Here is a 109554-nt window from a genome sequence, read left to right as displayed (position 1 = left end):
GTGTGTGTGTGTGCATTTGCACATACATGCACATGCGTGACTTTGTCCTTCCTTTGGTTGATTTGTTGGAGTTTGTCTTTTAGATTTATTCTTATGTTATGTATTGGAGAGTTTTGTTTGCATGAATGTATGTACGAAGCGTTTGACTTGCCCTCCTGGTACTGGAGTTACAAGTGGCTGGGAGCTGCCCTGTGGGTGCTGGGAATTGAACCATTAAACCCCGAGCCATCTCTCCATACCTCCCTTGCTGAGATAGTCTCACTGTGAAACACTGGCTATTCTGGAAGGCAGTGAATACACCAGGTCCTCCAACCATGAAGATCCACCCGTTTCTGCCTCTTGACTGCTGGGATTAAAGGCGTGCACCAGAACACTCTTATTTATCTCTTATTTTACATGGATGTGTGTTCCTGAGCATTAACCTGTAGGGCCCATCTGTGCAGTGTCCCAGTGCTCTCGGTGCTGAGCCCTCTCTCCAGCCCCATGACACTGATTTGCTGAGGGACACTTTCTTCATCCTTCACGGGTCTAAATTTTTTTTTTTGGTTCTTTTTTTTTTGGAGCTGGGGACCGAACCCCGGGCCTTGCGCTTGCTAGGCAAGCGCTCTACCACTGAGCTAAATCCCCAACCCCTACGGGTCTAAATTTGTATATGTATAGAAACATACACATGATAAATGTACTGTCTTAATGAATAGTGAGAGTTTAGTGCGGTGAAAGGCTCAGCCCTTGTGATAGCATTTTGCCCTAGGTATACGTTAATACATATGGCAGAGGACATTAATAAGTCAATGAAGCAATAAAAACATGTTCGCTAACAACTCCACCTTGGGCTAAAACAAGTCAGGCTGACCGTCGGTCATGAACGGTGCTTGCAAGAACTCTGACTAACTTGAATTGTTCTCCTGCAGCTGCAAGACTTTCTCTTCCCCAATCCAACAGAAATACTATAGAAAGACAACTGTGCCTTACTCTAAAAACACAATTCTTTCATGCTTCCGACAGCTATACCAATGGGAAGTACTTAAAGATTTTTGCCTTTATAAACTCCCTTCTCACACAGGTCAGGGTTGTCTCTTCAGACTTGTAGTCACAACAGGGTATGCCCATCTGGGTCTGTGTGGCTCAATAAAAACGTCAGATTCATGAAGAATTGGTCCATGTCTTCTCATGGGTGAGAGCAGGCCAACTACAACCTGTGAGGGCTCACACGGAATCTATCCTGTCCATGAGAAAGAGGCTCTAACTCAACCCTGCAAGCCTTCTGTGGTGTTTTCAATAGGTTTTGGCCCCCATAGACTCATGTGTTTGATTGCTTGACCCACAGGGAGTGACACTATTAGGAGGTGAGTCCTTGTTAGAATGGGTGTGGCCTTGTGTGTGTCACCGTGCAGGTGGGCTTTGAGGGCTCCCAGTGCTCAAGGTCTTCCCAGTGCACAAGAGACAGTCTCCTCCTGGCTGCCTTCAGAATAAGATATAGAACTCTCACCTTCTTCTCCCACACCATTTCTGCCTGGATGCTGCCATGCCTCCCGCCATGATGACAATGGACTGAAGCCCTGAAACTGTAAGCCAGCCCCAATGAAATGTCATGGTATCTCTTCACAGCAATGAAAACCCTAACTAAGACACCTTCTATACTGTCTGGTCTTCTGACTGCACTCTTTTGAGTAACTACTGAGTAACTGAACACAGTCCCAAGCCCAGGGTATCAGGGGATGCCCTGTTGACATTTGGGTAAGGTGACTCCTGACCCCAGAATACCCTTGGTTGTCAGTCTGTTGTGTGGGGTGAGTGAGAGTCTGGTGGCTGGCCATTGCTTGTCTGTCTCCCAGCTACTTCCTCATTAACTAGTCCTATATCTCCCGGCTACCTTCTAACTAACTAGTCCTGTCTCCCATCTATCTTCTAACTAACTAGTCCTATCTCCCAATTACCTCCTAACTAGTTCTGTCTCTCAGTTACCTCCTCACTAACTAGTCCGAAGTGGAAACTTAAGGGTTCTCTGAAAAGTCGGTTGGATGATGTTTTGCTAGGGCAAACACGTGAAGGAACATTTAGCTGATGTGGACACAGGTTAAAGACTAAGGCAGACTTGTGAAGGAACGTTTAGCTGAAGCAGACATAGGAGAGAGGATGTTCTGCTCAAGAAAGCATGTGAAAGGACACATGATGAAGGATTCTTTGCTAACAACACACATGTATTGGTCCACCTTGCTTTGCATAGTTGAGCAGAATTTGTCAGGATTCCATAGAGAGAAACACACCAAAAGGCTCCTGGTGGTGTGCTGTAGTTTCTGGTCACTTCTTCTGACTGGTCTGATTAACAGAGTGATGTCAGCTGAGACAGATGCACTGCTGAGGTAAGACCCGTGGAGGACACGTGATGTGTGGAGAGAGTATAGAAAGGAATCTGTGGACACTGACAGAGGCTGAGCTGGGCTCGGTTAGAGAGCTAGCTGTTCGAAGCTTGTGGGTCTCAAGTCTTTGCTGAGCCTTGCTTCCCTGAGAGAGGCACAGCTGAGAACTTCTCCTGGTGTCCCTCCTGGTCCCTCCTGCTAACTCCAATCAAGGCTGAGGTCTGGTTGTCTCTATTAGGTCATGGCACCAATGCTGACTCCTGTTTGCTATCCAGACTCTACCGAAATGGACTGCTGGTATATCCGTGAAGTGTTTGTGGATCAATCTGCGTGCTAACCTGTGAACTGAACTGCTGATTCTAGGCTACACAGATGGGAATGGCTCCAAAGAATCTTTCCAAACAGGTCCACTTCCCCCATATCCTTTCTTTTCCACTACCTCTCAAGGGTGGTGGGCTACAAGAGAGGTTAAAGTGTTTAGTAAAACATCAAAAATCGGGGTTGGGGATTTAGACCAGTGGTAGAGCGCTTGTTTAGCGAGAGCAAGGCCCTGGGTTCGGTCCCCAGCTCTGAAAAAAAGAAAAAAGAAAAAGAAAACAAAAAAAAAAACATCAAAAATCGGTTTTGAAAAAATTAAACTAGCCTTGTCCCCCAGCTACCTCCTAACTAGTCCTATCTCATGCTACCTCCCCACTAACTAGTTCTGTCTCTCAGCTACCTCTCACTATTCCTGACTCCCAGCTACCTCCCCACTAATTTTCTCTCCCAACTAGTCCCACCTGCTAACTAACTAGTCCTTCTCCCAGCTACCTACTGACTAGTTTTTGCTCCCAGCTACCTCCTCATAACTAGTCCTGTCTCCCAGCTAACTAGTCCCACCTCCTTGCTAACTGGTCCTATCTCCCAGCTTACTTGGGGCTTTGCTCAGTCTCTGTCCCTCTCATTGGTTCCACATAACCTGATGTTTAAATCTCCTCTCTTTGAGTTTCCTTTGTTCTCTGTTTGCTCTGGTCACTCCCTGCAATCCCTTAATTCCATTTTGCAGGGACTCAGATGTGATATTATCTGGGTATGAATAATTTTGAAGCCTCATTTTATGCTGTTCAACATTATTATGAAATGGCTCTGGGGCTGGGTTATAGCCCTCCTCTCCCATACCTGTTTAGTTTCCTCAAATCTCTGTCCTAGGTCAAATGGCCATCTGACTCTAGGCCAGAAAGAGAGAGCAAAACAGAACAGCCCAGGAAAAGACACTATATGCTTTAAGATGGCCCAAAAGAGGACTATTCCCAGTACTAGAAAGTGCTGTTGCTTGGGAACACTGAAGGAACTAAGAATCCCTGCCTCAGGTTTATAAGTAAGAAGAGACCTGGAAGGATCCCGAGCTCCCTGGCATCAAAAGCTCTGTCAGTTTGGTTCTGTTCTGTCCACTACTGAGGACTTGGTACCTGAATCTACATGGAGAATATAGTAAGTGCAGCTCTTTGACCATGAACACACACACACACACACACGTATATATACAGATGCACACACATGCACCCTCATACACACACATGCACAGACAGAGACACACACACATACATATTTAGACACACAGAAAGATCCTCATATACACATATGCACATACAGAGAGATACACATGTGCACACACACACACACACACACATCCTCATACACAGAAATGCAGACACAGAGAGATAACACACCTGTACTTGAATGGCCCTGTCCCTCAGAATTCACACACACACACACACACACACACACACACACACACACACACACAAACACAGAGAGAGACAGAGACAGAGAGACAGAGACACACACATAAATATATAGACACACACAGATCTACATATACACATATGCACATACAAAGAGATGCACAGAAATGGAGACACATAGAGATACACGTGCACATACCTGTACTTGAATGACCCCGCAACTCAGAGTTCACATACACATACACACACACACACACACACACACACACACACACACACACACGGCTTGCTATGGTTTATTGTCGTTGGTCACACATTGGACAGAACTCCCAACAGGTGGACAGGTGGAAGTCAAGCTCGAGTTCCTGCCTCCCCTTCTGAATCTCTTGTCTCCCAAGAGAGCACTGTTGGAGGACAAGGCAGATGAACCAGGCTGTGAGGAGGGCTGTCTGTGATGGGACAGGATGCAGGAGTAGGAAGGCAGGGGTCAGAAGACCGGAGTCTGATCACAGGTTGGATCCTCCCTCACTGGGATTTTGGGGAGATTCCTGCCCTGTCTGGGTCAAGGGCCTGCAGCACAGAAAGCCATGACTGACTCTGGAGCCTCCTGGGCAGGTCCTGCTGGGCTCACAGGACGACAGATGCACAGTTCTTGTCCACTTGAGGATGGAGGGAATCCAGGGCACACCAGGCCGACTCTGCAGTCATGCCAGCACCGAGGCAGGAGGATGACGATATACACGAGAGCCTGCACTATACACAAGAAACCCTCCAAAATATGAAAAGGAACAAAAACAAAAAAAATAGACAAAAATTACGAAAAAAGTGATCCTCCTGGTACGGCACGTCAACCTCCGTCTGTAAGAGACAACACAAACATGTTAGGAGCCTACGTTCTCACTGGGAAGGGGACACAAATGGGGCCTGAAGGTGAGTGCTCTGGAAAGCCCCCCGGGCCCCTTGGTCAGGCTGCTGAGAAGGTGCACAGTAGGCCGCAGGCCCTTGAGGATACACAGAGCTCTTCCCTGGAAGCCTCTCAGTCAGTGACAGATCCATCCAATAAGAGAGTGGGCATAGCCAGAGGGACAGTCCTAAAGGCCACTGCAGCCTGACCTGCCTCTCTCCTCCTCAATCACCACCCCCCTATCCCATCAGACTTCCTTCCTGACCCGAGTTATGGTGCCAACATCCTGGCAGCCATGTAAACTCCATCTGGAGGGCACACAGGCATCACTGGTTCCCTAGTGTCAAGCAGACCCTGCCCCAGGAGGGGACAGGTCCAAATGCAGGTCCTGTTGTGCCTCTGTGGCTGTGACACAGCCCCACTGAGTCCCATTGGCCATGAGACAATGACACCGGGAAGACAGGCTACTATATAGACACGACAGTGGCTTCAGAATCCACAGGATCCCCAGCCCCACTACAGTCTATCTGAGTGTCCCTGAACCAGTGGCTCCAAGTCTATGTACGTGTGCATGTGTATGTGTGGGTGATTGTGTGTGTATGTGTCTGTGTGTATGTATGTCTGTGTGTGTGTCTCTGTGTTGGCAACCTGTGTGTGTGTGTGTGTGTGTGTGTGTATGTCTGTGTGTGTGTCTCTGTGTTGGCAACCTGTGTGTGTGTGTGTGTGTGTGTGTGTGTGTGTTACTGTGTTTCTGTGTGTCTGTGTCTGGGGGGTAGCAACTTGTGTGTGGGGGGAGGGTGACCTGTGTGTCTCTGTGTGTGTGTATGGGGATGACCTGTTTGTGTCTGTCTGTCTGTGTGTGTGAGTGTGTGTGTGTGTGAGTGTGTGTGTGTGTGTGTCTGTGTCTGTGTCTGTGTAGGCAACCTATGTGTAGGGGTGGTTGGGTGATGAGAGAGAGAGAGAGAGCAAGTGAGAGAGAGAGAGAGAGAGAGAGAGAGAGAGAGAGAGAGAGAGAGAGAACACCCATGTACATGTGCCTAACAGCAGAGACGAAGGTCATAGGATAACTTTGGGGATTTGGTTCTCTTCTTCTCCCACAGGTGTTCCTGGGATCAAACCCAGGTCATCTGTGTTGGCAGCAAGTGCCTTTACCCACTGAGCCATCTTGTGAGCCCATGGAATCTATGAATGGCGCTAAAATGGCTGTAAAATGAGGAGAGCCGCTGGCCTCCATAAGAGTGTGGAGACCGCGTCTTTGTGAGAATATTCTCCACGTAGATGAAGAGAACGAGGGTGTGTGGAAAGGATATGATGGCGACATGATCTCACCGGCACATCCCAGGGACACACTGGGGAACCGTCCTTGTACTTAAAGCATGGGTACCGCAGCCAGGCAGCAGCCTCTCCTGCTAGTCGCCTCCAGCCCTCTGGGTTCGAACCAGCAATGTTTCCTGTTGGGTCAGCCGGGTCCATGATCACAGGCCTGCAGAGTGACATTAAGGGAAGGAACTGAGCAGCTCTCCAGTGACCCAGGTACCACTGCACAGGGGCAGGGGAGGACCCAGCAGAGAACTCCTATTTAAAGGTTGTCCTTTGTCCCTGCTCCATAGCATGCAGCAAACCTGGATGGCCTGGGTTCAAATCCTCTAACTTTAGTAGCTGTGTGTCCTGGGGCAGGACCTTCAAACTCTCTGATCTGTGAGCTGGGAAGTGTTGGACCAGCCAGTTTCATGGGAAAAATGAACACGACATAACATATGTCACTCCCTAAGGTGACATAGTACTCTATTATTTACAGATAATTGGTCCACTGCTGGTCATTAGTGCCTCATGGCCCTTATGATGCTGTTACTTTTGGAAAATCTCAGTTCCTATTCAATGTTCTCCCCTTCTTTTGCTGTTTGGACTGGACAATGTCAGAGCCTTGTTCTCATTTGCAGAGAGCAGAACTCTCCCCACCCCACAGGTCCCAAGGCATTAGGGTCCCATGTCAATCCGGTGACAGCAGGACAGTATATTACAGAGGATCCTTCATTGACACAGAGCTCCCACCTCCCCCTTTCCACACAAGTGCAGCCTGACAGTCCGTGAGGAGCGGATCCACATAGGGACAGACTACCTGATTCTTGTGAGCTGTGTGTGCAGGTAGTTGGAGACCTCTTGGTGCTGAAAGTTATAATAGGTTGTCCAGTAGATTCTAAGCTCCTGGTACTTTATGATCAGTTCCAAGACCGTCCGGAAGCCCTGGGCTGTCTCAAAATCAACAAATCCATTTCCACACTCCCAGGCATAGACTGTGAGCGGCTCCAGGGCGTACTGTGGGGGCAGCGGCTTCCCCAGCTTCTCCTTACACTGAGAAGAGAAAAGCAATGAGAAAAACGGGGCTCTCAGCTGTTGTGTGGGAGCCACTTCTCAGGCTCAATTCAGCTGCCACCTGATGGTGTCCTTACAGGTTTATTGTCACACACCATGCCCAGTCATTTACATTCAGTCTATGGCCTCTCCTGTGCTATACCCAAGAGCTGAGTAGTGAAGGTGGACACCTTGTGCCCAACAGACTGAGCACTTACTAACAGGCACAGGTGGAATCATGACATCATGACAGGAGTGAGGGTGGGGGCGGGACATAATGAGTCCTCACTATGGAAGTTTTCCTCATGGTCTCTGAAGTAATTGGGATGGGGCTAGGGAGATGGCTCAGGGGTCAAGTGCCTCCCTCCCCGTGCAGGGGTGAGAAGTAGAGGTCAGATCCCCAGCATCTACATGAATGTGAGGCTCTTGAGGAAGCCGACTCCTAATCCCAGTTCCATGAGGTAGAGATGGGGCTCCCCCGGGCTGTGTGACTGACTGTCCAGAACTGCTGATCCAGCACATTGAGTGTCATGTGTGAGAGCCTGACTGATTATATAAGGTGAGGAGGCATGACTGAGGACCTGCCCTCAAACACTCATGGTCACACATGCACACACAAACACAACATGTGCTCCCATGAATAGGTATAAACACACACACACACACACACACACACACACACACACACGCAGGAAAACACTCAGACTATAACTAGAAATCACACATTTAAAGACACAGTATGACAAGTCAGGAAAATTAAAGTATAAAAAGTGACATGAAGGGTTTGCCAGGGTTGGAAGGACAATCCAAAGACACAAATAAAGCAGCAGCCATGGAAGAGTGAATTAGATGCAGCTGAAGAGAGAGTTAGCTGATTGGAAAGTGGACTAGAAGAAATCACCTAGAACAACCATGGAGAGTCCTCCCTCTTCTCAGATCTTCCTCCCCACTCCTTTCCCTCCTACAGCATCACCTCCCCCCATCTCCACTCTCCCCTGCTTCCCTCTCATCCCCTCTACTCTGATTCCCTTCCTCCAACCTTTTCATTAACATTGTTTTTTTTCCCCTCACCTCTTTTGCCAATTTTTATTCTCTTTGTCAACCTGAGACAATCGAATCATCTGGAGACGATAGACCCACAAATGAGGAAATGCCTCCATCAGACTGGCCTGGAGTCAAGCCTGTGGAACATTTTCTTGATCAGTGATCGATGTGGGAGGGCCTGGCCCCTTGTGGGCACTGTCTGTCCTGGGCAGGTGGCCCTGAGGTGTTTTTAAAGCACAGACTGATCTCCCAAGGGCATCAGGCAGCTAGCAGTGCTCCTCCATGGCCTGTGCTTCAGTTCCTGCCTCTGCTTCCCTCAGTGATGGGGTGTGGTGCAGGAATGTGAGGCAGACAATCCCTTTCCTCCCCAGTTTACCTTCCAGCACCACCTTTACCACAGCAGTGAGCACAGACTATTACAGAAACTGGTGACTGACCCACCATGTTGTTCTTTGGGAGGATTGAGAAAGGACCTTGGAACTATGGGTAGAAAAGCTGTGGAGAGCTGAGAGCCTAAGGGGTCGTTTGTGGGAACATGGAAGACAGGAGGGCTGAGAGGCAGGCAGGGGGCAGAGGCTGGAGTGTGAAGTCTCAGAGAAAAGCAAAGGCTCATCTGGGCTGTCTGTGTGCTATGTTTGGATTAAGAATCAGTGATTTCTCATCAGCTGGGGCTGAGATTTAACTCTGATTAAGGAAAGACATGCATCATGGGGGCCAAGTCTTTAGGAAAGAGTTTCCTCTTGGTCGGCAAACAGTAGCCATGATCCAGGGGTCCCCAAACCGCTTCTCCAGCTTGCAGGTAACACCTGAAACTATAGAGAGGTCTCCCAGGTGGTAAGGCTTTGGTCTCATGAAACCTGCAGGTCTGGAGCCGTCATGGGGAGCAGCTGAGGCCTGGCACTGAGAGAGGCCAGGAGGAGCCATTGGTGAAAGTGCAGCCTCAATGGCAGTGGAGACCCAGAGACACTGGACTTGCCCTGAGCGGGAGACGACTGTCAGGAACAATGCAATGTGACAGCAAATCTGGCCTGAGTCTGAGACCCACTGTGGGAGTTGTGGATGGCAGAGTCCGAGAAGCTCAGGGAACTGTGAGTCCCAGATATCAGACACGGAGCTTTTCGCTCTGTTGGGGCTTGGTTGTGTTTTAATCTGACTGTGACAGTGACTGGTTTTTCCCTCTTCCAGTGAGAAAATATTTGTGTTTTGAATATCATATGAAGCCACCATTGAGAGACTAGTCTTTTGTGTTGGAGTTTCTTTAGGTTTGGTTTTTAATTTGGGGACTTTAAAGCTGTGTTGTTGTTGTTGTTGTTTTTTATGATGTCATACTGACATGGGATCTTAGGGATAAGCAAGAAAGGAAAGGTTATGGTTCAATCGTGGTTTGTTCGTTGAAAAGGGGTCAATTGTGCTGGTTAGTTTTTCTCAACTAAGCACCAGCTAGCCTCATCTGGTAGAAGTCGATTTTAATCAAGAAAGTGCCTCCACTGACTAGCTTTGGGTAGTTTGTGGGGGCATGTTACTGTTTACTGATCGATGTGGGTGGGACCAGACCACTGTGGTGAGTCCATGAATGGAATGTGGCCTTGGGCTGTATGCACTGAGAGAGCCACGGGCAGCCAAGAGTGAACAGATTCTTCCAAGATTCAGTTACTCCTCTGACTTCCCTCAGTGATTCAGTGTGGCTGGGATGTGTAACCAAGTCAGACCTTTCCTTCCTAAGTAACTTGGGAAAGAACTTAGTCATGTGATGAAGCTACTCACCTCAATGGATAGAGAACTAGAATATATATTTTTCCCTGGCCTGTGTCTACACTCTGTTCAGATGAAGCCCAGAGTGGCCGGGCCAGATGCCTTACCAGATGGTACCAGTACTTGACCAGGCGGATGAGACTCTTCAGCTTGGTTGGGCGCCGCTTCAGGAAGTTCCTCTGGAGCTCCGTGAAGCAGGTAGAGAACTCGCCCTCCTTCCCCAGGTACATGCACTTCCTGATGAGACTGGCATAGATTTGGGGGTCAGGCATGCTGTAGATGCTTACATGACCTGTTAAGAAGATTTCATTCAGATGAACACCTCAGCCCCTTTCTGAGGTCCTTCAGTCTCTGAAGTGACAAGGACAGTTGCTAAGGGGTTCAGCTAACAGGGCAGAGTATTTCTGTAGCAGGCATCTGTCCACATATACCCATCTGTCCCACCACTCCTCAGGACCATGGTGTGCACTACAAAGTCTGTGCCACCAACAGGTCCTAGTGCAGGCCTTAGAGGCCTGCAGACAGTGCTGGCAGAACCCACTATGATGGTCACTCACAAGGGAGCTACACGGTCATCGGATAATGGCCAACCACGCCTGGTTCCAGCATCTTCTGCATGGTGTTTACTGTGGAGCAGTCTGGTGCATTTGTATATCATGTTTCAAGCTTACAGAGTCTCAGCCTGATTTTGTGTATGGATTTGGAGTGTTCCTGAGGAAGCATTTGCATATATTCGGAGACAGGAGAGGATCTAGGGTGTCTTTTATAATTTGTCAGCTTGTTTCTTGGTGGCAGGGTCTATCTGTAAACATGGAGCTTGGTTGAAGTCCAGCGGGTCTTACAGATTCTCCTCTCTCCCATCATAGTGCCAGGGACACAGGCCCATGTGTGGCACTTCCTAAGCTTGGGTGAGTGTTGGGGATTTGAACTCGTGTCCTCACACTTGTGCAGCAATCACCCTCATCCACTGAGCTGTCTCCCCAGCCACTGTGTGTTTTTGGTGGATGATTTTCTGTAGTGTGCTGTCAGGAGCCATAATAGGACAAGCTAATCATTAGCATTCCTGAGATGGCCTGCTTCAGATTATAATATAATCCGTGACATGTCTGCTCTTATTTTGCAAGGTCGTGAGAGAATTCATGTTAGGAAAGATTCGTGCTATTAATTCCTGCATTTCCTGCTATTATTAAACATGTATAACAATCACTAGGTATTAGCCTACCCCTTTTGACCAGATCTCTGCAAATCTTCGAAAAGGTACTGTCTTTGGGGTGATACTACATAGACTAATAGATGACTTCTAAAGTCTTAATGATGATCCTATAAAAATTCCTAAAACTGTATCAGTGCTTATTAAGCTCTTTTATAGTGGGGCTGCTATTAGGCCCTTTTCTGATAGTCAAAACTGCAGTGAGAACTCTGCCAGTCTCCCAAGTGTCACCAGTTAATTGCTCTTAAGACACTTTCTACTACACAGAGCCCATTCCAAGTCATTGTAAAACAATTAACCAAAAGTCATAAAAAGGGAACTCATGATTTATTATAGGTGCTAGGATAGAAGAGAAAATATTGGGTTTATCTATGCAAAACTTCACTAATAACTCAGTTATGGTTTTAAGCCTTCAATGAACCCGTGGAGCTGAGACAGGTGATTGATGTTGAGATAGATGATTACTCCTCACGGATATGGAAGCAAACATTCTCGGTTGTAAACTTCTATTTCATTTTATGATTTGTGTGTGTGTGTGTGTGTGAACTTGCGATGGACTTTTTAACATGTGATCATGTGTTCTGAAACATGTTTAAGCGCTGAAGACAAAGAGAAGAGTCAGGACTGAGCTGAGAAGAACAGAGAGGGAACTGAGCAGAGGAAAAGTTTTTAGACGGAACTGAGCTCAAGAAGAACTTAGAAGTATGGGCATAGTGTTGGGTGAAAAGGCAGTGAGTAAGAGCATTATTGGGACATCCTAGCAGGAAGAGAGGGCAGGATTAGAAGGAGAATGCAGAGTGGAATAACCTAGAGACCATAGGTAGCATAAAATACTAAGAGAGCAATGTGCAGAATGCAGAGAGCAGAAGGAGCAGGCAGACTTCTCCTTACCACGGGACAGAACTGGTTCTTTCTTAATAAAAAGGCAGACTTAGTCTTATTAAAAGGGAGAAAGCTTTCTTCTTACAAATCTGGGTTTAATTCATTTAGCATTAAAAGGGGAGAAGCTTTTCCTTTCTCTGTGCAATAAAGATCAGAGCTCATTTTTTCCATCCAGAATGAGTGAGTTCTTCCTGCACTGGTGCTTGGTCTTTTGCTCCATATGCATATGTAAGTATGGGTGTGTGTGTGTGTGTGTGTGTGTGTGTGTGTGTGTGTGTGTGTAAGAATGTAATTGTGAGAATGCATGTCCAACTGGTTTAGTGGAATTGCATAAATATGCATGCGTGAATCTATACCTGCACTTATGGGAGTTTATGCATATTTGCCCATGTAAAAAACAGTCCTTCAGCAAGCATCATTCTTGTCTTGGTTCAATAGAGGTTTACTGCTCCAAAATTCCCCCAGCCGGACAAGCAAGGGGCATCTGGACAAAAGAGAAAAGGCTCTAGCAATTAATCCTGCTGTTTTAGGATGAGGTGCTGAGTGCCAGGGACTGCAGTTTCTGGCTTCAGAGGAACACAGAAGGCAGGTCTGCTACAGTAGCATAGTAACTTAGACTTAGATAAGTAAACTTTTTATTATGCAGCAACCCTAAATATCTCGTAAGGAAAAGCCTTATTCTCCACTGTCAAAGTCTTAATGCTCCACTGTTGCTCTTCCCACGCCGCTGTCCCAAGAAGAACCTACAGGAGAGAACACGCCCACTGGGCCTGCACCACCCTCCACCCCCGGGAGTGTGTAACTTAATATCATGTGGCTTTGTTTGTCCAGGTTCTGACAGGAACAAGATGTGGCTGTGTTCGTGAGTGTGTGTGTGTGTGTGTGTGTGTGTGTGTGTGTGTGTGTGTGTGTGTGTAGGTGTGTGTGCACATTTGAGTAGGCAGACTGTGCCTTAAGTGTGTGCAGGTGGGTGCCATGCAGCAGGCTACACCATCAGGCTTTGATGCTGGCACAGGGCAAAGTCACTCACCGATGAAGCTTGAGACAGACCCAGTCATTCAGTGACCATGGAGGTCTCTCCCCCATGGGCTCATTTTAGTTTCAGGGTCTACAGTACAATACAGCTCATCGGCTATGTCATCTTGTGTAGGGTTGTGGCTATGGCGTCTACACTACCATTCCCAAGGCAGTCGTTCTGGGGTGGAGCCCCTCCCCACTGGAAAGCTGCTGAGGTTGGGGAAGTCCATGACCCAGATAGGCTTCTGTGGGACCCCCTGTCACAGGTCATTTCTGAGTCACTCCCTCTGAGCCCCCTCCACTGAGCAGGGTTCTAAGCCTCCTGCAGCTTCGCACAACATGCTGCCCTGGTCCTATTCAGGCTGGCCCTCTCAGTCCCTGCTGCCCCAGACTCTGGACAGTTTCCATAGCTCTCCTAAGCCAAGGGCTGGTGGTCTGCCTTGTCTCTACGTTAATAGCAGCAGTTTATACAGTGGCCAAGAGGGGGTGCTGTGTCCCCCAAATGTAAAACCTCAAGTATTCTCCAAACCTTCCTAAGCCCACACTGGGCTTTCAGGGTGTTGGTGGTTGTCTTGGGTAGAGCTGGGCAATTTGTAATTTTGGAGAGAAACTGTGTGTCAGGCCTGGTATAAGATTTGTGGTAGGATATTGGATCAAACTGTGAAACTCAGAGGTTGAGTTTTTTACTGGAAAAACCTGGTTTTAGTTGTGTGGTTCAGCCTTAGCACACACCTTTAATCCAGGAAGTTTCTGTTTGAATATTGTAATCAAGATTAAATAAAGTCAACCGTATGTCAAAAGGCAGAGCAAGCAACCAGTTGACCGGAAGTGAACATGGGATTTAAAAAAAAAAAACAACAACAACAAAAAAAAAAAAAACAAACACCACAGAGAGGAAGAGGAGAGATAGGCAAACCCATAGGAAGTAAAAGGGAGGGACATTCAGTTTGAAAGAGGTTTTTTGAGATGGCATGAGAGAGGGGATACAGTCAGGCTCACCTGTGTATTCTGAACCAGAGAGAGACAACGTCTCAAAAAGGATGGATGACTCCTGGCTGTGTTAGCCATGGTTCAGGATCATACCCACACACATGTGAACACCTATGAAACATACATGTGCACACACACAAGTAAACACCTATTCAACATACACTTAATTACACACACACACACACACACACACACACACACACACGGAACTAGAAGTGAGGAAGGAGGCATGCACAAGGCTGAGCTGAGGCTCTCTGGCAGGCTGGCTTACCTAGGACATCATAGGCTGGAAGCACATCAAACTCCACCTCCTGTTGGAGGTGTGGTGCACTCAGCTTGAAGCTCAGAGCCCGGGGGTTGGGCCACCATGAACTCTGGACCTCAAACTTCACTCCAAAATGTCTTTCACGTTGAACCTCATACAGCTGTTTCTTAATTTCCTTGATGAACTCTCCCCGTCTGTTTAACTGATCCTCAAAGCTGGTGAGATTGTTAAGGAACACCACCAGGTCAGCGTCTGACTTGCCCTTGAGTGTGGTGCCTTTGCCTGAGGAGCCACCCTGAAAGACAAGGACGAGAATGACAATGGGCAGGGAGAGCCATGCTGGGCAATCCAGATGCTGAACAGAGTAGGAGTCCAACACTGAGGGTGATGGATAGATGGATAGAGCAAGCTGGCACATGTGCAGTGGAATACTAGTCAGCCCTGAAGAGTGTCATCAGGATCGATGTAAGAAAATAGAGGGTTCTGGATCTCCTCCTGGTATAGAAGATAAACTAGAGTGTGAAGGGAAAACATCTCATGTTTATCTGTGGAATCTGTGTGTGTGTTTGTGTGTGTGTGTGTGTCTGTGAGAGAGGAGGGACTGTGTATGAGAGTGGAGAAAGGTAGGGATTCAAAGGAAACAAGCAAGGAAGAGTATTAGGGGTTACACTATAGCACATTTTCTCTGATGTGGATCTATGTTAGCTACACACATGTGACATGTGATCAGAGAGGGTCTCTCGGGGTAAGGGTCTGGTGTGAGGTAAAGGGTAGCAATGGTTGGAAGGAGACTGACTAAATTAATACAGCTATATGAAAATTTAGTCTTGGTCCCATTGTTGGCATTGTTAGTTGGGGGGAAATATGTGCAAACAACATCATTTTCTTATAAGAAAATAGCATTATGGAATAGAGAATAGCCTATAAAATCATAGAGAAACTGAAAGACTAATGAAGGTGTTCCAAAACTGTAAAATGAATATTTTAAAAAAGAGTTTGTACTGAGAAGAGCCTCCCTAAATAAAATGCTGAGAATCATCACTAACACACATGAGCACCAGCCAATGTTGAGAGAGGGCATTACAAATTGTCACATCTGAGGATGGAGAGGTGGATCGGTTTTTAAAGGTGCCTGGTGTTCTTGCAGATGACCTCAGTTTAGTTCCCAGCACCCAAGTAGGCCAGCTGATAGCCAGCTATGTAACTGCAGCTCTTGGGGATCTGACACCCCCTCTTCAGTCCTGAGGGAACCTGCAGTAACTTGTACACAGTCCCCAACCAAAATAAAAATATGAAAGTAAAATGAACTGAAAACAACTTCGTTTCAGAATCCTTCACAGGGCCTGAGAGTTAGGTACTGTTGTCATGAAATAGGATTTGACAGACCCAGAACTGAGCCCAGAGAGGGTCCATCAATCCAGTCACGCATCAGGCAGGGTCCTGTTCTGTCCTCAGTGTCACGTTTCACTTAGTCTATATGACCCTGCCATCCCGGGGTGTAGACTGAGAACTCTGGGCATAAGTTACCCTATGCCACACAGCAGTGCAAAGGTTGTATTCTCCCTGCCCCCAACCCACCAATGCTTTGCCAATCTGGGCCTCAGCTTCCCTGACTCTGAAATGGATGTGGTCTGGGAGTGGGGAACATAAACTGTAGCTGAGTCCCCTTCTCCACTACAGATGTGGGGGCTGGGGTAAGAACCCAGGGTCCCGCTGTGATCAGAGTTGAGGAGGAGGAGTCAGGGCCATAGCCTCCCTTCTGAGAGTCCTTTCCCACCCCATCTCAGTCAGCTCAGGCTGAGGAGGGCTCACCTTCACCACCTTGGAGACCCTCACTGGGTGGGCAGCACCTCGGAAGCATCTCTCCTTCAGGAAATCACACACGACATTGATCGCTAATTTGACGTCAGCACCAAAGCTGGTGTTTGGAAGGAGGTAAACCTCTATGAACTTGTCCAGCTCCGAGGCTGAGATACTGCTGAGTCCGTGTCCAATGATTGGTCCGGAGCATTTGCTTCTGCAGCCTGCCTAAAGCTGGAACCAGATTTTCAGTTTCGATTTCCCGGGAGGGGCGGGGCTATGCAAATCAGCAGGCCCGGGCAGCCAATGACATCAGAGCTTCTGACCAGGTACCACCAAGCCACAGCTTTCTTAGGATCCCATCCAAGGAAGAATGCATAAGGAAACTGATCTGGTTTTCTCAGAGATTCTCCTGGAAACAGCTGTTACAAAGCATGTTTTAAGAGCAATCTGTACACTCAGGAGAAGAGGGGAACTGAGTCAGGAAACCGCCAGAAGGTGGTTGGTGACTCCTGAGCTCGGCTTCCAGCTCCTGCAAACATTTTAGGCGGACAACATGTTTTTTGTTTTCTTTCTTTTTTTTTTTCTTTTAAGAACAGCACCTGAACAGGTTTTTGTGTTTCCTTTATCCCTGGACTTGCGGTTCTAGGATAACAGAAAATTCTAACAGACCCAGAATCCTCCTCTCCTACTCACATCCTACCCTTTCCCCTGTGGTGCTGTGAGACAGGCTGTGGAGGTGGGGGCGAGTCAAGGGTATTCCCAAGAGTTAAGTAACAGTAAAGGCTGTACTACCGGCCTGCGACAGGACAGGTCAGCATTGGATATTACAGTGAGCTATCTGTCAAGGCCACGGCAGGGTTGAGAGTCAGCATTTGGGTGGTGCATGTCCCAGATGCACACTCATGGGGCCACCACCCAAGGCCGCATCAAAACAGTTTGTCACCCTCAAACCCTTTGCCTCTGTCTCCTCATCTCTTGTTTAGAGTTTTCACTTCGTCATTGTCGTGGTCTTAGAGGCCAAGGCTGGACTTGAACTCACGATCCCTCCAGGCTGGTCCCCTCAGTGCTGGTGTTACACAGTGGCCACTGTGCCTAGCTATGCGTCCTTCTTCTAACTGGCTTAAGAGTGTATTCTACAGTATGTGTTTACTTATACCTAAGGCAAAATGTCACCACCAGGGCTCAGACAGCTGAGACAGACCGTGCTATGCTGAACTGTCATCATTCAGCAAGACTGTAGGTTTATCGTGTATGTGCTTCTGAAGTATACACATAAAAACCCTTAAGAGGGTGAAGCATTTGTTCCTTAGAAAACCAACACCGTGAGGCTGGAGAGTCGTCCCTAAGAGCACTGGAGACGCTGCATACATACGGTACACAGGTGTATGCTGAGGAACACACACATAGGTTAGCAAAACACTAAAAACAACACAAGGTTTGCTAGTGCACACCTTTAATCCCAGCACTCAAGAGGCTGGGGCTGGTGGATCTTTGTGATTGGAGGCCAGCCTGATATATACAGCAACTTTGAGGCCAGCCAGGACTGCATGGTCAGATGCTGTCTCAAGTGGAGAGGACTGCAAAGATGGCTCAGGGTTTAAGATGTCTGGCTGTGCTTCCAGAGAAACCCTGTTCAATTCCCAAACTGACATGGCAGTTCCAAACACACATGCACACGCATATGCACATACATACCACACACACACATATATGCAAACACATGTACATGCACACACATACACATGTGAGCCGGCCTATGCCCATACACACACGCACACACATGTACACACACACACCACACACATGCACACACACATGCATATACATGTACATACACACACTTACACATGAGAGCCGGCCTAAGCACATACACACACACACACACACACACACACACAAATACACAAACAGGTGTGTACTCATTCACACATGTGCAATGCACATATGTACATTAACGAGGATTTTCTGGGATGTGAAATAAGAGGCTGGCCTTTTGCAGGAGCAGAATTGTCCTTTATGCAGATCCATGAGGGAAGCGATTGCTGGTGGAGAAAATTCTCCTGAAATAAGGAGCTGCAGGTTATGTAGGGTAGGAATGGGGCCTTTGGGGTCTGCAGACCTATTTCTGCTTTCCCAGGCTGGTGAATTTTGCTGGGGTGCTCACCCCGTTGGTCTCCCTGATTCTAAGTGCACACTGAGATCAGCACCCTGTGTCCTCCTGCAGGGAGTCACTCAGACTGCCTGGGGCTTCTCAGTCATTAACCCTTCACATACAGGAAAACAAGAAAGAACATGAGCATTGTGGGTGGCCCTGACAGTCCAGCAGGCAGAGGCTGATGCAGGAGGGGAGATAATGGAGGCTGGTCCATCCTGGGCTAGACCACAGCTGGATTCACTCCAGAACGTGAGAAAAGAAACCTACAACAGACGAGGAAATAAATGGGGAAAAAAATGACCCTGCCCAAGGCTATGGCTGAGAACACATTCTGGACAGTAAAATGGCTTTGTCCTTAAAGGAACAGGACCAGGAAGCTCTGCTGACTAAGGTGGTGTTATTCCAGGTCAGAGGTCAGCCCTCCGCACTAAGTGTCAGCTTCTTTAAATTTCTTTTGGTCAGCCAGGTGTGGCCCAGGGCTTTGATCTCAGCACTCGGGAGCCAGAGGAAGTTGCACCTCTGTGGAGTTTTTTGGGCTAGCCTGGTCTACAGAGTGAATTCCATGATAGTGAGAGCTCAGTGGTGAGACTCTGTCTTGAAAAATGAACAACCACAAATTGTTGTTGGTTTCTGTGAGCCACCAAATAGTTTCAGGGAAATGAGCCAAGATCCTCTGCCAGAGCATCCGGTGCCTTAACCTCCTCCGTGCCATCTCCCCGCCCACAGGTACAACTTTCTTCCTCACTGGGAGGCCTGGGGGATCCTGAGGGCCCTGGGATCCTGAAGGCCCCTCCCACAAGTGCAGGGGATGGGAGGACAAGAGGCCAGCTGAGGGTCCTGCGCAGATCTGGGTGAGGGCCACGCTAACTCTGCTCTAAGATATTCTAGTCCACTTATTTCATGTGCGTGAGCGTGTGAAGTCAGAGGACGAATCGTAAGACTCGGCTGTCTCTCCTGCCACCACGTGGGCACCAGAAACCAAACTCAGGCCATCAGGCTTGGGGACAAACACCTGCGCCCTCTGAGCTATTTCAATGACACTCTTTGTCGTTGGTTCGGAAGACAGGCTCAGAGTCTCATAGGCTAGGCTAGCCTTTAATTTACAGCAATCCTCCTGCCTCCGTGCCCTTAGTGCTGGGATTGTAGTGTGTCTCTATGCCACACTCATCTATACCTTTTCATGCCATCCTGCCCGTCTTAACAAATGTCACTGAGTACAGTGAAGTCAATGCCTCTGGCAAACCTGAATGTTTCCGGGAGTGCCCATATCACAAGGTTTAAGACTGAGTCACCACCCTCTTGGCCACATGGCCAGATGCTGCTGGAGATACACTGCAGCCCTCAGGAGCCCCGTGGCCCAGCCCCTTCTCGGTCAGTTCTGCCTGCCCTGATTGGGCCCAGACTCGGGGTAAAGTAAACATGGCTTGCTGGAGGTTGGCAGTTCTTGGACACTAGCTCAAGATTCTCACCCCTTCCTCCTGGCTTGTGCCTGCCTCTCCTGCTTTCTCCCAGCCTTCTGTGGGGGAGGTACCCCCCCAGCTCTGGAACTCCATCTTCCATGGGCGCTGTACACCAGGGCCCAAGTATAGGGCAGGCATGTGGGACGACGTTTCTGAAGTCCATGCCATGTGTTGGGCGTCTTCGAAAAGCCCCGGTGTGTTCCAAAATGTTAATGTCAGAGGAGGAGCACCTGGCCAAAGTGAGGGAAAGACACAAGTCTGTGTGCGTTGGGGGCAGGGGGGAGACAGCGTTTCCTACCCCATCTCCCCATGCCGTCTCTGTCATAACCAAGAGAGAACAGGTAGCCTGTTCAGGAGTTCCAGTGTTCTTGAAAATGCTCAACCTGGTAGGCATGTCCTATGCCGGGATCAGGGGTCAGCCTTTTTCAGGATGGGCCTCCCTTGGCTGTGTGGCAGTAGAGCAGTGTACACAGAAGGGTTCTGAAGCCTTTGACAGACTTCTCGGTGGCTGCTGTATTGATTAGTGATGTCTGCTGCAAGTACTGGGAAGGGGGTGCCTCAGAGGGCTTGCTTTGCCTCACATTTACCCCGTAGTCACCTGATGGCAAGTGGCTTACTTCAGGCAGTAAATGGGTTGACCTGAAGGCAGCTGACCTCTGTCACTGTGGAGGTGGGCCTTGGCAGGCACAGGGGAAATAGTTTCAACTCCCCACAGGCGGGTAGCAAGTCTTTAGGAAGGTGAGTTTGAAAGAAACTCTCGGGGTTCCCAGGTGATCCCAGGAACCAGAGACATTATCCTGGATAACTTGGCCTTGAGAGGAACTGACCAGCTCAGCAGGAAGGGGCTCGCCTTCCCAACAAATTGCTCATGTCTTCCAGGGACTCGGTTCCGTGGGGTTAGAGATCCTGTAGTGGAGCCAAGCAGGGTCGTGCACACCTGCAACCAATCCCAGCCTCCTAGGGGTGGAGGTGGGGGAGTCTGGGGGATCAGGAGTTCAAAGTTAGCCTAGGCTACAGATGCAGTTCAAGGCAATCCTGGGCTATATGGGACCTGTGGAGAGGAGCTGGGTGGGGGGAGTGCTTTCTAGATGTATTTATCTGGCTTTCAGGTTGTTGAGAATGTGGGATATGGATCTGTCAGTGAAGGCTCCTTCTGAGCTGGGAGGTTCTGAAACCCAGGTGTGGTGTCGGATGCTCCGTGCGATTCCTTGTTGCCATGACTGTGGTAAGCACTGGGCTGGAAGTCTAGACCCAGCTCCCCCCATTTCTAGACTCCTTGGGTCTTTATTCCCTCATCTGTTTGATAAATGATCAACTGGACAGGTCCCCACTCAAGTCTTCTGGGTTCTTTTGTGTGTGTGTGTGTGTGTGTGTGTGTGTGTGTGTGTGTGTGTGTATGTGTGTGTGTGTGTACATGCTCATAAGTGTGTACATGTGTGTAAGTTGTGGTCAAAGGTCAACAATGATGTCTCTATTGCACTCTGCTTATTTTTTGAGGCAGGGTCTTTCAGTGAACCTATAGCCCACGGCTGGGGTACAACCCTCTGGTCAGTGAGCACCAGGCCACCTCCTCCTCCTCTTCTTCCTCCTCTTCTTCCTCCTCTTCCTCCTCCTCCTCCTCCTCCTCCTCCTCCTCCTCCTGCCTCTGCCTCCTGGTACTAGGATTATAGTCCCACACCTCCACACACAGCTTTATTGTGTGTGTTCATGATATAGGTGGAGCATTGTGTTGTGACTTGCATGTGGAGGTCATGGAACTCTATGCATATTTATGTGTGTGCCAAGGACTGAAATCTTGTCTCTGAGCTTGTGTGACAAGAGCAGTTACTCACAGCCATCTTGCTGACCTACAGCTGGGTCTTCAATAGGTTCTGGGGAACTCAGGTCCTCATGTTACCAGGCTCTCTACTGACTGAGATGCCTCCTCAGGTCCCAGGATCTCACATCCCTTGGTCCCACAGTTGTTGTCATGTCTCCAAAGATGGGGAGGAGGAGGAGATAAACACATGCCTCCTGTTTGTGGGCTCCCATAACATGGCTTCTCAGAAGATGAGGGGTTTACTGGGTTTCTTTAGCACATCTGTCTCTGCTCAGGATGAAATCAGCCAGACAGCGCCTCTGTTCAGTTACTACACTGCTTCCCAATAAATTTCTTGTGTGGTCCCCAAGCCTCTACAAGTCCTGTTTGGAAGGCAAAAGAAACTTCTAGAAACCAGCAAGGAAGAGAAACAGGCCAGCAGCATTCTTGGATATTCCTACTTTATTTCTGGCTACATCAGTGCAAAGAAAGGCAGTGGGCATCGTGCATGCACCCGGGACTTGTGTTCTATGTAGAAGGGTGGGTGCGTGTGTGAGGGAGGGCATCCGGGCACTGCGAGCAGGCTGCATTCCGAGTCCAGAGCCAAAACCAGCATCAGGCTTGGGTGACTCAGTCAGCATGCTTTCTCCTAAAGGTGACCATGACAGGGAAGTGGGCAGAGCATTGGATCTATGGGGACTAAACAGGGAGCCATGGGCAAGGGGGAAGACGGAAGTGGGAAGGCCAGCCACCTTGGGGCAGGCAGAACCTGATTCTAGAAGAGAGTCATTTCAGGGAAACACAAGAGTCCCTCAGGAACAGCATGAGTTACTGAGAGTGTGTGGTGGGGAATCCCAACTGACATTGGAAGGAACAAGCAAGACTATGCGACTTGGGAATGGAGGTTATATAGTCTGGGTCTTTCTGACTCTATAGGGAATGGTGGGGCTTGGGTTGCTGATGGGGAAAGACTATCAAGATGGGAAAAGCCAGACTTGCCTCTCATGCGAGGAAGATGGCCTGACTCCAGGCTCAGCGGTACAGTCCTCTTGATTTGTGGTGGATCAAGAGAGTTCTGACCCGATTAAAGCTCTAAATATTGTTATTTGATCACCATCAGGAACCAGAGGGAAGAGAGTGGGGAGAGAGAAAGAACAGAGGTGGCTCTGAGTAAGAGTTCGCAGGGGTGTGGGGTAGGGGGGAAGGTCCTTTGTTCTTTGCAAAGAGTAGAGGAAGGATAGAAGATGGGGTCCGGGAGCTAGCCCTGTGCCACCTGTGCCCATGTGGGGACCATGGATGAGAAAGAGAGATCCTGGACCGCAGGATGTCTATAGTGCTGCCATGCACCCAGGCTGTGCCGGCTGCGGGCCCCAGGCTCAGAGATAGCCAGCCATGCCAACGGGAGATGTGGCGATGTCAGAGGTGTGGGGCCCAGCTTCATCCAGCTTGTGAGGTTGCTGGCCAGGCTGGCAAGGGGCACAGGGGTGAGGCTCTGCCTTGCATTCCTAATGTGGAGGTGGGAGTAGAAGAGAGGCCAGAGGGGAGGGGAAAGGTGGTGGGGGAGGGGTGGGGTGGGAGGGTGGCTGAGGAGGTATTGACAGAAGGTGAGCAAGGAGAAGGGAAGTGCAGAGAGAGAGAGGTTACTAGGAAACAGATGGGCAGCTTCCTGGAAAGGGAGGTGCAGGCCCTTAGTGTATTCTGTGTCTAGTTCCTGGTGTGTCTAAAGTGTGTGTCTGGTTTGCTTTGATTTGCTTTTTCTCGAGTGATTTGGAGGGACAGAGGCAGCCTCAATATATAACTTCTGCCCCCTGCTGGTCCTCACAGCCTGAGGGTCCACCAATGCCCAAGGAGACACAAATATGTTTAAGGTCAGAGTAAATCTTCGTAAATGTCTCCCCACACCCACCACCCAATCTCTGAGGACCAGAAAGGGCTCTCATCTGGACCCTGAAGCTCATAGAGTTCGTTTGTTGCAGAACCTGAAGTGGGGGGGACATCGAAGGTTCGTGGTTGGCAAGGGAGACTTTAGAGGGGAGAGCAGCTGGGGCAGAGACGATGACAGCAGGGCGCCAGGTCCTAGTCGCTCGACACGTGGTTCTCGTTCTGCAGTTGGTGCCAACGTTCAATCTTCTTGTCTTTGTTCTTCAGACACTCATACCAATGTTTCAAGCGCTCGCCCTTGGCCGAGATCCCCAGCTGGCAGCCTCCTGGGGACGAGCAGAGAAGAGAGGGAGGGGCAGGTCAGTGGAGAGGGACACCGTGGCCAGTCATGTCTCTAGACCCAAGAGTAGAACTGAGAGAAAGACTGCCACCAAGCAGTGACACCCACAGCCATGCCCATTCTCTGAGAGGCCTAATGCTGTGTGACCATCAATATTATTGTCCCTCTCTGAGCCTGTAGAACAGGCCATGGCTCCCACCTGCAGCACCAAGCCAGGACTTCATGATTTCAAATCTTCACCCGGCTTAAACTCTTCTGTGTTTGTCTCCACATCCTGGGCATTCACTGTCCCTTCCCAAAGGATCCGTTTCTTCCTCACCCCTGCCTGGAGTCTCTCTCCCCAGGTTAGACCTGAACCTGAAGAGCTTCTGGAAGAATGTGGCCTTCCCCGGGGGCCCTACAAGGTATCCCCTCTTCTGGAGAGGCCAGATGAGGAGGTTGTCCCAGGAGCTGGTACTCACCGATGTAATCATTCGATTTGCCAATGTCGTAGTCCCACACTGAGATATCCAGGGACTTTTTGGCCAGGTCGCTGTGTTTGATATCATAAAAGAACTCCTGTGAACAGCAGAAGGAGAGGTGAGCCATAGCCTCCTCAGCTTCCAGTTCTAGGGCCTAGGGATGCAACCCAAGGAGTCCCTGGAACAGGGCATTCTGGGAGCAAAGACCTTGCCTATGCCAGGCCTGTCTTCCCTTCTCAACAGAGCTCCTTAGGACACAGAACCCTGATGAACCCTGATGGCAGTGGGCTCTGTTTGATACTGGGGCGGTCGCTGGGTCAGAGACAGTAAACTTAGCTTTCCTGGGAGTTTCCTGAGAGGGTGTCTCTTGGGGTTAGGGTTAGGGATTTACTGTGACCCAGACAAGAGAGTTTTTGTCTGGTTGTGCTTTTGACACAGGGTATCACTTAGCCCTGGCTGGCCTGGAGCTCAACTGTGTAGCCCAGGCTAGGTTCAAACTCTGGGATGAGCCTCCTGTTTCCGCCTCAGCCGCCACTGGGCTTAATCTGATTTTTTAAAATAGTTTTCCAGAGTGCTTGTCAACCTAGGTCATGCTCACTATTCAGAAAAACAAGGGGATGCCATGACACATTATCTATAGCCAGACTCGAGGATGGTATGGTCAGAATTTGCCCATGTGCAATTTATACTAATGTGTGATTTAAAAAAAAAACTAAATTAATCCTAAATTTATATCTTTGAAGTGTCTCCTTTACACTCTGTAACTTATGGTTTTTTTTTTTTTAATCAACTCAGCTCATTTTCCAAAACTATTTCTTGTCGATGCAATAGTTCACATCTCTAGTCCCAGTACTTGGGAAGCTGAGGCAGGAGGACCACCACAAGTTCAAGGCTGCCTTCGGTTACAGAGTGAGTTCCAGGCCAACCAGGGCTACAGATGGACAGAAGTATTTTAATGTCACCATCTTAAAAGGCACACTATTTCTGTGCACTTGCATGCCATGGCTCATATATAGGGGTCAGAGGACAACTGGTGGTGAAACCAAGTAGGTCTCAGAGAGCAAACTCAGGCCATCACACTTGGCCACAAGCACCAGGGCTCACTGAGCCCTCTCGCCTCGCCTACAGCATCATCGTCATGGTGATGTTTAACAGTTATTGGGCTCACAGTGAGGTTTGTAGGCTGCCTCTAACTTTCAGTCTTTGACTGATCCAGCGACGTCTAAAGGGCAAGATCACTCTGTCCACCCTTGATCATTATTAGGACAATTTCCAAGACACGCGTTTCTGACTGTGGTATACACGATGATGTCGGGGGGACTGAGAGCAAGCTGTCCGCAGGTTTCTAAAACTCAGAAGTGCATACTATTGTTGATTCAGAAAAAAATCACTTCTGAGACTGGGGGAGGAGGGGATTTGATTAGATGCTTCTGGATGTGATTCTTTGGTCTGTCTTAGGGTGTCCCTAGGTAGCCCAGCATGGCCTTGAACTTCTGAACCTCCTGCCTCTGTCTCCCTGGTCTGCTCTACCACGTCATTTGGATTTCTTATTTGCAATTTGTCTGAATTCTGAGAGAAGGCAGGGCAGTCTACAGTGTGGGTCTCCTGGGTGAGTGCTTGGATGCTGCTGGCTCTCAAAAGCCCTCATAAATGGACCACATCACGCATCCCTCCTCACTTACAAAGTATATTAGAATCCAGGAGTTACCAGCTCTGACCGACTCAGCACTCAGAGGCAAGGCCAGAGGGCAAGCCCAGGGATGGGACTCCAGGCTGTGGGTCCAGCTCAGCCCTGGTGTGTTTGTTTTGGGTTTGAGACGGAGGCTGTCCTGATGGCTTAGCCCAGAACTCAGCTCCTTCAGACCTTAGGTCCTTAGTCCCTTGCAGATAGGGCGCCTGTACCCCTCCTGCCTGGCTGGCTTATTAACAGTTAATGGAGAAGCAGGCCTTTAGCATGGGATGGGGGGGAGGGGGGACACAAAAGATTCTGGAAGCATAGGACAACCTTGCCCGTTGGAAGTCCAAGTCCATGCGTTTGGAGGCACGAATAGGAGTTTGTCAGGGAGAATGAGAGGCACAGGTGGGCAAGGCCTCTTAGACAAGGACACATTCAGATTTGAGGTTTCTGCACTTATATGGAGGGAGCAGAAAGTCTACTGCAGTGGTCCACCTGTGATGTCCCAGGGTCTGAGCCACAGTGGGGGGCCTTGAGAGCACAGGGGAGGGAGTATATGTGAGGCCCCACTGCTCAGTGGGACTTGATGGGAGGGTGTGGAGGCAGCTGAGGGTTGAGCCCACAACTCAGCATCAGTGTGCCAGGAAAGATACTGGGGGTGACTTAGCTCAGCCTCTGAAAACAGCTTCCTGCAGCCTCCTGCAACCGAGGGCTTTGTCTGTGACAGGGAGCCCGTCCCCTATCCCTCTGATATAACTCAAGCCCACCGGTAACGGAAACGCTCTTTTGAGGCGATTAGGAATATTCCGGAAGGAATTCGACCCCTCCCTCTCACACACAGTCAGTCTCCACAGGTATGGCGGAGAACAGGCTAGCCTTACCTCATTAAACTCGGGATTCAGGGTCTTCTTTTTAATCTGAGTCTTGTGCTTGGCTTTCTTCCCCATGTCCGGTTTCAGCCAGCTGGGAGGAGACACCCGTAAATCAGAAAATGACCCAACACTGGTGCTGCTTTTGAATGGTGGGGGCCCTGCTCTGAGCGTCTTGTGTCTTTCTGATGCTCAAAGCTATCCGTCGGCTTCCTGTGACCTCAGGGGACAGTTTAGAATGCTCACATGGCCCCAGTGTCCATGCGGTTGGGTCCCGGCTCCAACCTAGCTCTCCCATCATGCTCTTCTCCACCTTCCTCTCCACCCCAGGGCCTTTGCACACACCACAGTTTCCCCTAAACACCAAGCTCTTTCTTAGAGTGCCTGGCACATAGTGGGTGCTCAATCAGTATCTTCTGTGTGGAACAGGTTTTGGCGCATACATAATAATGATCAGAATGGCTGAGGAACATTCCGCTTATGTTCTTATTATATTTTCTAGACAAGTGGGCAAAGAGTTAAACCCTCTCGGGGCAGGCACACGTGACTCCAGTTGTCACCAGCAGAGCAGCTTTGGTGAGATTGCTGGAATCACCCCGAGTTTGGGGTCTTTTGAGCGTTTCTATAATGATTTTGGATGAAGCCCAATTGCTTCTTGGACAGTGGAGATCTGAGCTACTGGGGACGTGTGTGGCTGACACCTGGGCTGTAAGTGGGGTCACCGTGCCAACCACTCTAGGAGTGGCTCCCGAGGAGCAGGGATTGGTGGCTTTCTGACACTCCAGCCTCACCTTTACTCTGTTCTGGGCATAGTTGAGCTGTGTGACCTTGGCCGGATCCCTTCCCTCTCTAGGTCTCAATGGGTAATGATTGGGGGGGGGGGGCGGTGTCTGGTCCTCATTGCCCCTCCCCACCTCCCAGGACTCCAACTCACAGCTTGACGAAGGGGTCTGAGTAGCCGTTGGCGTCCATGGCAGCCAGGTGCACACAGCGGATAATTCCCACGATGAGGCCGCCCTGCTGCGTGCTGTACATGAGGGACACCAGGATCTTGCCCCGTTCCTCTATGTCTCCGATCCGCTCCACCTGCTGCATGTGGCAAAGGGGAGTGTGGGGCTCAGAGAGGCGGGGGATGTGGGTGGTTACTATGGGAGATGGCTGTGAAGGGCAGGAGAGTTAGTTGGGGTCAGCAAGGTGGGGGGCTGCACCATGGATGGCAGGTGCCTCTGCTTAGCTGGCAAGGTAGAACCTCCTGGGATAGGCTCAGACATGTTGGGCCCAAACTCAGCTTGAGTCAAGCAGGAGGACCCCATCCTGGTCCCTGACCTGACTGTCCTCAGATCCCCATAAAGAGATGCACATGCCATTACTCTCTTCTGTATAGCCAGCAACAGAAGCCATGTGTAGAGGGTCCAGGAGCATGGGTGTGTAACAGTAGGACGGGCTCCTCATCCTATGGTCTAATCCTGGGGATAAAGGATACCCTTCCTCCATGAACCAGCAGGTCACTAACTGGGATAATGAGGAGGACTCGGGAGGAAGAGAAAAGTGGCCTCTGGTAGTCTCAGCAGGCTTCCCACCCACAGCCAGCTCACCTCCTCCTCATAGAGAGCCATGCCACGTGCTGACCCAGTGGTTCCTGCGCGCTTCATCTGTGGGAGGAGACAGGATGGGAAGGTAACCTTGGGTACTCATCCCCCTGCCCATGGAGGGCCAGGAGCCTAGAAGGCAGGCTCTCAGAGCCAGGTACCTCCACATTTCCCTCTCACTAAATACAGCATTAACTGTCAAGACAGGGGTAGCAGCCACTGGTGTGAGCTCTCCTGCCTTTCCCAATGTACAGAAGAAGCCATCAAGGGTCAGAGAGGACCAGCAGACTGTCCAAGTGTCAGAGAATCCACACATAAACCACAAGTATATCCATTTGCTCAGGATGAGTAGATCAGGGTTCTTAGGGTCTAATCTACCAGGTGTTTCTCTTGTGTGGCTCTGAGGTCCTTCTGATGAATCCCAGAGCTCCAGAAAGCATAGCTGTGAGTTGTGGGTTAAGCTCAACCCTCACCATTTACAGGTGAGGAGGGGGCGGCCTGAGCACTCCACATTGAGGTTTGAAGGAGGAGCTCCCCAGACACCTGCCTACCTGGCCTCCTCGGCATCTTGGGACAGCTATGCCCATTTTATCAAGACAGACCTACCCAGGCGATGATAGTGGTGTTGAAGACATGAACTTAGTTACTGTCCTGACCAGCTGAACTCACCGAGTGAAAAGCCAGCCACCGCCAGACAGGGACACCTTGTGCCCAGGGCAGACTTTTGTGACTTACTCTGTGTGACCCACACTCCCAGCTGCCTGCAGAAGTGTAGCCCAGTGCCTCACAATGCACCTCTTCCTGGCCGTCTGACACAAAGAGGCTGCAGTTGCACCAGGCTGGAGGCTTTCCTGTGGGGAGCTGGCTCCCTGCTTCTTGAGGGGTGACCCTGGCCATTTGCTCCCCACCCTAAGTCACCCCACGTCCACCTGGTGCTCTACACTGCCTCAGTCCCCTGGCCTGATGCCCACACAACTCGGCAGAAAGGTGGTGACCCCCTGGCTCACCGGGATCACCCGCTCCAGGCAGATGTTGAAGTTTTTCCTCTGGTTCGCCTTCAGTTTCTTGAGCGAGAACCTGGTCTCACCAATGAACTCATTGTGGCCAAACTTGTCCTCGTCACATACAGAGATCCTGCCATGGGCCAGAGAGAGAGAGAGAAAAGAGAGAGAGAGAGAAAAAGAGAGAGAGAGAGAGAGAGAGAGAGAGAGAGAGCGCAACAGACATTGAGCCCCGCTATGTGCCTGGGTGAGGGGCACTGGGTGTGGCCAGGGATGAGGCCACAGCCTCCATTTACCTCCAGTCAGGTGAGTGACTCAGTTCACAATCTGAGGGGTCTGAACCTGGAGGCCCTCAGGGTCCTTCCCTAAACCCTCTCCTTACCCTAAGAGAATCACTCTTGCCTAAGGGGCCATGTGCCTGCACTTAATCCTGTGTATACAAGATCACACAGTGCACACCACCTTTTCTTCAGACAAGACTTGCAATGTAGCCCAGGCTAGATTAAAACTCACTATGTAGTCCAGGCTGGCCCAGGATGCCTGATCCTCCTGCCTCAGCCTTCCGAGTACAGGGATGACAAACACAAACAACTGCACCAGGCGTATGAGTCTTAGCTGTGCCTCTGTTAACTATGGGTTCTATAATCCAAACACATTCAGCCAACTAGGGGCAAAAAACCCTCAGAGTCTGTGCTGAGCATGTGCAGACGTCTGTCGTGGCTGCCTGGATAACACAGACTGGCAGCCAAGTGCACCTAGATATGGAAGGCCCATGCTGTTTGTAAGGGCTGGCCCCGCCCTCCATGGCCCCGCCCTCCACGGCCCTGCCCTCCTTGGCCCCACCCTCTATGGCCGCCTGCAGTCACCTGAGTGTCTTCCTCTGCATGTCCTCCTCAGTAATGCCATGATACTGCAGCGTCTCGTTCCACACAGGGTTCCGGGTGTTGCGCAGGGTCTTTGTACGAAGCTTGTTGGACTAGAGCCCCAGGAGACAGACAGACAGACAGACAGGCACCTGTCAGCAGAGCCAACCTGGAGTCCCTCCTTTAACGCCCCCTTAAGTGAGAAAGCTTGGGTGCGTCTCTTGGAGACCGACATGACTTATAGCAGAAACGATGCTGTGCGCTGAGGCAGGGGTATGGGGATATTTCCTGACACTTCAGGCCGTGTCCTCCACGCCTGAAAGTCCTGCGGGGGTGGGGGGGCAGCCTCCCTTCCTCCCTCCCACAGCAGTGAGGATGGGACCCAGAGTCCTGCACATAGTAGGGAGGTGCTCCAGCATCCCCACACTAAACATATAACAAATCTCTGGATGGAGCTCACTAAGATGCTCGGGCAAGCCTCGAGCTTGTGATCCTCCTGCTTCACTCAGCCTGCCCAGCGCCTGGGGTTATAAGTCGGTGCCATGAAGCCTAGCCTTTTCAAAAGCAGTACAAAACTTTTCATTCCACTCCTGGAGAAAAGACTAGAAATACACCTACAACACAGGAGGAGGCTGGATGGCCCTGATTCGCGCTAATGTGTAAATGAATGATCGGAATTAAATGGATCTTGATAGGCAGCAAAAGCCACCAATAGGTTGGGGCAGGAGAAGGGACCATAGTCAGTCACAGACAAGAGTGGGCATATCCTTGACTCAAAGACAATGATGAGACAAAGTATGTATTTACCTGTGTGTGTGCATGCATGCGTGTGTGTATATGTATATGTATGCACATATACATGTATGCGTGTTTGCATGTACATGTGCATGTGTGTACACATGTGCATACATTGACGTGTGCATGCATGTGGTTAAACATGTATATGTGCATGTATGTGCCCCCTCTTACCTTATTAGATATTTGAAACTCGCAGCACTGTGTAACAGGCATTGTCTCAGGAACACAAAACCCTGTGCTTCCCCTGCCCCTGAGACACTCACTCTACCTCGGACACAGAAAATGCAAAACAGGAAGGCCTACCTCCAGCTCCCACTTCCCGAGTGGGGCCACCGAAAAGGGAAATTAATCCCAGAGCTAAGAAAGGCGAGCAGGCGAGCAGGGAAGCTCGGGGCCCACAGCCGTTTAGCAGCACGGCAGTGTCCAAGGACTTAGCTCTAAACCCTGAAAAAGCTTTTGCTGCTGCTGCTGCCTCAAGTGTGCTTGTGTGTGTGTATACACGTGTGTGCTGGATGTGACTAGCTAAGGGGCAAGCATGATTGCTCCCTCTTGGCCTTCAGCAGCTGCTGGGCTCCAGAGTTGTGTCCTGAGGGCGCTGCCACGCCCCAAACTGTAAGGGCTTTGCCCATCGTGGGATGGGGCGGGGCCTCGGGCTCTGAGCTGAGAGGCCGGTGCAGAGCCCAGGGCCTCTGAGTACCTTGCTGGCTCCAGGCAGCAGATGCAGCTTCACATAGGGATCCGCTAAGCCGTTGGAGTCCATGGGCTTCAGTCCCTGCAAGAAGAGGAAGGGACGTGAGCCCATCAGCCACAGCAGGCAATGGTATCTGACTGACCCGGGGGTGGGGGTGGGGGTGGAGATGCGACATGCCACTCCCTAGCTGTGTGGCCTTGGGCCACTCTCCATGCCTCTCTGAACCTGGTTCCATGCTGCTGTGTGGATGAATTCGAGTCCCTTAGGGAATGGAGAGGACATCGCAGCATAGCTAGCAGACAGGAGAGGCTGGGGGCGGAGCTACTCCATAAACCAGGGCCTGGTCTTTGCATTCATTTGAGGCCTCGGTTTCCCCAGTTGGACAGTGCGCCTCCCCAGTCTCTGTCTCTCCTCTGGGCCTGGAGAAGGTGTTTGTATTCTATCATCATCTGAGATGAGCTAAGCTGGCCTCATTCACCCAAGCGACCCTCGAGCTTTCACAACTCAGATGCACCGCCAGGAGTCCTGCCTGTGACCTCGACTTCCTCATCTGATTGATGGGTCTGTGGGGTTCAGGGAGTAACGAATGAGATCTTGGCCTTTGCAGATGAACCTCGTCTCTCCAGGGATGTGACCCCTGGTATTAGCTTTCTGGCCTCAGTTTCTCCACCTGACTAATGGGGCTAATAAAAACACCTCCCTTGTCTGATCACAGAAAGAGAAGGGAAGAGAAAATATACACCTGGGAACTTACCACAGAGCCCGGTACACAGTAGGGGCTCAGTAAGTGCATGCCAAAGAAATGGCTTTGATGGAAAGTAGGCTGATGTAGGACTTGCTTTAAACATGTCCTCCCAAATTGGGACATTTGAGGAGTCAAATGAAGGCCTTATCATTTCTACCACAGGCTAGTAGGTACAGAGATAGCCACAGATGGACCATCATTTTGCATTTACTTAACCAGTCAACATGGGGGTACCAGTGAGCCAGAGAGGGTTAGCCACTCCCACCTGCCCCCAGTAGTACAGTCGCAAAGTGGTTTGGGCCAGTATCTGCTCTGGGGGAGTCTGGTCCAGATCTTGCTGGTTTTTCCTGGGGTCCCAGACTTAAGTCCATCTCAGGGTCGTGGGGGCATCTCCCAGGGTCTGGAATCATTTAGCTCACATTCCCTGCAGCCTTCTTCGGTGCCTCCCCACTCCAACCCCTCATACCCCAACCCCCTTATTACCCACAGTCACCGTCTCCACCTCACTGCTGCCTCTGGTGGACAAAGACATCAGAAAAACCTAGAGTCACCAAGCCAGGCTGTCCTTATGTCTTGGTGGGACCTGCAGAGTCCCCTCTGGTATGCTGTGGGCAGCCTGGGGCACCCTCACAGCAGAGCTGCCTCCACTTTCAGGAAGCAGCCACAGGACCATCCCTAGAGGAAGTCCCATCCCCAGCCCCCAAGGAAGTCTACCATGGCTGATGACAGCCGTTCTCATCTCTGTCACTGCCACAGGACAATGATGGTGGGAGCCAGGTCTGGGATTCATTCCCACCTGAATCTCTTTGGAAAATCAGAGTCTCCCCTGGGGTTCCCCCACACCTTCAGGAAAACCAGAGCCTCCTCAGGGGTCCCCACACACCTTCGCCCTGATGATGGTGCACTGCAGGTTGCTGTTGTCTTGGTCATAGAGAAGGCTGAATTCCAGGGCACCCAGTGTGGCTGCAGGCAACAGAGACAGGAGCCAAGAAAGGCATTTGCTTAGTCAATCCACAAGCATTTCCTGAGTGCTTACCAATATGCCCAGCCTCAGCTAGGCACTGGAACCCCAGGAGAGGGGGGGGGGGCGGACAGGCCCTGGTCTCCATCCTGGCAGCCCTCTCTATTGGGGGGGTCTTCTGCAATCATTAGTAAATGTGTTTACTTAATGACTTCATCCACTGACAGATTGAGGGTGCCCTGAAGACAAGGGCTGAGATGGCTGATTGGCTACTGTGTCCCTACTGTATGCAGGGCACATAGTAGGTATTCCTGTGTGTGCTGAAGGAATGAATGAGAGTCAGCGTTCACTGTTCCCCTTCCTAGGAATGCTCTCCCACTTCGTGCTCTCATGAGAGGCTCACACCCTCTCAAGTCCTACAGCTTGGCTCAAAAGTCACTTCATAGAGAGGCCCTCCCTTAAGCAGCCACTGGAGAGATCACCCAGCCTGCTATGAGCTCATTCACTGTTTGACTCTTCCTCCCCTGTGACCTTTTGCCCTAATGTCCTGGTGCCTGGAGCGCTTTGAGGCACCTGGTGTGAGGTCAACCTTGTCAGTGACAAGGATGAGCTGTTTGGGCAACAGAGAGAAGACAAGCTTGCTGTAATCAACCCTGCAACTGAGTTTATGCCAGGGCAGCGTGGAGGCTTGGAGAGGTCACACTTGGGAGACGGATGACCGAAGGATCATGGAAGAGCGGCTGGAATGAGGACAACAGGGACAGCTGCTGTACCACACGGTGTGGTCCTCGAAGGACTGGAGCCTCTCTTCACTCACTGGTTATGCTGGTTTATGTCACCTTAACACAGGCTAGAACCATTTGGGAGAAGGGAACCTCGATTGAGAAAATGTCCTAACAGACTGGCCTGTGGAACATTTTCTTGATGGGAGAGGATTCAGATCACTGTGGGTGGTGCCACCCCCAGGCTGGTGGTCCTGGGTTCTATAAGGAAGCAGGTTGGATGAGCTAAAAGGAGCAAGTCAGTAAGCATCATCCCTCCGTGGCCTCTGCAGCAGCTCCTGCCTCCAGGTTCCTGCTGTGACTTCCATTCATGATGGATTACATCCAGATGATAAAATAAACCATTTCTTTCTCAAACTGTTTTTAGTCACAGTGTTTATCATGGCAATAGAAACCCTAACTAAGACACTGGCCACTTCTGAGTCATAGGGAGCCTTTCCCAAGACTATATGCAGAATGAGAAGAGAGAAGGTCCCATCTCCACTCTTTAGGGACAGGAAGTAGGAAATGTGGTGGCCCTGGCGGGAGAGCAGTCCCACCCAGAGTTCAGCTCCACCAGCATCCAGTCTCCCGGTATCCACCATTTGAATAACACAGCTGCCATTTCTCACGTGGGCTCGGCCCAGCGCAGTGATGTCCAGTTTACCAAGCACTTTACCGGCAGTGCCTTGGTTTACCCATCCATCAGCCTACACAGGAAGCAATACAGATTGGCAGTCCCAACCAGGTCACCCCACCTTCTAGTAGTACCCATCCTGGCTGCTCCAGGCATAGCAGAAGAAAAAGCCCTGTGTGTGTGTGTGTGTGTGTGTGTGTGTGTGTGTGTGTGTGTGTGTGTGTGTGTGTGTGTGTGTGCGTGCATGTGTGTCCCTGGCCCTCTGGGGTCTGAGTCCAAGAGGGACACAGTCCCCGTCATGAGAGGGAAGAATGATTGCAGATAAAGACACCTATTGGACACGGTGACTCGTGCTTTGTGGTGTTTGACATGGTAACTCATGCTTTGTGGGGTTCTGGTCCACCAGATAATTCTGTTTGGCAGCTGACCGCCTCGCTGAACCTCAAAAAACACCAATTATATAGGCTTTAAATGACTCAATGAGCTTCAACCCATGAAATGTGTAGTTCTGACAGTGACCACACGGTGGCGCTCATTGGCCATCTCAATGGTCGAGAGCCCTTTCCCTGTACACACTCAAGGCCCTGGCTTCGATCTCCAAAACCACAGGATTTTTAGGGTACACATGTTAGCAGTTAGGGGGCATCTACTGACCCTCGAGTCCCATTTCTGCCCCACTGGGTTCAGTTTCTGGGCGAGTTTTGCCAACATGCACCCCCAACCCCAGCCACTTACTTGCTTCATCTGAGTCATAGCTGTTGGCTTCTTCCTCCTCTTCCTCAGCAGGCGGTGGCTGGCGGGCAGGGGCCGCCTGGGAATAGGGACCCGCAGTGTGGGGCGCTGCCTGGAAGCCCCCTGTGGGTCCTGTCCTCTCCTCCCGGGCTGGGGCAACAGCCCCTGGATAGCCAGGGTCACTTGGAGGAGCCTCTGTGGAGAGAAAAGAAACAGTGTTGGGTCTGTCATAGCAATGTGGCTAGAGGAAGCTTCCAGAGGGCAAGTTCCCAGGCTGTACTCAGAATGAGGAGCAGACCCTGGAGTCGGGAAGACCAGGGCTGATTCAGGCAAGACCAGGACAAGACGAACCTTACGGCACTCAGTCGGTGGTGTGGACTCAGCCAGACAGCATAAACCTCTAGCCTCAGCTGTGTGTCCCAGGGCCAGTTACTTAACCTCTCTGAGCCTTAGTTTCCTCATTTTAGAATGAGAGTTACCAAATCCACACTTGTTTCTAGGGCAGTCAATATTAGTTGCATTAAACCAGGGACTACGAAAAACTATAGCTACCACGCGCACGTAACCATGACAACCAGGCATCTGAGGTCTGCCTATATGTGGGTCAGAGTAATTACTGTTCATTTATCCCGGGCCAAACACACTCCAGGCACCACAAAAAGTGTTTTGTTTTGTTTTGTTTTTTTAAACTAATTTTTTAAAAAGTGTTTTAGTTTGTTTAATATTCACAAGACTATGAGGGAAATCTTAGCCTGACTCCCACTTTATAGAAAAACAAAACAAAACAAAACTGAAGCTCAGAGAGGTTTTGTCACTTGCCGAGAGTCACACAGCAGGAAGGGAAGGACCAGAGATGGCACCCCAGAGATGGCACCCAGCAGTCTACGCTCTGAGCCACAGAAACTGACTTGTCAGTCTGGATGGTTCAGGGGTTCAGAAAGGAGTTGCTTAGGCCATGGTCTAGGTTACACCATGAGTAAATGTGTCCCTGCAGAGGCTGGGACAATTTACACTTGCCTGTGCTCTGCTCTGGAAAGCGTCCCGGCCCAGGAGCGGCCCTGCTGCCCCCAGGGGGCCCTGCAGGGGGAAGGGAAAGGGGGTGGTAACGAAGACACACTTCCAGGTATCTGTCCTTCCTTCTCTTCACACACAGGCTAAACAGGAAGCAGACCGTGGTGTGGAGAGGTTTCTGGGATGTTAGGAACTTGTCCCTCTGTGTGGAATGGGAGGTGCTGGCATCTGAGAAGCCCAGATTGAACCTCAGCTTGGAGACCCCCAACCCCACCCCGGAGTCCCGCTTTCACTTCCTCCTCTGAGATGTGGAGAAGTTACCACAGGGAACCCTGTCACTTCACAGTGGACAGGGTGCTCTCCCCAACCCCTCCCTCTGCCATGGTCCTGCTCTAAGCAGGGCCTCCTCCAACCTCTCCAAGGAGAGAGATCAGGGTTCAGCACTGCAGAGTGATGGGGCTGGGGTCACTGCGGAGGGACACAGGACACAATGGCTGAGTGGCTGGTACCTGGCTGCACGGGCTGAGGAGGTGCCGGGCTTGGCATGGAGGCTGGAGCTGGGCGGGAGGCCTGGACTGAGTTAGCTCGCCTCAAACCTGCAAAGACAGCATAATTCACATGCGTGCATGCACGTGTGCGTGTGCACACAAACACACACAAACACACACACCACACCACACACACACATACACCACACACACACACACATACACCACACACACATACACAACCCACATACACACATATACCCCACACACACCACACCACATACACACACATACCCCACACACACACCAAATACACACACACACACACACACACACACCACACACAAACACACTAGTGTGCACTCCCTTGAGGTTCCACTGGTGCTGTCTCCTGCTCCCAGCTCTCCTCTGGTCACTTCTGTCTACTCCTTAGTGCCCAGATCCTCTGGGCAAATCTCAGCTGAGTTCTTGAAAAGCACAGGTAAGCTGGGTTCAGGGATGCAGGCCTGTCAGTTCAGCCACTCGGGTGGCCGAGGCCAGAACCCATCTCAAAATAAAACAATAAAATGGGTGCGTGAGTTCGGACCAGTGTCGTATGCTTGCCTGGAACCGGCCCCCCTGAGTTGCCCATGGGATTAAGGGGGATACTACATGCAGAGGGTTTAACTGTATGATCAGTGCAGAGTAAGTGCTTATACCACAAGTTAGCGTCACTGATGAGTCCTGACACCATCCACAAAGAGAACTAGTGAGCCACAGTAAGGGGCGGATCTCTGTGAATTTGAGGGCAGCGTAGTCTACATAGTGAGTTCTAGGCCAGCTGGGGCTACCTGGTGAGAACCTATCTCAAAAATAAAAAGCAAGCAAAAACCAAAACCGACAGCTTGGCTTTCTGGATCATGCCTGTGACCATAGCTCAAAAGAAGGTGAAGCGGGAGAATTAGTGTACACCAGACCAGCCTGGCTACACCGGGAAGCCATTTCCAAAAATGACTAAAGAAACCAGACAGTCACAAGTGTTGACAAAAGTATATAGAAACTGGCGGTACTATTAACAAAAATGTAAAAGTAGCCCATCTGCACTGCATAGGAAACAGGATGATGGTTTCTTTAAAAAAAAAAAAAAGTTAAATATAGAACTGCCCAACTTTGGGGACGTTCTCACTTGTCTGTCTCTACTCCAAAGGCTTAAATAGGTATCTGTCTGAGATTTTTATAACAGTACAGTTCACAACAGCTAAAGGTAGAGAGGTTGTAACATCCTAAATGTCCTTTGTCTGAATGAATAAATAAAATGTGGTATAGCTATTCAGTGGAATATTACACAACCTTAAAAAAGGGAAGGACAGCCTGAGAAATGCTTGAGCATGGATGAACCTTGAAGGTGTGGGGCTCTCAGTGAAGTAAGATAGATAGTTTTGGTTTTCTTTTTAAAAAAGTAAATGCTGTGTGATTCCACTTAAGTGTGCCAAATCTACATGTAGAAAAAGAAGAGGATTGAAGGTTCTGGGGTAAGGAAGAGGGCAAAGAGAAGATAGGGTTAGATGGCTTCAAAAACCTCAGCTTGAGAGGAGGGAACATTCTGAAGGCGGATGGTGGTGAGGGTTGCATGACACTGTAGGCGTGCCTGGTGCCACCAAACCATATGTGAAGAATAGCTAGAATGGTGAATTATATACAATAAATACTGTATGTTTATTATATACAATAAATACTGCATGGTCAGTATAAGCTTCACCTCTGGAGGAAAAAAGAGATTGGGAGTTCAGGGTTGAATAGATGCAGGGTTTTTTTGTTTTGTTTTGTTTTGTTTTTTGTTTTTTGTTTTTAAGATTTATTTATATGTACAGTGTTCTGCCTGCATATATGCCTGTACGCCAGAAGAGGGCGCCAAGATCCCACTACAGATGGTTGTGAGCCACCGCGTGGTTGCTGGAAATTGAACTCAGGACCTATGAAAGCACAATCATTGCTCTTAACCCCTGAGCCATCTCTCCAGCCCTTAAAAAAAAAAGATTTATTTATTCATTATGTATAAGTACACTGTAGCTGTTTTCAGACACACCAGAAGAGGGCATCAGATCCCATTACAGATGGTCGTGAGCCACCATGTGTTTGCTGGGATTTGAACTCAGGACCTCTGGAAGAGAAGCCAGTGCTCTTAACCACTGAGCCATCTCTCCAGCCCCTAGATGCGGGTTTGATTCTGATTTTCACTCAGTATCAGCTGTGTAGCAAGAGTCAGAAGAGCCATCATCTTTCTGAGTCTAATTTTTACACCTGGAGAGTTGGGATGATGAAAGTCACTCAGACTTGCATGTCAGAGCTGTGGCAAGGAGTCATTAGGAAGTTCTGGGAGGGGGTTGGGGATTTAGCTCAGTGGTAGAGCGCTTGCCTAGGAAGCGCAAGGCCCTGGGTTCGGTCCCCAGCTCCGAAAAAAAGAACCAAGAAAAAAAAAAAAAGAAGTTCTGGGAGAAAAGCTCCAGGAAGCTCCTAGTATACAGTAGGTGCTCCATAAATGTACTCTGGTGGTCAGATTCTGTTCTCCGTCCATCTGAGCCCTGGGTTCAATAGCAGGTATGGGTGGCAGATGTTAGGAGCCCAACCCTGATGTCAGGAAGAAGGAACTGATGTGCTAGCTAAGCCATTAAGCTGAAATGTCCCCAACAGGCACGTGTGTTAAGCACCTGGCCTCTAGTTGGTGGCACTATTCTGGGAGGTGGGGGTCTTACTGACCACTTCCTGTCAGCTGCTGTGTGAGCTACTCAACTCCACCCTCTTTTCTGTGACAGGCTGAGACCTCTGATGCTGTGAGCTAAATTCATCTTCCCTCCTTTGTGGTTCTGTCGTTTATCCTATCATAGCAATGAGGGAAATAAAAACACACAATTTCAGATGTGAGTACTGAGCCAGGAGTGAGGGTGCACACTTGTAATCCCAGTGCTTGGGGACTGGGGCCGAGGCAGGAGGATCACGAGTTCAAAGCCATCTTGGACAGATAGTGAGATAAGTTCTTCTCCCTCTCTTTCTCTCTCTCTCTCTCTCTCTCTCTCTCTCTCTCTCTCTCTCTCTCTCTCTCTCTCTCTCACACACACACACACACACACACACACACACTTTCTGCACGTGTGTGTGCGTGTGTATGTGTGTACTGGTGAGTGAATATCAGATATCAATGTGGGTCCTGAACCCTCAGCCTCCCTCCACACTGAGACCCAGCTCTTTGCTAGGAAAACAGGGACACTCTCCTGAGGCCAGACACAGGCTCACAAGAAATACATGCCCAGGTTATCAGTCTTTACCTCCAAAGCCAAGCAGCCAAGATTCTCCTCATCAGACATTTCAGAGTATAATCTACTGGGTCCCAATGGTGGCACCTGTCAGCCAGTTACGTCCTGGCCACATTATCCCACCCATTGACATGGACAGCAGAGGCCACAGGGGAAGGTAATTAGATGAATACTCACTTTGCTCAAAGCCAAGTGGCCTTTCCTCTCATTTTGGGAGTCAAGCAAAGCAAAAACTCATAGGGTCTTCATATGCCATTTTGGGGCAAGAAGAGGTATGATCACAGTTATGATGTCTGCAGCTAGATTTGTGTGACTCCTTGAGTATAGACCAGAATAAATGATGCTAACATAGGGACAAAGTATGGTATTCAGTAGGTGTTCAATAAAGGCACCAATGCCCACCTTGCTCACCTCCTGGGCTCCGGCTGGTGTCTCCAGCACCCCCACCATGACCATGGTCCCAGCCCTCAGAATCACGGGTGGTTGTACTCATCCGGGCCTCAGAGGCCCTGCGTGTGGGAGGCCCATGGCTTCCTCGTCCAGGAGCAGAGGTGAGGTCAGGGCCTGCAGGGAAAAGCATGGCTTGCACAGAGAGAGGGAGGTGGTAGAATGGGGTCCCAGAGTAGGAGACAGTTGACAGAACCCACCTGGCTTCTGTCCTGGGGCCCTCCTGTCCTCCATGTCACCTGGAGAGAGAGAAAGAGGGAAGGAGGGAGGGAGGGAGGGAGAGAGAGAGAGAGAGAGAGAGAGAATGAATATGAGAATGTGGAGTACTGGTTTCCTGGAGTCCACGGAGTTCTTATTCCAGGGCTCCACAGTGAGCTTACCCTCTCTTCCCAAGAACCATTTTTGAGACATTAAGTGTGTTTCCCTCCAGCCTCTCCCTTGAGCTGGCTTGTTCTTGGTATCTCATTCCCTTATCACCATGAAGGCACAAGCACAGACTGACAAGACGAAAATGCTCTTTTCTACCTATACTGGCAGGCATGCCCAACCTTTGACCTCATAGCACAGCACTGTTCCTTGTGAATTCATGATCAGGCACCAGGCTAAAAATTCTTATGTTCTATATAAATCTACAATTTTGTTTTGGGCTGCACCCATAGCTACCCTAGGATGCATATGGCCCATGAGCTGGGGCTTACACACTCGTAGAAGAGGGAGGGAAGGTTGACTAAGAGGAAGGATGGTGGGTGGGACTAAACACTCCTCAGAGACACATTGTTGACAAGTTGGTGATTCTATAAGAAGTGGAAAGGCTTGTGTTACCCATGAAGAAAACCTTTTGGCAGCAAGGTCCATGCAAAGCACACTAAGAAGTCATCCTATGATAGGGGCTTTGATTTGAACTCTGCATCTCTAGTTCTCTTCTGAGAAATGATGGTCCAGTGATGCTGCTTCAGTTGGATCTTAGTATCCAGTGTTAATCAAGATTATTACAAGGGCTTTATCTGGCCAGTCCAAGTGGTGCTGTCCAATACAAATGTGACTTTATGGAGTCATTTTTCTTCCTGCTTGCCTCTCTCTCGCTCTTAATGATCACTTTAATTATTAATAACCATACTTGGATAACAGCCTTGATATTAATAGGGCTGATAATTAATTTCTTTTGGTAGTTTAATTCCTATTCATCTTTCATGTTTAATTAGTCCAGTTTCAGGATTGTTTATAGTCAACAGAAGAAACAGAAGTGAAAATCCAGGCATGGTGTAGCACACTTGTAACCCCGGGATATTGGGAGGCAGAGACAGGGGGTCAAGGTTCAAGGTCATCAAGTCCTCAGATATGAAGTGAGTTCCAGAGAAGCCTGAAATACATAAAACTCTACCCAAGGAGGAAAAAAGGGGAGGAGAAGGGAAAGAAAGAAGAAAGAGATGGGGAAAGGAAAGTTGGGGAGGAGAAAGAATTAAAGAAGGAAGAGAAAAAGAAGGCGGAGATAAGGGAGGAGGAAGAAAAAATACAAGAAAACCAGGAAATCTTTTTTAGTGGGCCCAAGTCCCCCAGGTTCCAGGATATATTCAGGTAAGTGGCAGTCTCTCCCAATTTCTAATTTTAATTTCTTCCTCTTTTGTACTTTAGAATTTCCCACTAAGGAAGATGGCAAAGCCACTTGGCAAGCTAGCTTTTTTCTAGAAAGCTTCCTGAACTGCCCTCCCAAATAAGGTTCATGATGAATTTTGAAGGGGCTAAGGAATCCTAGATTAGGTACCCAAAACTGGCAACTTGTACTTGGCTAGGATGCCTTCAGGTAGACCAGTAGGCGGGACCTGTCCAAGGTGCTGAAAATGGTTAGTTTTGTTCTACCTCGAGCTGGAGCTCTGGCTGGATGCCTGGACTCGGGTGTAGGCTGCTCCTGGGTGGCCGGCTCACCAGCAGGCTGCTGGGGCTTGGTCTTCTTTATAGGCATGGGCTGTGGAAGGACCTGTTTTGGGAAACCCTTGAAGAACCATGCTCCCGAGCGCTTCCAGACCTGGGAAGGAAGGGAGACACATATGGGAGATATATCAGCCAACTGACTGTTTTCATCTTTGCTCCCACAACTCATGGGCATGATTTTTTTTCTGGGCACAAGTATCTGTGCCCATATCAGCTTCACAAATCTGATGGCCATTTTATTGATGGAGAAAGTCATCCTTGACCATGTCAAGGATCAACGCAATAGGTAAACAGGCAGAGAGAGGAGGCGTGAGGACTCGATGCGGATTCTCTCGTCTTATAGCTGTGGCATCACAGTTGATGTAAAGAAGGTTGGATGCACCTACAAGCCCCAATCCTTGGAACATGGAGGCAGGAGCATCAGGAATTCAAGTTTGAGGTCAGCCTGGGCTACACAAGACCTTGCCTCAGAAAAGACAGAACAGGTGATCTGCTTCCTGACATCTTTTTCAAAGGCCTCAGGCCTCTACCATGACTTCAAGCTAGACAGGATGATGTGGGGACATCTGGAAAGACCCCCACTCCATCTTGTTATATTCCCTACGGGGTTACCCAGTATGGCACATAATAATTGAGCTTCCATGACTTTGGTCCTGTGCCTTGTATGGTCCAGAACACCAGAGGAATTTGCAGATGCAGAGATGGAAAAGTCACCATGTCTACCCCCTTGGCTGTCTCCCCACTGTCGGATGGTGATGACCCCTGTTCCCTCCACCTATCTTCCTGATGATTGTGTCTTTTCTATTCGGACCAGGGAGTGCAATCATAGCCCTAGGATTGCTTATCTTGGGGTTGCAGGAGATTCCCCTGACTCTGCTGGTGTCTCCAACTCTGCCACGAATAGTACTTTCACCAAACCATCCCCAAGTGCTCTGCTATCCTGAGGTTGAGGAAAGAGAATGTGGCCATCAAGACCATGTCTCCAAGGCAAGCATCTGCAGCAGGGGGTGAGTGGTAAAGGAACTCAGATGATTTGAGGTAAAATCAACAACACAAAGCCAGGTCTGGGCAAGAGGGGGAGGGAGAGGTAAGAGGGAGAGGGAGAGAGGGAGAAGGAGAGGGACGGAGGGAGGGAGGGAGGGAGGGAGGGAGAGAGAGAGAGAGAGAGAGAGAGAGAGAGAGAGTGCCAGAGGAGAACAGAGCAGAAAATAGGCAAATAAAGGAGTTGAAGCCTGGGGGAGGCAGAGGATGAAGTAGAAAAAAAGAGAAGGAAACAAGAGTGAAGAAATAAGATATGGGGAAAGGGAGAGGGTGAGGAGTGGAAAACGGGGAAGGCAGCGGGAAGTGGAGGATATGCAGGAAGTATATGAGTCACTCTGTAGGTGAAGTTCAAGCCTGAGGACAAAACCTCCAATCTCCAGCACCCACATCAAACCTGGGCAGTATGTGCCTGTCATTCCAGTCCTGGAGATAGGAGGAGGAGGATCCTGGAGGCTCAGTGGCCAGATAGCCTAGCTAAAAGCATGAGCTCCACACTCAATGAGAGACCCTGACTCAAAAAGCATGGCAGAGACATTGAAGACAGATGCCTGATGGTGCCTCTGATTTCCACAGGTTCACACCTGGGCAAGCATACCAGCACACACATATGTGCACACCTATGTGGGGTAGGGAGAGGGAAGGAAGGAGAGAGGGAAGGAGGAAAGGAGGGAGGGAGGGATGGAAGGAAGGAAGGAGAGAGGGAGGGAGGGAGAGAAGGAGGGAGGGACACAGAGAGAGGTTTAGAAAAGGAAGACTCATAAAGTGAGGGACAGGGGTAGGGAGAAAAGAAATTGGAAAGTCATGATAAAGAGGGCAAAGGGAAGAGAGGAGAAAGCACAGGAAAGAAGATGCAAACACAAATTCTAGCTGACCCACCAGCCAAACTCATTCCTTTTATGTTTTTAGATGGGGTCTCCTGGCCCAGGCCAGCCTCAGATCCATTATATGCTTGAGGATGACCTTGAACTCCTAGTCCTCCTGTCTCCACCACTCCAATGCTAAGATTGCAGGTGAGCACCGCCATGCCAAGTTAGAGACAGAATCCAGGGTCTTGAATGTTTTAAGCAAAGAAGCTACCCACTAAACCACATCCCAGATGTAGCTCCCAGGCTCTGAGTGCCTCCCTATCCCACTGCCTACAGGCACAGGCCTGGCCACTCACCTCTCTCTGCTCAAGGCAGATCTTACAGAGCCATACTGGATGCGGACGGTTGTTGGAGGTCTCCACCCCACACTTGGTGCAGACATTCTGTGGGTAAGACACATCCAGAAGCGAACCTAGGTGAGGTGTGCTTTGAGCTGTTGTGGGACTAGGGATGGGCAGAAGGGTTCAAGATCTTTTAGGGAAGCAGAGGACTGAATCCTTTCTCACTTCCTCAAGCAAGACTCATTAGAATAAAGTTTCGCTTTGGGTCTTGATGCCGATGGCAAGAGCTGGATTCTTTCCCAGGTGCTGGAGGAAAAGTCTCTAAAAGAATCCATCCCGTGGGGCTGGATTCTCAGCCACCACACGGAGGAAGCCATTGGCATGAGCTTTTTTTTTTTTTTTTTTTTTTTTTCGGAGCTGGGGACCGAACCCAGGGCCTTGCGCTTGCTAGGCAAGTGCTCTACCGCTGAGCTAAATCCCCAACCCCCATTGGCATGAGCTTTAAGAAGAAAATCCAGTATGTGTGTTTTTTATCGGCTTCTTTGTCTTCCCAGAAGACCTGAGACAACTTTAGCTGTGACAAGTCCACCCACTGCAGTAGGTGAGCAGTGTCTGAATGTCTGAACCTGAGAGGACGAAGGGGCGATGTACTCTGAGGTGAGCTTCCTAGCAGCTGAGGACAAATAGGAAAACCTAGGAGTGTACGAAATCGTCTCTCAAAACAGCTGTGCCAATGCAATGTCTTTCAGATTAACTTCCCCCAATACTGTACCCTGCATGGTTCACAGGGCAGGAGACGCCCAGTGGCATGATGGGTATCTCTAGCTTATTGGGTCTCCAAAGACCAAAGACAGTCGAATCTTTGTTCTGGAAGGATTGTCTGCAGGCAGTTCAAGAGAGCAGGGTAAGAGCTCAGGGAGGGTTTCCCTGCTTGAAAGAATGCTGTTGAAGTTCAAGAAGTCCAAACTGGCTGGAGAGACACTTTCTGAGTTTCTCTTTTTAAAAAGTAAACTTTATTTGTTATTATTGTGTGTTTTGGAGAGCACACACACCTGTGTGTGCATGTGTGTGCATGCATGTGTACTCTATGGAGTTTTCTTCTTCCATTTGGCCAGGGTTATGGGATTGAACTTGGGTCATTAGGCATGCACGGCAGGTGCTGTTACCTGCTGAGCCTTCTTTCCTGCCCTTGCTATCTAAGTCTCTTGTACCTTAATACATGTTAAGGGAACACACGTACATGTGTAAGCTCATGTGTTGGAGTGTATATATGTGCGCTTGTGAGCGTGCGTGTGCCCTTTAGACTACACACTTATCTTGCTAACTAACCCATAGCCAGGATCCTCATGCTGCAGACTCCTGAGTTCATCTTGTGTAGAGCTCAGCTCTATAGGAACATAAAGACCTTCCAGGGGAGGAACCAGGTCTAAGGTGACCTTGGGAAACTGAGCATCCTGCAGAATTCACATCCTGCAACTGCCCTTCAGGAGTCAGACTCCACCCTCCAGACCCCAGGCCCCCAGAGCCACAGTCTAATCTCCCCGCCCCCCAATCCCTCTTTCCTAGGGAGGTACCCAGCAGGAAAGGAAGGGAACCGGGTACCTTCTTACAGTCTTCACACACGACACACGCAGAGCCCAGCATGCCCAGCTGTTCCCCGCACAGGATGCAACGGTTCACACCATCTCCAGCTACATTCTTCCTCATGGTCTCCAGACGGTCCACCAGGCGCCTGGAGCAGAGACAAGGTGGTAAGCACCCCACCCCCAAACCCACCAGGATAAGAGAACTCCAGTGTGTCCCAGGCAGAGAGAGGCTCTCCACCTCTGAGTCTCTGTTCTTGAGAACCTGACAGCGGCCGTGGAACCTCTCGTGGAGGAGGCTCCAGGTGCCAGCAATTTCAGAATGTCTGAGCCCACTCCAAGTCCAGGCCCCTCAGCAGCCATCTGTGCTAACAGCTTCGGGTTCAGACCTTTCCTAACTCACACAACCTCTTCCACAGAACGGCTTCCTCCAGGACGCTGCCTTCAGAGCTTGGGGTCTAGCCAGCTGTGGTATGCGTGTGCTCGGCCATCACGGAGGGCATCTGGAACAAATGCTCTCAACGTAAGCTCACTACAGGCACCAGGCAAAGTGCAGGCTCCAGCATATGGATCTGAGGTGGAACTTTCTAGAAAGCTCTGGATCCGTGCTGCTTAATGCTGCTGGCCCAGGCTCCAGCCAGACAATGAAGCTGTCCTTGTAAACATCGCACATGTGGGCATTCTATATGGTCTTTGCCATTTGGGTTTTCAGACATTAACATCTCCTAATCTCAAGTTCTCTCCATGCCCTTTTCTTCAAACAAAGATCGACTGGTCCAACTAGGTGAGGTGCCTCAAATCTGCGATCCCGGCCCGTGGGAAGTGGAAACAGGGGAGTTGCTGTGAGTCCCAGGTGAGGCGGGATTTCAGGGTTATAAAGTGAGAGTCTGCCTCAAACTAAACAAACCCAAAAGGCTTATTGTCTTATTATAGACACAGATTGGGGAGTGTGGCACTGGGGCTGGGTGGCCATTCCTTTGTGGTTTGTAACTCAGTGAACAGTGGGTGACAGAGTCCTTGGGATATCCTGGGAACCACAGCATCCAGAGGGTTGCCTAGAAGCCCTGTCCACCACCATCAAATATGGACTCCTTGCAAGCTTGAGAACCTGGATTTCATTTCCCAGAATCCAGGTTTTTAAAAAAAAAAAAAAAAAAGCAGCTGGGTGTGGGGATGCCGGCTGGTAACCACAGCGCTGAAGAGGCAAAGACAGGAGACCTCTGGGGCTCTGCACTGCCTGAATGGTTGGCTATTCCTGAATCAATTTTTTTCTGGTCCTGGAAATGGAACCCAGGATCTAGGTCGTTGCTCCACTCCCGAGCCATGCCCAGATCTCGCCAGCTCCACCCCCTGCCAGATAGGAAGGGGTGAAGGGGGGAACTTCAAGTGAACCCTCGCCACCAAACACTAAGTGGGGAAAGAGCCCCAGGCTGGGGCGCAGAATCCGTCAGAGTGTGGATATGAGGCCGAGGTGTTATGTTGTTGTGCGCACCAGAGAAAAGAGAAAAATCAAAACGCTGGTGGCCACCACGGTCCCTGTCCCCTCGGGAAACATTGATTTTCCTCCCGATTTTATCTTCTCATGGGGAACCCACGTCACCTTTCATTAGATGAGAAAAGGACATTCCCCCCAAGCTGTGCCGAGGGAAAGCTAAAAGGTGTGACTGAGAAGCCTTCCTCGGCTGTGCTGGTCTTTTCTTAATTGTGGCTGGTTATTCAGCTGTAGCCGAGAGGAAATCCCAGATTCACGAAACAGCCCCATGGAGTCTTCAAGGGGCTTGCAAAGCTCCTGTGAAGCCTTCCAAGCAAGGCCCCACTGTCTTTCTCTTTCAGCCCCATTATGTCCAAGTTCCTGCAAAGGCTTGTTAAGCTCTGAGCACTGGTGACTTTGCCAAAGTCCTTCCCCAACCTTCCCCAACAACATGGTCAGGTTTGTCACGGCAGTAGCCCCTTCTCTAGTACCAATTTCTGCCTGAGCTAGCTTCCTGTTGCAGTGATAAAGACCGTGGCCAAAAGCAACTTGGGGGAGGAAAGGGTTTATTTGGTTTAAGGCTTAGGGTCCCCATCACTGAGGGAAGTCAAAGCAGGAATCTGGAGGCAGGAACTGAAGCAGAGACCACAGAACACTGCCCTCTAGGCTCACATTCAGCCACCTTTCTATGCTTCCCAGGACCACTTGCCTAGGGAATGATACCACCTAGGGTGGGCTGGGTCCTCCCACACCAATCATCCATCAGGAAAATGCATCCCCCCCCATAGACATACTTAAAAGTCAATCTGATGGAGGCATTTTCTGAGATTCCACCTTGCCAGATGACTCTAGCTTGAATTAAGCTGACAAAAACACTAACCAGTCCAGTGACCTTGAATGACCTTGCCTCCTCTGGTACCCTCTGCCTAGCTGCTGTTCTAAGGGAGGTCCCATAAGCCACCCTTCACACATCCCAATGTGGGAAGCATTATGGAGACCTTAGGTCCTAGAGACCAAATACCCAGATGTCCCTTCTGGTCATTTGTGCTAAGACGGTCCCTGGGGCAGCCTGATTTTATGGTTGTCTCCTTTCCACTCATCCTCTGCTCAAACACCCAATTAGCTGGCCACTGTCAGTAGCTGTCACTAGTTAGCTAGGGCTTTACATGCCCAATTAGCTTTACGACGCCTGACAAGCTGACTTCTGTGCTTTCTGTGCTCTCTCTCGAGTTCTCCCATGTCTCCCAGTGACCAAGGTGCTGCTCTGTGCTTGGGAAACCCATCCTTCTATTTTGGGAGAGGCTGTGGTGACTATAGGGCTCAAGGCCTGCTCTAAACAGACATTCGTAAGACAGTGGCTCTCAACCTTCCCAATGCTGCAACCCTTTAATACAGTTCCTCATGTTGGGGTAACCCCCCAACCATAAGATTAATTCATTGCTACTTCCTAACTGTAACTTTGCTACTGCTATGAATCGTAACATAAACATTTTTTGGGAGACAGAGGTTCACCAAAGGGGTTGGGACCCACAGGTCTATAGGACTACCTGTGCCCTGGCATAGGTAGTCCACACTCGGAAGAACAGAATCTACATGCAAAACCACACCTTTACACACATGACCATGGCTCTGGGCTCTAGGAAGAACCCATCCCCAACCTGCCCTGCCGAGACCAGTAGCTGTGTGTTTGTGAGTCTCAAATACGTGGAAGCCCAGGAAAGCCCAAGATGGCGTCTGTGACACCCCTGGCACTCTCCAGGCTGACAGTAATGCTGTGGACCCCGAGATGTAAGGTGACAGATGGCTTTCTGCTGTAGGAGGGAACAGCCTGACAGAAGCCTCCCTGCCTACCCGGGGGCTGTTGGTTCTGTGCACTGGATCCCTAAACCAGCACGGAAAATGCCTCCACTATGGGGTCCCACCAACAAGCAGGCAGGGCCAGGGAAGCACGATGATTCCCAGCACAGATGGTGGGTGCTGTGCTGTCTGTCTGTCCATCTATCTCTGTCTCCCACCTCCTCATCAATTCCTGAATCCCTCCACTCACTCTTTGCCTCCCCTGATTGCCAAATTGGGGGGGGGGGTATTAGCACGGAGTTCATTAAGCTTTGGGGCTGTAATTTTGTCAGAAATGGAGCTCACTCATCTGCCACGATCGGGAAATGACGGCTTTGGTAGAAGCCAGACCCAGGCTCTCAGGCACCCAGGCAGAAGCCCTCAGAACCAGTCCTTAAATAACCAAGCTGCCCCCACAACCCTGCCCCATACACAGCAGGCGTTCGGGGCCTGTGCCTGACAGCTTGTCAATTCTTCCATCTCACCTTGGGGTATTTAGTGTGCCAGGTGCTGCACTAAGTACTCCTGCCACATTTGAGGGGTGTTTAGTATGTCAGGTGCTGCGCTAAGTACTCCTGCCACATTTGAGGGGTGTTTAGTATGTCAGGTGCTGCGCTAAGTACTCCTGCCACATTTGAGGGGTGTTTAGTATGTCAGGTGCTGCACTAAGTACTCCTGCCACATTTGAGGGGTGTTTAGTATGTCAGGTGCTGCGCTAAGTACTCCTGCCACATTTGAGGGGTGTTTAGTATGTCAGGTGCTGTGCTAAGTACTCCTGTCACATTTGAGGGTATGTCAGGTGCTGTGCTAAGTACTGCTGGCCATCTTTTCTTTGAGCAGTGAGCACCGGTAAGATTGGTTCTGTTATTCACCAGATGGGGACACTGAGGCACGCAGAGGGCCATCACTCGAAAGTGGCACTGGTGGCTGGTCTAATTGCCTGGATGTTGGATGAGGGAAATTTTATGTCATTCAGCGCTTAGAACTGTGGCTTAGTCTGTGGCCCTCCACCGTTTCAATCATGATAAACGGAGCCAAGAGAGAGTGGCAAAGCAATCAGTCAGACAGACAGCCGAGACACCTGTGAATGCCTGTCTCTCTGCGTCCTCCACCATCTGTCAACTGCCCCCGCCACTTGCCCAGAGGCAGCAGAATGTGAAAGATGCTTAAATCTGAAGTCTCGTGTGGCCACAGGAAAGCTGTACACACCCGGGCAAGGGGCTTCAGGTTCCTCAGCTGCTAGGCAGCAAGGAGCCTTTCCCTCCCCGAGGACACGGTTACGAGGAAGTACACAGCATCCGAGAGTTCATGGCATGGGGTGCAAGAAATACTTCTCTGTGGGACCGTAGGAAAGGGCTACAGCTGTAGGCTAGCCTGGGCTCTTGTTCTGAGTTCCATCACTTGTTAACTGTGTGGCTCTGGGCAGGTTGCTTAACCTCTCTGAGCTTCAGTTCTCTCATCTAGAAAATGGTAGTGGCAATAATGTGTTCTGTAGCACAAGGTCACTGCCGAAGCTGCGAGTGCCCTGCTTGGAGCTCTGAGCATGGGGCAGACATTAGGTGATTTAACCTAGTGTTGTTTCCGATCATTCCCCTAAAAACCGACTATGATTTCAGCAGACTCCTCCACCCATGTCTTCTGTACATGAACCACTAGCAAAGAGACACAGGAATTGGTTTCAGCCAGGGATGACTCTGTCCCCAGGGACACATTTGGATATCACAGCTGCTGGGGGTTACCTACAGGCATCCTGTAGATAGTGACCAGAGATGTTGTTTAAACATCGTATGGTGCACAGCATAGCCCTCAATATAAAGAATTTCCCAGGCCCACATGCGGGTGGGTATTGAGGTTGAAAAGCAGGGGATGGGAGGGGCTTGGGAGTCACCTGACTGGACAGATGAGGTATGGGACGCCTCAAGGTTAAAGAGACTCAACGAGAGAGTTAGCCAATGAGTTTACAGCCCACCCGCAGGTACCATGCATGCAGTGTGTTGATTTATACTCCCGTGATGGCAGACACGGGGCAGGTAAGGAATTCAGGAAACTGTCATCTGCTTTGGTACCAACAACAGATTCCACAGAGTGTGTGCGCGTGTGCATGTGTGTGTGCATGTGTACATGCAGGCGTGTGTAGGGGTCAAAAGTCAATGTTTCCCTTTGTCTCTCTCCACCTTCACCTTTGAGATGGAGTCTCTCACTGAACCTGCTGGTCTCACTGATTCTCCTAGGCCAGCCGTCCCATGAGCTCTTGGGACCAGGCTATCTCCAGTCACTGTCCCCAGCTTCCCAGATTCTACTGGCTTTTGTACGAGAGCTGTGGATCCCGGTTCAGGCCGGCACACTTACAAGGCAGGTACTTTCCGAGCCAGCCCTCAAGCTTTGGGGTTTATTTTCCTTTCTTTTCCTTTTTCTTAAGACAGACCTCACTCTAAGCCCAGGCTGACCTTGAACTTGAGATCTTCCTGCCTCGGCCTCCTGAGTGTTGAGGTTATAGGCGTGTTCCACTAAACACAACTAAAGCTGAATGAATACTGGAAAGCACTTGTCTAATACTTGGGGAAACTGAGGCACAACTCAACGGTTTTTAACATCGGGAGGTTACGGAGAGTTATACCGAACCTGATGAAACCTATAGATATCTGCCTCTTCTGAAATAATAAAAAAACGTGTATGGCTATGTCGGGAAGACTGGGTGTCTCTGACCCTGATTCACACCCTCGGAAGGTCAGGGCTCTGGACTGAGAGAGGAAAGGCTGGCGTAGAAGGGGCGAGGCAGAGTTGTCTGCCTGTGTCCTTGTCCAGCCACGCCAATGACACCTGCCAAGGAGATACATTATGGAAAAATCCTGGGCCAGACAGTTGAGGGGGTAGTGAACCCCAGCAGGAAGGCGGCAGGGACACAATGGATCCCACGGTAGCAGGTCCTTCCTCCATCTCTCTGGCTTCTCCCTCCATCACAGAGTTGGGATGCCAAGGTTAATGACAAGCCCTAATTACTTTTTTGGAGTCCGTCTGTTTCAGGAAGCTGACCTCGAACAGAGCCACCCGGCTGCCGCCTCTTTGCAGGCAGGAGATGTGTGAGTGCCTTGGAGGGGATCCAGACGGGAGGAAGTACAACAGGAACGCAGAAGGACAACCTAATGGACAGACTGCCACGTACAGGGAGGGGGGGTGTGGGTGATTTTTTTTTTTTTTAGGCAAGTGTTCTATTCTAGACCTAGCGTGCCTTTCCCAGTCAGAGGAAGCCCCCAGCAGCCGTGTTTCGATGGTGATGTGGTATGGCTGTGTTTGCTAGCACACGGGGTGAGAGACTCTTTCCTGAGGCTGCTGTATTCCTGATCTCAGAGCCCGTGGGACAGCCCTACGACTTTCTATTGGGTTCTTGTGTGTGTGTACAACTCCTCTGAGTTATTTCCAAAGACGGCAGGCAGTCTCCTCTCCCCCTGCACACACCAGCCATTCTTCTCTGGAGATGGGACCCTTCCCTCCCGCATCACACCATGGCCTCAGTCCCAGACTTGACTGCAACTCCACTTTTGCACTCCTTGCTGTAAAGGAGCCGTAGGCTGGGCTACTGAACAAGGAAGGATTTGAGGGGTTGGGGAAGCAAGAAGACACAGGACCCTCTGGTGTAGTACAATCCTATTGGCAGCTGAACTCAGCCAGTGATCACCCCAGCCAGTACCCTGTGGAGCAAAAAAACCACCCAGCACAGCCATGCCTGAATTCTTAACCCCTTGAGTCATGGACAGTGAAAAACTATCTCTTTGTGGCTCTAAGCCACTTTCTTTTCCTTGGCGTCTTGGGGCACAGCAGTGAATAGCTGGAGAACCTGGGCAAAATGAGTAGTTTCCCATCTCATCCAAGTCTGCTTCACCTAATGGTGGTGAAGAACCCCCACTCCGTGCCGTGAGAGGGAATGTGCCTCTCAAACAGGCAGTTGGATGAGGCTCTTTCCCGGCCATTACCTTTCTATCCTCACATCCTGAACAGAGCAGAGCTGGAGCACATGGGTAGAGGGCACATGAGCACTTAGACTCTGGGATGGGATGGAGTTGCGGGAAGGCAGCTTGAGATTCTGCACAGCCTAGGGCTCTCCTGGGCACTCAGTTCCAGCAAAACTGTCCCAGGGAGGAAGCAAGCCCCACCACCCTGGAGAGGCCCAATACTTCTCTTCCTGAGAACTCAGAGTCAGACACAGATGGCCGCATCAACACAGGGGGCAGATTAACAAGACAGGAAGGAGTCTGCTAGAGAGACCACCTGCTAAGCTTGAACTCTTAAATGGAAGTTTAGGTTGGGGGCTTGCAAACTGGCTCAGCAGGAAGAGGGGCTTGCTGCCAAGACTGATGACTGGAGTTCGATCCCTGGAGCCGCACAGTGGAAGGAGAAAATTGACCCCCAAGAATTGTCCTCTGATCTTTGTATGTATGCCATGATATGTATATATCGTGCAAAGAACTTTGATTACTTATGATCCTCTCTCCAAGCCTTAGTTTCCTCCTCTGTATAGTAGCGCCCACTCTGTGGGGCCAAGAGGAGCAGGGCTGTGTTAAATAAAATGAAGTTTTATACTAGGGGGCTCAGGGCTGGGTCTATGACGTGTGAGGCCTTGGGTTTCATTCCCGGCACTGCATGAACTTGGTGTGGTGAAACATGCTTGTAACCCCAGAACTCAGGAAGCGGAGGCCAAAGGATCAAAGTTCAAGGTTATCCTCAGCTACATAGTGAACTTCAGGCTAGCCTGGGCTACATGAGATGCTGTCAAATAGATAGATGATAGATGGTAGATAGATAGATGATAGACAGACAGAGAGAAGCAAAATGCAGAACTTGGCACATAGTGGTTGCACAGAGAATGGTGCCCCTCATGGGGATTATTTCCCATGTTATTCAAAGTGACCTCATACTGTCCCGGACGGCTTCACTTGGGTAACAGAAAAGAAAGCCCACAGGGGCGGGAGCACCGGAAATTCTAACCCAACAATGCAGGGTGAGGTCCTCAACAAACCCACCCAATCACTACAGCAGCCGAGAGAGCAGGAAGGCTCCTGAGGGTCTCTGGGGAAACTGAGGCAGAGTCCTTGCTCACTGAGAGCTTTGGCTTCCACAGTGGAAATTCCAGATAGCAGAACCCCTTCTAGAATCTCCCTGGCCCCAACACCCTGTACCCTACTTGACTTCTCTTCTGGGGAGGAGGAAGAGGAAGAAGAAGAAATGGAATGGAGGCATGTTGTGGTGTGGATCTTAGAAGACACGCATAACATCGGCTTGCCTCTGCAGATGCCACCCGTGAGGGTTGACTGCCGGGATGGAGGAGACACAGCCTGCCTAGACCTCCGGGGCAGCCCTCCCCGCTCCAGGAAGCCAGGGAGAAGATCTGCCAGTTCAGCAAATGCATATTCCGCCAGCCCAAATTTGGCCCAGGATTCCTGGAAGCCTCGCAACTCTCCTTCCGGGGAAGCCAGGGGCTGCTGGGACTCTAGAGCTTTGCCAAACCGGAGCATCCCAGCCGCACAGGTGCAGACCAAAAGCTTCAGTAAGTACCAAAACAAAACAAAACAAAACAAAACAAAACCTTCTTGCTTCAAAACCTAAACCATCCATCGGATGGCTACCATTTGCTGAGTGTGCTCTCACGTGGATATTTATTCGCCAAAAAATATCATCTCTATTCTGCACATGAGGAATCTGAGGCAGACCTGACTCAGGGAGGTACATTCTTGAGCTCTAGTTCCGCCAATGAACTCCAGCCTCTCCAAGCCCAGAGCGTGGGTCCCTACACTGGGTTCACCTCAGCTGCCACCACATGAGACCTGCCTGCCCTGTGCCTGTTGCCATTGTGACTCTGTAGTAACAGTTCTCGGCCTGTGAGCTGTGTGTCCTCTTTAAGGGTCAAATAACACTTTCCCAGGGGTTGTCCAAGACCATCAGAATCACGGGTTATTTGCATTATGATTCCTAACAGTAGCAAAATTACAGTTATGAAGAGGTGTGAAAATAAATTTACGGTTGGGGGTCACCACAACATGAGGAGCTGTGCTAAAGGGTCGAAGCGCCAGGGAGGTCGAGAATGATTGCTTAATAGCTTGCCCTGGGGCGTACTCTTGTATATTTTGTTTGACATATTTATAGGAGGCGCGGCGTTACTTGGATCCACAGATATAACCTGTCACACATGATCAAGTAGGTGTCCTTGGTGTGCCTATCTCCTCACTGGGAACACTCAGCTCTTTTCGGTCAGCTGTTCTAAAGTACTCAGTGTGCGTGGTCACTGTGCCACACTGTAGGGTACCAAATGTCATCCCTCTTGTTCCCTTGTTCTCAGCCATTAACCCTTTCTCCACCGCAGCCCCGCCCTTGAGCCTTTGCCTAGAATGCCAAATTCGGTCTCTTCTGTTCACCACCTCCGCTAACTCAATACTTCTAGAACTCTCCATGTAGCTCTCATCAGCTAAGACGGCCAGTGTTCATGCCCACAGCATAGTCTCCATGGTCAGCCTCTCCCCAGACCCTTCAACGTCCCCCGTGCCACGCACACCCAACATGGATATGCCTGACCCGACCCGTTCTGCCCTCTCTCCATCCTCCTCTGGATCTTCTGGGGTCAGGTTGCCAGCTCATGCAACAAGAATTCTGAGTCCCGAGAGACCAAGCGTTCCCACCCCAGCACCGCCAAGCGTCTCTAGGGGGAGGTAAAGGCCCCTACCCAATGCGCTCCTGCTCCATGGCAAAGGCCCCTACCCGATGCGCTCCTGCTCCATGGCTTCCATCTTCTCTGCCCGAGCTATCACCCGGTTGATTATCTCCTTCTCCTCGTCTGTCAGTTCTTCCTGCTTCCTCTGCCTGTCCGTCTGTGCTCCAGGATGGACGGACCATCCTGCCTGCAGCCTGCAAGGCAAAGGAGAAGGCATAAGGCAGGTCAGAAATCCCAGCGGTCGGTCGGGATCTGCAAAACCAGGGCTGAACCTCTGCAGGGAGCCTCGCTGGTCCAGAGACCCTGGGCAGAATGGCGTCTGCGAGCCCCAGCTGCTCTATCTGAACAATGCAACAGGCACCGTTCCTTTATTCCAGTAAGTGCCCTGGACCACACACGTGAGAACAAGTTAGAAATCAAAATACCTCCAGAAAGGCCCTAAACTGTTGGCCTTCTTAACAGTGACTTCCCACTGAGATCTCTAGGGGAGAGAACTGGAGGGGGGGATTGCCTCTGCTGCTCTGTCTCTGCTGTTTCAGACGCTGCTGCTTCAGTTGCTCCAAGACATCAGCTAGACTGAGCCAGCAGGAGCTGGCTAGCCAGCAAGGGGTACAAGGGAGCTTCTGGTGGCAGTTTCGGGAGAGCAGACCTCTTCCCCAAGCGGCAGTGTCACAGCTCTTATGACAGAAGCTCTGAGACGATGGAGTAGTTCTCGCACACATTTAATCCTTCTGGATAGGATTCTTATATATAGTTTTGGGATGGGTCAGAGTCTGACAGTAGGTGCCTCCTTCTGGCTTGGTCTGAGACCTTGGGAATACCTCATCTACATGCAGAAGGGTGTGGTCCTTCTTCTACATGACTGATGGCCACAAGTTTCTCTACAGGGGACTGTAGTTATGTGAGAGGGGCCTGGCCTCCTGGGAGTTTAGGGAAATGCCTACCATCCCTTAGGGTCACCAGGGTTTCAGACCTTATCTCCACCAGGAACCAGGATACCTTTTACAGCCTGCTGCCCCATACTAAACCATTTCCACCCACTCGCACACGTACACACATAGCAACAGGGGACAGAGTCAGGCCAGGTGGATCCCAAGGATGGGTCACAAAGACATGTTTGGGATCTATGGGATGCATGAGTTTGTGTAGCTCAAACTGGCCTCAAGTTCCCTATGTAGCTGAGGAGGACCGTGAACCACTGATTCTCCTCGCTTTACGTTCTAAGCACAGGGGTGACAGCTAGGCGCTGCCATTATGGGGGCTGGGGGGAGAAAGTTCTTTGTAAATTTAAATCAGTTGTTAAAAAGGGTTGTAGGCACATCTTTGTAAGGATAAATTTCTAGGTTTCCAGCCATTAAAGGCTCGGGAAACACTTGGGCTCCTACTCTGTGCACTTCCCGTGCCCACCCCTTCTGAGACAGTGCCTCATATAGCCAGACTGGCCTTGAACCAGCTCTGCAGCTGAGGCTGACTGTGAACTCCTGACTCTCCTTGCCTCCAGCTCTCAAGTGCTGGGAGGCACCACCAGTTTGCATGGTCATGGGATCAAGCCCTGGGTTTTTACATATGTTGGGCAAGCACTCCCTCCACTGAGCTATGCCCCCCCCCAGCCTCCTTCATCCTCCTTTAAAAAACAAACACAGAGAGAACAGACCTGTCCAACCCCCAACTTCAGTCCCCACAGCATCCCTGCCCTTGTCCCCCTTTCCTGGTAGGAGGCTGAGGTGGTGTGGAGGGAGGACCTGCTGGGAGCACCTAGTGCTGTGTTCCTGGAAGGCACTGCCTGCCCTCTTACTCTGTGCTATCTGTGACACAGGGCTGAGATACACTGCCCTCCCCCACTCCACCTCCGCCCTCCTCCTCCCCTACCCCCGCTCCCCTCCCCTCACCCTCCTGCTCCCACCCCAGCCTGGCAGCTCTCAAACTTTTCTTGTTATCTCAAAAATTCAGATCTGAGAAAACGCTGGGGTCCAGGACACATGAGCCACCAGCTTGGGGTCACTTGAGTTCTGATGGCATGGGAGCCGCACAATTACTTTTTAACTTGGCAATTGGAAATTAAAACCCAGTCTCCATCTTTCTCTTCCTCTTTCTCTTCCTCCTCTTCCTCCTCCTCCTCCCTTTCCTCCTTCCCTCTTTCTCCTCTTCCTCTCCCCTCCTCCCTTTTTTAATCTTAGCAGGGTCACTCCTCAAGATCAGAGGAGGAGTTGGAGGAAAAGGAAGCGGATGTCCCGGGCAGTCTTGTGCGGGAGGGAGACACAGGTGTGTCCTGGAGCAGGTGCCTCAGGTGACCCAATACCAGCACAGCTGGGACACTGCAGTGGCACCAAACTAGCAGTGAAGCTCAGGACCAGACAGAAGTGACAGTCACACTTTGTGAGCGCACCGGATGTTGCCGAAATCAACTCTTTAAGATGCTTACTGCTAATGTCTGTGAGTTTTACCTTGGTAATAAAAAGCCCAATGTGCTTTCCTAGTTTATTTGGTCCCTCCCAGACCCATAGTTGACAGATCCTGTTCCCACTCTGACCTCTTTGCTCAACTTGATCACCCATTGCCCTGCCCCTCCCACCAGGCCCCGCCCACCTGGCCCCTCCCACTATACCAGGCCCCTCCTCCAAGTGCTGACACAAGGGCCATTCTATTTCTTGCTGCCCAGGCTCAAATTCCCCATCCCATGCATCTCCAACTGAAGCCATCCTTAAATAACACTCTTGGTATCTGCTCATTCCCATCCCCCAGAGAGCTGCAGGGACCTAATCACCATTGTGCTCAGATCAATATCTGAGAACACAGGCACACAGAGACCTTGTCCAGAGCACAGTCCCTTATGGATAAGAGGGATGTTAAAGTCTTCTTCTAGTAGGAATTGAAGCAAGGCATGTCCCACCCCCCAAGTCTAGGCAACGAAGGGAGCTGCCCCAGAAGGTAAAAGGCTACAGGATCCTGGGGACACTGGGGGTTCAAAGTCTGTGTTCACTTAGTCTCATCTCAGACTCTGAGGTATCCTGATATTGACCAATTTCTTAGGAATTTTTGTAAAAATCAGAGAAAGGACTCCTAGATTTAGGAACCCCTCCAGGCTGTGCCAAGACCTCAGAGGTGAGCTGAGTGGGGGAAAGGAGGAAAAGAGAGAGACTGGGTGCCGGAAGAGAGGCCAGCCTGAGGTTTCTTCCCCCAACTTGAGAAGGGCACAGAGGCTCCTGACTCTTCCCACGGTGCCCAGACATCTCCCAGGCCGGTGTTTTTCTGTGGGGATGGCCATATCCATACCTGCCCAATCCTTCCTTTTTCCGACTATCTCTCTTCCTTGATTGCTCCTAGGGTCCTGGTTTTAGTGGCTTTTCTTTCTTTTTTTTTTTTTTTTTTTTTTTGGTTCTTTTTTTTCGGAGCTGGGGACCGAACCCAGGGCCTTGCGCTTCCTAGGTAAGCGCTCTACCACTGAGCTAAATCCCCAGCCCCTTTAGTGGCTTTTCTGATCAGTATGATAACTGACAAGAAGCAGCTTGAGACGGGGCTCATTTAGGAATAGCACGAGGAAGGGGGTCACGTGACATCCTTGGTCACGTGACATCCTCAGGAAGTAGAGAGAGATGAGCACTCACCACTAGCCCTCCTTTGCCGAGATCCTTTTGATGTGGGTTGGTGCTGCCCACATTTGGTACAGGTTTCCCCATGCCCATTGGCCAAATCTCACATTTCTCCACAGGGATGTTCAGAAGGTCTTCAGGATGACTCTATATCTTGCTGTCAAGCTGACCATCAATAAGAATCAAGTCTCTCTCTCTCTCTCTCTCTCTCTCTCTCTCTCTCTCTCTCTCTCTCTCTCTCTCTCTCCCTCTCTTTCCTGCCTTTACAAAGAAATTCCATTTTGAACTCAGGAAACATTCTTGACCTGGGGCCCAGTGCAGACCCTTCCCCACACATACAAGGACATGCTCTACAGTTCAGCCTGGCCCCAGGCACCTTCAGTCAGTGCCTCCCTCCCACCCACCACCACACAGCCTGCTGCACACCAGGACCTCAAGCTGCTGCACAAACATGACTTCCAAGACAAGAATGAGCAGTGTCCCTCGGGACCCAAACAGTAAGATGGCCCCCCCTCTGTAGACTGCAGGGAGGGGAAGGTGGCTGGAAGCTGCCCCTCCCTCTGGATCTTCCCTTCTATAGCCTCTCTAGAATGTATAGTTAGTTGACACAGGGCTCAGCTGGTGTTTGGAAATGTCCTTCTGGGTCTCAGTGGGAGCCCACAGGCCTCTTGGGGGTTACATATTTTCGTTCTGAAAGCAAGCACTGGGTTATGAGCCAGGCTTTTCAACCAAACTCCTTTATTCCCGGGGAACAGAAGGGCCCCCTGGGCTGTGAAGCCTAGTGGACAGGGGGGGCTTTGGGACAACACAGTGGGGCCTCTCCAACAGGATTCCAATTAAGTGTCCTCGTGACCAGGATCCAGTGCTACGATCTCAGTTGGAGGGTTTTGGGTTTTTTGTTCCTTGTGTCCTTGACAGGGTTTCAGGCATCCTAAGCTGGTCTTGAACTTTCTACGTAGTTGAGGATGGCCTTGAATTCCTGGTCCTCCTGCCTCCACCCCCTGAGCTCGGAGTTACAGTAAGGCCCATCATACCCAGTGTATGAGGTGCCGGGCAATCAAACCCAGGACCTCGTGTGTGCCAGGCAAGCACCCTATTAACGACCTTCCTAAAAGCCAATGCCGGAGACAGAAGCACTGTCATCTGTGGGACAAATCACACACAGGATCATGTCCCATCTGGGAAGTGCCCCCGATGGCCCATCCCACGCCTGCCGGCTGCATCCCAGGAGAAAGTAGGTTTCCAGGTAACCCAGCCTGAGATTAAGTGGCAACAACTTGAGGATATAATTTCAGTGGGTTATTTACAACTTAGAGGTAACGGGGATATCTTTAAATAGGGACCACTGAGTGAGATTCTGTAAGATGCTTCGTCACCCGGCAGAAGCTAGCTGATACACACACCAGGAAAGGGAGAAAGGGTCAAGGAACCCACGGGACTCCCTCCCTCGCTTTACAGATTCGCATTAAGTCGCAGCTGTATAAAGTTCACTGTGGATACTCTCGGCCAGGGAAGGTCTCTGCCTTCCCTGTGCTCTGAAATATTTAGCTCTTGGATAAAATATTATTCAGAGAAAGTTGCCCTGCTAATGGAAACAGAAAGGCCATCTTTGTTGCAGGCTCAGTTCCTGGATGTAGGACGCTTGGAGGAAGGGACTGAGGATGTAAGCTAGAGAAGGCATGGTCGGGAATTCACAGAAACAGCCCCTGACTGCTGCATCTGTCCTTACACCTAAGAAAGTGGAAGGTCGCTGCCACCAAAGCCCGCAGCAGGGGCCTCCAGACAATAGGAGCTGGGTGACCCTACCGAAAGTGCCACCCGTGTCTGTGCCACCCGTGTCTGTCCCTGAAACATACAGAGGACACCTCACCTCCATCCAACCCACCTGCATTCATGTCATGTCCACAACCGTCACATGGCTGCCAGATGTCTCTATTAATATTCAGTGACTCCCCCAAGGGGTATGGGATGATGGAAGTGCTGTCGGGGTGCTGGGGTCCCTCCCTCCCTCCCTTCCCTGGGATGCCCGCATGCCAGATGTCTGGAGGACATCTTTGTAGATCAGTGGGGGAGATTTTAACGAAGGTACCAGGAAGGCTGCACTGAGGGACATTTTCACCCATGATCTGCAGGGACCCTCTGCATAGACTTCCCTCTGGTGACACCAAAGCAGATGCAGAGGGATGCTGTGGTCACCACTGCCCTCAAAAGCGAGCCATCCCCACCACCATCACCAACCAGCACCTCTGAATTTCTCTGCTCCTTCACATGCAGATTCTGCCCGAAGCAACTTCCCATCTGGATCAGTCTCTTTCACAGGATGCCCAGCCCCTTACCTTTCCCCCTTAAATCCTTCTTCCTCTGGAAAACTCCGCCATCATGGCCCCCAAGTCTGGCCTACCTAATATTCTTCAGATCCCACAGCTGTATGTTCCTTATATGGGAGAGCGTATTCATTGAATACGGACTGTTTGCAGCCATCACTCATACTTGGGCTATGCATGTGTCTCTGGTGCTTAACGTGGCAGACAGTATACAGTAGGTACTCGGTAAGTTTCTTTCTCTTGAGACGGGGTCTCACTATGTAGCCCTGGCCGCCCTAGAACTCACTCCGTAGAACAGGCTGGATTCGAACTCACAGAGATCCACCTGCATTTGCCGTCTGAAGTGCTAGGATTAAAGGCGTGTGCCACCAACGCAGCCTGACAACATTCTTGAATAAAGCAAGGAATGGAGGAGAAGGGAAAAGAAAAGGAGGGAGAGAGAAAGGGAGGAAGAGAGGGACAGGAAAAATGGGATGGCAGGGAGAGAGAACAAACTCTCTCCCTTCCAACCTTCATTACCAGGAAGCTTCTATGAGCTTTGAAACCCTGTAGAGTCATGACCTTGTGGTGTCCTATCTGTGCCTTGTTCTGTTTTGTTTGTCTGTTTTTAAATTTGTTTAGGGGGCTGGTGAGATGACTCAGCACTGGCTGCTCTTGCAGAAACCAAGGTTCAGTTCCCAGCACCCAAACGGCTGCTCACCGCCATCTGTACCTCTAGTTTCGGGCGATCTAGCACCCTCTCCTCTGACCTCCACAGGTTCCTATATACACACGGTGCACAGTCATGCAATAAATAGATACTAAATTGTTAAGTTAGCACACAAAGCAGCGGGTTTTGCTGTGGTGTTTCCATGTGATTACAACTTCATTGTCTTGACTCTCTTCCTGGCTGCCCCTCTTCCCTCCTACTGACTCCCTTCCTTTTCCCAAATAGCCCTCCCTTCCGCTATCACGACATGTGTCCTCCATCAGCTTCCCTTCCTCCCCTGCTCATTCCTGAACATTCTTCCCCCTCTCACAGTTTCCTTCCACTTCGTGGCACTCGTGCACATACACTTGAGTCTGGCTTCCATGTGTGAGAGGTGACACGCACCATTGGGTGCCCCTCAGCCCGGAAATCTCACCCATCATTAACTTGACAGCCCGTCAGCCCCACTCCCTGACACGTCTGCACGACAATTCCACGGTTTTATAAGAAACAAAGCTCGCATGACCAGGGTCCCACCAGCCAAGTACAGGGACCACTGAGAGCCCACATGCTCCCATTGGGCATGTGGGGAAACTGAGGCTCACAGCAGAGAGAGAAGGCGGGGGTCCCCTGGGTAGGTGTTTTCCGTGCCCAGCAACGCTTCAGAGGATCCTGAGGGTAAGATTATTTGAGAGGGAAAAGGCTGGCGGGATGCTCAAGCCTGTTTCCTCTGCCACAACAGGAAGTCCGGTTGATTGACACCTCCATCTAACTGCTGGTGCTTTACATTTGAAGGCCCCCATTCCCCACCACCCCTGCTGACAGGGAAGGACAGGGAGAGGACACAAAGTCACAACGATGGTGAGTCTCAGCATCCCACCATTTAAAGGTGACAATGACCTTCTAGAGTATCTGCACGTGTCTGTCACCGAGGATGGAGCTGCCTGGCAGCCCAACACCCAACCTGCCATACAACCTTAGCACATGAATCTAATTCAATGAATAAAGCCCGGCACTGGGAGCTGAGGGCACAGAAAGAGTCAGCTGGGAGGTGTGGCCCAGACCACCCAACAGTGCTGCTCCAATTGCTCCAGCTTTGGCCAGAATTGCACTGGCTGGAGGTACAGTTTTAGTATCTGTGGGGATGGACACAGGGCTGTCACCCAAGCTCTACACTACCTAGAATCAACTGTGGGTTTTCCTCAGGAACACATCCCATCTTCTATCAAGATGGGATTTCCTCCCCGGAAAAACACATTGTTTTGCATATACGTGTAAAATTGGCTCATCCCCTTCTTTACCAGCTTGAACAGGAAAAGCATCAAAACTCAACTTGTAGGAAAATGGAAATAGTGTGAAATACTCACTGTTCCTTGTCACTGGGGCATGCCAAGCAAGGGGAAAGAGAGAGAAAATGAGACAGGTTAGCTAAGAATTCTCAGGGGCCTGAGGCGGCAGTTAAGAGTGTGTACTTTAAAGGGGACCAGAGTTCAGTTCCCAACATCCCTGTCAGCCTGCTCCCAGCAGCCTAGAGCTCCAGCTCCAGGAGAAGTGCTGCCCTCTTCTGGCCATAGTGGATACTCCACTCACACATGCACACACACACACACACACACACACACACACACACACACACACACACACACAGAGAGAGAGAGAGAGAGAGAGATGTACCACATAATTAAAAAATAAATATTTTTTCTAAAAAAATCCTTCAGTGTCACACACACAGAGAGAGAGAGAGAGAGAGAGACGTACCACATAATTAAAAAATAAATATTTTTTCTAAAAAATCCTTCAGTCACACACACACACACACACACACACACAGAGAGAGAGAGAGAGAGAGAGAGACCACATAATTAAAAATAAATATTTTTTCTAAAAAATCCTTCAGTCACACACACACACACACACACACACACACACACACACACACACCATTCAGACACAATGTCATAGTTTGAATTCTATGGCCTACTTTCAGTTTTCTTCTCCTCCTCCTCCTCCTTCCTCCCTCTCCCTTTCCCTCTCCCTCTCCCCTCTGTGTTCATTACATTTCATTCATTTGCTTTGAGGCAAGGTCTCAAATGTACCTCAGAGGGCCTTAACTTTACAGCAATCCCCCTGCCTCAGCTTCCCAGGTGCTGGAATCACAGAGGTGTTCCTCTGTACATTGGATTGATTTAATGTCACATCTAAACCACGGCCACCTCTGGGTAGAGCTACAAAAATGGCATCTGTAAGTTGAGAGCAAGCAGGGCAATTCAGTAACAAACCTACACTGAGCAGCCCTCCTCCCCAACCCCCTTCTTTGTTTCCTAGCTTGAGATAAAGGTTCGTGTGAATACACACACACAGTCAAGGACACCTCGAACCCCTAATTTTTCTGCCTCTACTCAATGCTAGGGCCACAGGTGTGCACCCACCATGTTTATTCAGCTCTGAGAATTGAACCCAGGGCTTGGAGGATGCTGGGCAAGCACTCTAACAACTGAGCCCGACCCATTTATATACTTAAATAATGTTTTTATGTAACACTAAGGGAAGTCATTCAATGGAAGTCTGATTTTCCTCAACTTGGGCTGTGTGCACACAGAAGTACATATTTCAAACAGTGGTGTTGGTGGGGGGTGGTCCTGTTCAGCGGTGGTGGTGGGATCCTGTTCACAATTCCTGAACAGCAGACTATGTCCTGCCCTGTGTAGAGGTGAAAGCGTGTCTATTTGAGAAAGGAGAGTCACATTTTGCAACCACAGACAGGTGGCAACCTGTCTTGGTACCCCACTTTCCGCTTTGCATCCCCGGCACTGTCTGCTGGCACCAGCATCTCGACTGTGCTCCAGCTCAGGCAGGAACAGGTGCATGCATTCTTTCCCACAATACACTGGGGCCTGCAGACAGGATTAGTAGGTCCCAGGATACTGAACTAGAAGGGTTTCTGAACTTTGCAAAAAGCAGGCATTCTCTTTGACTAGGCAACAGGTGATGGAGATTCAATTCTTCCTCCTCCAGAGGAAGGCATGAACATGGCTGGTGCTCCTCCTGTGTCCAGCCGTGATGCCAGGCTCAACAGTGTATGCAATGGCTACGATTCCGTCATTATTTAATAATGGCAGCGGGGGGTAGGGGGATAGAACAGTTGGGTGTGTTCAGAGCACCAAGATGCATCATGGGAGTCCAGGGGTGGTTAACAGAGCCACATCCAGACCGCTAGAATAATTCTGCTCTAACTGCCAGGCAAATTGTTTGGCTGCCTATCGACAGAAGTAAATTCTGATGGAAGGGATTTTAATTAACTGGCGCTCGTTAAATAAAATAAATATTTTACCCCGTCACCCCCTAGGCAACTATTTATCTCACAGAGACACACTTTTTGGTGAGTGGAATAGTATCTATAAAGTAAGCTATTCCAAGATGACATTGGGGGCAGTACTTGAGAAGGTATCCAGCTGAGAGGATCACCCAGAATTCTGTGGTGAGCATGAGAGGCTACAACTCAGGGGACAGGGGAACAAGTAAAGGACCTTACATTACTTTGTCATTATTTTAATTTTATATGTATAGGTGTTTTGCCTGCATGTATGTAGGTGCACCATATGCATGCCTGGGCATGGGGTGGCCAGAAGAGGCCACTTTGGCTCTCCTGGAAGTAGAGTGACAGATGGGTGACAGTTGCCACGTGGGTGCTGAGATCATAACTGAGGTCCCAGATGGAGGAATTTTGTTTTGGAGCATATGGGCAAGTCAAAAACTCTTCCCAGTATTTAACCAACTCCTAAACAAATCAATTAAAGCCATTAAAAAAAAATATGAGGTCTCATGTAGTCTACCTGGCTCCAGACTCCACCAGTAGCTGAGGATGAGCTGAATTTATCATCCTCCTGCCTCCACCTCCCAAGGGCTGGGATTATAGCATTTTGGGCAACTGCACAAGGGCCTCATTCGTGGTGGGCTGCATCTGAGTCGTGCCTTCCACTGCAGCTCAGGGATTGTTAGAAAGAACGGAATTTTTCTTCAACTAATTCATCTCAAAACCAACAAAACAGATTTCAACACAACATAAAATGTTTTCCCTCCTGAAGAGTTTGTTATGAAAAAGAAAACCTAAATTGCAGGCTGGGGGAAATTATAAAATTCTGTAACAAAGGAATGTAACCTGAATAGAAAGTTTAATGGAAAGAAGTGGCCTGCTATTAAACACACACACACACACACACACACACACACACACACACACACACACACACACACACACAAAGGTGGAAATGGAGAGATCCATGGTTAGGAGCACCAGGAGAGCAGGGGACCAGGGTTCAGTTCCCAGAACTAACATGGAGACTCATAAACATCTAACTCCAGATCCAGGGTGCTCTTCCGCCCTCTTCTGGCCTCTATCAGTACTGCACCCATGTGTATGTAGCCACCACACACCCACACAGACACACACAGTTCAACCAGGGCTACAGAGTGAGACCTTGTCTAAGAATAATATTAATTACAAATATTTACGTTTATTGTTATTATGAGTGATGCCACCGCAGAGGACACAGTGAACAGCAGACGTGAATGGTCAAGGCCTTCAGACAGCCGTGAGTAACAAATGCTTAGCGATACTGTCAGTCACTGTACCTGACTAGTACGCCGATGTGAACCACACTCAGAGCTGGGGAAATGCTGAGACATTCGTCTATAAAGTGTTCACAGTGCCCAGGGATGATAAGTCAATGGCAGCGAGTAGCAACCTGCCATAATGCCATTTAAATATGATTGATTTTTAAGTACTCATCATCATATGTGTAATAAAGTGCGATTGTAAATTCACATCAATTAATTTTTGGCTATGGTCATGGTCAGTGACGGGCTTGCAAAGGCCCTGAAACTGCACGTAGGTTATAAAGTGCCAAGAGAGATCAGCAAACCCCCAAGTCAGAAGTGATGACTTGGGGGCTGGGGATTTAGCTCAGTGGTAGAGCACTTGCCTAGGAAGCGCAAGGCCCTGGGTTCGGTCCCCAGCTCCGGAAAAAAAAAGAACCAAAAAAAAAAAAAAAAAAAAAAAAAAGAAGTGATGACTTGTGAGTAAAGTTACCATGAGGTCAAAGACACGAAACAGAGAGTCAATGCTCATCAAAGACCTGGGCCACATTCATAACACACGTATAACATCAGCACTTAAGGAGCTGAGGCAGGAGGATTGAGAGTTTAAGGCCAGCCTGAGCTAGGTATGGAGATCCTGTCTCAAAACCAAAACAGGTAGACAAAAAGAGCGGGAGACTTAAAGGACCAGGAAAATGCTAAAAATAATGGAAGGAAATCATCAGAAGGGAAATAACTTAAAGTCCTAAAAATATAACAGAGTAGTTTAAAGAAAAAGCAGTGTGCCTTAAATATCTCAAGCTGGGGACCTTAGGGAGGGTGAGACAGAGAGCTAGGCATACTTAGACTGTTTCATCTAATTATCTGGTTTTGCTAGACTCCCCTTCAGTTTGCAACATTGTTTCTTTTAATTGTCTGGTTTTGCAACAATCTAGAGTAGGTAATCCTGGCAGTGTTTCTTTTAGTTCTCTATTTTTCCTGCAGCCCATACCCAGGTGTAACAGTTTCTTTTGAAAATGGTCTCTCTCAACAGCCCACTTCTGCTACAGTATAAGGGAGATGAGAACGGCATTGTTTCAAAAAGAATAAAACGTGATTTATTCTTCTAATTACCTTTTGCTTTCCTGGAAAATGTAATATCTCCTACATCCTCTAGTAAAAGACAATTTCTTCTTTAATAGAAGTGGGTAAGTTATTAGTAAATCAAGTTCTTAAAAAAAAACAGCAATGGGGCATAAGTATGGGGAAAATTTGACAGTATGATCATCTGACCAAGAACAGTCTTCTGCTCAATGAGAAGTGACCTTATTGAAAATCTTTTCTGACTTATTTTTTAGAACTCTTTTCCTGGGGAATGGGGTTGTAGATATTTTTAAGATTGTATTTTAATTACATTTCGCCCTTACCTTTCCCCCCTCCAAAGTCCCCCACTTTCCTTTAAATTCATGACCTCTTTTCTCATCAATTTTTATTGATTGCACACACACACACACACACACATGTATACACACATATGCATGCATACACATACATGCATGCACACACATGCACACACACACAGCATGAACATAACCTGTTCAGTCCATATAACGTTATATGTATATTTCCAGTGATGACCTTTAATGCTGGAAAGCAAACTGGTGTGCTCTTCCCCGGAGAGGACCACCTCTCCCACTCCTGAGTATCCTCAGTTGCCTGCAGTTCTTTGTGTAGGCTTGAGGCCTCATGGGCTTTTCCATGTCTAGCTTAGCATGTTCAGAAAATTACAACCTATGAAAATGAGACATTATGGAGCCCAGTGCCCATGGATACAACTACAAAACACTCCCACCCTTCAGACTTGGGGAACATGGTGGAAGAGAGAACAGAAAGGCTGTAAGAGGGTTGGGGATTTAGCTCAGTGGTAGAGAGCTTGCCTAGCAAGCGCAAGGCCCTGGGTTCAGTCCCCAGCTCCAAAAAAGGAAAAAAAAAAAAAAGAAGAAGAAGAAAGGCTGTAAGAACCAAAGGAGAAGGCAGTTTTCTGTGAGACAGTGTCTCCTTGTCATGTCAACAAGCTACACCCATAAGGTCTCACCAACGTGGCGTAAACAGGAGCTGAACACAGGTGACATAAATGAACATGCCAAGCTGGATGGAGGGAAAAACCCACTCGATGAGAGGGAAACCATGCCTGGTACTGGAAACCTAATTACTCAGTGCTAGTGAAATTACCATTATTGAGGAGAATCTACAACCACTAATTTGCTTAGCCTGCAGACTCCCTAGCAACAATCTATAAACATTAGTCCTTCTGCCCACAGGTAAATGTAGTCTTCACCTCTCATTAAGGAAATTTCTCTTTGTGGTAGATGGAGATCATTATAAAAAACAAAAGCAAAACAAAACCCTTCTGCATTCTTTGGGCCAGCAGTGGCCATCAGCAAACAGCTCCCTGCCCTCCACCCCTGTGACACATACTTCTGTGTCATTAAAATAATCATGTCCCCAACCAGGAACTTCAACCTTATGGTGTCTTTAAAATTCTGTCCAACAGAGCCACCACACTGAGGCATAGAGGACAGAGAGGCTGTTTCTAACCAGTGCCCATGGGGCTGGGTGGGTAACATAGACAGTCATGTTAGTTTCCCTATTAGAGACAATCTAGGGAATGTTGGGGAGTATGGAAAATTGTGAAGCTCATACCATAAAACCCACCATGGGGCTGGGAAGCCGGGGAGCTGGCCCTGCAGATTAACTACCTCTCTCACAAGTATGAGGCCTACAGTTCAGACCCAGAAAGCCAGGCCTAAGAGATACCTGGAATCTCAGCACTTGGGAGCCAGAGATGGGCTTCCCAGACAAGCTACCTAGACAGATTAGCAAGAACTAGTGAGCCTTGAGTTCAGCAAGAGACCCTGCCTCAGTCAGAGTTGGGAGTGATCAAGGAAGATACCCAATGTCAATATCCAATGTCAACTTGGAGCCTCACATACATGCATATATATATATGTGTAGCCACATATGTATGCATACCCATGCATGCAACACACACACACACACACACACACACCCCTAGCCCAGGGAAGGGAACCCACCCATGGCTCTTCTTCTTTCAAGGGTAGACACTCAGAATTGGCCAGCTCAAAAGAGTCACTCCTAGGGTCACCCCGGACTTACTTTGACTGCAGTGGGCCATCACCAGGGTACATCCAACGGTTCACCACAGTGTCAGTCATGGTGGAAGGCTGGCACACCTGGAAAACAGCACCATGAGATGGTTACCCAATCATCTGCCCGCTCTTATCTCATGAACACACACTCTAGGCCATACATGTGGAAACACAGAAGAGGAAGGGAGCTTGACGCAGCATCTCCACTGTCCATGTGGGGAACCTTGCATGCCTAAGGGGATCACAATCACCTAGTGGCGAGAGATGGGGCAGTGTGCTTCCTGTTCATTGCTGATACGTGTCCCCATAACGGTACTGTCGGAGGGAGTATTGTGGACTTTAAGGAGATGGCGTGGTCGTTGAGGACTCATCCTTGAAGGCAAATGAGGGACCTTGGTTCTGTGATCTCTGTTTCTTGGCTGTGGTTTGCTCTGGCATTAGGATGTGACAGCCATGCCAAAGGGCACAGGGATGGGGACACCCAGTCTTTCACATATGTCTCCAGACTCATGAACACAAATTGACCTTTCTTCATGCATAGCCAGTGATGTGGCCTTTTGTTGCGTGATTCAAGCCTCTCTGTAGCTGCTCTGCCCGGGATCAATTTACCCTCCACACATCATCAGGATGTTGGAAAACACACAGCACAGCTTGCCGAAGATCTCCACAATCAAAAGCAGGGATGCCATAGGCATCTCCGGGGAACAGTGAAAACTCCCTTCATTCACAGGAATCTGATATTCATAGCAACACAGAGTGGAAGTGACCCCAAGTTCACCACCCCACGGGCAGCCACCTGCCCTCTGTAATGGCCTGATATGCTTACTCATCCTGGGTGGCCCTTGAGGGCATTGTGCTAAAAGGAAGCCACCCTTCAACTCTCTGTCTCTGCCAGTCTCTGCCCAAACGCCACCTCTTCCAAGAGGACGGCTCCACTGGCCACACGAAGCCACTCCCCTAGACCCCATTCTCCAGTTTAGCGTGGCTCGTGGTTTGTGTGATTTGTCTTCTTGCTGCCTGCATCTGTACCTAGTCAGTAAGAGCCGTGAGTTGCAGGCTCCAGGATGGATTAGTTCAAATGCAGCTCCTCGGCGCCCAAGGGGCCAGCTTTATGGACCTGTGAGGTAAGCATCTGACTGAACTGTGCATGGAAAGATCCCATGCACCCCCCCACATGAACATCTGCAGGTGACACAAACCCCCATACACTCAGATCTCTGCGCTCACTTTCTTGGAATTGTTCATAAGCTTTGAATGTGGGATCCAGAAATTCTTATTTTGCAATCAGCCTTGCTTATGGTATACAGTTGGTACCCAATAAGTGCTCATATAAGTCACAGAGGTTGGTGAGTACGCACATGGGTGAAACATTAGAGCCAGCCTACTGTCGTAGCCGTAGGGACTATTGCTATTCTACATAGTCTGGCTGCCACTGTCCAAATCCCAGACCATCCCACTGTGGGACCCCACCCCTTTGTGTCCCTACATCTCCCAGTCAGCATCCACTGCTAGGGACCAGTGAGTCCCACACCCTACAATCTTCTTGGTCTTCTGTTGCTTGAAGATAGGTAGAAAAAAAATAGTTCAAAGCTCCTTTAAGTTAAGAGCCACGGCAGTGTCTGAAGTGACTCAGTGGAGCTGACCTAGGTGGGCAGGGGCATCCCATGGTACTTTAGAGAGCTCTGGGCATCTGTGTCACCTACAGCTATTCAAGTGGAGTTCAAAATTATAGTCAACTTCTGTGCCCCACCGCCCTGCATTAAATCAGAGAGTCCATGGGGATCCTGCACCTGACATGGTGGATGGAATCCAGACCTATCCAGAATCCATCTCGGTCCTTGTCGACCTTCCTTTCCTGACCCCTTCCAGGTTATTCCTGCCCGTTCAGGCTCCTGCACAGACCTGCTCAGACTCCTGGCCGGTAGAAGATGGGACCTAACCAGGGACTCAAACTGAAGAGGAAAAAAGCACATGAACAAGAGACATCCAAGCATATGCTGCTTGGTCCGTACGGTTTTGTTTGGTTTTGTTTTGTTTTTTAAGTAAAATTAAGTCAGAAGTGAGGAGGCATTCAGACTGGAAATATCTCACAGTGGCTTGGAAGACGGAGAAAAGAAATACCACAGACAAATGAGCCAATGCATGTAGAGCTGGAGATGGCTCAGGCAGCAATGTGCTTGCCTCAGAAGCACAAGGGTCTATGTCTGACCCACAGGACCCATGTCACAAATCTGCTGGGAGCCTGGACCCAGCTCTGAGGAGGCAGAGATGGGGGGTGCAGTCCTTGAACTCACTGGCCAGGTGGTCTAGCTGATTTGGAGATCCGAGTGAGAGACCCTATCTCTAAAAACAAGGTGTGTGGCTTCCAGGGTTGTTCTCTGGCCTATACACATTCCTCTCCCCTCCCCCTCCTCCTTCTCCCCCTCTAATTCTCCTCCTTACAGAGCACCCACCATCACTAAGACTCCCTCTTCTTCCCCTTCCCCCTCTCCCTCCCCTTCCTCCCGTTCCCCCTCAAAACAGAGCAACTGCCCACCATCACTAAGAGTCTAACACTGGTCTAGGAGATACAGCATTAAAACACGAACGTGGGACAGAAATTTGGGTCCACCCAGAGCCTGGCTTCAGGTGGGGGAGGCCAAAACCATGCAAGAAAAGAATGACGTGTGCCAGATGCTGATTACCCTTGTAAGGGTGGAGGGCTGGGGTGGGGGGAATAAGGTTGGCTATTTGGTTTTACATAGGTGTCAGGGGGGTCTCACTGAGCTAGAATGTTTGACCTTGAGCAGGGGACTGACCCGTGTGAACAACTGGAGCAGAGTATGTCGGACATATGGCAAAGGAACTGCAAAGGCCCTGGGGCAGGCAAGCACCTGGTGAGTTAGAGAAACAGGAGGGAAGCTAGAGAGGAGTGAGTCCATGGGGATCAGAGAAGCAGAGTCCATCCACAGATGAATCTGGCTTCTTCACCCTCTGAGTCTGATTGGCTATGACATTTCCTGTGCCCTATAGGATGTAGCATGCCTGGCCAATCAGGTGCTTGAAGATGCAAAGGCTCTAGAGCTGGCTTCTTGCTGTATATAAGGAGCCCAGGCTAGCCCACTGGAAGCATCACCCAGCCAAGTGAACCCAGTCTGGCCTAGATAATAACTGCCCAGCTAAACACAGCCTGATAGCTGACCTAGAGACTCAAAAGACAACCACGGATCGTCTGAGCCTGTTGCTGGGGGCAGTGGGAGAAGGGGACAAGGGTGGGGGTGTTACACATCTCAGATCCAACTCTCACAGCCAATCCCTGGATCCCAGTCTCTGAGTGATTCTGACAAGCTATGCCACTCTACAATAAGTGCATGGAATTCCCACTCTGGGGCACTCACCTCACAGACTGCTAAGGGACTGTCTGTAAAGTGCTGGTTAGGGTCCTCAGCCAGGGAACGTGCTGGGTATTCCTAGTGGTCGTGGGAAAGGTGAGAAAATGTAAGGTGCCGTGGGTCTCCATGAAAGTGCAATAGATACCTGGTGTGTGTGTGTGCGCGTGTGTGTGTGTGTGTGCGCGCGTGTGTGTGTGTGTGCGCGCGTGTGTGTGTGTGTGTAGGCTCGCGAGCGCACTTGCATGTGCATGTTTAGTGTGTGTCTGCCTCTGAGTGTCTATGTGTATGAATGTGTCTATGTGTGTGTCTGTGTGTGCACTCGCGTGTGTATGCACGGGTTCATATAAAGCAGAGGTAAACCTTAGGTATCGTTTCTCAGGAGCTACCTACTGGTCTTTCTTTAGCACGGAACTTGCCAATTCAGCTAGGCTGGCTGGTTAGGATCTGCCCGCCAACCCCTCTCCGCTGCTCTGGGTAAGGCCTATCTCTTTACGTGAGCTCCAGGGATTAAACTCGGGTCCTAATGCTTGTATGACAAACACTTTTCCTAACGGAACCTTCTTTCCAGCCGGTATATATCTCTTGTTTAGTATTTTGTGGGGGAAGAGCACCCCAGTTTTCCTTCCAGACAGCTCCTTTCTCAGTATTCACCAGTAAGGCTCAGATGGGGTTCACCTATCTCTGTCCTTAGAGGCGGGCCTACAGCCCACTTCTGGTCAGTCAGCAGTTGGTTCCAGTCCCTGGTCTTCTGTGATTGGCTCTGGATCAGCATGTGACCTGAGCTGGGCCAATGGAAGCTCTGCTGGAATTCTATAGGTGGTGATTTTCTTTCTGTCTCAGATACTGAGCTGGTAGGACAGCTTCTACCTCACATGGAAAGCCTGCTGCGCGGGGTTGGAGGAATGGTCCAAGGGGACGGTGAACAGGTAAGGTAGGAGGTGCTGGATCTAACCATGCCTGAACTAGTAGTTGCCATTTTGGTGTATCATAAGCCAATGACGTCAAGTTCGAACTGAACGTGTGCCACTGCCACACTGCCACACACTAGTCCTCACCCAGATCATATTAAGTCCTCTGCCTGCCCACTACTCTCTGCCATCAGATTCATCCTCCCGAAAGCCTTCAGGGACCCTGCACTGGCAATTAAAATTCAGCGACAATAAACAACACTAATTAAAAGCAGAACTAAGCACTTAATAAGACAAATGAGGTGGTGGTATTAAAAGTTGGGATGAACAAGCTGGCATTAATTAAAACCAAAGGCAAATGTCTTCCCCCTTTTAAAACCTGTGTGTGTGTGTGTGTGTGTGTGTGTGTGTGTGTGTGTGTGTGTGTGTTTCTAGAAAAGCTTTGAATCGTGCTGACATTCTAAATAATGTGAGCAGAGCAGTCATGCTAAGAAATGAGGGTAAGTGGGGGGTGGGGAGGGTCTCCCCATGAAAGTGATCGCTTGGTCTTGAAGTAGGAAAATGGGACATGCACCGCATAAAGGAGGAAGGGAAGGGATAATGGGGGTCGTAGCGGGTCAGGATGTAGGGCAATGGGAGGTTTGGTGAATATGGATCCTGGGGTGGGAAGAAGACAGGGTTGAAGGCTGTTCTGTCGTTTCAGAGTGAGGTCCCCTTGTGCACACTCCTTATCTCCTGTACCTCTGTTTCCTCACGTGAAGGCTAGGAACAAAAGTAGGAGCCATCTTGACATGGAACCAAGAGAGTTAAGGAAGATGATATAACCAGATCAAGACTGGGTAGGCTGGGGAGCTGAACTGCTGGCACAGAGGTTAAGAGCACTGACAGCTCTTCCAGAGGTCCTGAGTTCAACTCCCAGCAACCACATGGTGGCTCACAACCATCCATAATGGGATCCGACACCCTCTTCTGGTGTGTCTAAAGAGAGCAAGTGTACTCATATACATAAAATAAATAAATAAATCTAAAAAACATTAAAAAAGAAATGTATGTATATATCAGGCATCCAACTGGAGCCAGAGGATGACCCTGTTGTATCTCATGAACGCCGTCCGTCTCATTTTTTTTTTCCTGCATGTGTATGTGGTGTGCAGCTGTATTTATGTGTGTTTGCATGGGGCGGAGGGCACGTATGTGTGAGTGGGTGTGCACTCGTGCCTATGGAGGCCCAAAGTTGACGTCGGATATCTTGCCTTGATCACCTGCCCATTTAATTGTTGGGGCGTGGTCTCTTATTGAACCCAGAGCTCACTGATTCTGGATAGTTTTATTAGCCGGCTTGCTCTTGGGGACACAGGCAGCCCCATGTGTACCCACTAGGGATGCGATAGCTGGTCCTCACACTTGCACAGTGAGATTTTCGCTTACTGAGTCCTCTCCCTGGCCCTGCCTTATATTTTTTAAGACAATATGTCTCACTGGCCTTGAGCTCTGCAAGTAGGTAAGATGTTGTGCATGCCAAGGATCTGCTTGGTTCCTCCTCCCTGGTGTTAAGGACCAGCATGTGCCACCTTGCCCTGCTTACACATTCATTTAGTAGATTGGGAAACCGAAGCCCAGACTGGCCAAGTCACTTGTCCCAAGACACACAGCCAGCCTCAAACAAACAGGCTGGGTATCCAGAATGAGAACACACTCCCATGTGCATGGCTCACTGACGGCAAAGCAAAGGTTCCTAGGCAGAAACTAAGACAGTCTTCTCTGTCCCCTCCTGGACCATGCTGTCCCTCGGGGCCCCGAGTCCACACGCCTGAACACAGCATGTACAAGAAACACCACCAAACCTTCAGCTGCCCTGACAGTTCAGCCGACTTCCAAGTTACTTAGTCAGGCAGGATTTACCCTCCCCCTGTGGCAAACATTGGGCTTGGTTGCTGCATTATCTCATGTGTTCACCAATGTCCACCCAAACAGAAAAACGTGATTAGATTGGATCTGTGTATCACAACAAGTCATTTAGCTTAATGGCCTCTGTCCTTCTCTAAAAGGAATGGGCCAACGCTGGCTAACCTGAAGCCCTGGCAACAGTGCATTACCAGAGACCCCAAGCCCTCTGTCCTTCTCTGCCTGGGCATGGGATGCTGAGTGGAGAGAGGCGTATATTGCCTCACACCAACCAGCAGTCCTGGTCTCCTCCCAGAAGGAGAATTTTGGTCAGCATCAGATCTCATCCTCTATCAATGAGCTATGTCACCCTAAAGCATTATTTTCTATCTGAGAAAACAATAAACATATTCAGTTCAGCTATTAATTTGCTGTCTTTAGAATGCAGAAGTAGTGCATGGCAGCAGCACGGGGATTGGACCTTCCAGAAGTGCAGCTTGTCGGGCATGCTCTCTTTTGTCTACCGGACTGTCTTCACCCACACTGCCGGGGGCTCAGAGGCTGCCGTGGTGGCTGCACCCACTGTACCCTTGACTTTGGTCTCTGGTTGAGTTCCAACAGGAGACACTGGCAGAGACCAGGAAGAGGTAGAACCAGAGGAGAGAATGCAGGAGGAGGGAGAGGCTGGGGTGTCCCCTGGGTCTCCCTGCTGGCCACCATGGCTTGGCAGCATAAAGGAAGGATACGGACAGCCAGGTTCTAAACTCAAATGACACCATCCATTACAACAAGCTTTGGCACAATGATGGCGGACAGCAAGGGAGTGATGGAGACAGTAAGGGGTTGGAGAAGGGATGAGCTCCCAGTCACAGGGGGCAATCAAGCACAAGATGCAAAGCCTGTTGTTGGGTGGTGATCAGGGTGAAGTGCTTTTTTGAGACATCCTTTCAGGTGTGTGGAAAAGAATGGCTGGGGTTTGCAGGTGTCTGTATGCTGTGTGTGGACTTATTCTGACTATCCCTCGGCAGAGTCAGTTCCTAAATGAAAGACAGAAGAGGAAACCCCAGCCTAAGAAATTCTTAAGATTCTCTCATCCCCACAAAGAGGCCATCAGCTCCCAGGGTTCTTCTTCTCCTGCACATTTGACCATGACAAATACCTGGGGGTGGGACACGGCCAAGTCCCGAGTCACACCTATATCATCACCATGGCCACACCTGTCCACACTCCAGGCACACATCCTGGTAAACACACCCCATGCGGGTCACACATCCACTAATGTCCCACAGACACATTCTAGTCCTCTCTGGATTCCCTGTAGCATCTAACTCAGAAGTCCTGGCCCCGGGAAGCCCAATTCCCACTTCACATGATCTTGGTCAGGGCCACTGGGATATGTATGGATTCTAATAGGTCCAAGCTATTCAGAGCTTTTCTGTGCCCCACAAGTAACAGATCGCAAAGACCTGTCCCATCACCCAGGCCTTCCTGGTGCCTAGGGTAAGTGAGTGGGTGGGTGGGTGGGTGCAGGTAACAGACAAATGAAAACTCCTAAGTTGTAGATAAACAGCTCATGAGCAATGGGCTCTCCCTCTCTTCTCTTGACCCCAGTGGTTGCCATGGAAACATCTGCTGTTAGGGCTGGAGAAATGGCTCAGCAGTTAGGAGCCCAGGCTGCTCTTACTGTGGACCTGAGTTCAGTTCCCAGCGCCCACAATGGGTAGACCACAACTGTAACTCTTGCTCAGGGGATCTGACGCCCTCTTCTGGCCTTTGCAGGCATCTGCATGTACATGTGCACAGACCCATCCAGATACACACACACACACACACACACGCACACATGCACACACACACACACACACACACAAGATCTCAGAGAGACACTCTCACACACACGTGCTCATACACCTCGATCACACCTGCTCACACACCTTACTCATGCACACAAATCTTTAGAAGTGAATCAGCTTTTTCCCAAGATTGAATCAGAGCCTAAGCAATAGGGCTGGGCTGAGCCTATGTGACCCCAATTCCCCTGAGCAGTCTCTTCCTTCAGTACCTTCTCTTTCAATGAACCCAAGAAATAGAGGACACCTACCCACCAAAACAAAATGGAAGGGGAGAGAAGGGAGGAAAGGAGGGAAGGGAAGGGAAGGGAAGGAAAGGGAAGGGAAGGGAAGGGAAGGGAAGGGAAGGGAAGGGAAGGGAAGGGAAGGGAAGGGAAAGGGGAAGGGGAAGGGGAAGGGGAAGGGGAAGAGTTTTATGCACAGGAGACCTGACAACAGCACTCCCTAATTTAACCCCACACCTCTGGATGTTTTTTCTTAAACCCATTTGCACATTACTTCCTTTGCAAAACTCGCCTCAAATAACACAATGGGAATTCTCTCTTTTCTGCTGGGAGTGACTCCGTGACCAGAGTCAATAGTATATATACTTTCCATGAGAATAGTCCTGCATGGTGCTACAGGCCTTTGGTTCTAGCACTCCGTCCAGTTCAAGGCCAGCCTGATCTACATACCAAGTTCTAATCAAAGAAGGCTACACCTAGACAAAACAAACACAACAAACTAAGCAGCCCCCAGTGCCTGTTAGGAACGAGCTTGAGGCCTGGGATTGGATTCAGCACCGCGGACAGCTGCAAAGGAGCCCGGGGTTTAGAGATAAAGGATTTGGTGAGTGAAGAGTTTAAGGCAGGGGGATGGGAGAGAGAGGGTGGGAAAGGAGAAGGGAGGATGGGAAGAGGAAGGGAGATAGAGATATAGATAGATAGATAGATAGATAGATAGATAGATAGATAGATAGATAGATAGATAGATAGATTCATCCAATGCACACATTCCTATCTGGCCTCACATGACTCTGCATCCCACTTTCTTGTCCCCACCCTCAATCTGCAGAAAAGTGTCAGGTTCAAGGTCTGACTAATACCGTGTGTTTCTTTCATTTCTGTGCTTTATACTGGTGGTCCTGCTGTTTGCAAATTGGCTCCTTATGAAAAGGGACGCACAGAAAATAAGGTGTTAGATAAACCTTGTCCAGGCCCAAGGTCAGCGCCATAGGCCATGAGTTCAAATTAATAATGCATATCAAATGAGATACATGAAGCAAGATTGTGAGGGGCCAGAGAGATGGCTCAGCAGTTAAAAGCACTGGCTGCTCTTGCAAAAGATCTGACTGCAGATCCCAGCACCCGCATGGTGACACACAACAGTGTGTACGTCCAGTTCTAGGTCTAACCTCTTCCGGCCCTCCTCAGGCACTGTGTCCACGTGGTACCCATACATGCACACAGGCTAACACTCATGTACATGAAATAAAAATAAACACATCGTTAAAAAAATACACGTATAAAATATGTAATGCATTCTATACACAATAAAATGCCTATTTATAAACCTTGATGTGCCCATAAATGGTACTTAATGGCATGAAATTTAAACACATATGAACTATACTTAGACCACGATCTGATGTGAACGTTGTTGTCACTCGATAACATTTGTTTTTAATCACTTCCTAAAATGTGTCGGGGATGTGTGTGAAAGGGCGTGGCACTCAGAGAACAGCCTGTGGGAGTGACTCTCTCCTTCCACCATGACGGGGGGGGGGGGTGTCCCTCTGATCAAACCTGGATTTATATGTGCAGACTCTCATCTCACAGGCTGATCTGCAACATATTAAATACAACAAGAAGGATCAGAGAGTGCTCTTCAGTCTCAGAGAGGGACAGACACTAATGGAGCCGGTGAAAGGAGAATTATACAAATTCTAGGTTTGGAGATACAAAATTAAAAGAATAAACCCCAAAAGGCCACAGATACAAAATTAAAAGAATAAACCCCAAAAGGCCACAGACCGAGGGCTAAGCCCTACAGCCAGGACTAGCAGGCCATAAAGATAAAGGAGCACAGGAAACACTGTCTAGGCAGGACTGGCAAGCCATAAAGATAAGGAAAGGAATGCAGAACAGACCAGGAGCACCAGATCTGACTCACAGGCCACCTGGCAGGAAGAGATAAGCCCCCAGCCCCCGACATCCAGGACACCCCAAACCTGCCAATGTGTGTAGCTATACCTTATTACCTCATCATGTGAAATAGCCAATCATATGTGAACATGTCTATGTGCCTTGTTTGAATCCACCAATCCCTGTAACTATGCATCTGCTTCTGTACGCCCGCTTCTGCTTCCCCAATCCCTATAAAAGCCCCATGCTGGAGCTGCTGGGCGCGCAAGTCCTCCGAAGAGACTGTGTGCCCGCAGGTACCTGTGTTTTCCAATAAACCCTCTTGCTGATTGTATCCGAGTGGACTCGGCTCGGTCATTGGGCGTTTGGGACTCCTCCTGAGGGAAAGGTCCTCTCTGGGGGTCTTTCACCAGCCTTTTTTAGGTCTAATTTTCTGGGTGTGACAGAGACAATGTGGTCATACTTGTTGAAGTGAGGCTCTTTAAGAGTTGACGTGCTGGGGAATTAAGGGGAAGCCCTGGCCTGGGCTCTATTTCCTGGCCACCATTCCTACAGCAACAGTTCTCAACCTTCCTAACGCTGCAACCCTTTAACACAGTTCCTCATGTTGGGGTGAACCCTGACCATAAAATTATTTCTCTGATTTTTTTGGTTGATCGGTTGGTTGATTTTTTTTTTTTTTGTTCTTTTTTTCGGAGCTGGGGACCGAACCCAGGGCCTTGCACTTCCTAGGCAAGTGCTCTACCACTGAGCTAAATCCCCAACCCCTGATTTTTTTTTTTTTGAGTCAGGGTTTCTCTGTGCAGCCCTGGCTACCTTGAACTCACTCTGTAGACCAGGATGGCCTCAAACTCAGAGATCCACCTACTGGGATGAAAGGTGTGCACCACCACTGCCTGGCTCACAAGATTATTTCATTGCTATTTCATAGCTGAGGTTTTCCTACTGTTATGAATCCTAATGTAAATACCTGGTATGTAGGATATCTGATACGAAACCCCCTAAGGGTATGAAACCCACTGGTTGAGAGCCACTGCCTTACAGGAACCTGAAGGTGCAGGTTCACTTCATCTACATGGAGGTCGGAGGAGGGGCACTTGCTGAAGTGAACCTGTGGACTTGGAGATCCACCAGGGACAATGTCTTACAAGAGTCATCTAGCACACAGCCTCCCCGGGGGCCTGATCAGATAACGGCTGGGCTGGGCTGTGGGTGGGTCCCTAAATATATCTCCAGTTCCTGGTGTCTGCAGACAACGCTCAGAAGTGAAAAGGCTTGGAGAAAGCTGAGGGCCCATCAAAAGAAGTTTCAAGAGGTTCACCCCAAGCCAAGTTGCTGGCTCAGTTCCTAAGACAAACATCTCCTCGGGTGGGAAGGCATGAGGGGGGGGGTCCCCATCTTTCAGCACTGAGGACTGTGAAAACTGAATCTCTTTGGTGCTAACTCTATCTCTTCCTTAATAAAGCAGACCTCGGGAACCACTTGAGCCTGCGAGGCTATTTTGTGAGCTCTGCTCTGGTCTCCTGTGGCTGCACTGCCACAAGGAACAAGACGGGAAAATACAAGTGGCCCCAGTGAGTCTTAGCTCTTACTCATCTTGGGGGACACACCAAACCGTGGGATATGGAATGGGAGGAAGCAGGAGGAGGCGTGGCACCTCAAAACATGGGGAGGCCCAGGTAGGGGAGCAAGGACGGATGTTTCTCCTGGGTCACCTTTCCTGTGCCTCTTGGGACATCCACAGTAGTTTCTCCTTTTGCAGGAAATCAAAGGGTGCAAACCCGGGGTTGGGGATTTAGCTCAGTGGTAGAGCGCTTGCCTAGCAAGCGCAAGGCCCTGGGTTCGGTCCCCAGCTCCAGAAAAAAAAAGGGGGGTGCAAACCAGGTACTTATCTGACATAAAGTATTTACCACAAGATACTGCACCAGGGCCAGTCCCAGCTCAGTCTCTTGCTCTCCCAGGACTTTGCGCAGGCCCTTGAGCCCCTCCATGCCTCATTTTTGTCTGAAAAGAAGGGAGGTTATATCTGAACTGCTTCGCCAGGCTGAAGCTAGAATGGGTTGGAGAGGGCCTAGCAAATGGTGTGCCAGCCCACAAGAACCACTCGCTCCCTGCCAGCTCTCCTAAGAATAGCAATCGCTCTAGCATGGAGTCTCAGTGCCGAGCCCAGCCTAGCAGGATCTCCTTCTCCTGGTGTCACCATTTCATGGTGGCCTTTCCCCTCCTGAGATGGTCATCAGCACACTCGGGTACCCAGAAGGTTCTTCTGAGAACATCTTTATGGTTCTAGCCCCGCAAAAGGATCTGAATAGGCACCTTTGGCGGGTATCACAAAATAACCAGGAATACCCCAAAGCTACTGTCCGCCCCAAGAGAGCTTCATTCACTTCCTATTTGCTACCTGGGCACCCCAGACAGAGCCCACAATGGTGTTTGTCATAATGTTCCTAATTGCCTGATTCGGGGTTCATTTTATGGATCCCGAAGGTGAGGAGACCCCCTAAAGTCACATAGGTGGTAAAGATAGTTTCATATTCTAGCTGCATGCTAAGATCACCTGGTGAACTTTTAAAAGATTTATTTATTATATATAAATACACTGTAGCTATTCAGACACACCAGAAGAGGGCACCGGATCCCATGACAGATGGTTGTGAGCCACCATGTGGTTGCTGGGATTTGAACTCAGGACCTCTGGAAGAGCAGTCAGTGCTCTAACCACTGAGCCATCTCTCCAGACCGACCTGATGAACTTTAAACTGTCATGGCCACTCCCCTGTAACATAAAAAACTATCTATCACTGAGAGCGCAGCTGGGTTGGCATAGCATCCCTGGGCGCCACCCATGGTATTGCCTAGATGGAGCACGGTGGTCCACGCCTTCAATGCCAGCATTCAGGAGGTGAAAGCAGGCCTCAAGGTCATCCTGGGTTACCCAGAAAGTTCCAGGCCAGCCTGAGCTACTGGCATCCCCACCCCTACCAAAAAAGAAAAAAGAAAAAAAAAAAAAAGAAAGAAAAAAACCCCAATTAGAGAAGGAATCTAGAGACACTTGGCATGTGCAGCCCAGGCTGAGAAACAGATTCTAGAAAGCCAGGAGGTGCTAAGGGCTTTTTGATTTCCCTTCTTTTGCTTCTCTCCTTTTAAAAATAATCCACCACTTCCAGGACAATCTGTGAGCCTTGGTTGCATGCTCTCACACAGAGACCCAGTCCCTCAGCCTGCAATGCAGGTCTCTTTAAATACAGACGAGGTCTGCTATCCCATCTACTGCTGCAGAGGGTGGAGCGGGTGTGGATATTGACAAAGGCTCGGTATGGTTTAATAGCTTATAACAACCTGGCCAAGGAGCCAGCCTCACAAAACACCTTGATTTCTACTCCCCACCTCCCCTGCCCCGCCCCCACCTCCCCTGCCCAGCCTCTAGGCCAGCAGAGTCCCAGCTGGGATTTTTATTTCTCCTCTTTGCTTCTGCTCTGCGTAATGACCTGTCAAGTGAGTCTGGACAGCCTGGCGAGGGGGAAAGTTTTCCAATTAGAGCCAGAAGTGCTACAATGAACACTGTCAGCCTCCATTTTCCAACAAATATGGGGCGGCTACTGCAGGCTGAGCACAGCCCATGAGGGACAGAGAGGGGGAAACCACAGTTAAAAGTGTCCCATTCTGGTATGGCGGATGGTCCAGTGGGTAGAAATAGACTGTAACCAAACATATGGTTGAGAAGCGTGCACACAGTGCCAGGTTCTATGGAAGGCGAGTAGAGATGGCAAAGGAAGAAATCCTGGAGAAGAGGAGGAAATCTTAAATAAGAAAGTCAGAAAGGGCTCGCAGGGAAGGTGGTGGGAATGGTCAGAGGTGGGAAGGTTAACAGCTCCCTTCTGGAACCAGACCACAGGTTGTACCAACCTCATTAACAGAGCAGTAACTGAGGTTTACTGAGCCAAGCCCCACTGCAAGGTGAGACTGTATATTAGTGGCTGGATTCCCCAGCAAATCAGTGTGGTCTGTTTTCTCACCCCATTTTCTGGAAGAGGAAAGAGGGGTGAGCAGAGAGGTTTAGTAACTGAGAAGGCAAGCACAAGGACCTGAGTTGGATTCCCTGGAACCCATTAGGATCCATGATTACTCACACTTGTAGCCCAGTGCTGGGGAGCAGAGATGGACGCATCCCTGGGGCTGACTAGCTGCCAGTCTAGCCCAATCCGTGAGTTCCAAACCAATGAGAGATCCTGACTCAAAAGAAGGTGGGTGGTGTTTCTGAGGTTGACACCTCTGACCTCTGACCTACACATACATGTGCATTATGTACGTAGATGTAAGTGCAGTACACACACACACACACACACACACACGTACAAAGACCAACCCAGCTCATGGGGATTGGCCAATTATGCCCAAGGCAGCCCTGTGGGCACTGGCTCCCCCTCTCTGGAGCCATTTGAGCCTATTTCTGCTGAGAGAGATAAGAGGCATGCTGACAGGAAGTACAACTCCACTCCCAGAATGCTCCACAGACCAACTACAACCAGATCACTCAGGAAACTAAAGTGCAGCTTCCCAACACCTCTAGAAAGATCAGAATTTCCTAGGAAGAGCCTGGAGGACCTGCCTGGAATGGGGAGGGGCTCTTTCACACGGTACTCATAAAGCCATGAGGTCAGTCACTGGGTAAGCTTAGCTCCTGGATCCAGGATCCCTCAGAGTACATCTCCCACCCCGCCCCATCCCCACCCCCACCATTCCTGTGGCTGGTTTTCCTTTCAAAGAACACTTAGAGATAGCTTTGTATGAGACATCACGATCAACTATGGTCAGGGCTTCATTTTTAACTCTGTTTTAATACTGAAGAGGAAGAAATGAAGAGGAAAAAACCCTTTGGGGGCAATGGAGTCGGCAGCATCTGTAAAGGCTTCATTTGCCTCACTTCACTGAGACCGGCAGGAAAATCGCAGGCTGATTGATTCAGGCTTGGAAACCATCAGTGAAAGAACTTGCAGCCGGTTCTTGAATTACAGGGATACAAAAACCTAAGAGTCTGGTAGCTGTTAAGAAATATCGGTGATGGTGATGATGGTGATGGCAGTGCAGTGGGTGGTGGTGGCGATGATGCTGGTACGATGGTGATATTGTAATGAAGATGGTTGATAGTCGTGGCGAGGCGGTGTCTTGAGAGCCCATCTCATGGGGAATCTGTTTGTTTTCTCTAGGAACTTCCAAGGTCCACTCTTTCTGAACAGGACCCTCATTCTACAGTGGGAAAAACCGAGGGACAGGGAGCTTGGGTAGCTGTTCAAGTGAGAGCAGCAAAAGCTGGTTTCAGTTGGTTGGGTTGGGTTTTGTGAGACAGGGTTTCTCTCTGCAGCCCTGGCTATCCTGGAACTCGCTTTATAGACCAGGCTAACCTAGGCTCAGAGATTTGCCTGTTTCTGCCTCCTGAGTGCTGGGATTAAAGGTGTCCGCCGCCATGGCGGGGCCGAGTGGTGCTTCTGGGGCTCACCTACAAGAATCAAGGCGCGATGGCAGGGTTGAGTTTCGGGGCTCTCTAAAGAGGAGCCGCCGGGAGGCCTTGTGTGTGGTGGTATGGAGCAGCTCTGGAGTTCGCTGCACGCCACTGGGAGTCCTCAGTGCACCTGGGGCCCACTAGGGACGATCCGGAAGCCACCAAGTACCCACCCACGTTTTACCAGTATGCCACGTGTGCCCTTGGTGTACCGGCCATGCTTTGAGACTTTCAAGTTTGGACATTGCCATTTTTTAAGACTGAGCTCTCCCTAGACCCTCCCCCCAACTGTGAGCTCAGGCAATCGACTTCCCTGTGTGACATTTCTCCTCTGTTAAAAGGGAGCGCTAACTCCAGCTCTGCCCTCCGATCTCAAAGCAGTACTTTTAAAACTAGAAAAACCTCCAGTTAGCAAACCTATAGAGTGTGTCACAGGCCGAGTCCCGTTCCAAGACCCTATGGTGCCCTTGGGAAGTTACCATAATGGTTCCCATAGCACAGAGGAATACACTGAGGCTACAAAGCCAGGTCTCTGGTCCACCACGGCACAGATTGAGCCATGTACCCCTGGCGCCTTCACTGCGCCATCAGAAGATAGTGCTTCCGGCCACTGGTCTGGCTGCCCCCTACTGGTCAGATTGTCTAATTGCAATGGCGTTCATGCTTGGCCTCTTCCCAGTTCTGAGATACCGACTGTTAAAAGATACCGACTAAGAACGGATGTTTCGGCAGTTCCTTTATCCACAGAACTGGAGAACAGCCCCTGGCAGAAAGCAGAGGAGAGAGTATGGGTGTCCATTTCCTTGCTATGAGAATTCAGTATTTTGGTGTCCGCAAGGGTTAGATAGAGGTGACATCTAGATCTGTGGCTCAGGAGTCCTCCTAGGACTAAGAGAGCAACTAAGGAGAAGGATCCAAGCTAAGGAGAGACCTCATGGCACCGTGGACTCCTGGGTAATCTTCTGTTGGCTCTGAAGCTGCACCTATGGAAGGATGTCACCTCCCAGGGCCTGTGAGTGGTTGAACCCAGGAAGACTGACTCCCTGCTTCCTGCTCTGTCAAGCAAGGGTGTAATGAGATGCTCTGAAGGACCCATGAGGTGAGGTGTCAGTGACCTCCCTGCCCCTGAAGCCCCAGCCTGTCCTGTGGTCAAGTTTAGGGACTCTCCTCTCTTCCCCTCTCTCTCTCTCTCTCTCTCTCTCTCTCTCTCTCTCTCTCTCTCTCTCTCTCTGTGTGTGTGTGTGTGTGTGTGTGTGTGTATGTGTGTGTGTGTCTTTGCTTCCCAATCGCCATGAGATCATCAGCTTGCTCAACTGTGTGCCCTGATCAAACTGAGCCCAAAAACTAGGGGCTCAACTGACCAGGGGCTGTGTGCTACCAGAAACCTTTCTTCTCTTTAAGTTTATTGTCTTGGGTATTTTATTTCAGTACTGGGAAAGGTGGCTAACATAGACCACCAACATCTGTTTGTCTAAAGCAAAGAGCGCCCTGACCATCTTACTTCACCCTCGACTTTATTATAAATGGAATATTATCATCTCTACCCCATGTTACAGAAGAAGTTGAGGCTCAGAGAAACCCACTTCACCGAAGGCCACACAGCCACTGGGTAACAGAACTGGGATTCAAAACCAGCTCCAGATGCCAGACAATCTCCTGCCTCTTCTACATGCCCGGGGCTTGGCATCATAAATTGGCACCCAGTGTTTGCTAAGCAAAACAACTAAAATCAAACCTCCGTGTCCTGGAGGAGTTACAGTCAGTGAGCACAGGTAAATCTCAGGAATATGGTTGGCTGGCAGGAAACGGGAGCTGTGGCAGAACTACACATGGAGCAGGGTACAAGGAACACACACACACACACACACACACACACACACACACACACTTAAACACGATAGAAACTGGGAGGATTTTCACACCCTGGAGCCCAGCAATGGAGTAGAAGCAGAGACTGATACAGGAAAGTGAGAAACCACTGTGCTCAACACTGGTTACATAAGTTTAAAGGCGTGTCCAGAACATCTGCCTTCCATCAGAGGGAGACCATTAACAGTGATAGCACAGAACAGCATTGCCCACAAAGGGAGGAGAGTGGAGTCAAGGGATAAAACAGAATAATGGGTGAAGCACCACCGGGAAGAAAGTTCTCTTGGGTTGAAGGCGTGCCTCAGCAAATGAGGGTGAGGAGTGACTGAGCTCTTGCCAAAACAAAAAGCCCTCAGGCCTCAGCTGGCAGACATGGCAACTGTAAGACTGGCATGAGAAACTGGTACAACCATTCTGGAAATCAGTCTGGAGGTTCCTCAGAAAATTGGACATTGAACTGCCTGAGGATCCAGCTATACCTCTCTTGGGCATATACCCAAAAGATGCCCCAACATATAAAAAAGACACGTGCTCCACTATGTTCATCGCAGCCTTATTTATAATAGCCAGAAGCTGGAAAGAACCCAGATGCCCTTCAACAGAGGAATGGATACAGAAAATGTGGTACATCTACACAATGGAATATTACTTAGCTATCAAAAACAATGACTTTATGAAATTCGTAGGCAAATGGTTGGAACTGGAAAATATCATCCTGAGTGAGCTAACCCAATCACAGAAAGACATACATGGTATGCACTCACTGATAAGTGGCTATTAGCCCAAATGCTTGAATTACCCTAGATGCCTAGAACAAATGAAACTCAAGACGGATGATCAAAATGTGAATGCTTCACTCCTTCTCTAAAAGGGGAACAAGAATACCCTTGGCAGGGAAGAGAGAGGCAAAGATTAAAACAGAGACTGAAGGAACACCCATTCAGAGCCTGCCCCACATGTGGCCCATACATATACAGCCACCCAATTAGACAAGATGGATGAAGCAAAGAAGTGCAGACCGACAGGAGCCGGATGTAGATCGCTCCTGAGAGACACAGCCAGAATACAGCAAATACAGAGGCGAATGCCAGCAGCAAACCACTGAACTGAGAATAGGACCCCCGTTGAAGGAATCAGAGAAAGAACTGGAAGAGCTTGAAGGGGCTCGAGACCCTATATGTACAACAATGCCAAGCAACCAGAGCTTCCAGGGACTAAGCCACTACCTAAAGACTATACATGGACTGACCCTGGACTCTGACCTCATAGGTAGCAATGAATATCCTAGTAAGAGCACCAGTGGAAGGGGAAGCCCTGGGTCCTGCTAAGACTGAACCCCCAGTGAACTAGACTGTCGGGGGGAAGGGCGGCAATGGGGGGAGGGTTGGGAGGGGAACACCCATAAGGAAGGGGAGGGGGGAGGGGGATGTTTGCCCGGAAACCAAAGAATTATTATTAAGTATTAAATAAATTTAAAAAAAAAAAAGACTGGCATGAGACACAGAGGCTGGAGGTTCAGGAGTTCAAGGTCATCCTCAGCTACGTAGTGAGTGTGAGGCTAGCCTGGGCTACACAAGATCCTGTCTCAAGAAAATAGAAATACACCAACAAAATCCTGCTAGTTTGCAAAGCACCATCATCTTCTAAGGGCAATTGAGGCGGGAGGACAAGGCCACTTCTCTGGCACGACCACCAGAAATGAATCCCCAACCCCACTGCCACCCTATCCCTGGCCACTAGTTATTTTTCCTGGACCCCTCTACAGATATTAGTCAAGGATGGAGACAAAGCCGAGGCATCCTGGACAGATGGACACTATTACTGGTTGTCAATATGACTGCATCTGGAATTTACTGAAACCCAAATGGCTAGGTATACCTGTGAAGAGTTTTCCTTCTTAAGTAAATCATTTTGAAGTGGGAAGATTCACCTTCAATCTGGGCCACACCCTCTGCTGGCAGCCGATATAAAGGCACAGTTTGCTCTCTTTGCCTGTTCGCCCTCACAGACACTGGCATTAGAGCCTACTTTTTGGGATTCTGGAATCTGGAGTTCACTGAAGACCAGCTGAGACATTCAGCCTCCTGGACTGAATCGATACAGGATTCTTGGACTTCTAGTTGGTAGACAGCCATTGTTGAATTAGCTGAACCACAGCCTGTAAGCCATTCTAATAAATGACCCCCCACCCCGTGTATGTGTGTGTTCATTCTATCAATCAGTTCTGTTTCTCTAGAAAACCCTAATACATGCACACACACACATGCGCGCGCGCGCACACACACACACACACACACACACACACACACACACACACCATACAGTTGGGTGGAAGGAGACCGCAATGATCCCCTCAGACAGGCAAGTCTGATGCAGGACCTGCTGGTCTGTCTCTGTGCCCCTGGTTTTACTTTTGGCCTTAGTTGCTAGTGCCCTTGAGAATTGGTCTTGCCTACTCTGTGGGCCACAGGCAGACCCAGAGTGAGGTGAGGGGTCCCAATGTCTGTACCCTGCATCCTCACCATCAGATTTCTGAGTTGACTTAATGAGACACGCCCGGCCTCGCAGAGCATCGCCACCTCCAGGAGCATCGCCACTTCACCAAGCTGCCCTGCCCTTTGTCTGGTGACCGATGAACACGGCGGCCGTAGTGAGGGGACCATGCCTTTACCACATGCAATGGGCACCTGAAACACTCAGTCAGACAGACAGTCTCACTTGGCGCTTTCTGCTGGTCTTGCTATACCCCACTGACCCCTACACACAGAGACACTCTTCTCCCCCAGAGTCAAAATCCCCAAGATCATAGCCACTACCAAGCCATCTACCAAGGACAGCCATCTCTGGAATGAACTCCGATCCCCTCCACACAGCTGCAAGATACACCCACATCTGACCCCTCCCCCAGTTCCCCTCCCTCCATCCGACCCAGCCCCAGCATGGCTCCACTCACGGTCCCCCAGCTTCCACATCACTCCTCACTGTCCATCTCTACCGAGTGACCAGAACAGCAATCATTGCTAGTGTCATGAGTGGGGGGGGGGGGTCATGCTTAAAGTCCTGTTGTCATTGTCCCCTCCTCCAGCAAAGTAGACATTTCTGGTGGGGCTATGTATGTTTGGAAGCAGCCCTCTCTGAAGGCTCCCACAGCCACCACCATGTTCCCCATCCACTTCCTCCCCAGCACTGAGCTGGATCTCTCTGGATACATCATAAGCATCTCTTTGTCTTTTGTCTTCACCCCTTCTTAGAACCGCTGCTGGGGTACTGGTGGGGAAGGGTGCCATGCTTCACCTGCCGCTATGGTCCCTAGTGCCAAGAATGGCTTTAGCCCAGAGGACACACCACCCATACTTGGTGGTGTGGGAACAGAGCCAACTCTGCAAACAGTGACCACCTAACTGTGGGTCCTGGATCAGCTGCCTCAGTACCATGTGGGAGCATGTAAAACACACAGGACTCTGAGACCCATCCCAGCATCGTGGACCCCCAAACTGTCTGAGAGTCCTACAGGGAAATCTGACATAGAGTACCTCCTATGGAATCTCCAATGGTACCCTGTTCTCCCTGGCGACCACTGGTGGAATGATGTAGTGGCCAGATGTTGGAGGGAGTCAGCTCACACCCCTGGATGGGCTACAATGCTCTGCCCACCTCAGTAGCAGGATGCCAAGGCTAGGGACAGCTTCGGAAGCCAGTGTTCAGCCCTTGGTAGGAGGGCAGCTCACTGAGAGCACAGAGCCTCCGACCTCAGGAAAGCCTCACTGAGGTTCAGGCATATATGGCTTGGAGGTACGATGACCGGCTTGTCAAAGCTGGTCTGTGTGCTGATCTGAGCACAGAAAGCCCCAGGCACACCAGGTTGGTTGAGCCCCAGGACCTTCACCATCATGGCTGTGTCTCTACAGCAGGAGACTGGAATCTGGTACTGGGTTGGGGAGGGGGTTGGAGGAAAGGGATAAGAGAGGGGAGAAAGATGCAGTGGGGGTGGGGGGAGAGGGAGACAAGGTTGGAGAAATGAGCCTGTGAAGAAAAGGAAGGAGAGTTTGAAAGGGAGGGAAAGAAAATGGGGTGAATGGCCGGCAGACAGACAGACAGACAGACAGAGGCAGACACTCCAAACCATACCACAGTGGTACAGGAAGGACAGACAGCTGGGGAGAGGGAGCAGGGATGCTGGCCATGGCCAGACCTAGCCACACAGGTACTTCCTATGGCTGCCCTGAATTGCCTTCTAACTAACTTCAGGCCATCTCTGCTCCAAGCAGCCCCTAAACGACCGCCACCTGCCATCAGCGGCTGGCACAAAAAAGCCACTTATGTAAGGTGCATGCTGCTGAAAGCAGCTTCATTCACAAGTCTCTCTGCCTGTCACTGTGGAGACGCAGTGAAGGGGAGAAAAGCAAAGAATCGGGCGGCTGGAAGCACCAGGCGGGAGCTGAGGCGGAAGAGAGTTCCTCCTTCCGTTGTCACTGTTGCTCGCTCCTCACAAACCAGACATGGCTCGATGCCAGGAGAGGAGCCCTGTTGGTGGTTAATTGTGGGGGGACAGGCACACCCCAGCTTCCTGAGGCCCCATCTCCTCCTCTCTGGCTGGTTCACTGAGGCACACTCAGCCACGGCTCCAGTGCAATGAGATTTCAGCCTGCATTAGATAATTAAAGCCCATGACGGCAGGGCAATGGCTTTAAGGAAACCGTGGTGACATTGCAGATGGTGGTCTGGTGCTGCGTTAGAACCCAGAGTCCCCCAAGGTTAGCAGGGATGGGGACAAGAATCAGAAAGCAAGTGGTGTATGTCGGGGTGGGGGGGCAGGGGACTACTCCAGCTTGGAGTCCCGCCCAGCCTCTTGGGTACAGAGGCCAGGCCTCAGGGAGAAGATCAAGTCTCATTACACACCAGAGGTGTCAGAAGTTTCACCTACCCAAGCACTCTGTACTCTTAAAGATGACTTCATTGACAACCCCGTGGTGTGGGAAAGCACAGGTGCCCACATTCAAGAGTTTGGGGGATCAAGAAACACCTGATAACACTTTACAAGGGAGCTTTATGAATCACAGAGTGAACCAACCATCCATCCAGGCTCCCCAGCCTCCGGGGGTACCCACCACCCTTCCCACCCTCACACGGCACCGAGCAGGGCATCTGCCGCTTAGTCAGTGCTTGGGGAACAAAGGGCTAAACTTCAGGTATCCGCATGCACTTGGTGCTGCAAGGGGTCAGGGCAGAGACCCCGTTCTGCGCCCTCACCCATCCCAAACTGTACCTTTCTCAAGACCCTAAAGGAAATGGGACTTTGTCCCAGTACTCAGAGGCCTGGTGCTGGGTATACCATAGGAGCACCATAAAGGAATCAGCAGCAGTGAGTTTCCGGCAAGAGAAGAAGGATCCGCGGGCAACGGACCTGAGATGAGAAAAAAATCCCTCCAACCCCATCAACGACATCACACTCCACAGACACGAATGGAGCGCCTGCTGCATGCTATGTACCTCTAACTAGAATGCCTACTGAAGGCCACTCTCAGATTCCCATCCATTAGTCAATCAATTAACATTTCCCCAGTCAGCTGATTCATTCAATTCAGTTGGTGATAAGCACCTGCTGTGTTCACCCTGATATCTTAAACAGCCTAGCCCTTAAGGGTCTCTCCATGTAGCATCTTAGGCCCCCAAGGAAGGAATACCAGGCCACATCAAAGGACTCCTAGCAGGAAGAAAATCAAAAGCACGGCCCAGAGCTTGTAGGATGAGATGACTCAGCAAAATCTCTGGGGTACCCGGAGCCAAGAGAGCCTTAGACCTTGTAGGTAGCAGATATTCTTTAACCCTCCCAGGGCCACCCTGAAAGATGACCTGGGATTTGCTTGGAATATCTAAAGCCTGGAGGAAGAAGATCATTGTGTCTACTTTACAGAGGGGGAAACTGAGGCCTCAGAATCCCCTGCCCCTAGCAAGCCTGTCTGCTACCTCCTGGGTCTCATAGCTGTGTCTCGGACTGAGGAGTCCTTCTAGGCTCCCCCTCACCCAGCTCTGCCTCAGTGTGAACAGAGTTGCTATTACTGATGCTAATGTCACAACCCCTCAGCCCCCAGACAGGGACATTTCTTGCTCGGAGCTAAGTAGCTGGCATGCATTAAGTTTTAACCATCCTAATACTGTCACCACCACCACCACCATGAGGGATGTGACAGATGAGGTAAGTGAAGTCCAGGGCTGTGAGACCACACACATAGAAAGCGCTAGAACCAAGATCTAAGCTGGCCTAGGGCCCGTGGTCTAGCCTGTGGTCTTAACTACAATACTGTTTCAGTGTGATACACCTTACAGGTGAGGCTCAGAGAGGCACCGAGGCTCAGAGGGCTTAAGAACCTGCCTGAAACCACACACCTCCAGTGACCACACTGCAGTTCCTAGACTCGAAGGAAGGGCGGGGGACAGGAAGGAAGGACTGTATCTGCAGTGTAGTCTCCTCTTCCTCCTCTTCCTCTTCCTCCTCTTCTTCCTCCTCCTCCTCCTCCTTCTCCTCCCCTGAACACATGAGCCTCTCCATCCTGGGAGGCAGCTGAATAATTCAGATGCGTCGACTCCAGCCCACCACTACTGGGTCCCGGGGTTTATTTTTATCCAAGTTCAGCCACAGCTCTTAGCAGAAATAAACCCTACTACCTCAACTCCAGCTTGTCTGCCTGTAGGACCACCCTGCCCCCGGTCCCCTGCAGGAAAAGACAGGACCATATGTTGGCTGTGTGTAGGGGAGGGGGGTGTGGGATTGACGGAAAGCCATGGTCTGTGAGTGATACAGGAAAGCGAAGGTGTTAATAAAGATTCCCATGTCCTATATAAGCCATGTCCTACAAGCCACCTCCCCCAGCAGCCACCCACCCCAAAACACACATCAGACACAGTGGCTGAGGGAACAGGGCACCAGAAGCTGCTGGGAACCCCCTTCCTCCATGCTGATGGGATAGTAGCAGCCCCAAATACAAGGATTAACTTTATCCGTCTCCAGGGCTCAGCTTCCCAACCCAAGACAGGTTTGGAGGGCATCCGTCCTTTCTACGCCGCAGGCCGGGGACCAGAAATAGGGGCTACCAGGATGTAAGGGTAAGAGAATGCCTTGATATCCATGACGGTGGATTCCAAGACCTGCTGTGTGGTTTTAGACAAGTTGCTTTCCCTCTCTGGGTCTCCCCCAGCAGTGGGATCAGAGGGAAACAATAGTAAGTCTCCCTAAAAGTATGGCCGCTCCTTGCCATAGCAGCGGCTGTAACGAAGATCTGAGGTTCTGGAAGAAGCCTGAGTCACCCAGGGCAGCTGACTCATTGCATAGATGGAGAAACTGAGGCCCAGAGAGAGAAGAGAGGCCCCGAGACTCAAGGGCCCTGATCCAAGGCCAAGAATCATTCCGGAAGGTTCTCTCACTGGTGCACCCCAATGCACCACTTCAGATGTGACAGGGAGGAGGCAGGCTCCTGGCTCCTGGCCACACCAAGGGAGATGGATGGCCAGGAAGCCTTTGTATCTGGACAGCCCGGGCCTGGGCTGGTCCAAGGAGCTGTATTGTGCTGCAGGGTTGGAAACTAGAAGTTGACTAAGGAAATGTCCCACAGTATCTGTGACACTGCCTGGGGCTCCTGGGGCTCTGTTGATCATCTCCAGGCCCCCTGCATCCTCCCCACAGCCCAGCAAGTGAAGGATTCACTCTCATTGCAACAGTGAACCTCAATGCCCGTCTCCTCCCCATTCCAAAGTCCAGCCACATTCCATTCCAACCAAAGAACATGAAAGTCCAGTATTTGAAGTATCGTCTGTGGGCAAGCCTGCAGTGTCTCACTCAAGCAAGCCAAGCTTCTTCACTTTCCATTCATGTGTATGGTTTCCCAGGGAGGCAGATTCCTCAAGGTCACCCAGATTGGCAGCCAGGTTTCGGAGGACCCTCTCCTTGGCACTGACCACCAGGCTACACTCTCCTCCTGTGTCCTGCCCACATAGGCTTGTACCCTGCGCTCCCTAGCCCCTCATGGCCCTGGGGCTGGGTGAGACCCTCTCAGCATTTCCAGATTGCTAGTCCCTGGGGCTAACCTTGTCTTCTTCTTGCCTCCCAAGTTCAACTTCCTAAAGAAATTCCAGCGGACAGAGACGGCCGAAGTGGATTGCGGGGCTAAAAATAAAGACTTTCATTTCCCCAAAAAGGTAGGAAGTAATTAAAGCAGAAAGCAGAGCAGAATCCTCTTCCATAGATCACAGATTACCGGCAAAAGCATTTTAAAAATTAAAGACTCGAGCTTTGGGACTTCGTGGTGAGGGACCTCTGCTTCCCACTGGCTAACAGGTTGGTATGGAGTTACCCCTCACTGAGATGTCAGAGAAAAAAAACTGGGATAGAGGTTACAGTTTGTCCTGGAACTGGGGACCAGGGACTGGAATGTCATGCTCCTCTTCTTCTCAGTGGGGAGACGGGCTCAGTGACAGAGTCCCTGTGCCACAGCCACATACATACCCCCCATCCAATCTCTTACAGGTGACACCACCTGTAAAAAAAAAAAAATAGAGCATCCACAGCTCGGCTCGGCAAGCAGCTGACTGCTTGACCATTCATGCCAATCGAGAAGGTGGCGCTTTCATGGATCCTCGCTTTCCCATCTCAGGACAGCTGAGTTTGCAGAACCCACCACAATTCAATTACTCAGCCAGTCCTGGCGGAGAGCCCAGTCTGAGCCCTGTCCTAAGCAAAGGCTGGCCCAGGATGCTCAAGCAAGGGTTAACCTTCTAGGCTCAGGTGACTCTCCCAACCAGGACTAAGGTGCCTACCCACCAAATCAAACACTTAGAGGCCCCCTGTGCCATTCTGGCCATGAAGGGTTAACTCATTCAAGAGCTGCCAATCACTTTCCTCAGCTTCTGCTGCAGAGGACAAACTGAGTAGAAGCCACTCTCTTGCTCACGTCGCCTGAACAGGCGCACTCTTGCCTCCTCCCTGGGCACTGAACTAAAATCCTATTTGTCTCTGGAGTGTTGCTGATAAAAGCCTACAGAATGCAGGCAAAGAACCGTGTTCAGTTATCGCCAGCCCTACCCTCCCCGCTCCCCTCTTCCTAGCTCATACATGAACATTGCACATCTCAGTTAGGGTCCTGAGATCCCCTAGTCCATTTGCAGGACCACCACGAAGAATGTCACTCACCAAGACAACGGAGGATTGCAGCAGAAGGCGTGAGCCAAATTCTTGCCAACTCCCTGCCGGGGGGAGATGTTAAGTGCCAGCGACTTGGCTTGAAAGACCAGCAGATATGCCTGAAAGAAAATTGTGCATTTGACTCTCCCTGTCTTCCCAAAATAAAATCAAGTCACCAGCATGAATGCATGCCCCTAAATCATGCCAAAAGAAAGAAAGAAAGAAATACCCCCGTCAAAGGAGAAAACTAAGTACAGTTGGAGTCTACAACGGTGGGCAGTGATTCACTCAGACTACTCCACATGGAAGGAAGGTTTTGTAAGTCTCTCTTTCTCTCCCCTCTTCTCTTTCCTCTCTCCCTCTCTGGGCAGCGTAGGCAACTCTGGGATGCGGGCAGTAGACGAATCAATTGCTTCCCTGGTGCCCGATCCTGCTGTCACCTACTGCAAAAACCCTGTGTGATCCAGAGGGAGGGGCAGCCGCTTCCCGGCGCAGGGGAGCCCAGCTTGCCTCCCACCGCGTTGCATTGTGCCGCGTTGCCTGCGGGAGGAGAGGTGGGAGGCCAGGAGGGGAGGCTGGGCGCCTGGGAACGATCCGGATTGGCAGTCAGTACCACGGACAGCACCAGGACGCAAGCGGAGGGGAAGGGCAGCCACTAACCCCAGACAGAACAGGGGAAGTTATTGGATGGCTGCAGCAGAGAAAGGAGGAGGCCAGAGTAGAGGAACCGGGACGATTCTGTCAGACTGCATACAGGCTACCTCACTGCACACTTAGGCTAATATTGTCAAATGGGCTATAACAACCCCTGATCTTCGCCGGTACCTGTGCGTCTCTCTGTGGCTTTCAGGATCATCCACATTGCTGCTGAAGTCTGCAACTCGGGCTCAGAAGGTAGCAGGAGAAAACAAGGCTAAGAAAACTAGGAGCGGCTGAAGGGGAGGGTGATTTGTTTAAACAACCACATCTGACAGATTTCAGGGAGTCTGGGCAACCTTAGGAATAGCGTTTAATGTTACCATGTCCCTGCCGACTGCAAACTGAAGACATGACCACCACATCTTCCTCACGGCAAAAAGAATGAGTCTAAGGTAGCAATAAGAATGCCCACACTAGGGGCTGCTCTGATTCCATGATCTATAACCCACCCTCTGATTCAAATGTTTTGACAGAGATAAAGGACTCGACAGCCAATGAGTCTGGTGCACACCAATCTGCAGCATGTGGTTGGAGTGGGATGGGGCTGGGAATTTTAGGAGTTCCAGAACAGACACGGTCCTCTGCCAAAGACCCATCCCCCCAAACCAGACTGGCTTTCTGAGGTAAAGTCACAACACGCAGGAAATAAATCACTGGAGAGGGGGGCGATACACAATGGGACTTATGTTCCCATGGCACCAGCATCCCGGCTCCCTGGTGTGATGCTTCTGCCAACTACGAGAAAGTGCTCAGGGTGGAGAAAGAACGTCAAAGCCCAAAGAAGCCAAGAGCCATTTAGAACCTCCCAGCAAAGTGAGGGGAGTCCCTCTCTTCATGTAAAGCTTCCCATGCAGGGCCCAGGGTGAGTCTTTGAGAGCTAGGATTCAAACTGTCAGGATATGAGAGACCTTTCATAGCATGGCTCTATAGATGATCCCTGTGTGGTGTTGATGATGGTTGTGGTCATCTGGGTGATGATTATAGCATGAGGATGGTGGTGGTGGCAATGATTATAGTGGGGGTGGTGATGGTGGCCATGGTGATAATTGTTGTTGTTGGTGGTGGTGGTGTTGGTGTTGGTGTTGGTAATGGTGGTGATGGTGGCCATGGTGATAGTTGTTGTTGTTGGTGGTGTTGGTGGTGTTGGTGGTGGTAATGGTGGTGATGGTGGCCATGGTGATAGTTGTTGTTGTTGTTGTTGGTGGTGGTGGTGTTGATGGTGATGGTGGTGGTGATGGTGATAGTTGTTGTTGGTGGTGGTGGTGATGGTGGTGGTGGTGGTGGTGGTGGTGATAATTGGTGATGGTGGTGTTAGTGATAGGTGGTGGTGGTGGAAGTGATGGTGATGGTGATAGTTGTTGTTGGTGGTGGTGGTGGTGATAGGTGGTGATAGGTGGTGATGGTGGTGGTGGTGGTGATAATTGGTGATGGTGGTGTTAGTGATAGGTGGTGGTGGTGGAAGTGATGGTGATGGTGATAGGTGGTGATAGGTGGTGGTGGTGGTGGTGGTGATGGTGATGGTGGAGGTAGTTGGTGATGGTGGTGATGGTGGTGTTAGTGATAGGTGGTGGTGGTGGAAGTAATGGTGATGGTGATAGTTGGTGATGGTGGTAGTGGATCCTAGGGAGTTCATACCCCCAGTATGGCTTCTGGGTCACGAGGACCATGTATTCTGCAAAGACCTGGCTCAAATTCAACTCCCTTCAGGAAGAAACAGAACCGCCAAATGCCAAATGCCAAGACACCTACTGTGTGTCCCATCCAACCACAGCTACTGTCTTATGTCTTCGAAATAGCATGGGGTGGGTTAAGCTGTCCAGCTTCAGAGGAGAAACCCAGAGGAAAAGAGGGAAGCCCCCCAAAAGTCACACAGCCAGGCAGCAGCTAACAGGAGAGGAAATCTGTCTGTCTGCAACATCTGTGTCTTTATCATTCTTTTGTCCAATCAGGTCCTCTAAACTTCCTAGGCAAGAGTAAAAAAAAAAAAAATACCCCAAAGAGCCAGCTTTTAACTGGATGCTTCTAGCTGCGTTTGCATGCTGGGCTCCTGCCCAAGTCTTCAATGAAACAGGGTTCTGTCACAGAATTTATAAAGTAATATGGCTAGCCCTCAGCTCAGCACCCTCCTGAGTGTCTGCCCACCCTCTAGAAACCTGCATCCTCTTCTCAGGGGGACTCAACCACCTCTCCAGCTCCCTCCTCTGCCCCGAGTGTGCAGAGAAGCCATTCAGAGGCAGCAACTGCTCTGAGCTCCGACAGCCACTGCAGTGGGGAACCGCCTTTGAAACCAGATTCCTTGGGGTTGCTCCCTAAGGCTTCATTCAAGCCAGAGCTTTCAAGGAGCATCCCAAGGGGCTGGGGGCAGCAACCAACTGCATTACCCTGCCCTTGTTCTGGTGAACAACCAGTTAGGATTCTCAGCCACCCCCAGCAAGAGGGACCACGATGGCTCCAAGTGAGCTCTCCAGCACACCAGGCTCAGTATGATTACTGTGTGTGTCTGTGTGTATGTGTGCACGCATCCATGAGCAGAGCATGTGTTTTCTGGTTTCAGCTCTGCTGTGACAATTAAACACTCTGACCAAAATCAGTTTGAGGGGGGAGAGGCTGGAGAGACAGCTCAGCAGTTATGAGAGCTCACCGCTTGGGCAGAGGACCAGGGTTTGACTCCCAGCACTTATATGGAAGCTTGCAACTGTCTGTCAACCCAGCTCTTGAGGATCCAATGGCTCTCTGGTACGGGGCACTCATATAATACACAGACACACACTCAGGCATTTAAAACATATGCATAAAAATTAAGTCATTTTTTGAAAGGAATGCAACTTACAGGAGGAAATGGGTTTTATTTCAGCTTATAGTCAGTCCATCCTTGAGGGAAGCCAGAGCAGGAACTCAAACAAGAACTTGAAGCAAAGACCCTGGAGAACGCTGTTTGCCGACTCACTGACAGGCTCGGCTCAGCTAGTTTCCTTATACAACCGGAAGGACCCACCGAGAATGGTACCACCCACAGGGGGCTGGCCCCTCCTACATCAATCAACAATCAAGAAAATGTCCCACAGATGTGCCCCACAGGCCAGCCTGATAAAGACAATTATTCCTCAGTCGAAACTCTTTTTCAGGTGATTCTAGGTTCACACATGTCAGTGTGTGTATGGTGTGTATGTACATGCATGTTTAGGCTCCTCCGCACCAGAGGCCAAAGCACGGGGGGGGGGGGTCCTGCTCTATGACTCTCTGCCTTATTCTTTTGGCACTGATCTCTCACTGAACCAGGAGTTAGGATCATAGCCAGCAAGCTCCCATGAGCCTCTTGTCTCCTCCCTTCAGGTGCTGTGACTGTGGGCTTCTTACTTGAGGGCTGAGGATCTGAACTCAGGTCCTCATGCTTGTGCGGTTAAGTTCCTTTTACCCACTGAGCAAACTCCCCAGCCCCACCCCGATCCTCTAGAAGCTGGAAGGGCAAGAAAGACATCCTCTTCCAGGGGGAGTGAAGCCAAGTGGGTATCTTCACTGAATGACCTCTGACCCGGAATTGCAAGCATTCCACATCCTGGGCATGTTAAGCCGCCGAACATGTGATCATTTTTTCACAGGAGCCAAAGCAGCCAATATATCGAGAATGCTGGCGGCCTAAACTGGACTTGGGGGGTCAAGACTGGGTGCCCTCTTGGTCAAAGGACACAATGACCCCATCACATCAAACTGCTCTGAAGGATACATCTGGGTGCGTGCTGACGTGCAGGCTAGAGACCCTACACCAGAAAGGCCTCCCTCCCATGGGGCTGTGCTCACTGCCCCGGGCACCTCCCCACTCCAGAGATACGCTTTAAGCAAGCCAAGGAGAAAATGAGGATCAGAGACAGAACAAGAAAAAGAAGCAGAAAGACTCACGGGAGGAGGAGAAGGCTCACATTGAGGGGACAGACAAGGTCCCCTGGGGCCAGCCTGCAAGGCCACACTGATTCTTCTCACAGGAAAAGTGGCTCCTCCTGGGAGCTCACTGCCCCACCCCCGCCGCCCCCCAAACAGGCAGGTAATTACAGAGGCACCGCAGCAGGGCTCACAGAGACAGATGAGACGGTATTACTTATTAATCAGCCAGTTTGGTGTTATCAGGCAAGACGCCGCGCACTGCTGGGGACTTGGACTTGACAGTTGGATTCTTGGCTCATCTCCCTGCTGGTGATGTGACCTTGGCCTCACGGCTGACATACTTTCTAAGTCTCAGTTTCTCACCCAAGAACTGAGAGTGGACCAACTCCCCTGCTTGGCTCCATTATGGTGGGGATGTTCCGCTGAGCTTGTCACTGTGAATGAGAGAGCCTTGTTCACCAAGTAACTAATAACAACTGTCACTAGGGACCTACTGTGTGCTCCTTTGCCAACAGGAAGTCAGAAAAGACGGCCATCTTTAGTGGGAAGTATAAGAATCATCAAACAGTCAAGAGGGCCAAGTTTCAAAACCCCTACGTGTGTGGCTTTGGTTAAGTCACTAAACCTCTCTGTGCTGTACTCCTGGTTTGTAGACTGAATAACAGCTTCTTGTGGTATGGTCACCCACTAGGTCCGTATCCTTTTATCTCCAGAACCTTCCACAGTTGTTTGCCTCAGAATCAACCACAAGACATGCTACGCTTGTCCTCCTGTAGCCCCCACTTACCGACTGACCCTCCCCCTTTAAGTCTGTCAAACCAGGATGATGATCTACAACAAGGGGATGAGGGAAGCCACTGCTGTCCAAGTTACAGCTAGTGAAGGCAGTACTTCATCCAGCCCCTCTGCAGAGCCATGGTCACTGCATGTCCCCTCCCTGAGCCTTCCACTAACTCAGCTGGTCCCAGAGCTCCAGACGAACTGTCTGCTCCATGCTGAAGGGGAGAATGGTTCTAGGAATTCTGCTGCCGGGATCATCTGTGTTTCCTGGAAGCTCATGAAGGAGCCATCTGGGGGCTCAAACACACTCCTGGTTAGCAGAGTTGGGATGTGTCATGGGTGCAGGGAGGGCCACTGGCAGGAGCCCAACTCTTAGAGGTGCTGCTGCCTTAGGACAGCGCTGGGAGACTCCGGGCTGAGAAGGCGGGCAGAGAGGCAGGAGAAGGGATGGGTCCCTCACACAAAGTGAGGCTGGAGGTGGGTTAGGCTAAATGAACAAGAAAAAAGCCGTCACTGCCAGAGGGCCAGCAACTCGAGGGATGAGCTCAGCTGTCCCCACGCCCACCGAGGCATGGAGGATGGATGGGCTGACATTTGCTGGAAAATTCCGATTTCTCCCCCGGCTTTTGAAAAGAAAAAATAGGGATTTATTTCATTGTACGAGTATGGGTGTTGCGCCTGCCTGGATGTCTGTACATCATGTGTATGCCTGGTGCCTGCAGAGGTCATGACAGCGTGTTGGAACCCCTGAAACTGGAGTTATGGGGCAAGTCTGAGCTCCCAGGTGGGTGAAGGGAAGCAAACCCATGTCCTCTAAAAGGACAGCCAGTGCTCTGAACTGCTTGGCCATCTCTCCAGCCCTTCTTCCTTGGTTTTATTGTATCTACTCATTTTTATTACAGTGTATTACTTAGTGAGTCTGAGTGTGTGTGTGTGTGTGTGTGTGTGTGTGTATGTCTGAGTGCTTGCATGTGTGTGTGTGTACCTGTGCATGCCCGTGCAGAGGCCAGAAATCTACTTTGTATCATTCTCTGCCACCCTCCCCCTGAATATTTTGAAACAGTATCTCTCACTTAGTGGGGAACCATTTCAGCAAGGCCAGCTGGCCAGCAAGTCCCCAGGCTGCGACACTGGGGTGAGGACACATTCTACTGCCACATTCTACAGATTTTACACAGGTCCTGGGAATCTGAGCTTGGATCCTCATGCTTGAACAGCAAGCGCCTTATCCACCAAGCCATCTCTCCCGCCTGTTTCTAAAAAGCCATTATCTTAGCACAGAAACCACAGATACAGATGATGAAGGCTCTGCTTCTTTGAGTGGCAGGCCTCAAAAGAGATTCAAGAGTCCCTAGGTCACAATGCAGTGTGAGCAAGCCCACAGAGGGCTGTGGGAGGTTTATTTCTGTTGGGTTAGGTAGGAATATATTGAATAAGGTTACGTCCTCAGAGACTAGGGAAGCAGGGCAGGGAGTAGGAAAGCCACGTGACCAGCCAGCCCCTTGCTGCCAAGAGCGTTTCCCCCTCCTTACCCCAGCATCTACTGCACATCTGGGGAGCCTCTCCCATCCCAGGAGCACTCTCCACGACACGATTATGTAATCTCAGTGCAACATGAGAGATAAGCAGTAAGCTTGGGAAAGGCAGAAACGGGATGAACTTGTACCAGGATCCCTATTTGGCCTCGGGCAGAGCTCGATGAATAGGGAGAGATGGCCAGAATAGGCAGAAGTGCTGACCTAAGGGTGGCTAGGCATATTGATAGCAATGGGTGGCTGTGGTCAGAATATGGAGAGCTGCACACATCTGCATGTGACCCTTAGAGCCTTCCCAGGGATCTAACCTAAGGAAATAACCAGTTGTCCATCTAAGGGAGCTCATGGCAGTGTGACTTGTAACAACCGCACATTGGAAATCCGACCATAGGTCATCTTATTCATCCATGGCAAGGTCTTGAACCCCATGCCATCCTGCTCTAGCTCTAACCCTGAAGACTGTTGGGTTTACATGTTACAAAGTCTCAGAATAGTGTTCTGTTTTTGACTCCCCCATGTAGGCCACTGAGCCTCAGGGACCCCCCCGCCCCTGTGTCTACCTCTCCAGCAATGGGATTGAAAGTCCATGTGCCCACACCTGGCTTTATGGAGATATTGGGAATCAAACCCAGGCCCCATGCTTGTGAGGCAGGCCCCTTACCCACTAAGCCATCTCCCCAGCCCAAGACAGTTTTGACTTGATTGGATTGAGGACACCATTCCATGCCTGTGTTCTCTGGCTTCGGGTGGTGGCTACTTGGAGTCACTGCTCCACTCTGTCTTGTCTCCATTGTCCTATGCCATTTCCTTGCCTGGGAATCATTCCCTTCTTCATGTAAGGGCACTAATCAGTCTGGGGTAAGGGTCCACCCCAATCCATCCTTAGCTCACGGAATCACATCCATAGAGACCCTGTTTCCAAATACAAGTCACACCCAGAGGTTCCTGATGGTCTTAGGTTTGGGGAAACACTATCTGTTCTATCACGAAGAGAGTAGACAGCCATAACTGGGGTATAAAGCCATGCGAGGAAATTGCAGTCTCTCTTGCCTCAGTTTCCCGATCCCACAAATGCTGAGCTGACAGCTACATACACCGCTCTGGATCCAAGAGGCATTTTTATAGATTATTATCTACGGCTGCCATAAGAAAGCACCTCCCAGATGCCCAGCGCAGAGAGCCTCATGGACCAGGGGCTCCAGCTGCACAGCTCTCAAACCCATCGGTGCGAATGAGGCCATGCCTCTGTGGGCGGCTTCCAGCTGAGGGCTGCCTGCAGCGGGGACGTTAAAGTGGGCCTCTTCCTGGAGGATGTGGGGAAAACTCTTCTGACAGGGATGGGGCTACAGGGCTCTCATGTATCCCTGAAACATCTTTAGCCCAAAGGGATGCCAAGATACTCCCACCCAGCTTCCCTTCCCTCTCTGAGCTGCCTAGGCTCTCAAGCCCTCCCTGCAGCTCCCACGAGCCTTCCTCTAACTAGATGCTGGCACCCGAGCTGTTGTCTGTGGCACCTTCCAGGAGGATTCAGAGGCCACTCTTGTTTGCTAGGTGCCCGCCCAGTTCCCAGTGGCCCTAAGCACCACCCAAGCATGTACTTTAGCCCATGGATACAATTAGTACAGAAACGGGGTCAAGAGAGCCTCAGAAAGCTAATGGGATTCTGATCTGAAATCTCTGTTGATTTCTTAGAAAAAGAGGTTATGTCATAGGTTAGGGGCGGAGCTCAGTAGTAGAGCATTTGCCTGGTCAGCTTGTGGAATAGGGTATCAGTATTAGGAATGGGGATGGAGGGGAGCCGGGCATGGTGGCACATGCCTGTAATTCCAACAGTAGAGAGGCCAAGACAGGACCAAAGCTCGAGGCAGTTCTGGGGTACATCAGATGATGTGTCCAAAGCTGTCCTTGGCTACCTAGAACATAGAACGTGACATGATCCTGCCTTGAAAACAAAGAGGTGGGAGGGGAAGGAGGAGAAATAGAGAAGAGGCCCTTCTTTTTGGCACTCCATAATGCATGAGGAACTACATAGCCCAGGCTGGCCTTGAACTCACAGAGTTCTGGCTGCCTCTGCCTTCTGAGCTCTGGAACTAAAAGAGAGCACTGCTGCGTGGATCAAGAGCCATCTTCTTACTGCAGCCATGAAGTGGCTAGAAAGTAAGTCTGGGATGGCTGAAGGCTTTATATCCTGTGGCCTGAGACTGATATCTCTACAAAAGAGCAATAGAGAGAAACTGAGTCCTAATGCTAACATTTGACGACCTGGATCCAGCCATGCCTGAAGCTCTTGTGATTTTTCATATTACAAATCACTTCTTATTCTTCTTCTCCTCCTTCTCACCCTCACCCTACTCCTCCTCCTCTTCCTCCTCCTCCTCTTCCTCCTCCTCTTCCTTCCTTCTTCTCCTCCTCCTCTTCCTCCTCTTCTTCCTCCTTTTCCTCCTCCTTTTCCTCTTCCTCCTCTTCCTCCTCCTTTTCCTCTTCCTCCTCCTTTTCCTCTTCCTTCCTTCTTCTTTTTTTTTTGGTTCTTTTTTTCGGAGCTGGGGACCGAACCCAGGGCCTTGCGCTTCCTAGGCAAGCGCTCTACCACTGAGCTAAATCCCCAACCCCTCTTCCTTCTTCTCTTCCTCCTCTTCCTCCTCTCCCTCTTCCTCCTCCTATTCCTCCTCCTCCTCTTCCTCTTCCTTCCTTCTCCTCCTCCTCCTCTTCTTCCTCTTTCTCCTCTTCCTCTTCTTTCCTTCTTCTCCTCCTCTTCCTCTTCTTCCTCTTCCTCTTCCTCCTCTTCCTCCTCTTCCTCCTCCTCCTCTTCCTCCTCCTCTTCTTCCTCTTCTTCCTCTTCCTCCTCCTCCTCTCCCTCTTCCTCCTCCTATTCCTCATCATCTTCCTCTTCCTCATCTTCCTCCTCTTCCTCATCTTCCTCCTCCTCCTCTTCCTCTTTTTTCCTTCTTCTCCTCCTCCTCTTCCTCCTCTTCTTCCTCTTCCTCCTCCTTCCTCCTCTTCCTCCTCCTTCCTCCTCTTCCTCCTCCTCCTCCTCCTTCCTTCTCCTCTTCCTCTTCCTCCTCCTTCCTCCTCTTCCTCCTCTTCCTCCTCCTTCCTTCTCCTCTTCCTCTTCCTCCTCCTTCCTCCTCTTCCTCCTCTTCCTCCTCCTTCCTTCTCCTCTTCCTCTTCCTCCTCCTTCCTCCTCTTCCTCCTCTTCCTCCTCCTTCCTTCTCCTCTTCCTCTTCCTCCTCCTTCCTCTTCCTCCTCCTCTTCCTCCTCTTCCTCCTCCTTCCTCCTCTTCCTCCTCTTCCTCCTCCTTCCTTCTCCTCTTCCTCCTCTTCCTCCTCTTCCTCCTCCTTCCTTCTCCTCTTCCTCCTCTTCTTCCTCTTTCTCCTCTTCCTCTCCTCCTCTTCCTCCCTCTCTCCTCTCCTTCCTCCCCTTCCTCCTCTTCTTCCTTCTTCTTCTTCCTCCCCCTCCTCCCTTGCTTTAGCCTCTTTGATCAGCCATTCCAAACTTTTTTAAAACTCAAAGTCCCTGGCACTATTTCTTCCCAGTGACAGCCAGAAGTTGAGACTGTGGCTTTGGGAAACTACAAAGGCAAACCAACATCAAGGGCAGGCAAGATGGATCTGTTTGATTCTGCATGCGGTCTGCTTCCAGGGCTTCAGCATGACAGAGAAAGAAGGCGAGAAGATAAGCAGCTTCCATGGGAGCCTGTTGGCTTTTTAAAGCCAGCCTCTCCCAAATTAGGACTTCCAAATATAAGCTCCCCCTCTCAACTGCTCCCAGTACCTAGACAGCGGCTTCTAAAAATAAGAGGGACGGGGATCTGTCTGTTTTCTGATGACTCAGTACCACATTTGCTCCCTGGCATTTCTGGAGAGAGGGGGTTTCCTCCTTCTTAAAATGCTGAGAGCTGCGGGGTGTCTATTGATATGTTCGTTCCTCCGTTGGTTCAGCTCTCCTCCCTGAGTGTGGGTTCTCTGTGGGAACGCTGTCGCCTCCCATATGGAAGGGAAACTGACATCACATCTCTAAAATCAGTTATGTCTTAGGTTCATCCTGTGTGGCGGAAGGGGGACCCTGGTGACGTGGGCTAGGGGATAAACAAAGTGCAGCACAGCCAAACTTGGATGAGCACCACCACCACCACCACCACCACCACCACCACCACCACCACCACCCAGCTTCAGTGTAAGGAGATTTTAAAAAGAACTCTCCCTCAACTAGGTGAGATGGGTCTGTTGTATGCTAGGGTCTTTGCGTTCCTGTTTCAAATGCATCTCTGTCCCTGCCACAGCTTTGATAGTCAAGGAAAAAGGCTCCTAAAAGTCCTTTAAATAGATTGCTGTGCTAGCTGTCTGGAGAGCGAATGGCTAAAGACATTAATGTTCAGGGACAGCAAGAAAGCCTCACTGTTTGCTTTGCTCCTCTGTAAAAAAGGGAGTAGGGCAACCAGACAGCAGCGAAGCCAACAAAGCCAATGTGGGGACTGGAACCCTCAACCTCACATCCCAGGGACAGGACAGCTCAGATCAGTGGCCGCGGTGACAGTGACACAGCTCTGTCACGTCTTCTGAAAGGCTCTGGCAGACCTGGCTCCAAGTCACTGTTACATGTGCACAGTGTCACCTCATGGAAAGGGCTTCCAACAGCCTCGCAGAACTACAGGAACATGATAGGTCAGTCACAAAAATAAAAGGCCTGATGATCTCTCTACCTGCGCATGCCCCCTGCCAAGTGACTCTGCAGACTGGCTGGTGGAGGTGGAATCAGTTTCTTCAGTCCTTGTATCTGGTTCAGCCTGTACCTTACTCTAGCCAGCAAATGCTCCTGGACTGTTCAAGGCCTTACAGCATCCAATGCCTTCCCTCTCTTTGATCCTGGCCTCTACCATGATCCAGGTTACAGTTATGGTCTTCTAGCAGACCAGCCAGTGCCCAGAGTCACAGGAGACCCAGGAACCCAGTGGTTCTCAACCTTCCTTCAATA

At 50.1% G+C, this 109554-nt stretch overlaps 2 protein-coding genes across 24 annotated transcripts; both read right to left on the bottom strand.

The window, feature by feature from the left end:
• Positions 1–4364: 4364 nt before the first annotated feature.
• Positions 4365–20229, bottom strand: Oas1i (2 ' -5 ' oligoadenylate synthetase 1I). Of its 2 annotated transcripts, XM_087578480.1 has the most exons (7): positions 20217–20229; positions 16313–16524; positions 14507–14795; positions 10244–10428; positions 7108–7340; positions 6318–6471; positions 4365–4942 (listed from the first exon to the last, which is right to left on the bottom strand). In XM_087578480.1, the coding sequence occupies exons 1-7, from the start codon at positions 20227–20229 to the stop codon at positions 4838–4840; spliced, it is 1191 nt and encodes a 396-aa protein (XP_087434606.1). In that variant the 3' UTR covers positions 4365–4837.
• Positions 20230–22160: 1931 nt separating this feature from the next.
• On the bottom strand, positions 22161–98693 carry Rph3a (rabphilin 3A). 22 transcript variants are annotated; one of them, NM_001443856.1, is given in 22 exon segments: positions 22161–23923; positions 24399–24495; positions 26955–27036; positions 27877–28031; positions 28538–28594; positions 29539–29665; positions 30399–30508; positions 31891–31965; positions 33513–33592; positions 35724–35915; positions 36738–36797; positions 37241–37327; positions 40921–41073; positions 41157–41195; positions 42814–42979; positions 45089–45175; positions 46676–46805; positions 56711–56857; positions 64633–64644; positions 71018–71094; positions 97700–97809; positions 97920–98220. In NM_001443856.1, coding segments are annotated over 20 exon segments (2046 nt in total). In that variant the 5' UTR covers positions 71077–71094; positions 97700–97809; positions 97920–98220; the 3' UTR covers positions 22161–23792.
• Positions 98694–109554: the final 10861 nt, after the last annotated feature.

Source organism: Rattus norvegicus, chromosome 12 (assembly GCF_021556685.1).
Source record: "Rattus norvegicus strain SHRSP/BbbUtx chromosome 12, alternate assembly SHRSP_T2T, whole genome shotgun sequence".
In the NCBI taxonomy this organism is placed as follows: Eukaryota; Metazoa; Chordata; class Mammalia; order Rodentia; family Muridae; genus Rattus; species Rattus norvegicus.
This window is presented reverse-complemented; position numbering and strand designations above follow the sequence as displayed.

What these genes read in the sequence shown, in the direction of transcription:
- Oas1i (XM_087578480.1), bottom strand. An exon ending in TCAAGTACTGGTACCATCTG is followed by an intron (nt 7,341 to 10,243) that starts GTAAGGCATCTG and finishes TTCTCTTCTCAG; the next exon opens with TGTAAGGAGAAGCTGGGGAA. An exon ending in TGTGTCCCTGGGATGTGCCG is followed by an intron (nt 4,943 to 6,317) that starts GTGAGATCATGT and finishes TGTCTCTTACAG; the next exon opens with ACGGAGGTTGACGTGCCGTA.
- Rph3a (XM_087577613.1), bottom strand. Translation starts at nt 71,076, where the DNA reads ATGACTGACACTGTGGTGAACCGTTGGATGTACCCTGGTGATGGCCCA. An exon ending in GAGCCCAGGAGGTGAGCAAG is followed by an intron (nt 37,328 to 40,911) that starts GTGGGCATTGGT and finishes CTGTCTTTGCAG; the next exon opens with GTTTGAGGCGAGCTAACTCA. An exon ending in TCCTCAGCCCGTGCAGCCAG is followed by an intron (nt 36,798 to 37,240) that starts GTACCAGCCACT and finishes TTCCCCCTGCAG; the next exon opens with GGCCCCCTGGGGGCAGCAGG.